At 37.4% G+C, this 125,006-nt stretch overlaps 5 protein-coding genes across 5 annotated transcripts; 3 read left to right on the top strand and 2 right to left on the bottom strand.

Moving 5' to 3' along the window:
- Positions 1–13,680: 13,680 nt before the first annotated feature.
- Positions 13,681–20,916, top strand: LOC140159551 (uncharacterized). Its single transcript, XM_072183042.1, has 5 exons — positions 13,681–13,897; positions 16,827–16,984; positions 17,294–17,482; positions 18,565–18,785; positions 20,817–20,916. Exons 1-5 carry the CDS (start codon positions 13,696–13,698, stop codon positions 20,914–20,916), a joined length of 870 nt encoding a protein of 289 aa, XP_072039143.1. The 5' UTR covers positions 13,681–13,695.
- A 905-nt stretch (positions 20,917–21,821) lies between these two features.
- LOC140159062 (uncharacterized) lies at positions 21,822–37,951 on the top strand. The gene is made up of 11 exons (XM_072182392.1): positions 21,822–22,090; positions 22,775–22,987; positions 23,126–23,230; positions 23,546–23,764; positions 24,628–24,857; positions 27,199–27,371; positions 28,182–28,396; positions 31,565–31,704; positions 34,735–34,921; positions 36,540–36,680; positions 37,700–37,951. The coding sequence occupies exons 1-11, from the start codon at positions 21,998–22,000 to the stop codon at positions 37,931–37,933; spliced, it is 1,950 nt and encodes a 649-aa protein (XP_072038493.1). The 5' UTR covers positions 21,822–21,997; the 3' UTR covers positions 37,934–37,951.
- Positions 37,952–60,405: 22,454 nt separating this feature from the next.
- On the bottom strand, positions 60,406–74,001 carry LOC140159550 (uncharacterized). Its single transcript, XM_072183041.1, has 8 exons — positions 73,909–74,001; positions 73,166–73,378; positions 71,209–71,313; positions 65,476–65,676; positions 64,012–64,217; positions 63,712–63,884; positions 61,890–62,104; positions 60,406–60,426 (listed from the first exon to the last, which is right to left on the bottom strand). Exons 1-8 carry the CDS (start codon positions 73,999–74,001, stop codon positions 60,406–60,408), a joined length of 1,227 nt encoding a protein of 408 aa, XP_072039142.1.
- A 5,008-nt stretch (positions 74,002–79,009) lies between these two features.
- Positions 79,010–85,219, bottom strand: LOC140159549 (uncharacterized). Its single transcript, XM_072183040.1, has 3 exons — positions 85,003–85,219; positions 83,964–84,121; positions 79,010–79,243 (listed from the first exon to the last, which is right to left on the bottom strand). The coding sequence occupies exons 1-3, from the start codon at positions 85,217–85,219 to the stop codon at positions 79,010–79,012; spliced, it is 609 nt and encodes a 202-aa protein (XP_072039141.1).
- Positions 85,220–93,292: 8,073 nt separating this feature from the next.
- LOC140159548 (uncharacterized) lies at positions 93,293–123,594 on the top strand. The gene is made up of 17 exons (XM_072183039.1): positions 93,293–93,392; positions 93,754–94,031; positions 94,940–95,097; positions 96,801–96,989; positions 97,505–97,725; positions 98,257–98,351; positions 100,220–100,404; positions 101,104–101,316; positions 101,924–102,028; positions 102,499–102,717; positions 108,393–108,598; positions 108,716–108,891; positions 110,066–110,292; positions 111,061–111,200; positions 112,145–112,331; positions 118,706–118,846; positions 121,906–123,594. The coding sequence occupies exons 2-17, from the start codon at positions 93,815–93,817 to the stop codon at positions 122,137–122,139; spliced, it is 2,913 nt and encodes a 970-aa protein (XP_072039140.1). The 5' UTR covers positions 93,293–93,392; positions 93,754–93,814; the 3' UTR covers positions 122,140–123,594.
- Positions 123,595–125,006: the final 1,412 nt, after the last annotated feature.

The following is a 125,006-nucleotide window of genomic DNA, read 5'->3' as shown; positions in this document are numbered from 1 at the left end:
TTCTTAATCTACAACAGGATAAAACCAGCAATCATAATAATACACAAACATCAAAAATGCTGAGCCAGTTTACACTTAAAGGCTTAATGTACAATTTCCTTCAAATTTTAAATTTGTCATTATATACTCAAAATGCTGAAATAATACTAGTAATAATGATCGGGAATGGTTTCTGTCCATTTTGAGCTGAAATAACGAGGTAACGCGTACGTGAAAGAAACACTGCTTGTTATTTTGGCCGTTTAACACGCAGTTCTATGGGCGGACATAAAGTCATAATTTCTTGAATTATGACTTTATGTCGAACTTTGCTCTGTTTACCTACAAACATAGACTATGCCATAGTCGATTTTTGATAAGTAAAAATGTTATTAATCATGATGAACGCATTCAGTTGAACTCGAAATTATACTGATATTTAGTAGGCCTACATCAAAATACTAGTATAAAATGGTTATGAAAAAGTTTAGGCTATATAATTATATTTGTGACAGTAAAAGTAAAGTATAGGCCCTACGTAGGCTTATATTATTGAATGCAACATATCATAATGGCATAATTATAATACACACTTCAATACTGAACAATTCTAATTTTAGAATCTGCCAGTTTATTATCCGAAAAACCGACTATGGACTTTCACTTTTAAGCAGAACTTTACCCCAGGACTCACACACTGTCAATCATACTTGTTTATCAATAAAATCTAACCACAAGACTAAGCATGGTGGTACAATACGCGCTAGATGCATACGTTCATCCACCAGCACAAAAGCGCCGCATTCTCTAGATAGTTGTGTACCATGTATAGTTATAATGGTACCAGTACGCGTCGGGAGGATTTAAACAATAACGAGATCTGGGCGACCAATCACAAGCCAGATTCATTTTTAAAGATGCATTACATCATCACCAATTTTAGTTAGGCCAGAAATTGGCCTAACTCTCAAGGCAAAGTCAGTAGTCCACTTGGGAAGCTAACAAACAGAGGGCGTACGGTGACTGAAAAGATCAGTTGTGAAAATCTATCAATTGTGCACTCATTAATTAAATCAGAGTTTTAAGCTTAAATGTAATAGCCAGAGTAGTGCACAATTGGCAAGTGGACTACGGAGAAGTCTACTACAAACACAACAAATTTGGCTGATTCCATTTAGGTGCAAGTTGTGACATGTGTAAACATTACAAATATGCCAAAAAAATCAGCTAGGTTTGAAAAAAATTAACCAAATTCATATTATAAGATCGTATATTATGACTTTAAAGCTAAAAATTATTATGGCTATTAGGCTAATTTGGATATCTTAGATAATTTGGATATTATCATGGCTATGATAGGTTAATTTGGATATTTTAGATAATTTTAAGGCTAATTAGGATAATTTGGATATAATTTGGATATTATGTTTTAGATTGGATATTATTATGGCTAATTTGGATGTTATTGTGGCTAATAGGCCTAAGGATAATTTGGATAATTGGATAAATGAAGATAATTTGGATATTTATTACCGGTAAGTCTAATTAGGATAACTAGGATATTTTAGATAATTTGCTGGATATTTTAGATAATTTGGATATTAATATTATGGCTAATTAGGAAAATTAGGATATTTTTGATAATTTGGATATTATCAGGGTTAATTTGGATATTATTGCGGCAAATTAGGCTAATCAGATTAATTTGGTTAATTTGGATATTGTAAGGCTAATTATAATAATTTGGATATTTTAGATAGATATTTAGGCTAATTAGGATAATGTGGATATTTCAGATATAATTAGGATATTATGGATATTGTGATGTGCCCTGACTAATTTAATTTGATTATTTATCTTTGTTTACAATTTAAAGTTATTTTATGAGATATAAGAGATGAGAGATGGGGAAACCCCCTTTCAAGAGTTGGTGTGTAATGACATTTTGGGATTCCCTTTGCCATGTATTCACAGTAAACAAAGAACTATTTATGGATTGGGTATATTCCCCTAGAATGTAAAGTGACTATGACATCATATTGGGAATACCCCCATGAAGTGTTGTAATGCGAAAGGTTAATGTTTATAATTAGTCTTGGGAATTTGCAGATTACGTCATATCATGTGAAGATGTGAATGAAGTAACTGGCTATTAATAGAATGGGACATTTTTGATTAGTATAAAAAGAAAATGTACAATTCTTGACAGTTATTACAGTGTTGATGTGGGCTAGTTAATGTGCATACAGTCCATATACCTTCAAAGAAAGGTAATTGCGAACGAGACATATCGTATGTAGTCAATGTACTACTATTCAGTAATATCAGAGAAGATCTAGAATATACGTCAACGTGCGTACCTCTTCCAAGAAAGGAATTTATATTCTTCTGAAACTGAAATCACTGGGGAAAGCAGTTAAATTGAAAGAATTAGAAATTGGAAATGGAAAAAATGAAAATGCAATTGAAGTTAGAATAGCAAAAGCAAAACATGGAAAACAAAAAACTAGAAATGGAAGAAAAATTGCGTCAAAGTTTTGTTTCAAAGAATTTGTGTCAATGTTGAATGAGAAAGAAGATAACTAAAAATGTACAAATTGGGGAAACCATAAAAGACCCATTAAGTCATGACAAGCTAATTCTGGAGCAACAAAATGACACAGAACTCAAAGAGATCAATCAAAACGCATTGACCCTAGAAGAACAAAATTCTGTCTGTTTTTAAAGATGGTGCGTTAATGAGAAAGTGGCGCCCACCTGATGCACCTGCCGATGAATAGTGGAAGGTAGTGCACCAAATTGTGGTACCAAAAGTCTACCACACTGAAGTAGCATAGCATAGCACATGACAGTCCTATGACAGGGTATTTAGGTGTTAAGAAAACTCATGAAAGAATTCTGAGGCATTTCTGGTGACCACTCTCAGAAAAATGTTTCTGAACATTGCAAAACATCTCACACATAACATGCCAGGTGGGGTTTTTTTTGGAGTATAAAAGGTGAACGCAATTTAGTTTGCTCTTTGCAGAATATGAAGAAAGTTTGTAGGCTCTCCATGTGTTGGTCGTCGTGCTTCAAAGGAGGTACAGTTGAATTAGCTTATATTATTATAGCCAATAATGTGCTATTTTAATACAGTAACGAAGGAGATTTTGAGTACATGAAGGTGATCCTCCTCCCCAAAAGATTAAAATTCTTCTGTCGACTTTAAAAAAACACAAGTCATCTGTCAATAAAGTGGATCAGTGCAGAAAGAAGCATGTTTCCTGGAGAAAGAGAGTGATTGGTGAAAGAAGCATGATAGCTGGAAAGTATCATCTGTGCGAGGACTTGAGTGTTTGGAGAAAGCAGCACCATTTCTGTGCGAGGATTTATACGCAAAGGGTATATAAATGCAAGAGTACAATGGACTTCGCTGAACAGTGACTTTTTGCAGGATAAGTGAACAAAGGATACATACATCAGCCAGCCAGAACACTGTAACAGAACATTATAAGTTTAAGTACTGATTGTTTAAAATTGTGATTATATTGTGTGCATTTATTATTCATGTATCAATCATATTTTGCTTTTAATTAAATACTTAGATTTTGTTAACTTAAGCAAACAGTGTAGTATTGTTGTGCATTTGTGTGATTTTGCTTTGAGTCATTACGGCTCGTAACACAAGTTCTTCACATTTTGTGGGGCCCCCAAGTCCATACAGGCTGATCAAGGATCGAACTTTACTTCTGGAGTATTTCAGCAGGCCATGTATCTATTAGGTATAGAGCAGTATACCTCAGTGCTTACCATCCAGAATCACAAGGTGCACTAGAAAGGTTCCACCAAACGTTGAAAAACATGATCAGGACATATTGTTTGGAATTTCAGAGGGACTGGGATGAGGGAGTATTGTTTGTTGCTAGCTGTTCAGGCAACCTTTAGATTTAGTCCTTTTGAGTTAGTGTTTGGACACACAGTACGCGGACCCTTAAAGTTGTTGAAAGAAAGGTGACTCAATGAGAAATCAGACATCAATTAATTGGATTATGTCTCCGATTTTAAACATAGGCTTAACAAAGCAACTGATATCACCAAAGAAAACTTGAAACAGGGTCAGGCCAAAATGAAACAATGGTATGATACACATGCCAGAGAAAGTTCTAGTACTTTTTCCAATTCCACAACACCCATATATTACAAGCCAGATATCATGGCCTTTGTGTGGTAGAGCCAAAAGTGGGTGAAATAGATTATATTATCAAGACTCCTAGACGCAAGAACATGCCACATTCATATGCTCGAAGAGTATGTTGAAAGAAGTGACAGTGGCATTACAAAACCTGTGTGTACAGTAGAGCATGCTGATAATGTAGGCAAAGATACCGATATAGTCAAACTCGCAAATGTAGACAAAGGTAAAGATGACCATTCTTTATGGCACATTTGACCAGGATAATGAGCAGGCGCACAAATATTTTGATGGATAATTGAACATTTTGATGTGCTTACTAACTTAGACCAAAAGTTAGGTCATCTTTCTCAAGACCAGCAAAGTCAAATTGCAAATTTGATTCACAAAATTTGACAATATATCTCCTGATACGCCAAGTAGAACAAATGCCGCATTTCATGATGTCGATGTTGGTGATACAAAACCAATCAAGCAGCATCCTTACAGAGTCAATTCATTGAAAATGAAACATCTCAAAAATGAGATTAATTATATGCTAGACAATGATATCATAGAACCAATTAGTAGTGAATGGAGTTTACCATGTATCTTTGTTCCTAAGCCTAAGATATGAGAGCTGCAAATGTGCATTCAAAGACGGACTCGTATCCTATTCCAAGAATTGATGATTACTTAAACAAAATTGGGAATGCAAAATTTGTTAGCAAATTTGACCTTTTGAAAGGGTACTGGCAGGTTCCACTGGACTCACAGACAGTGCCAAATATATTTCTCCCTTTTGTACACCATTTTGGTCTTTACCAGTACATATATAGTTATGACAATCTGGTAAAAAGTGAGTTTGCCATGCCATAGTCACATATTTAGGATATGTTGTAGGTCAATGTCAGGTGAAACCTATCAAAGCCGAAGTTGAAGTAATTAGGCAATACCAAAAAACACCTGTAGACCCTAAACAAGAATGCACTCATGAGATTTCTAGGAATGGTTGGCTATTGGCTAAACTTCGAGGCAAATTTGTCCAGCAAGATGAGGAGGAGATGGAAGACTGTGATGATGACACGTAGTTTCTATACTTAGTTATCTGTGCGTAGTTTTATGACCACCAAGTATTTTTAACAGTGTAACGACACATTTCACAAAGCATTTGATATCATGGCCGCCCAGGCCCGTACGCAGGATTTTTTTTTTTTGTGGGGGGGTGCTGATTTTGTAAGGGGGGGGCAATTTTGTTAAAAGTGAACTCTCTTTCCAAAATGTTGACATTTTGTGACGAAAACCCCGTAAACAAACCTGATTCTGAAATGTTGGGACTTTTCGTACACTTTGGCAAATCCGCCGCACCCCCACGTACGGGCCTATGGCCGCCCAAGAAAAACGAGAAAAAATTGTTCATGGATAAATACAAACAGTAAAATATAAAAATATACTAGATCTAGCTAAAGATCTTTTTTTAGATTTTTAGATTTGTCTTTTTCAATTTTTAGATTTTTCTTTTTTTCTTCCAAAATGATAAAAATATATAGTTAATATGCAATCATTATGAAAATTCCCAATGCATTTGGAAGCGAAAAACATTGGAAATTTGCAAAGAAACAACATCATAAACTTCACCTCTATCACTCGAAATATCTCGCACTTTTTGGATTAGGACGCTGAGTGCGGCCTCCGAATTATTCTCCTACGCAGCCAGTTTGGTTACACTCCCTCCACATGTGTGGAGGGAGCGTAACCAAACTGGCTTCATAGGAGACTAAGATTTGCGATCGTTTCGACATATTATCATAATCTGAAAATTATGACTGTATGATAATATGTCGGACCAACAGAAAATCATCCCGTTTTACTACAAATAGGGCGAATTTGACAGTTTGCTCATAGATGTAAGTTGGAACATGTTTAAGTATTACAAATATGCCAAAACAAAAAATTGGTTTTGAAAAAAATAAAGGTATATTATGAAAAAGATCGTATACATTAAGGCTTTAACCTGGCCGTAGCCGTTAAGGAGAAATGACCCCTAAATGACCTTTGATCCCTTAGGAATTTAACCGTTGTGCATCGTAAGCCGATGCAAAGGCTCAATTTGGGGTCACAAATATTTTTAATATGTTCAGGATGTCATAAGGATCATTAAGTGGCATCAACATACTATGTTATATGTAGCAGATATGATTTTGTGACGATTTTTGTGCACCCGTTAAGATCAATGCATGTGTGTAAGTCGCAACTCTGTACTACTTAATTTGTGCGAGTAGCATTTTGAAAGTATTTTGTAAATGACCGGAAGTGACCCCCTAAATGACCTTTGATCCCAAATGGGAGACTAACCTTTGTGTACTAGCAAAGGCCAATGCATGTGTGCAAGTCCCAACTTTGAGCCATGAAATTTGTGGAAGGAGAAGCATTTTAAGCGAAAATCACGTTTTTGACCCCTGTGACCGTTGCGTGACCTTTGACCCGGAACTGGGCACATATCATGTTACATCTTGGACAGTGATGCTTGTGACCAAGTTTAATATAAAATTGGATGGATTGAGCAAGATACACAAAGATATCAGCTGTGAGCTGAACTCACAGCGAGACCAATATCTTTGTGTATCGTGCGAAAGGATCCTTTCGATTTTGTCATTTTTATGCTTTGAGAATCTGATTTTTGGTCAAAAGTGTGAATTTTTTGGTCAAAAATGTGACTTTTTTCACTAAGAGTTTTAAAATAGGGTACCTGCAGGTAATATGGGACCATTAAGGACGTTTAGCTTATGTGCATAAAAACTATAGAAGATATGCCCAAAAGAGATTGTTATGATGAACAACCTGTCCTTTAAGAATAATAAAACAGGCAATGTTATCTTGTTTTTATGTTTGTTTGGACGCTATGACGTCAAAATGACGTCATCGTCAAGTGTCCCATATTATGGGACACTGTGTTATCTCTATGGTGAAAATCAAAATGTTCAGAAAATCACTCTTTTGTTCTAAAAACATTTTTGTTACATGATTTTGAATGTTAAATGCAAATTTCAACAAGAAAGTTCAAATTTCTAAATAGCTTTGCTTTTCGCATTGACAATGCACACAATTTCCTATGTGTCCCATATTACCTGCACCCATTCAGTTGAAAATCAGAGAAAAGAATCATTTATAAAAGGAAAGTGCCACTTTTCAGTGGAATTTTACCTGCTGATAAGCATAACCCATCACCTAAAGATCATAAAAAGTGACAAATGCACCCTCAGTACCAGAGTATTTGGATACACAATCATAAAATGTGGCGTCATTGATTTTATATCAGGCCAAAAAAACGACGTAAATTTTTGGGCAAATTCACTCTTTTTGGCATTGATTTCCAAGAGTTTGATACACAGACTCCAAAACTGCATTTCTAGAAGCACAATTGATGTCTCTAAACACTTAACAAATCAATTTAAAGTGTGTACCTTCTCTAAGCTACTTTTTGTTAAAATGAAAACAGGTGTCCCATATTACCTGCTGTCCCATATTACCTGCAGCTACCCTATTTTAAAACTTATAGCTCGACCAATAAATATGGGCTCAATAGATCCAATTTTATATCAAAATCGGTCTCAGCATGAAGGAGCAGTGTTGCCAGAAGAAGAAAGAACTAGATCTAGCTACTTAGATCTGAACCTAGCCGTAGCTGTTTAGCAGAAAGGACCCCTAAATGGCCTAAATGACTCCAAAATGTTGACCTTTCGGGTCATAAATATTTTTAACATGTTTGTTAAAAATGTGGCAAGCAGGGCCGGATTTGCCTTTTCGGGGGCCCTGGGCCAGGCCAAAATTTGGAGGCACCCACACGCACCGTGAGGAAGGCATGTGCACTCAAGATTTTAGATTCCACTAGGACATTTGCGAGTGAAGCGCGCGAAAAAATTCAATTTTAGACTATTTTAGCCTAAATTGAAGCTGAATTATGCTTAACAAGACAGTGCGCGCGAAGCGGGCAACATTTTGCAATTTTTGTAGCCTATTTTGGCCCAAAACACGGTGTTTTTCGGCTAAATTGGAAGATGCACACTGCATAGGGCAATTTTTGGCCTTTGGGGGCACAAATATTTTTAATAAGTTCAGAATGTCATAAGGATCATTTCTGTGCAAGTGGCATCAACACACTAGAGAGATTGCGAAATTTACGAGAAACGGGACGGGAATGGCAACCGTATTTCCACTAGTCGAAAATAAAGTTAGTATGAGAGTTTGGAATATGGTATCCTTAGAGAGTATTTATGAATATTATCAATCATCCAGGTAGATCAAATAGTTGACTAAATTATAATTCTATTCAACTGGACTTACTATTTATGATGGCTACGGTATCACGTCATATCCATGACGCATCATCAGGCCGACTGATCTTGAATTGGCTCTGTATTCTTGACCTGTGACGTCACGATGGTAGAAGTGACGTCACACGAGAGTCGTCGAGGGATCTTCCTGATGGTCGGTTCGTAACTCTTGGACAAGTTGTGACGTAGTCCCCCTCCGCGATTCAAAGTTGGCTCCTCCCTGCGAACATATATAGCTTCTTTCACCCCTCTTTCATACCACCTGTGCTTTATCAAGCACAATAACGTCCTTGTCCTCAACGTTGTGTTTGGCTGCTTTGAGGTGCGTGTATACCGCGGAGTCGTTGAGCATTTTCAGACCATTTTCATCAAAATCGGAGGATATTTCCTGTTTTGACCCACGTGGAGCCAAAACCCTGGAACGATAAGTCGTGGATAGGTCAAACTATACTTTGACCAGCTCGTAATCGGCGGGAATTGTTAGGTTTTTATCACTACGCCGAAAAGTAGACCGCCGTTAAAAGTGATATAGTTGACTCGAATGGTCTATAATTTGCGTATTAAAGAAAGTAGGCGAAGTATTATGACTTCAGTGAATAACTTATGATGCTTCTGGCAAGATGCCACAAGACAATCCTCAAAATAAAACATATTGATATTAATCCGCGATGTTTTAAGGCCTGCCGATTACGAGCTGATCAAAGTATATATATTTTCTTAATCCTTGACCACAGGAATATTTTGGAATTGGTTTCAACAAAATTTGATCAACTTGGAAACTTTGACCTTACAATTATGGGATTGCACAAAGGGCTAACGTTGGCTAACGTATTTTTCCTAAAAAGTGACCACTATAGGAGCGTATGGCAAATACGATGCTTGTATCACCTTGGGCTCAATTGATTCGCTAATCTGCAGTACTAAGTGGAAAACTGAAAGCGAGGACAATTATGTAGCCAGTGGCTTGGCTAATTCCAAACACGCTAGAATTAGCGAAGCGGAAAACTGAAAGCGAGGACGATTGTGTAGCCTATGCCATCAACGGCATGAAGAGGCCAATTTATAAGAAAACTCTATTGGATGCAAACTGGTCATTAGCACCATGCTGACATTAATGACTAAAATTAACAAAGCTAAAGTGCACTCTTAATTACTGGAAAGTATATATAGGCCCAATCGTTAACATTATTTGGCTTTTTAAAATAAAATAAATCAATGGGCATCAAATATTATTTTTTAACACACCAAATTCACTATGTTATCACTGTTTTCTTTATTATCACCCAGTTCTTCCATACTATATATAAATTCATTTTACCTACTTGTCAATCATAAACATGATAAAACAATAAAGTAGAATATGTTAGCTTTACACAAATTTGTAGCCATACACAAAGGTTTGATAAAAATATCAACATTTCTGCAAAAGTTCTGCTAAATATGCAACCGCCTCCACCCCTGTACTTCAAGCTTAAAACTGATAGTCTATGACAATGCCTCTTTGTAAGAATGTGGCATAATAATACTGCTTTAAAATGAAACCACGTGCATTGATCTAGCTTTTGTAATTACGAAAATATACTAGATTTACTGCAGCTTGATACCAAAAAGCGTGGTGGTGATATTAAAATACGTGCCCGTATCCTTTATAATGCAAACTATAAATGAAGCAATTAATTACAATTAAGTCATATGGGAGGGCGGTTAGTGTAGTATTCTTCTCACTCGCTTCTCACCGCTGTGGGCGGGGTTCAATTCCCCGCGGTGCCGCATGTGAGTTTGGTTGCCGATCCATGCTCGTCCTCGCAGGTTTTTCTCCGGGTGGTCTGGTTTTCCTCCTGCATCTAAAATCGGACCTCTTTTCGTATCCCTGTCCCGTCATATCCAGATGGCATCCCTTAAATTTAGTTGCCTCTGAGCACTATTGGGCTTAGTCTGGCTTCGGCCGAATGTTATAAATAAAAATATGGTACAAAATCTTAGGAAAACAAGATATGGTTCAAATACTTGAGGAAAATACGATTTATCATACACAACTGTACAAAGAGTATTTGGGATAAAATAAGGGTGTGTGCACGATTTGAAAAACTGCGAAATCAACGGCGAACCCAAAACTAGGAGGTGTCATCCTCCGTAACCACATACATGTACGCATTGACAACTTACATCGTTCCGTTTACTGTAAATGTATAGGTTTGCCGAAAACAACTAATGGTAGACATTATTATCAATTATTATGTTTTGCATATCATAATAAACACATTTCGAACATTGTCAATTGCCCCACTCTTCCCAAAAAGGTTATAAAACTGCCAAACACAACCCTGCCAAATTCGCTAAAAAGATATTCTTGACTACTGAGAGTGACGATGACCGTATTTGCCAGAAGTCCTAACCCTAACCTGTTCCGGCAAATATAGTTACCTCTCTACTGTACTATACTACTCAAAAAGCTCACACACTGGTGGTGGGGATGTGTACATTATTGTTCATCACAAACTGAAAAGTTCGATATGTTCTCTGTTAGTATTGACAATTTGACATATGGTATTAAAATTGTTGTAGTTTGATTGTAAAACTTTTTTCAAAAATATAATACAGCTAAGAATTTGTTCAAGTCACAGATTAGTGTTCTGGTCACCGCTAATTGTAACCGAGGTTGCCGGGGTTTTAACATTTGGAGTAGCCATGGCTTCTTCATCAAACGCTGATGTTTGACAACATGAAGAAATAACGAAGGCGTCACGGATTGCCCGCCGGTAGTACCTGCTCATTAATCCATAAATGAAGGGATTGATAGCAGAATTTATCACCAGACCGAAGCGTAACACTAGATTGGCGGTTTCGAAACCAGCTGGTCCAAGCCAAGGTTGCCCACTCCTAGCTCTTGAGACACTGTCGGCGAAATTGTTTATTCTTGCTGGCATATGGCACAGGAAAAACACGACGGCATTGACGACGAGCATCCTTGCAACTTGGTTTCGTATTTTGCTGTCTACTCCGATGGAGTCGGTGACCGTTGTGGGGGTTGAAAGTCGTCGAATGATCTTCCAGTACAAGACACAGTTTATCATAAAGCATATGTAAAATGGTATGTCATTGAAGATGACTTCCATGAATGGGAAAGAGTAAAAGGCACCGCAAGTCTGGATTAAAGTCGGTAAGTCTTTGTACCTTTCTGTATTCGGCCAAATGATGCAGAGTTGGATCGTTTTGCCTATAATCGGCATAGCGTTGCTGGCTAATATAATGCTGACGATGATGATAATTATAACGATTGTTATTGTTCGTTTTGTCGAGTTTAGGGTCTGATGCTGCCAAGGGCGACATATACAGAAGTATCTCTCAATGGAAACCATGGTAATCAAACCAGTAGAAGCTTGGTAACCGGCAATGATAATAGTAATTGGCAGCCAACACTGAAAAGGAACGTTGAAACTAACACCTGATTCTGCGTATGGCCAAACCATGAAACAAAACGCGCCTAAGATGACAGCGATGTCACACAAGGCTAGACTTACTAAAAAGTAATTGGTAACGGTATGAAGACGCTTAACACGGGCAACGACGAACACAAATATGCTATTTGCAAGAAATCCAAGAGATAATAAAACTGGGAGGATGATAGTCGCTACGGCTGTTTCAATCGGGTCGTACAGTGCGTAGTAGGCATCTTCTTCCTTCGAATAATTTAATACAGGCAACCCCTCACAACTTTCTAAAATTTCGTCGGCCATTATGATGTTTTCATGAATGGTAAATGTAATTGGTTGAAGTTCTTTCACTATATCACAATCGTACAGGGCTACCTTACACCAACGTGTGCTGCCAACCGTGAGGGAATGACTATAACATAAGTATAATACGGTGCGAAAAGTTTGGTGCGAAATCTTGCGGCATGTAGCTTCAAATGGGAAAGTGGCAACTTTCGCTACACTATATACAGCACACAACCCGCAGCTGCTGTTGCCGGGTTTATGAATACTTTAGAAACAATATACCAAGTTCCTCGAAACTAAATGACATTTATATTTATGAATAGAGTCAATAAATCTTGGAATCTACGGTCGGTGATCGGTGATCTAAAACTTACCATTTTCGTAATACCCTCATCGGGCCAGGGAACATCAGGTTTTCAGTGAATACCGGATTCATCCACCATGGCCTGATAAATAACCCTGAAAAGGACAGAGAATTTAAATTTAATTAAGAGTTCCTTCTCTCCACACCCAAAGGCCTGACCCAAAGGCTACAAGTAAAATGGTTCACACGATTTGGGGAGTGGCCCTGTTTTTCTTGTTATCTTAGGTCCCATTCTTAGGTTTTTAACCTGGCTTGAGCATTTATTTTGGAGCTTGATCCCATATGATCCAAATGGGCCAAACGAAGCGACCATTTAAACAAACAATTAACCCCCCCCCCCCCACACACACACCACCAGTCACCCCCACCCCAAACAAACACCCCGCACAAACACACAACAAACAGTCAAACAAAATACTGTATTTCCTTATGACGTACAAAAGGGTATCCGGGACGAGACTACAATAAATTATTCCAGGGGAAGCAAACAGACGCTAGGAAACAGTTTACCTTGACCTTCAGAATTAACATTGAGTTGAGTAAATTTTAATTATTTCTTTGAATTTGTGTGTGTGTGACATTTGAATAGATCTAATACACTTCGGATACAAATTTCGCCACGTACTGCAGACCCGGACTGCAGGTAATGATAGAAGGGAGAGGAAAAGTTGATGCCGATGCCGTATTGCTAAAGCGCCACTACATACAGGTAAGGAGAGGAAAAGTCGTCGCTGTATATCACTACAGCACCACTATGTACTGCATGTTCATAATATGTACATAGAAAAGGCCGTCGTACTCAGTCAACAGTTTTTCTGTTGAATGTAGTGACACATTTTTGTTGGTTGAAAATATACTTTTATTGATTGAAAATGTATTTTGCCGAGGAAAGCAGCAAATTAGTTGTGTGAAAAGCACGATTTTTCTGTTTGCGGCCGGTGGGATAATTTTTCTAGTAGCTTGCTGTCTTTTCGACTTATTTGTAGATTTTCTCAAATAAATACTAGAAGCATTTAATGTAGAGCGCGGTGACCTGTTGCAAATATATGTTCAGTTTCAAGTTTCCTTCAATTCCGGATTCCTTTCTCGGAGCACTGACGGATTCTTTCCTTGTTTCTTTATACTAGCACATAATCTGATATCACAATGGCAGGAAAAGTCATTGGCGTTGCCATAGGAATGGAGTTTGTGAATGGTAAAATGCACATAGATACTTCTTGGACTACAGCAGTGTGCCTACAGGAAAGATCGAAAATCATCTCTACGGCTTCTACGCTGACAACGACACCTGATGTCTTTGATGGAGTCAAACAAGTGTTGGGAGACGTTCTGAAAGGAATAAATCCAGGTACGTAACAGGAAAACTCTACTTGGTGTCTTTCCTCGATATTCAAACACTATATATATATATTCAAACTATATATATATATATATTCAAACACTCAGCCTTTATCAGACATTATTACCATGCACAAAATGTGATTTCCACAAGTACGCCGACGACACGGAAGTCTCGCAATCTGACTCTCCCATGAACTTTGAGCTTACCATATCTTCAATTCAAAACTGCATTAGTTCCATCTTGAGTTGGATGAATCCTCTCGCATCAAACAAGTTGACAGAACAGAAGATGATACCATCCAGATTTTGAATTCTGATATATCTTTCCAACAATCTGTTAAATGCCTCGGTGTTCGGCTGGACCAAACACTGTCCATGTTTGACCATATAAACGATTATGTCGCTCTCCATTTTTATCCTTGAGACAAATTGGCACAATCCGTCCATATTTGTCTGAGAGAGCGACGCCGTGTCTTGTTAATTCGCTTATCACGTCTCGCCTTGATTTCTGTAATTCCGCTTTGGCTGGTATCACTTCTGATCAAATTCTTCGCCTCCAGATGATCCAAAACTCTGCCGCCCGGCTCATTGTTAAAAAACGTAAATATGATCATATCACCCCCATACTTTATGAGCTTCATTGGCTACCCATAAAATTCCGGATTCAGTTTAAATTATGTGTGTTTGCTTAACGGCACTTTGAGGGTACCCTTCCATCTTACCTATCCTCGGTTCTCTGTACTTATGTTTCTCAACGCTCCTCCGTTCATCATCTGAAAAACTTCTCAGGACCCCGCGTGTTAATTTATCATCTGCCGGTATGCGTTCCTTTTGTTATGCTTCCCCTGTAGCTTGGAATTCCCTTCCCAACACCATCCGCAATATCACTTCTCTCGCTCAATTCAAATGTAGTCTTAAAACTCATTTTTTCCAACATGCTTTCCCTGATTCTTAAGGTTTTTTGTGTTTCACTGTGTGTCCTTGTTTTTTGTTTTCGCGCCCTGAGATCTTTTTGATGAATTTTGTGCGGTAGAAATACGCTCCATTATATGCCTGACCGCGTAAAACTCTCATACATATCGTCAAAGAGCTCAGAACAAAAACAAAGGTTTTTCATGTTCACTTAATTGACATTAGTATATAAAAGATATGATAATTATTTCAAAATCATAAATTAGAATAGCACTTCAAATGCCCCATTGTTTAAAATTACCCACCTTAAGAGCACCGCCAGATGGTAGATGATTCAACTCAATTCACTTACTTTTGCTACATCACGTGAAGAAAGCTTTTGCACGGCTCTGTTCAGAAATTCAGAATGAACGTTTTTTGAAGTGTAGGCGTCATGAGTGGTGAGCCGATTCCCGACGCCGCGTCAGGTCAGCCGAAATTCCGCTTCTTGTTTAGCCTTAATCCTATACAACTTATCGATACACCGGAGACTACCCGGACCCGTAAAGCTCCGTAAGCTTCTTGTTCTGCTTAGACAGGCGAATCTACGAGCACATGTCACGTGACGTATGATACCTTTTCTCTGGCGACGGTTACATTTGACCAAGTATCGGAGAGCGTCCGCTTTCTGTTGCAGTCTCTTAGACATGTTAGTGGAGGAATGAGGTCGATAGACCGTGAGCTGAGGCGGTGACTTTAATACCTAGGAACGTCTAGAGACGGTATGTCGCAATCCTCGAAAATTAATATGTCTAGACTAAATCCCCCAGCCTTTCAACATCTACGCACGGTCATTGGGTTGTAAGGCAACGTAAAGGATTGTGGGTAATATAAAGACGACGCAATTCTGGGCCTGGAGGATTCAGTCTAAAATATGTCCGTGCGGAATCTTAAATCATCGGGCGTAGTGGTTCTCAGATCAATCAGTAGATATCCGTACCAATGTTTGGCAGCGTCCACGAAACTCTCCTGCATGTACTTGACACGACCGGGAAAGATCTTCTGGGTAGATGAATAATCTGCGAATTATCTTGGGGATTCTGGAAGAGAATCATGTAATGCGCGTTGAGCGAGATGGTGCGAAATTGTTTAGAAGCTACACGATGAAAATTACAGACATATATTCTAATGATGGCTGGTCTTGGTAAACGTGTTCATCACCCTGGTATCTCCGGACAATTCCGCCATGAGGTCGTCGATCACCACGAGATTTCTGATCGATCGGAGATTCCATATTTTGGGGGAACCCTTCTATAAATTGAACGTTTTTAACAGATGGCCCGCATCTCGTCGTACGAAGACTGATATTCTCCGTAGAGCCAGATGATCTTTTTGGGAGGGCCGTCTGTGGTGGTATCTTCCGCCAAGATCAACCCTTTTACGAATTGCGTCTTCCCGAACCCGTAGGTCCAGACACGTTGTCGAAGAGACGTCGTCGAATTTATTGGTATAGATCCAGGTAACGAATGACCTCTGCATCTTTGACTTTCTTGAAAAAGTCTCGTGACTTCGCCTTAAGCTTTCTCTCGGGTCCAAGAGCTCGAAATGAGCGGCAACTTCGATCTTTGTCTTCTCGTCGGCGGGTAAATCTATCCAAATCCTCTTCCATTCATGATCCCACACTTTTGCTTCTTGTCCTGCAGATAAAAATGTACATAGACGTTTCTCTCGAAACATACTGATCATTCTTAAATCGTATTTTACTTTTCTTTAAAGATTTAGATATTGTTAACTTAATCCAACTGTGTGTTTTGTTGTGCATTCTGAAGTGAATTTGGATAAAAGGTGTTTTGGCCTTGAGCCATTAACGACTCGTAACATTGCGAACATTTACGGTTTTGCTAACGTTTTAGATCTGCCGCGTTTAGCTCAGATGCACGTATTTGAAATAAAATCTCCTTTTTGAACGTGTTTGCTGCACTTAAATAGGCGCCAATATTCATGTACTATATAGTTATATTGTATTATATTACTATTTCATTCAGCTGAAGTCAAACAGATAAACATCGCAACTCCACAAGCTTTGAATGCAGTGATAGAGGAGGATAATTTGTCACGTGTCACTGTTGTAAGACTCTGTGGCTCAGCATCACAATTGCTGTTACCATTTGCGAACATCCCAGACAACGCCATCAAATCAAAGGTATTAAAAATCATCATCACCAGTAACTATGATCATCGTGATCATCACTTTCACTATCACCATCATTGTCGTCGTCGTCATCGTCGACGTCGTTGTCATCGTCATCGTTATAGTCATCGTCATCATTATCATCATCATCATCATCATCATCATCATCATCATCATCATCATCATCATCATCATCATGATGGGTGTGTGAGGATGTGAGAGATACAATATACTTTTGTGCACATACACTTTGTTTTTGTGTTTAGAAATTTACCACCTTTTCCACTACTAGTTTTTGGGACATTGTATCATTTGTTGTAGATTATGGGGGACATAAATCTCTTGAATGGCGGATACGAGTTCGCCAGTGACAAGGGTGCAAACACACCAATCGCTCGTGTCATTGTGGAAGAAGTGCTCCAGTGTATTGACGACATTGCTAAAAGCCAAATTGACAACATAGTTATATGCGGGATATACTCACCAGACAAAGCTGACCAAGAAATTGAAGTAAGTCACGTTCTACAGTGATACTAAAAGACGTATCTTTCAAGTTACCCAGCAAACACAAAAATGTTTTTTTTTAAACCTTATAAACGTGTTATAGACAAACGTTAGTTTGATCTAAAGCGTTTTAATCGCATTTAAATGTCGGGTTATAAAAACGTTTCTAAACGTTTCATATGAAAAATAAACCAAAATAAAATTGTCGAAACTCGAGTAAGCCATGGAAGAAAATAAAATTGATCATTAACCATGATTTAAACCTTGGACCCCTAGGCAAGCGTTCTTACCACTGAGCTATCAAGGAAGCCAAAGGCGTTATAGTATATTATATAGCCCCAAGGGTCCAAATCATATCTCTCCCGCTTCTCTATTTCACCCTGTCTATGGGGCGTCTTTGGGGCGGTTGTACGCCAATGCTATGAGCGAACGCTAGCGATTTTTAACGAGCTTTAAAAAGCACTGAAATGCGCACTGATTTAAGTCGAATAAGACGTACAATAGCTTAAAACATGTGGTGATCAACGACCTCATGGTGGAATTGTCTGGAGATACCAGAGTGATGAACACATCAGGGTGAAAAATGGTATAGCGACAAGCATTAAGCATGTTAAGGAGAAATAATAATACTTATCCTGTTTTCTCTAATTAATTTGCTAGAATTGATCAAATATTATCTTGTCGCTAGAGAAGTGGGAGAGATATGATTGGAACCTTGGGCATATATACGGTAATATACTATAACGCCTTTATAAACTGGCCTCAAAAAGAAACTTATAATTTTTCACAAGGTCATATCTTAAAATCATGTCTATAAAAATGAACAAAATTACACACAGGATTACTTCAATACTCTACTCTAAACACATGTCAGTAACCAAGCAGTTGTCCAACTGACACAACAGCAAAATGCACTGACATGGAACACCTGTGTGCAATTTTTATTCGTTTTTATTGAGCGGATTTTAAGATTGACCTTGTGAAAAATTATAAGTTTCTTTTTGAGGCCAGTTTAGTTATCATGGTTATTACCTGAAACAAAAGTTATGTACCCTAAAATTCATCGATCTTTGATAACATGTTTACAGGTCGGGGAACTCTTCACTAGGTACCAGCCTAAGATTAACGTTACTCTGTCACATCAAGTTGTCGACCACGTTGGATGTTATGAAAGGGAGAATGCTAGCATATTAAATGCTAGTCTCAAAGCTTGGTTCAACAAATTCGTCAAAGAAATCGGCAAAACTCTAGCAGCTGTGAATTTGCACGCTTCGTTTTACCTGGTTCAAAACGATGAAAAACTCATTAGGTAAAACATTTTACTGTTCATTCGTATTTCATAGTGGTTCTTAAATTAATATTATGTTTGGCGTAATTTGCTGACATAAAATCGTTTCTAAACACGAAATAAAACAAAATTGACCGGGCCGAGTTTACGGCTCATTCGTAGTGTATGGTGACATATTTCATTTATACCTCGTGGATTTCCTTACCTGTTTCGGTTGAAATGTTGTAATTGACCTTTTCGGTAAATCCCATAACCCTTTGCGAGCACACCTGAGAACTCGTCATTTTACGTCACGCCGACTTGCAATGCGCAGTAACGATGTTCGATAAACGATGTGCGCATTGGCGCAGAGCGGCGTGACGCAAAATGACGAGTCCTTAGGTGTACTCGCAAAGGGTTATGGGATTTACCGAAAAGGTCAATTACAACATTTCAACCGAAACAGGTAAGGAAATCCACGAGGTATAAATGAAATATGTCACCATACACCACGAATGAGCCGTAAACTCTCGCCCGGTCAATTTTGTTTTATTTCGTGTTTAGAAAATATATCATAAGCTTTAAAATGGTATATCATTTGACTTCAAACGATATCCAGAAGCAGGGTTATGGTTTGTTGAACTGTGCTTCTTCAACAAAATGGTACCTTTTCCGGTTCTACATGTGTCTCTCCACATTGCTGGTAATAAATATCAAACAGTCATAATTGGCGGTTATTTCAAATCATCCCCAAGTCAGCGAGGTTCAGGAATGTCCTCTCGTAGTAATTGTTGGTTATACATACCTAGACAAAATACAATGCTTTGTAACCCACCACTTGGATAGGATTTAGCCAAAGCAAACAAAGACTTGAGCTATTTAAAAATTCTATAGACATAGCCCGGGAGACATAGGTAGACGCTTATTATCCTCTTCAACAATAGGATTATTGATTGGTTTAAAAGGTGTTTGACTGGCGCTATCAAAATGAGATGCATGTAACACCAACTTGAGGGACTTATGAATACGACCTTCATGCACATTTTACACTGTAACTCAGAATACAATTTGCTGACTTTACGGCTCGTTCGTGGTGTACGCTCACAAATATCAAAATCTACTTTATTATTTAATAATTACACCACATTATGTTAATTAATCATTCGAATTTGTTCAAATGTATACAAAATTAAAGCAACGACATGACATTCATAATCACCTCCTACGCGCCTTCTCAACGGCCCAGCAAACACAACAACGTTTTTAAAACGTTTTAAATAAGTTATATTTTGGGGTTTGGTTTAGGTAAAAACGTTTTAATAACATTAAAATGTCGGGTTATATAAAGGTCATGAAATCGTTTTAAACGTTTTGCATGAAAACACACTACAACAATATTTTTAAAATGTTTTTGAAATATCATTGTAAACTATTTTTGCTAACATTTTTGGCCAAATATTTTGTCAACACTTAAATAACATTATGTTAAAATATTTGCACCAAGCAAACACAGAAATGTTCTTAAAATGTTTTTACAAAACGTTTTAATAACATTTAAATGTCGGGTTATATAAAGGTCGTGAAAACATTTTAAAAACGTTATTGTAAGTATTTTGGGCAAACATTTTGTGCAAAATATTTTTTCAACCCCAAAATAACATTCTGTTTAGAATGATTTGTACCAAGTTGTCAAAAATGTTTTTGGAATGTTATTAAAACGTTTTTATATAACCCTTTATATAACCCGACATTTAAATCTTTTCTGTAAAACATTTGTGTTTGCTGTGCAGTAAATTACCAACAAATGTTATTTAATGTTATGAAAACGTTTTATACCATTAATGTACCCTTTATATAACCCGACATTTAAACGTTTTCTGACAACCTTTTATAACCTTTTGCGAATTATGTCGAAAACGTTTTGTGTTTGCTGGGTGATCATATGTTACGTTTTACAAAGGCGTACGATAAAGACCACAAAACATTTGAAATCAGATTTCACTTTCAGCGTCATCTAGTTTGTGTTCTTGTTTTATTTCAATTTTGTTTGGGTTTCTTTGTACATATCAACAGTGGTGAGAACTTGGGTCCTGCATTGTCACAATTTCCAGTGCAAACTTTTTTCCCACTTGAAGCATGCATGATGAAATCAACCAACTTTCTGACAGGTTAGTGAATTCAACATACGTTTAATAGCATAGCATTGCGCCGGCAGCCGGTGAGAACGTCATATATTCTTGTCAGTAAGCCATCAACTTTTTTGTGAATTGAAAGAAAATGAAATGATTTGTAAATAGTACAGTAAGTCGAATAATATTGTTACAACTCAATGATGATGATGATGATGATGATGATGATGATGATGATGATGATGATGATGATGATGATGATGATGATAATAATAATAATAATAAAATAATAATAATATATAATAATAATGATACATGCAATTTATTAAGCGCCTTGTATTGCACGTAACCACAAGGCGCTTTACAAGATCAACAAAATACAACTCTAAAATTACAAACAAATTATTTAGCTGCGATAAAAATAACCAAACGTACAGTGGTAAAATAACAAGGTAAAAAACCACACCAGTTCAACCTCAGATTCTAATTGTGTTCTATGATAATTTGCTGTTCCCGTACCTCTTTGTGTGAAAGCCATATTGTAACCTGATTGTAACATTACTGATGGAGGACGCCCTCAATATTTTTTTTAAATTGTGTTTTTTACACGATTGTACTGTATTTCAGTAAACTAAGATACCCTGCAAAAATCAAGACTTGTGGACTTTAGCTGCTGTAGTTTTGTCAAAATCCGAGATTTTGAATAAATAAATTATGTCAGTTCAACGCGTATGCGATGTTTACAACTGAGTACGTACCCCGGTATGTACATGGCGTGCGGTGACGGTCATTAACACACATCAAAGTATCGTTCCGTAGCAAGACCGACGGAGTAACACGCATTGGCGCTGGTAGTGAATTCCAATTTTCTTTGCTTGACCCCAGTTGTTCGACTCAAAATTGCGGCACAGCCATAACTTATTAAAAGAACCGCCCGATTCACGTTCAAAGTAGTATGTTTGACCCCATGCTCTATTTTACTATTTACTATATTATTATTAAACCCTTTTCTTGATTTATTTGAATGTGTCAGGTTTGAAAGATCCCATCGTGGTCAACATTGGAGGAACGCAAGCTACTGCAGGAGTTTTGAAAGACGGGAAGGCAAACTTTCAGACCTCAATCATGGAAGTGTCTGGTATTAAAGCCTTTAGGAACAGTCCGTATGTGGTGACTTCCAGCATTGGGATGTTTTCTATAGTGCACCATTCAGAGCAGGTGCATAAAAGTGTTTAATGACGAAGCATATGCAACTAAACGTTGAGTCCCTTAATTTATAGGAGCGTCATACCCTGAGAGCTATGATGAAAGTGGCCTAGAGTGCCACATGATAAAACCTGAATTATGTCGGCAACGTTTCATTATTAATTTTCTGGTCCTAACAGACTGATTGTTGTAAATACGAAAAAACACGTCGTTCTTCAGGCAGTTGCGGCGCTACAAGGGGGGCAAATATTTTATTGCCCCCTCCCTACTTTTGAGGCAAAAAACCCAACTCACACAAATTTCCACTTTTTGCGACAATTTTGTACAAAATTGGTTGATTTTGCCCCCCATAAATTCACTTTGCACCCTTGCCCCCTCTGAAAAAAATCATGGTGCCGCAACTTTCTTCAGGAGGGGTTATACGATCATTGGGTGATTGGATGATAGATTTAAAACAACACAGGCATGCGTCTTTAGGTGGCAAACTATACATAGTCTATAGTCTTAGTGACAAATATTATTCTTAATGCGGTGAAAACAGGGAATCTCTTTGGTGACATTCGATCGGACATTAGGCTCTATCACCATGATTGAACACCTGGGTTTCATCTAAATGTGCCAACGTTATTATTTTAATTATTGCTTAAAACAAAAATGTATCATATTCGAAATTTCCTTTTAACTTGAATCTTTTAGGATGTACAATCCATTGGTCCAGATAGTGTAGATGTACCCAGTGATGCATTGGTGTTTGGTGGAAGTGTTTTAACATGCCTGGACGTTGGAGTAGCAGCAAACCTCATCAGTATGGGAGATCCGGGGAAAGTGAAGGATCTTAGCCGCGATTTGGTTGAGCATGTGTTGCTAAAGTTTGGAGAAATGATAGCGGATCTCATTGACAAGACAAAGGTACAGTAATTCATTGATAATACTATTGTTTGTTCTTTCTTTCTTTTTCTTTCTTTCTTTTCTTTTTTTCTTTCTTTCTTTCTTTCTTTCTTTCTTTCTTAGGACCTGTTATGACTTTTTATTCTTTCTTTTATACAGGAAAGTTCAAAGGATATTCCGGGTGTGTTTCTTGGATTTGGCAGTACTTTGATAATAGAACAATTGCCTGGGATATCGCAACTGGTAAAACCACAACACTACGAGGTGATTCCTACCTACTCTTCCTAACTTTGGTATTATTTTCAAGGACAATTGACACACTACACTTGACCCAATACACTTGCTAGCCACTAATTACATAATTATATTTATTAAGATACCAAAAAATAGAGCCAAAATGACCAAAAGCCCCAGGGTCATCAAAAGCGACAGCTTCCAATACCCGAATATAAACATGATAAATTATCAAAAATACATAATATCGAATGATCTGAGGTGGTTCAATTAGCTTCATTTGTAAGTTTTGTATTTGCTAAAGAGTAACGTGTCCTTTTCCTTTGGTGACTGTTGTCATTTCAGTTTGCAGAGGCTGTTGGTGCTGCTGTCATGCCCAAAAAGGAATCTACACGGGGTAGAGGTTTTAAGTTTGCGTTTGGGTATTTTGGCGCTAAGGGGAAAAAGAAAACTCCAGTTGGTGGCGGCCATAACTATCCACATGCCTTCCGGTTCGAATTATCTTCAAGAAAAGACCACAATTTATACTTACGAGACAGGGCTTTGAAGTCCTCCGTTCGACAGGTATTATATTAGTTACAGCAATAATAGCTAATAATATAAGATTTCAGACATCGCTTTTGTACACCAAATCATAAAATAACAAATACTATAATTATGATACGATACTCACTATTAGAAAGATTCCCATTACATTCAGAGCCAAAATAATTGGGTAAAATGATTAGCAAATCTGTATTATTCCAACGCTTACATGGTGACAGACGGTTGACTATTACAGTACTTGAGGCTTCCATTATAGTGTATTTTAATTAAAAATTTCATAATCATGATAATAGCAACGAGCTCTGTCCAATGCAGTACCACCTACCCCATCATCGCCTGATATCTGGTTTTATGTCGGTCAGGTATAGAAGGAGCGGGGGAGGGTGTGTGGGAGGGGGGAGTAATAAAGCCATATTATAACATTTGCTGAGGAGGACGCCCTCAATATTTTTAAAAATCAAGACTTTAAGTGCTGTAGCCTTCGTCAAACCCCGACATTTTGAATAAGCCGTCTTATTAAGACGATTTATTATTACGATGGAAGCATTGGACGAACACGTATGCGATGTTCATAACACAGTACGTACACGTGCGGGACAGTTGTGCACACACATCAAAGGATCGTGCCGTAGCACAACCGACGGAGTATACGCATTGGCGCTGGTAGTAAATTCCCATTTTCTTTGCTTTACCTCAAAAGGGGCCATATCGGACAGTAATAGCTAACATTTTATGAAAAATAAATACTAGCTTCTGTAGTTCAACATAAGTGGTGGCAATTTTCAACACTGGTATAAAGCCAAACTGATGGTAAAAAAGAAGGAAAATAAAAAGCCGTTTGGTCTTATTTTGATTGAAGCTGAATTTTTGCTTTGATCCAGTACGTTCTCAGTGAACCTCAGTTCACCGGAATTGCAGGCATCAACGTGAGTGACAAACCGAACATAAACTCCGAGGGTGAATGGTTGCTGTCAGAGAAGGATCTTGATCTATTGAGTATTGGAGTCGGTATACTCGGCAGCGGTGGAGGAGGGAGCCCAGACCTGGGAAAGCTGATGGGTTTGCAACAGCTCAAGAAAGGCAAAAAGATTAGAGTTAAAGTCCCTGAAAGGTATGTCCTACTCACGAACACTAGTGGCGCTATTTATCCTAAATCTTGTTTGCATCTTTACAAGGGTATACACTTGTATAATGACATTAAAACATCAGGAAAATGAGCAACAAATAGCAAGGCAATTTTCTAAAAATATTTTATCATATAATGAAAGGAATAACTCATATTATTAGGCTATATTAATATTAGTAAATAGCGCCCTCAATTTGCACATAAACATTAATTTATAGAATACAAATTACCACAAAAAGGCAGAAAAAGATGAAAATTTTGATAAAGAAAGGAAGCTCTATAAAAAGCTAAACAATGTATATTAGTATAATACATGTAGGTGTTGGTAATTGCCCAGGTCTAGAATTGAAAATTATACGATAAAAGATCACATCAAACAACAGATATATATATTTGACCGCATGAATTTTCAATTTCTTATATGCGAAATGGATCATTTGTAATAAAGTTACGGTTGCTATCAATCAAATCAAAATAATTCAAATCATAATAATACCCATATCAGGCGGATTTTAGTAAACGGGACCTGTCAACAAAGAAGGGTGGTGCCCTTCCAGAGGCGGATCCAGGATTCAAATAAGAAGGGCCCCGTATAAAGGTAATATTTCGACCATTTCGGGGGGGGGGGGTACTTCATCTGAATATTGCAACAGGATATCGTATACATTTTCTTACTTTTCCTATAACATTATGCACAATAAAATTAGGTATCAGTTTTGAATATGTTACAGTTAAAATTCAAGGTTAGTGAATTTTGGTGCTGAAAAAATTAGGTATCAGTTTTGAATATGTTACAGTTAAAATTCAAGGTTAGTGAATTTTGGTGCTGAAAATATTACCTTTATACCCGTATAAAGGTAATATTTCGACCATTTGGGGGGGTACTTCATCTGAATATTGCAACAGGATATCGTATACATTTTCTTACTTTTCCTTTTAACATTATGCACAATAAAATTAGGTATCAGTTTTGAATATGTTACAGTTAAAATTCAAGGTTAGTGAATTTTGGTGCTGAAAGTCAGTTTAAACTTCTTGAAATAGTTAAAGTGAGAGTATATTTTCAAATCCCATGGTAACATAATGTGCGCAAGGGTGTGCTTGTTAATACGTTAATTTGAGCGCAAGTGGACTTACAAAAAAAAACCCGTTTTAATACACTGTTAAAACGCTGTTTAAAAGTTTAAACAGCGCTGAATTTAACAGCAAATTGCTTAGAAATAATTAAACAACTTGTTTAAAACTCTTAAGCAATATTTTAAACATTTGGCTGTTCAGTCCATCCGTTAAGCATCGCTGTTTAAACTTTTAAACAGCGTTTTAACAGTGTATCATTCAAAAACATTTTGGAAAACTTGCTGCAAAACATTCTAATATAATGTTATAGATAAAGTGTTAAAAAACTTTTTTTAAATGTTTGCCAACCCAACATTTAAATGTTATTAAAACGTTTTGACCAAAACACGTTTATAGCGTTTCAATTTGTTTTGGTTTGTGGTTGACGCTATGTGAAAAAAGTGGTTTACCTGATTAGAATTCAAGTATAACCTAAGTTAGATTGTCTTAAAGAGGATTTCGTTTTCGTGATCCTATCATCCTCTATTTATGACATTTTTCAGTAGATATCCAGGAAAAAAGCTTATTCCCAAAATTTCAGTTGATTCCGATTTTGCGTTTGCGAGTTATGCATGATTATGTGTATTACACTGCTCCATAGGCGACTGTTGTAATTTTGTTCTGGTATACACCTATCCGACTTCGCCATTACTGCGGTGTCCCCGATGTAAAACTGCGGTGTCCCGAGGTCGGGGGTTCTATCCATTATTTATTGTGTGCTATACAGAATTGTACCCGGAATTGTACACAACAGTGATATTCAATACACAATCATGAGTATTGAATTACGAATTAAATCTCCCGCTCTGGTACATCTGTGTTGCCGTCAATAGAGGGCCAAATACAGTAAACGCTTCTCGGATTGGTGTATACCAGAACGAAATTCAAATTTGACGATATTTTTGCTAAACGAATTAATCTGCAAGAATTTTTTGGTACATAATCATTATGTAGCCAGAGGTTTCCAGTGGCATAAAAAAACTAAACTTTTGTGAAGAAAGTGGAGGGAGGGATGAGGCTGTGGATCACGAAATGCCCTTTAAAGAGCTAGAAAATTGGCAAGGAAAATATGATGACAAAAACGTAGTTGTCTCGTGAACTAAGATAGTAAATTAGTAACTGATCATTGCTGATGCTGACTTGATTTCAGCATTTAAAGATCCTCCATTGCTAGTACATGTATTTCCGTATTTATTTCCTCAATCAATAGACTCGGGGCTGGTGAAACGACAATGATAACTGCGTTGATGGGAAGCCCAGCCGTTTTCCTCGAGAAATATCCAAACGGTTCGGAAGGAACGGATTCCTTACAAAGCATAAAAGATTTGTACAAATGTGGATACAAACAAGACGGAGACAATTGGTCAATTGCGTGGAAACCAGGTTAGATAAACCATGATAGTTTAGGTAGTAGGATAGTAACAAGTATCTTTATAAGCTTTTATATTCAGCATGCAAGACGGATATGAAAAAACCTAAACAATGAATAACCATAAACTTTATAAAGACACATTTTATTTATAAAAAAACACAAGACGAAGGAGAAGAAGAAGGAAGAAAAGGAGGAGGAGTAGGAGAGAAGACTTGTAGCCATGTATGTAACGTGATGAACTACGTGTAAGAACAAATTCGTTATGTTAAAACAAGATTTATATCTGCTGGCAGTAAAAAATAAAGTCTAGTGCATAAAATTGTAGTTAATAAGTTCTGTATGCATCAGCATCGCAAATGCACCCCAACCCATCTAAAGAATGTATGTTAAAATATGGCGGGCCAGGTCACGAGAATGAACACCCTTATTGTCCAATAGTGTTAACAGGCTTTGTCATCAGTGTACACAATTTCACATAATAATAATAATAATAACAATAATAATAATAACTATAATAATAATAATAATAATAATAATAACAATAATAATAATAACTATAATAATAATAATAATAATAATAACAATAATAATAATAACTATAATAATAATAACACTATAATAATAATAATAATAATAATAATAATAATAATAATAATAATAAAAAAAAATAATAATAATAATAAACAATAATAATAATTATTATTATGCTAATGCATAATTTAACAGGATGAAAGAAATCAAAGGCTACTGAATATGTAAGACTGCATATTCATAGATATAACAAAACATATTTAACTAAAACCAGTTTGCGTCTTTTGTAGCTGGTACCGTTCTTCAAGATGACGATAAAGAAGATATTACATATGATCAGGACTTTCCAATCGTCTACAACCCTCCCCACGTTGACAATATCGGAGCCATGATACCAGTAGAATCAGGAGGAGCTAATACACTGCAAGCGCTTGTTGTAGCTTCACAAGCAGGCCTACCAGTGCTCGACTGTGACGGTGAAGGCAGGGCTGTCCCATCGCTACAGGTAATCTAAAGCTAAATTTATACTCGATCGCCGAGCGATTGCGATTAAACGCTTTTGAAAAGCGATGGGCAATCGCCGAATTTTGCGATGCATCGCTCGTCGCTTTTGCATTTATACTTATCACGGCGATAGCGATTGCAGACGACAATTAAAATATTCTAAATGCCACAAAATACATTTTTAAAACATCAGTTGCTATCAATAATTATTGCTTTGAATTAATTCATCACCAAAAATTAATAATCGAGAAAGGTAAATTAATTAGCAAAATAATAGATTCAGATGGTTGTATATATTGCTTGACGCATTCACGTGTCAAGCGATATCGCAGGGAAGTTGAGATTTCTTCAACTTGCAAAAGCGACGTCGTTTTTGCCTCAGCGATTTGAATCGATTGATCGGCTTGACGCTCTGGAAATGTAAGTAAACATTGAGCATGCGTGAAAATCGCTTTTCTGCAAAAGCGATCGAGTATAAATTCAGCTTAACAGAATGGGGGGATGTAGAGGTGATAGTAGGGGATATTTTGTAGACAGTTGCGGGTGGAAAGGTGTTTTGTGAATTGTGTAAATACAGTTGACATTCTGTAACAATTCCTCATTTATATGAATTATATCGACGGTGTTCAAATCACGTATTACAGAAGATTTTGATGGTATAGTTACCCGGGATAGTTATGACAACTGCGGTTTGTTTAAATAATTCGTCATTTCAGACTCGGACAACATCGCTGAAGGGTAATTCGTGAAATTTAATGCATGGGACAATAACGGATAATGTCCAAATAAATGGTGCACTAGATGCAATGCGGTAGCGAGGGGAGGGGCATGGGGGCACTTGCCCTGGGCGCCACATTAGGGGGCGCCAAAATGATGGTGGATAAAGAAACTAAATCGATTATGCGCCCCCCTCTAAGCGGTAAAAGTCAAAATTTTCGCGCGCTTCGCACGCATTTTAGCATAAATAGTCATTTTGAAAGATCAATTTAAGACCAAAATTCAACTTTATGACCAAAATTAATCAAAGTGGTGTTCATGGTGTTTGTGCAAATTTTGCGCGTGCAATTGTTTCAAGAATGGATCGGGTGTAGGGGGACACCATTGTGCATCCTTGCCCCGGGCGCCACAACCACTTGCTACGCCATTGACTAGATGTGTATTTATAGCTAATTTAACTTGATTTGGAAAAGATTACAGTATTGATCATAATACATTTATAAAGAACATAATACACAATATAGCTTGAGAGTCTGACTAAACTTCACCCGATGTAAAAATGTTAAATATGGAGAAGTTCTTAATACTGATAAAATAAATATATTCTAGTACCGGTTAAATTGGTATCGGTACTAGATATTGTCTATCCAAGGTGAAACTGAATTTCGGCAAAATAGAAGTATCAGTTGTGCCTTTTGTCGTGGGAGTAACTAGGGGTACTGACTGGCCACCCTTTTCATTTAAAGGGGTCCCGCGGACAAATGAAGTTTATTGTTGGTCAGCAAAGATAGGGATACAAAGGCCTAATCCCGTATCTATACTCAACATAATGCATAATTTCCAGTGACAATTGTTTTAAAAATAATTTCTATAAAAAGACACTTATGATGGGATTCTGTAGAAAATATGTGTAACTATAATTAAAGACAGAGAAAAAAAGAATTTATCGCGTCTGATGTCACTGTCAATTACGATCCTTGATTGGTTTACACAGGTTAATCAGCGCGCACACCACTCTTCGCCATACATACATTCTCCCAGCCACATTTCCCTAACATAATATGAAATTTAAAAAAAATAAAATAAAATTTATTTTTGCAGAGGCGCCGGCGGGGTTCGAACCCACGCTGCACTGAGCAGACTATACAGTATTGACATAACACCAGCGGCTTAGACCGCTCGTCCGTAAAGGCTTGATAATGTCATGATGAAAATTTAAAAATATAATCGCAACTTCATTACTTCAACATACCACGTGACAAGCAAAGACAGAAAACGTACCATATTTTGGAATTGTTTTTTTTATATTTTTATTTGTTTAAAAACATTTATGTGTATTAATAGCGCTCAATTGTTGATAACTGCGTGTTCTATATACAATAAATGAGCCTACGCACAATAGTTTTTTCATACATTATATCGATTTTGACTCGCACGTGCTCCCCGTATACTAAAAGTATGTCGGTGTGGCGTGGCCTACCATTTTTCTTGTAGCTTCTTCTATACACGTCGATGTTTTCATCATTTATACAATAAATCCACATTCGACCCCTAATTTTATTTCAGGAAATAAAACATTAGATTACCAATACCATAAAAACGAAACAGTAATCATTGGTTGGGTCTAATGTCATTCTTACATGGAATTTTCAAGGTTTTTTCTATCGTCATTCTCGCTCAATTAAAAAATATTTTGGCGTATATAAAATTGAAATAAAATTCTCTGCCTCATAAACGACATCAAATGTGCCACAATTGGGTATCACGAATCGTTATATATGATGTGCAGTTAATATTCATATTTTCTTTTATACAGAGGATGCTTCAGTTTTGACAGGAAAAATATTTTCTTGAAAACCCTCTCACTCGGTTATTTCAAAACGTTAACCACGCTTCCCTAGAATGTGCAATAAATTAGCATTAAAATTTTTCTTATTCTAACAGCAAGCGTTTCTAAAATGCAGTATGGCGAAATGTGGTGTAATCAGCGCGTAAAAGGAAGACCGATCTATCTGGTGCTGATCGGAGAAAAGGAATAGCAGCAAATGGAGAAAAATTACGTACTTTTACAAGGCAAAAAGCAGCTTTTCTAGGCATTGTGGACATGGTGCCTTCGGTTAAGAAAGTTTCCTACTATAAAGACCTAACTTTTGAGATGGTTTGCATGTCGAAAGGTGCAAAATTAACAATAAGGCGCCCGGTTATAAATCCGCGTTCAGCAAGTCATCATCACGACACTTGTAAACAAACCGTGCTCGAGTTTGATTGACAGGTGACATCAGACGCGATAAATTGTCTTTATCGTTGTCTTTAGGTGAAAGGTTTAAACAATGTTACCCACATTTTACTATTGGAGGTGTCCCAATAACATCACTAGCAACAACAAATCTTCAGAGCAATAACATCCGCTGGAGACGCCGTTAATTGCTTCTCATTTTGACCATGTTCACAGATGATCGGTCCTGCAATGTACGGTCAATCCTTATATCCAGCATCAGTCAGTGGTGACAAGGGGCAAAGGGTTGTAGCATTTAATGGTCCATCCGCAGGTGCTCTGGAATCGTTTTTCAGAGATCAAGTGGTGGCAATGGGGTAAGTCACTCATTACGTAAGTATAAACTAAGACCGTAATATGCGGAATACTCAATGAACTCTCAAATCTGTGGTAAATTAAAAAATATACAGGCAGTTACAATTATTGTATTTTGTGAATTATTTGCGTTGCTTGCACTGCGCAAAGTCAATAAAATATTATTATACCCGCATGCAAATGCAGGGTAGGCCTATATTGTTACCTTGAGGGTTGATCATCTTCTTCTTCTTGTTCTTCTTCTTTTTCGGTAAACCCTGAGAAAACTTGAGAAACGGCTGGCCATTTTGGACTATGGGCCAATAATATTTGACCTATTGGGCTCCTTAAGTGCTAACAACTCGGAGCGCTGCTAACTGCTTCATTTACTGAGAAACTGTCGGCCTTGTCATTCCTCCCTACGCCTTAATTAACTTCGGCTAGCCCAATTTTCCTAGTCCATCTAGAAAGACTCACTAGATAGCACAATAAAAATTCCTTTAAAAAAGGAATGGGGCGCCCAATGTGAGCTTGGACGTGATATGGTGAATTCCATGGCATGGTGTTTAGATTTGATATTATAATGATTTTTTTCTAGGGAAGAGTAGAAGATGATCAAATGCAAATTGTTTGATTGTGGAAGGTGTATCACAGGACCGTTTTGGATGACATAAATTGAATTGGAATGAAGCTGTCGTGTCAATTTGCGATTATGTGGGGTGTGGGAGTTCTGTTTTGGGGCATATTGTAGTGATGATATTGCTTTGGATATTGAATATTGTTGAATTTCGTTATGCATTGGGGTATATGATGGATAGTATAGAAGACACAAAAGAAAAGTTTTTAAGAATGTATAACGTCTGTGATACATATACATCATCTACTTGCTAATACACTGAAAATCTAATAGAGATGAAGGATAAAAACAATTACAGAACATTCATTCTTCATAATAAAGTAGCTATGGGTATACAATGTTTACAAGATAAGAACGTTAATGTTTTGTACATGAACGTAACGTCTTTGATATATAGTTGTTAACACACTGAAAATCTGACTAGAGATTTACAATTTGATGATATCCAAAAGAATACTTAGCATTGAAGAATTTAAAAAAATTACAGAACTTTCATTTGTTAACATAGACGTAGCAATGATTAACAATGTTGAAAATACAAACGTAACGTTTTGTTCATAAACGTAACATCCTCGACACATCTAGGATCCGCATAATTTGTTGATTACTGTCATAAACAGTCACAAAAGATTTATGGTCTGATCATTTTATCATTTTAAGGGGGACCCGATATTGCATATGGAAGAACCAGGCTTTTCAATAACTATCAAAACTGCTGGGTACCAAACTTTTTGATACAGCTTGTATAGTAATTTGTTCTAATTTCCATGCAAAAGAAGCCAGTTGTTTCATCCTTAAAACAAATACACCATAATTTTCAATATAGATAAGACCTTGGTAAGATTTGGTAAGCATGTTAATTGTTATGTCACTATTACTATCTTGATCTTGATAAGATGCCTACTCATACATTGTACCATGCTGCAGCGTATTAAACAAGGACAACTATACAACATACATTTGTACATTCATTAAATGACTTTGAAACTTCGGGTACAAAAACTCATACTCTGCAAGTTAGGTCAAATTTTGCACTATGATTGTTTATTTGAGGTTATTGGACTATGCCATTGAGATTAGGCTATTGTGGTCCATAGTGTTGGTCACCGTCTATCGGGTTCTAAGAGGCGGTAAACTGGTTTAAGCCCGTACAAAGGTCATGGTTTATTTGGTGTTTTTATAAGTCCATTAATTTTGTATTTTAAACAAAGAATATACGCACAAGATTTTATCCCGTGCATATCAGTAAACAATAATAAAATCAAATCCAAGCAAATTGTGGTTTTATTTCTAAGCTGGGCATACTTTTAGCAAAACAATTGTGAAGTAAATCTAGCAAGAGTGAAATTAGAAGCTTTTCACAAAGTCATGCCAATAAGGTGCCCCCGCCGTTGCGGGCGCCCCAAAAACTTGGATGGCCCAGAGTTTTCCCCTATGCCGGGTCCCTATGATGATAAAATGTACATACTGCAGTTACTGTCCGTTTTCCTATACACAAAACACAGTGCTCTTTCCCATTGACGCGTGACCTCTACAAATAGCCCTACGTTAAAAGTATGGGGATATGACTAGTTAACGTCGCTGTGTGAAAAATAACCGGCCAATATTAAAAGTACTCTTCTAAAGTTCTAGAAAATATAGTTTTTTAACATGTCCTAAATTTTTAGCTAATTTAGATGTTTGGAAATATTCGTACTTTGGTGTTTTAGTTAATGTTATAGGTAATAGTACATTGCCTAGTTAACGTCGCTGTGTGAAAAATAACCGGCCAATATTAAAAGTACTCTTCTAAAATTCTAGACAATATAGTTTTGTAACATGTCCTAAATTTTTAGCTAATTTAGGTGTTTGGAGAGGGTCGCACTTTTGTGTTTTAGGAAGGATATGTAAACGACAGATAACACCAAAAATATGAAGAAATTATTTCCAAACCGTGTTAAGTCAACAATCATTATGTTGCTCATTTTCAAGAATGCTGGTTTACAAAAAGCAGACCATTGTCTCATTTCGTGAACAAAGGTACACATACCATTGTTTCCTTTCGTTTCCTTTATAATCGGTTACCCAACTGAAGCTATAATACCAGCTTTATTGCGATATCGCACATGAAAACAGACACTTGTGCACAACCAGAGAAGATCCGATTTAATCAGTTGAGCTGTTTCAATGAGTGTTATCTTGGTTTAATAGCTTTTAATGGGGTTAAGTCCTGCAAAGGTCGAGATGAATTCTACTGTAGACATGACTGCATCATGATTCCTGTATTTAATTAATGATATGCATTTTTTAATAGAATGGCGTCATAGAAATGGTTTACTGAAGTTCCGTGACACTGAAAAATCAGGATTACCAATGTCAGTTTTTTAATAGTGTTATAATGACTTTCTAAGTTGAATTTCTTCTCATTTCTATATAGGTCATATGCAGCCGTTTCATTTGCACCTATGCCAAAAACAACTGTGGAAAACTATACTGTGAAATACACCATCAGTAAGGCATGGAGAATTGGGGAGAAAATAACAACAGCAAAGAAGGAAAACAAGGATCCAATCCAAAGTGTCGTAGATTATGAGAATGGGAAAGTACTCATCAAGGATGGAAAGGTAATAAACAGAATAGTCGACTGCAGATCCGTTATATAATAGGCTGAATAGGTACCTGATCATCGCTAGCTAACACTATACCAGGGATCTAGAGGAAGGGATAAGCATCCTAGTCTGCTGCCCTCATTCGAAATATGTATCCTAGGTCTAGACAATAGGCGGATTAGCGGCCATTTTGTCTTCGACATGATTTTATTCACGTGTCCTTATACTTTAGTTAACAGGTTTACAATATTAAAATTATATTTTGAATATGCAATATATTCTGTAGTAAATCGATCAAATGACGGTGATTGTTCAGGTATTATATGCTTGATAAAATTAAACTGTCTGACCAGCTAGTATTCTCCTCCGCCGTCAGTGTGATTCCAGACACTCCACGTACCGTGTTGCGAAGGTGGAGGAGACTAAAGCTGTATTGACGAACACGCATGCGTTAAAAAATATGTAGCCTAGGTCGAACAATAGCGTGACTTAGTTTCCGGCATTGTTCCTATGCACTTTCACCCTCCTGACTATACGCCGTAGAAGTGACGTCATAATCGGATTAACTATCAATATATGAATACAATTTTTGAATATACCGCGCTGCACTGCAGCAGGGTGCACTCATCACCTGTATTCAATCATAATAGATTGAATACAATACCCCTCTTTTCAAAGAGACTAATCTTACAGGTGATTTGCATTTCTTTGACATCTATGGTTCAATGCATCGGTACCGCATGAACGTTATAGTGCGAGGCGATATACGCTGGCGAAGTTACGTAATAATCGGATTAACTACCATAGCAATAGGTGAAAACTATTTTTGAATATACCGCGCTGCACTGATACTTTCACGCGGTACCTCTGCATTGAACCATATCATGCTGATCGCTTACACCTGTAAGATTAGTATCTTTGAAAAGACCAGTATTGTGTTCAATCAATGATTGCAGACATACACAGGTGATTAGTTCAATCTGCTTGTAGTGCAGCGCGATATGTTCAAAATTGTTTTCACCTATTGCTATGGTAGTTAATCCAATTAACTACGTCACTTCTACGGCGTATAGCGTGGAAACACACTGCGTATATTTCATTAGGCAAAATAGGTTCCTAATCGACGATACGAATCGAAGCCCAAAACACTTATCGATCGCTACGAAGCGTGCTAAAGTGTGACAACGTGGTGCTACAAGAGTGGATACAGAATCTGCCATTGTGCACTGTAAACACGAACATCAATAGTGATTTTATTGTCCAACCGTCAATAAAATCAAACTAGATTACATTTTTGTAATAATATTGAAGAGCACCCTGCATCTAGGGTCCCAAAACGTGTATGGGCCGCATTAGATCTCTTCAATATATTGCGCAATCCATCGATATCGTCTATATACGATCAATATTGCACAATAGTAGATATTGCTCACTAAAATTGATCGTGTATGGGCAGCATAAGCAACCCCTTTGTGCGTTAGAAACAATGGTACCACTTTTATGAATAGCCTGTCGGCAAATCAAATCAGCATCAAAGGAACAATAGGATCTAGGGGATCTATTACCCCTCCTTCTATGTTAACCTCCTTGATGATAAAGTTGAAATTATATAATTCTTATCGTAATTGAATAGGTCACAGAGATTGATCACAGAACTGTTGGAGGTTTCGACCGTGGTGTATACACAATTGCAGATGGAAAAGGGAACCAGGTAGCGATAGATTTCCAGAATGAAAATCTTGTGGTCTGGGACAAAGGTCCTGAGAATAAAAAGGTACGGAATAGTAAGAATCCTTGTAATCCGACATTGACTGCCAGCATACTTTACTTAGCTCTTCATATAACTGGGTGTTGAACCAAAATAATTTATGTTGGGATGAATAAGTTTATTCCATGGTATGTGAAGGCCAATAGTAAACTCTTCATGCTCCGCAAACTGAAGGAAGCATCTCTCTCACCCGAGGAGCTGTTATTGGTGTACAAGGGTACACCGCCCAGTTTTGGAATATGACGCTCACTTTAGCATTCTGGACTTATAACCAGGTGGTCCAGCTTGAGAACATTCAGAGACGTGTTTTAAATACATCCTTGGTAGAAAGTATACTAACTATGCAGATTCCAAAGTTAGCTATTCTCAAACTCCAAACTGTGTGTGAAAGGAGACAAAACATCTGCAAGGAATTTGCCCTGAAAGCAAGCACGTCTGTGAGGTTCTCATCCTGGTTCCCACAATTGAGTATCGGTCCCAACTGACCCTCAGAAGACCACCAAAATTTAGCTCTTTTATAGATGTAGGACCAACAGATTTCAATCTATATCCCCTAGACTTTCTCACCAACCTCCTTGAAGCAACGTAGTATTTTCCTTGTCGGTCATTTTTAATATTGTTCCAAATCCAGTCAAGTGCAATATTATTCTTTAATGTGTTCATATTTATGTTCATGTTTTGAACATTGTATGTTTCTTTTTTTTTAATGTAAATGTTTCTTTTTTAATGTAAATGTCATGCAATTCAGCCGTTGGCTTTTGTGTGATTTTTAATAAATATACATTAAACACGTTTTGCATTTAAATGTCGGGTTATATAAAGGTCATGAAAACGTTTTTGAAACGTTTTACATGAAAAACACTACAATAAAAAAATTTAAATATCAAGATGTTATTGTAAAATATTTTTAGCAAACATTTTCATAAAAATTGTTGCATATAGCTACAATTGTCGATCTTTTTCTGTGTAGTGTCATGGGAAACATAATTTTCTTACTGTCTTTTATGTAAATAAATATTTTTCAGCACCTTGCCAGCATTCCCGATATCATTAGTGTCGTGGATACAGAGGGGAACGGATTGACGACGGAGCTGCTTCATTTTGGTCTCCGTGTATCTGTTATAGCTTTACCCTGCTCACCGTTACTCACATCTACGCAAGCCTTAAAGTTCATTGGACCAAGAGCACTTGGATATGACTTCGACTATAAACCAATAGGAAAGTACCGCCAAGCAGTACCTGTACCCCCTTTGCCATGAGGCGGCACCCCAATAACATTTCTTTTATCAAAAATAGTACGGTTTGGTGATATGTATACATGTATGCCTTATAAAAAAAACCCGAAAGGTACAGCTTTCACAGGTTTTTCAATTTTAATGACAATTTGATTTGTGTATCGCGATAAACCACCGTAGACTTGTTTCCAAAAATCTCTATAAGTAGCAACAAAAAAATAGTCAATAGATTCTGAGTACAAGCCGCCGGCAGTAAAATATAACGTTAATGGGTCAATTTTGACCAATTTCAAAATTTGACCTTCGACCCCTAAACTTTGACCGTCACCATTGACATTTTGTTTTGTCTCACTAAGGTCTATCATATGCAGCACTCAGATTTTGCCATACCTCGCTGTTTGAAATTGTACACATTTTGACCTTTTGACCCCAAGTACAAAGAGGTCACCATTGACTTTTTGTTTTGTCTCACTAAGGTCTATCATATGCAGCACTCAGATTTGCCATACCTCGTTGTTTCAAATTATACACATTTTGACCTTTTGACCCCAAAGTAAACACTGTACAAATATGTCACCATTGACTTTTTGTTTTGTCTCACTAAGGTCTATCATATGCAGCACTCAGATTTGCCATACCTCGCTGTTTGAAATTATACACATTTTGACCTTTTAACCCCAAAGTAAACATTGTACAAAGAGGTCACCATTGACTTTTTGTTTTGTCTCACTAAGGTCTATCATATGCAGCACTCAGATTTGCTATACCTCGTTGTTTGAAATTTTACACTTTTTGACCTTTTAACCCCAAAGTAAACATTGTACAAGGAGGTCACCATTGACTTTTTGTTTTGTCTCACTAAAAAGGTCTATCATATGCAGCACTATGACTTGACATATCTTGTTGTTCAAATTTAGTTTGTATTGCATACAGGGTCAAAGGTCAAGCAATGGTCAAGCTGTGAACACCCTGAATACCCATGCCAGTACTGGCTAACATGCATTAATAAGAGCTTCAGCACATTTTGTTTGTAGAAGAAGAGGCTGGTTGCCAGAAAGAAAGAAAGAATTGGCGTACCGCGTAAGACAGAACAAGCCGACTTTGTCGTCGGCTTGTAAAAAGCAAAAGATGTTGCAATGTCATTGACCGTGACACATACCAACGTATCACTTTGCATCTTTTGCACTGATATAACCAGACGGAGCTAAAAAGTCAGCATGCCGAGCACCAAGCTGACGGTTTAAACATTTAAATATGATACTAAACTTCACATGGTTCCACGATCGTGGATTTAATTGACTCGGTGGTTATAATTATTATAGAATGTATAGGGATATATATGCTTTTGTGCTTCTTTAAAGGATAATAAATGCTTAACATTTTTCTTTTGTATAATTTGGGTACTCAAAGTGACTGCGTTGTATGCGGACAGAGATTCAAAACTAGGGATCTTTTGGTGAGAGATATATGCTAGCAAAGGAGTCATTGAGTGAGAAACCCCAAAACCTCAAAATATATGTTATAATGGGGGCATTTGTTGAGAAGCTCCTTAAAATGGGGGTCGTTCAGTGAGTCCTAGAAAATTTGGGGCCCTAAACAATGCTGAAATACAAAAATGTCAAATGAGGAATTTAAATTGAGTACAATTTACCAAATTCTTGTCAATCAATCAATCAATCAATCAATCAATCTTTACTTTCATCAATCTCATATAAACATAACAGCAAATGTAATACAATTATTGTACATTAACGAGTATTGATGAAGGTAGGTACATGTATATCTCAAAGCCTGAGAACGATGTACCACCTTAACATGATTTAATCAAAACCACGAATATACTAAAGAAATTTACAAAGAACCCATCTTAAGGGCATTTCGTGATCCACAGCATCCTCCCCCACTTTTCTCAAAAAGATTTTTATACCACTGGAAACCTCTGGCTGCATAATGTTTATGTACAAAATAATTCTTGCAGATTAATATATAATTCGATTAGCAACAATATCGTTAAATTTGAATTACGTTCTGGTACACCAGAACGAAATTACAACACATTTTCCGTGAAACAGTGTAATAAACATAATCATGCGTAAACTCAGAAACACAATCGGAATCAAATTTTGGGAAAAAGCTTTTTTCGTGGCTATCTACTGAAAAATATCATAAAAGAGGATGCTAGGATCATTCACGTAATACTCCTTTAAGGGCTCGGGCCAGCTTGGTTTCAAATTGGTCCAAAATGGAAAAATCGGCCATGTTTGCTGTTAATTTTTGCCTAGCAATACTGATCATAGGTTCAAAATTTATGGTGCATATCAATGACCAACCTCTCTAGTTTATTATTTGAGCATGATCACTTGTGCAAGGTCCTAGGAAATTATGTAAATATGTCTGTATATATAATGTTCCACATCGGCTCACGCACTTTTTTATTTCACCCCAGATTTCATATCTTTCCCTAATACCGATTTCCGCATCATTTCGGTATAAAATGTTGAAAACTCCAAAGAAATAATTATGATACTTATTTCGAACTTCGGAGCTCAACAAATGCCTTAATTAGTCTCGTCAAGACAGAAAATTCATGTGATTTTGCATCTTGGGAAACGACCATGTGTACATGCTATTTTGTCAATGAAAATTCACGAATGTTCCCACTTTCACAACGAAAAAGAGTTCTACATCATTGGTTGGAGCGAGGAAAAGTAAATTTACGTGCATTCAGTAGTTATTTCCTGTCTAAATCGTTCCGTTTAGTGCTAAGTTCAGGTCATTTATGTCCAATCTGCCGAATTCGTGCTACGCAGTTTTGAGGATAAAATCTTTGACTATAAGCTTACGTATTCAACGTATCGACCCGAAATTGGACACGTTTCAAAGCCAAGACATGCTTTGCTCTGTGGTTTGTATTTATACTCACGATTATCATCTTCTGTTGATTATTTCAGGTTTTTCCTGCAAAAGTTGAGTCCAACACCCCATATCTCACAAACACATGTCATTCAGTGGAAAAAATACTTGAAATACAACCTGATACAACATCAACTATAAAGACTAAGTTCGGTTCACATTAAGTTCACATTGTGAACCAACATTACAAACGATGAAACTGTAATTGACCTAGGGGATGACGATGAAACGTCGCTTTTCCTCGCGACTCCGGTGCGACTAGGTCTAGATCGACAAGGGACTGGTGTGTACATACAACCACTGACTGTCATCATGGTTTATTTTACTGTGGTGGACTTTACAAAGCACAGGCCCTAAATGAAAAAAAATGAGCACCATGAGTACGCATGCTCCCAGGCAATGAACAATGGGAACACAACGTCACATCATGAGATGTCATTCATAATTGGTTTCTTCTTAAATCGCTTTATAAAACTATAAATTGTAGGAGCTACCGGAAGTTACGACATGGAAAGGTGCCCAAAACGGGCGTGACAAAGAGGCGGAGCTATTCACAATTTCCCGTTTTATTTTCATATTTCTTATTTGTTAGCTTTCATTTTGTTTTCATTATTATTTTATTTGACTTCTGATACGTATAAATCTTAAAAACTACCATTTTCATGATATACTCTTGATTTATAGCCATTTAATGGGCGGATCATTAATACTATTCATATTGAAATTAGTTGACCTGCTAATATGTAAATTATTGAAAGTGGAACAGCTGATCGCCACAGTACTCGGTAAGCCTAAGCTGCCAAAGTAAATACATGTAAAGTCATCGCGTCGTTGGTTATAATATTTACAAGCTCAAAGTAACTTTTAAGGTAAGAAAAACAATATGAACTATAAATTAAGAACTGCCGAACGAGTTCAGTTTTGCCCTAAAAATCAGACCGACCTAAAACCACCAAACTTGATCTCATGTGTGCCGAATTTTGCACTGCTAGCCTGTAAGTGTTATGAAGCAGTTGTACTTTGTAGTAACTACAAATTTGGAATATGCGCAATCAATGAACCAGTCAGTTGTCAATACATGTATGATGTAGTATAGTACATATCATACGTGTTGAATAAACTGCTGATACATAAAATGTTTGCAGATGCATGTACACTGCAGTGCAGTGGCATGCAACATTGGCATTGCATTATTTAAGGGGTACTACACCCCTCAAGAGATTTAGTGCTTATTTTGCATTTTCTTTCAAATTATAAGCGCATTGGGGACAAGTAGGATATGTATATATTATAGAGGCAAGGACTACAACTACTGCACTGGAAATTTTATTTCAGCACAGACAACAGATATCAAGTTACAGTCAAAAATGAGGAAAACCAATATTTGATCAATAAATCAATAACTACTTGCTTTGAGTTGCTGAATTTTCAGTACAGTAGTTGTAGTCCTTGCCCCTATAATATACATATCTTACTTGTCACCAATGCGCTTTAATTTTTGAGAAAAATGCAAAAATAGGCAAAAAATTGGCCAAAATAGGGCAAATTGCACAATTTTGAGTGCTTCTTGGGCACTGGCCCATAGCAAATTTCACTTCATTTGTGTGCTCTTCTGGCGCAAATATCCTGGTTAAATCTATGCATGTCTATCTCTAAATTGTAATGGTTCCGCTGCCATTATCGATCTTATATATACCTAAACCAAACTTGTCCACTTGAGTGCATATCCTTCCTTACGGTGAGTTTGGGCCTCCAAATTTTGGCCTGGCCCAGTGCCTCCAAAAAGGTAAAGCCAGCATGGTCATACTTCATGTGACTGTCATCATTGTTTGATAATTTATTATTTATTGCACACATCCCCTGATTTGTCCACATGATTTGAGTTTCAGATCAGTCACATTTCTTGGATAACCGAGAAAATATGCAAACTCTCCATACATGTCCTTTCCATGGGCTATAATAAACTGTCAGCAGGCAAGGTGATTAGGATGTAAATTCAGGCCTGTACAGGGGCCATGGACAAGGAGCAGTATGGGCCCTTTAACCAGGTGAGATTTAGCCTACCTTATGGGGGCCCTGGGCCAGGCTAAAAATTTTGAGGCCCCGAACTCACGTGCCGAGGAAAGCATGTGCACTCAAGTCAGTGGCCAAGTTTTGGTTTAACTAAAGGGGACTATCATATTTTGTTCAATTCAATTTCAGACTATTTTGGCCAAGATCAACATGAATTCTGCTATTTGAATGCTTGTGAAGCATGGAAAATTTAACCATTTTATGCTATTTTGACCAGAAAACATGCCGTTATTGAGGTTAAAAGAAAGATGCATATGGCAATTCTGGGGCCCCCAAATTTTAGGGGCCCTGGACCCGGGCCCATCAGGCCCAATGGTATAAAAATCCGACCCTGCTCTCCATTATCCGTTCTTATTTAATTTTCGCCTTTGTGCTCGGGCCCTGAACCCCGGGGCCCATGGACTTCGGCCACCCTGTCCCCCGCTTGCTACAGCGCCTGTTTTGACTGTTAACAGGTCCAAAAGACTCCCCTTTTACCGTACGCCTCAGCTCATAAAGACCCACCACTTCAAAATTCTGGGGAACATACCCACCAAAATTTTTTATGTTGTAAATATTGTAAAGTGCCAACTGAAATTGGGAATACATTTAATAACAATTAATTCAACTTATAATTGCAGAATCAACCACCATCACATGAAGGTGTTTCCAGCAGATCCACACCCACCACTATTCGTGCAGAAACCAAGGTAAGCATGCTATTGAAATGCTGAAGATTTCTTCAACATTAAAAGACACTAAGACAGAACTGATATTTCATATTAATTGACAACTATAACTTAGAACACCATGTGCATTGCTATTAATTTGCAATACAGTGCAAATCTTCAGTGTCATTTTAACTTTGCAATACAATGTACAACTTGTTATGGAGACTGAAATATTAGCAACAAAACATTTCAGTATGTTGTATGACGTTCCTCACAGCAAGTTACTTTTCTGTGTGTAGACTGCACACCATCTGCTGACGGCAATAGTTAGTCCAGCAAAAGTGTTCCAAGCGAGAGTAAAATCATGTATTGTCCATTTGACATTCTCGAGACAGATTGGGCTATTCCAGAAATTAACGGCACCTACCCTAAAGAAGACCTGGGATTCCCAATAAGTTTGAGTTTTCCCATGTCTTCTTTAGGGGTAAAAAGCCGTCCTCAGCAATTGCGAGCCCCAACATGCGAGGGGGGTATACACCCCCCCACCCACACACACACACACATTTGAACATGAGAGTCTGTGATCATTATTTTTAGAATCCAATTAAATATTCATAGCTGATTGATCATTGATTATCGGTTATCGACTATCGATTAACACCATCTCAAACGCTGCTTACCAGCGTGCTAAGGTAAGACTGTGATGAAATCCGTGAGGCATGATACTCTATGTACTACTACTGGCTATGATCTGACCTCATTGTTTACGAGGTCAGATCTTAAAAAGATTAAGATTTTCCCATGTCTTCTTTAGGGGAGAGCCAAAATATCTGGATGCGCCCATTAAAAGCAGTGCATCTGCAGAGAGAGTCACTGCTCCATACAGATACACAGTCTTGTATGTATCACACAGAGGTACGCTACTGTCGGGGGCTCAAATGGGGTATGTTCAAAGCGTTGCTCAATTTTATTTACTTCGATGGATCTAGCCGGGCAATGGAGGCAGAAGGCATTTCTCGGTTACTAGCATGAAAGTTCATCTGTGTTGGTTACAATTTACAATTACATTTCTCGGTTGTTTAACAGGTTATTACCAATCATGAATTTATTACTCAAGCACCATTTGTTTCGATTTTTCTGTATGATGTGTACAGCATTTGTTTCTTCTTTTAATTTCAGTGATGTCAGTTTGGGGTCAAAATGTGTGTTGTACACTCTGCTGTTGTCAACTTGCAATGCACAAAGTGATTAACTTTTGTATTGATGGAATTTGATGGTACCCCATCCTATATTTTATATTGTGTATTCACATAGATGTTAATTTGAAACTGATTTTACAGATCAGAAGACACTCTTGGACTGAGATACACAACTTATGTAGGGGATGGCGATTCTTCTTCATTTTCAAGAATTACACAGGAGCAGCCATATGGGCCAGATGTTACAACCATTAAAGAGGAAAGTGTCGGCCACATACAGAAGAGGATGGGATGCAGACTCAGAAAGCTTGTAGAGAAGAAAAAGGTATTAATAATTAAAGTTTGTATTTAACCTTTTCACTGGTCATCCATCAGAGGACAGTATATAGCTGGAGACCAGAGTCGTACTTGACAATGATTGCTGTGCATAGAGGAATCCTGTAGTCGCCTGCTCCACAGCCATAGGATCACGTAGCAATAACCACCTCATGGAGTATCATACAGTTTTATACTAGTGTAAAAGCTTATCATATGTGGTTTTTAACGTCATTAAATTTCGACAGGACACATCATAAAACAGATGTAAATAAGATAAAACCTCAATTTATTACATAAAGCGAGCTGATTTCATTGATTCCTTTTCTTTTGTGTGGTGAAAGGAGTGAAACTTGCTGACGGGAAGACATTGGACGAGAAGGGTCGCCTCCACCGTAAAAGAGTAGATTTGCTGCAAGGATTTTATGGCAAGGCTTTGAGGACCAACAAAGGGAATCCTGAAGCAGCGTCAGCAGAAACAATGGCTGGCCTGTATCACTATGCTGGGGACCACAGTTACTGCCCGACAAGAAATGACACCTGGTGCAATTTTAAGAAAGATGAGATTAGTGGTACTAACAACTCTGAACCAGTGGATGATCCATTTACACCAGCCATGGTAGCAGTAATGAAGCCCATTATGATGTAAGAATATATATGTGATAGTGCAACTTTGTAGCTTCACCACAGCACCGAGCAACTAAATCAAATTTCCTTTTCATTTACAAACAACTATATCAAATGTAGGCATCTTCTGTAAGATCATTACAACATATCTCCCATTCATTTCAGCACAGCACTGAAGCAAAGTTTATAAATAATCTTTAAATGGAGTGAAAGTTTCAATATTCTGTACCTCAATTGATGTGTGACTATTAACAGCACTAATAATCTTTTGCAGTATATACCAAGAAAGGATTGTATATCAAAAATATTTATGCGATGTATTCATCATAACCTTCAGTGCAGCTTATAGCGCTCATCACCACAACACAAATTACCTTCATCGCAACAAGTGAATGTTAATAATGTTGACAGTATTGATATTAAACATGATTCGCAAATTGATCACACATTATGGACATTACTTAATAAATGTGGAACTTTGTATTTTTCAACAGGACCTATCTGATGTTGACTTACTATCGCATTGCAGTCAGTGTCTGACACAGAACGCCAATGAGTCCTACAACAGCTTGCTCTGGAAAATGGCAATACAGCTCTGCAACACAGATTCGGACAGCAATGTGCTGTCAACTATTTCTTTAATGTTGGTTGGCTATAGATGCAGGTAAATGAGTTATGGCAGAGGTAGTAGGAAATGAGTGTATTACTTCTTCCCAGCATACTTTAGCAAGTAAAGACAAACTCAGGATAAGAGCAGCTCAAGCCAAAGCATTACTGGGCAAATAAGAGAAAGCGTGTCATGAAGCGTTTAGAGCGAACCGCTCACGCTTTCCGACATTCGGACCATAGCCACTACTTCCCGGCACTACTTGTCTGGTGGCTATCATGTTGGCTCTACATCTAAGCGACCACGCAAGATGCCAACATGCAGCACATGCGGGGCCCCAATGAAAGGTCATGGTAACCCGGGGGGTACTCAAGTTTGGTTTTGGTAGGGACGTGCGCTGAGATTTTGGAAGTAGACCCATAAATATACCAATTTTTCAAGAAATTTGGACCCATTGATATACCAAAAGTCAAAATTTTCGGCCGAATTGACCCAAAATTGTCTTAGTTTTTACAAGAGAAAGGAAAAAAAGGGCTGTTTTCGGAAAAATTGAGAAAATTTTGAAAAAAGGACCCATTCATATACCAAAATAGGCTTTGAAAAAGGGGTCATTGATATACCAGAAGGCTGAAAATGCTACCCATATTTATGGCACATCCCGTATGGTCATTTGTACTGAGTACCCCGGGCATGGTAAGTCCTGTAATGCTTAAATTTCTGCTGCTCTTATCAATAGAAACCCACAAAGGCAAGAAAGTACCGGTACCCATTTTGGCGAGAAATGGTGAGGAAAGGCAGGGTAGCCTGTTAAAAAAGGTGAGGAATGACAAGTTTAAGATAACTAAGTCTTGCTTAGATCCTGGTCAAGTTTGGCAAGAAAAGGCAGGAAATGGCAAGGAAAGGGGGGGGGGGGTACATCCAGCACATCCAAACCTGCCACAGACATTTTATCTGGAATTTAAGTAGCACCCAATTAACACCATTGTTATCATGTTGACTCAATTGGTCATAATCTTCCTGGGCTTTCTGGTTGAGTGTAATAAATTGGTTATGACCAATTGAGTCAACATGATAACAATGGGTGTTAATTAGCGTTGTATTCCAGACAAAATGTCTGTTGAAGGTCTGCTTGTACCTTGCCTTACCTGCCTCTTTCTCACCTTTCCTTGCCAACCTTGCCCATGATCTGAGCAAGACTTAGTTATCTTAACATCTCCATTCCTCACATTTTTAAATCCTGGCCCTTTCTCGCTTAGCCTCACCATTTCTCCCCAAAATGGGTAGTTTCTCGTCATTATGGGTTTCTAGTGATATTGTCTTTCACTTGCATTGAAATGTCCCATAATGTGTCTGCCAATTTTCCTGTCAGCACATTGAAAATCATGATGGTTTGCTTGTTAAGAAATCTGTAATTTATAGCACCATAATAATGTCAATTTTTAAAGCAAAGTGACCCCGCTTATTCTCTTCTACACCTACGATACTAAGTAACAAACTCTTCCTCAGTCGCCATTGTTCGTAAGTCCTTCAAGGAAACAACAATTAAGACAAGTAAATTTAGATACAGAAGATGTCTACATAATTTTACACACCATTTATGAAATTGAGCAGGATGCAAAGGAGATCTCTCCCAAAGCCTGTTATTGTCCAAATCCAAAAGGATGCTTCAGCAAATTATCAATTATGGGTTGATAACTGCGCATTAGTTGTTAGGAGGGATTGTGACAAATCTAAACATTTTGGTTTGCAACTCGGAATACCCTCCGGGATGTGCCCTCGGGATATTCCTCGGTTCCAAAGGCAAAATGTTTAGATTTGTTACAATGCCCTCCAAATAACTCATGCACAGTTATTAGCCTCTAATTATACAACACAAAGTGGGTCATCATGCATGCATGTAATCATTTTACCCAGAATAGCTTTGCTGTGATATGCTATTGGGAATCTTATCAAGTGTCACTTTTGATTTGGATAATAACCAACTTTCTGGATGCAGATCTCAGGTGTCAAATTCAAGAAAACGCATCCTGTAACAAAAGGTATTGGATTTTTGTTGTAGTGCATGAACAACTTGGCAGCTTATAAAACTGGGTGAATACTTTATATAGGTGTACTTGGAAAACTTGTGCATTATATACATGCAGCAAATAAGGTCATTGGCAGATTAAGTAGCCTAGGGTGAATGCTGCAGATCTTCCATGCCGATATGTTCAGCTCCTGGTGAGGAATTTATGACTTGCTGAAATAACGTCTTCCATTCCTAATGATAATTCAATGCAGACAGTTTACATCCGTAACATTTGACATTACTTCACATCTAACAAGAGAAATATAATTATGTTCATTCTGCATAATTCATTAGAGCTACTTAATCTGCAGGTGATTTGAGCAGCTACATATAGTTTTCAGATTTGATTTCAATCAATCCTAAGGTGAAAATCATCCCATCCCCTACACAAATTCAGTCCAAGAGTGTCTTCTGATCATTCTCCAACCTTGCAACAGAAGCAATCAAAGGTTATTTTCAAATGTCATAACATTTTATTTGCAAATTCTTACTTGCTTTTAGTCCATAATTCTTTGTTACTTTCATTCATTCATTCATTCATTCATTCATTTATTAATTTACTCACTCATTCATTCACTTGCTATGTCATTCATTTATTACTTCTTCAATGAATGAAGAATTTTTCTTTGAGTATTGACTGAACAAGTGAATGAAGGAATGGTTTTATGTATGAATGAATGAAAGTGTTGCAGAGCTGTATTGCTCTTTTGGAGCCATTTTCCATTTCAATTTTATTTGGGCCTACTCTGTATCACACCCAACTAATTGTGTACATCCATACCAAAAGGATGCATTTGTAGGCTGCTACATGTGTATCTTTTAACATAATAGCTAGAAATAAATACCAGACTCATCTAAAGTGGTGTTGACTTCAAATCATCCCCAAAGTCACATGGTTTAGGAAACAGAGAAAATAAAAAAAACAACATGTGAGTTGGCGATGATTTGAAGTTATCTCCACTTCAGATGAGTCTGGTAATTTATTCCTAACTATTATAAAGAAACAAGACTCGTGCAGGCTGGTGCAGCAGCTGACAATTGCATCATTTTGATATCGTTGTACACAATTATGTCCATAAAAATAAGACTATGAAATTCTTATTTTCATAGAAAATCTGTTGGGGTGCGAATTTGGTCCAGGAAGATGTTCCATGTCAGTGTATTTTGCTGTTGTGTCAATTAGACAACTGTTTGGTTACTGACCAGTGTTTAGAGTAGAGTATTGAAGTAATCCTGTGTGCAATTTTTGTTCATTTTTATGGAGAGGATTTTAAGATATGACCTTGTATAAAATTATAAGTTTCTTTTTGAGGCCAGTTTATTTTGTCCTTCATGTACGGCACTCTGTGTTGGGACCACTGAAATGTGTCACAGTCTAATATTGTTCATGACTGTTTCTTTATGCACGTTGTTCGATACGGACACAACCTTGCTGAAGTAGATTGAAAATCCATGTACCAAACTATCCTCTATTACTTTATGACTTAGTATCACCCCATTTCATTAGAGTGCAGGACTGCAGGGTAGAGGTGTTTAGCAAGCACCATCACATAATGTAATGCGGACAATAAAAATTATTATTATGAAGATATTTGAAAATGTATCATCAGGAATATGAACTACCGGTAATATGGTACTCTAAAGAAAATACACTGTAATGTACATGTATAAACAACATAAACATAATTTTATTCACACTGATACCCAGAACAGTTTTACAATACACCATAAGTATTATGAGTAGTTGTGTTGTACTCTCTACATGTAGGAGTTGTGTTAATTATTTGATTACAAACTATTAAGTTGCACTGCTTTCACCTCTTTTTTTTATTTTACATTTGAAAAGCAATGCACACATTGGCTCACGCCCAAAAACACCACACAAGGAGAATTTATGTCACTCATTGACCCATCTGGGTCATATACTGCCTCTACATTATAATGATATCCTACTGACCTGGTCTCTTCATTGACAGAGACTAACCACAGGAGGGGATTCAAGTTGTGATCAATTCTATTTATGAAGTGTGTGGGAATCATGAACAAGAATAATGACATGAATTTGAAGGATTACTTTTGTGCAGTCATTACTTAGTGCATAAAAGCATTTCGTTTTAGCATCCCTGGACAAAAGGAAATAATTTCAGGCTTTAACTTTGGAATTACAGCTTGTAAATGTAAAATGCAATAATAAATATCAGTAGGAAACCATCAATGAGTAGGCCTCAAGATAAATGTCATACAAATTTCATAAGGTAATAGTGTGTGCAAAATACAGAATATCTACCCTACATGGACAAATTTGCATGGAAAATCAAATCTGGGACTTTTCTCAAAAAACTAGTCATTTTCTGAAATGAGCAGTTCTTTGAGAAAACTCCTACTTTTGATTTTCTATGCCAATTTGTTTTCCCTGTGGAGATATTATGTATATTGCCAGCACTAGAGTATTTTCTTTTTGAAACTGTATACTTGTATGTGCTTAGCAGCATTACTTTTGATACAATGCAAAACCATGTATACAAATTCCCATTTACAGTGACCCTGCATGCCCGTCCCTTTATGGCAATTACCGTCATGTTATGTATCATTCTCATTTTAGCATAGTCCATCGAAAGTTACGCTCATTTAAGGGATCTAAAATGAGCGTTTATTGTGTTTCGACAGTATTTTTGTGGGACCGAGAGCACCTCAGACCTATCGAATTGCATTCTGAATACTGAAGCATGTCTTTCTGATATCAAATAATTTTCATTTTTGAAAATCACAATATAATACAAATTTTATGACAAATTATAAAAATTGATATTTTTCAATTTTTGATATATAACAGTCCTCGAAGTAAATTATATAAATCTAATGATATATTCTTAAAGTGTATGTAGCAGGGAGGAAATGCCGACGGTCAATTGAAAATTTTGACCTTTCATATTGAAGATATGGATTTTTTTCCCAAAAAGACCTAATTTTTTTGGTGTTTTAGGAAAAAAATCCATATCTTCAATAATGAAAGGTCAAAATTTTCAATTGATCGTCGGCTTTTCATCCCACCTACACACATTAAGTATATATCATCAGATTTATAAAGTTTACTTCAAGTACTGTTAAATATCAAAAATATCAATTTTTAATGATTTGCCATAAAATGTGTATTAAATTCCGAATTTCAAAAAATCAAAATTATTTGATATCAGAATGACTTTCTTCGTATTCAGAATGCAATTCGATATGTCTGATGTGCTCTAATGTCCCAAAATAAATACTGTCCAAACGTTCATACCCCAGCCCTTAATGCAAAGAATCCAAATTGGGCCATATCGTATATCTTTGCTATGGGATGATGAATAATTGTTACATTGCCTAGGCCTATTGGGATATTTATATACATAGTTATATACAGTTGAAATTTGATACAGTTGAACATGTTTCATTTAATCAGTTGTTACTTTGAAAGAAGAACTTCAATTAAGGATTGCTTATAGATTAGTGACATGATAGTTTCATAATAAAAACTAATTTTGTATATCACATTTTGATGACATATTCGGTTATTCCATTTAAAATCCACACTACCCCTGTGGAAGATTTATGTAGTCTTCCACAGATGGAGTATGAGTTTTGAATAGAATCAACAATTGGGTAACTTCCATAAATTTGTAATACCCACTCCAGTTGTGGAAGATATAGCCATAATACAGGGGAAGTATGAGTTTGCAAATGATTAAGCCTGACAAGTTACATTTGAAAACATTCTGCCCCTGTGATATTTCAAAAATGTTCCACTTGGGTAACATGAATTTCAAGTGGAATAGCCCATTAGTCCGGTGGCAGAGCAATGTATTCACCCTTTTCGTAGTAATTGACCACTTTGCTGCCGTTGGCGACATTTGGCTATGCCAACTCCCGGTGCTAATTCCAATTAGGATGGAGTTCGCGAAGCAGAAAACTGAAAGGAAGGCTAAAGATGTAAGTTACATACAAATTACATAAGGACTATGTAGGTACACTTGGTATGTGTAGTACAAGGAAAATTGTATGCGTTTAGCATTTTGCTCATTTTAATCTGCATAAGTAATTAAAGGCTATTAGAGTTCATTTAATTTTGTCAAGAAATGAACCCTAATTAATTATACAAATTAAAATTAGGAAGATGCTAAACACATACTTCTATTGTACTTGTACTACATATGTACCCAGTCTCATTTGAAATCTTTAGCCTCGCTTTCAGTTAATTATAGTTAGCCTAGCAAACCGCCACCAACGACAACAAAGTGGTAAATTACGAAAGGTGTATAGGTTGTTTTTGCAAATAAAAATTTTTGTCTTTGTTGTTATAATTCTATGGGGTTGCCAAAACAGATTTTGAGGGTGGTAAATTGTCAACCAATTTCAGATATCCAAGGTGAAAGTTTTACAAGGGTGAAAATTAAAAGCTGGTCACATTTTGTTAAAGTCTATGGTGAATTGAAAACTAAAACTAAAACCATCTGATGAAGCAATGGCTTGCAGCGGACTACATGTTAAAAAAGTACTTTATTATTAATATGATACCAATTACTGAAATACAATGTTGTATATTGTAACAATTTGTTCACTGTAACATGTGTGTAAATAAAACCAAAAACATTTTACAATAAACTGTGGTCCAGTAATGTTTTTTGCTGTCATATCTCTTACCACTTTTGACTTACTTGATAAGTGAGGTCACTTCAAATCATCCCCAAGTTACATGGTTTAGGAATGTTCTCTTTATTCCTTAACCATGTGATTTGGGATGATTTAAGTGACCTCCATTTTGAGATGAGTCTGGTATTTATTCCTAGCCATTATGTGAAATGAGACACATGTAGCAGCCTTGATGTAGCAGTTTTGATATGGACGTACACACCCAACAAGGACATGTGAATAAAATTAAATCATACAGAAATTATGACATAAGTCTATGAAGATAATTTAATTAATTGTAATGGAAGAAAAACCTGCCAGGTCACAAATTAAATCATCAGTGTTAAAATCATGGTATGATGGCCCAACAATGACCTGGCAGAATAAAGGAAACAAACTCCCCCCACAATGTTCAAATGAAACATGGCCCGAAGCAAATCCAAAATAATAGCCGGGTATCCAAAATAATCATCGACTTCTCCAACATGTGCATCCTAGGGATAAAAGAGAAAAACATATGTCAGGTTGATCTAATATATGTACGGTACACAAAATTACTTACAAATTAATTCCATTACCGTGAAATTTGAATTACGCTCTGATACACCAGAACGAAATTACAAAACATTGTTTACGGACATGATGGAGCAGTGTAATACACATAATCATGCATAACTCTCAAACGCTAAATCAGAATCATTTTGGAATTTGTTTGTGGATATATCTACGGAAAAAATGTCATAAAAAGAGGATGCTAGGAGAACAAAATACACTTTAAAATATATCAAATATAATTGTCTTATCTGTAGTAGGAAGACTGCTTTGTTGCTCCCCCCCCCCCCCGAACAAAAAACATATTAAATGGTGACCCATTTTATCATCACACACTTTATCATCACACACTATCTCAGACTGAGGTCCCGTATCGTATGCGTATGTCATGTGGAATGCACATTGTCATTGTTAAATTGTTAAGCTTAAACTTAAACATTTGTATAGGGGTTTCAATGTTGAGAAAATAGAAAGGTGGATACATGTGTATCTCTTCCCCCATAAACTTACCCTATTTCTCGCATGGCCTCTATTACAATCTGCCTTTTAACGTTGATATTTTGTCTCCGGACATTTCTTCGACCTGCATTTACGGCTGCCATGATGTGTGACGTGTGAACTTCGAGCCCGGTACAAACATTCGGGAATCGCCAATTCTGATTGGTCCAAAAGCAGGGGTGTGTCGGAGGTGTGTTTGACCTCATTATCATGATTATGCTAATATATGCTGTCAATCATTTGCGTGTCTGTCAATCAATTTCTCTAGCGACAGTTGCCGAGCGATGATAAACAAACGCATGTCATTTTTAACAACAGAGGGGGTGCCTCATGACCGGGATTTATAGATTAGGCCAAAAAAAGATACTTTGAGGTATTACTCTGTTGTTTTTTTTACTGTACATTATGAATACACATGTCTTCTTGCCAAAAAGGCGACAATCTGTTTTTCACCCCTGACCAACCTGCCATTCCAAACCCACCCCTTAAATTACAATAACAAAACAAATAATTAAGCAGTATTTGTTGATAAATAGTAAAGTGAATAATATAGAGGCAGGAAAACATGAAATTACGAGAGGCATTAATTGCTGCATTTAGATATACCTTAACATGCTATTTTTGCCCGGTATTTTTGAATTCAGTACCAGTTTAGTTTCTTTAATTTCACTTGGCAAACCATTCCACATCACTAGGACAAGTGTTATAACATCAGTGATCAGCCCGATAATTCTCGTGGTGTTATAATTGTGAATAGAATTCATGTTTATGAATGTTGTTAAATGATCTTGGTAATAAACTCTTAAGATATTTGTACATAAATGTACCAAGTTCTTTATTAAATAATTGGCATATATCAAGTAAATTTTTTTGTTTGTTTGTTTTTTGTTTGATGAGGTGTTCCAATAAACATAAGATTTGTTTTACTGGCATTCAAGGATAACTTACTACACTAAAACCAGTTAACAATCTCCTTAAACTCTTTATTCATATTATCACAAAGCCCATGTTGTTTATCAGAAAGAAAATCAGTTGTGTCATCTGCAAATAATATAAGCGATATAAGTTTGATGTTCTACTGATGTCATTATTCATATATACAATAAACAGTAGTGTACCCAGGATGGAACTGTGGCACCCCACAGCACTTATCCCTCCGACCCTCTATAGAATCGGATGTACAGCATGTACAGAAATCGTCGATCTTGCAGAAGATTAAGGAAACAAAATGGAGGTGGGCAGGACGCTATCAAATTAATTTCAACGGAAGTGTTAAAATTATTAACATTTGAACACGTTAAGAATAGTGTGAAAGTGTAACATGAATGTCAAAAATTGATGCTAGAATAATGGTGTTAAAATTTAAAGGTAATAAATGTGATAAATGATTCAAATAAGTGTTGCTACTTATAATATTAACACTTGTTTAAAGAGTGGAATACAACCTGCATGTAAATGCTGCAGTTATTTATATATGTTTATAATTGAGCAAAATCACAAATGGTTGCAACTATATGCATACACATGCTTAACATAATAATATTCAAGGTGCATGTAGCAAATCAAAAATTGAAGCCCTATCATTTTAATCACAATATAGACCTAAATACTTCACAGTATATAACATGGGCGTGGTTAATGAAACGTCAAGCCTTAGGGATGAAATCAAAACTCGACCGCCGGTTACCGGCGGTTTAACTGCGTTCTATTGTTTAGAACAATAGAAACGGGCTTCAACCGGACGGAACCGCCCGGAACCGGCAGTCGACCGCCGGTCGAGTTTTGATTTCATCCCTTATTAATATGAGTTTCATGTATTGTTATATATATGCTATTGGGTTACAGGGCTCAACTGCCTATGTTTTTTTAAATCTCAGTTCTTCCCTCATGGCAATGGAGGTACAGGTACTGCTTGGCGGTACTTTCCTATTGGTTTATAGTCGAAGTCATATCCAAGTGCTCTTGGTCCAATGAACTTTAAGGCTTGTGGAGATGTGAGTAACGGTGAGCAGGGTAAAGCTATAACAGATACACGGAGACCAAAATGAAGCAGCTCCGTCGTCAATCCGTTCCCCTCTGTATCCACGACACTAATGATATCGGGAATGCTGGCAAGGTGCTGAAAAATATTCATTTACATAAAAGGTAGTAAGATTTAAGTTTTCCAAGACAGTACACACAAAAAGATTGACCAATATAGCTACGTGCAAAGAATATGATTGTTTCACCTATTGCATATGGACAACATTCCATCGAGGCTGTTTCCCAGCAAACTTATTATATGGTTATATAAAGGGTATAAAATGTTTTAATAAAGTTTCATAAAGAGTTTTGAAAATTAGATTCAAAAACATTATTTTAACATTTAAAATATTCCATTAAGAGAGCAATTATAATAACATATTGCACTTGGATTTGGAACAATATAAAAAATGACTGGCAAGAAAAATACTAAGTTGCTTCAAGGAGGGCATGGGACTATAGATTGAGATCTGTTGGTCATACATCTAAAAGAGGCATAATTTTGTTGGTCATCAGGTCATGTGAGACCGACACTCACTTGGTGGGAATTAGGATGAGAACCTTACAAACGTGCTTGCATTCTGGGCAAATTCCTTGCAGATAATTTTTCTCCTTTCAGACAAAGTTTTTAGTTTTGAGGGTAGCTAACTTAGGAATCTGCATAGGTAGTATACATTCTACCAAGTGTGGCGGGACGGCCGAAAGGACGAGAGCACAAACCTTTGTTTTTATTAAAACTGTCTCAATGTGTTTTTAAATGTAAAACCTGATTGGACGGTAATTTGAATATTAAAGTCAGGTGGCCAGGTTGACACCAGTTTCCCAAAAAAATGAGAACACGAAAAGGTTGGGAGTGGGGGCAGAAACACCACCTTTTACAAGCAGATGTACATCAATTAATTCTCCGGAGTTCTTCAACTCTTTCTAGTTCCTCAACAATATTTTATTCACTTATCTCCAGACTACAACATACAGGACTCAGTCACACCCCTATCCTATACTCTAGCTTCCCACTTCTACCACTACCTCTGTAATACTACACAGCTAGCACCCTCTCTCATCTGCTTTTTCGAGATCCGCCGAGCAAGAGAAAGAAATCCATGGCGGAGCCCAGCTGAGCGAGCGAGCACGATTGGTTGTCACAGATGACGCGATACGAAAATGCAAATATTGGCCGAAATTACCATAACAATGTGTATGGGGGGTATAATATTAGGGACTGATAAAGAAAAACAAAACTTGGATAAGGGAGCGAGCTCAGGGAGGTCCAATTCCGTTTCACAAGAATGTATTTAAAACACGTCTCTGAATTTTCTCAAGCTGGACCACCTGGTTACTAGTAATTCCAGAATGCTCAAGTGGGCGATGTATTCCAAAACAGGGTGGTGTACCCTTGTACATCAATAACAGCTCCTCGGGTGAGAGAGATGCTTCCTTTAGTATGCGGAGGCCTTCACATACATGGAATCGACTTGTTCATCCCAACATAAATTGTTTTGGTTCACCCAGGTCCCGACCCAGGTATAATAAAGAGCAAAGTAAATGGCAGTCAATCTCGGATTACAAGGATTCTTACTCTTTCGTACCTTTTTATCCTCAGGACCTTTGTCCCAGGCCACAAGATTTTCATTCTGGAAATCTATCGCTACCTGGTTCCCCTCTCCATCTGAAATTGTGTATACACCACGGACGAAACCTCCAACATTTCTAGTTGTAATGCTTGTGACCTATACAAGTATGATAAGAAGTATATAAATTCAACTTTGTCATCAAGGAGGTTAACATAGGGGTAACAGAGCACGCATTGTTTATGCTGAATATCAAGAGAGTAGACAGAGTAGCAAATACTTCCATCTACAATCTGACAAGGGCTCAAACTTTTATTACCTTTCCATCCTTGATGAGAATTTTCCCATTCTCATAATCTACGACACTTTTGATTGGATCCTTGTTTTCCTTCTTTGCTGTCGTCATTATCTTCCCAATTCTCCATGCCTTACTGAAGGTGTATTTCACAGTATAGTTATCCACAATTGTCTTTGGCATAGGTGCAAATGAAACGGCTGCATATGACCTATAGAAATAAGTTCAATTTAGAAGTCGTAATACACTATTTAAAAAATCAGACACCGGTAATCCTGATTTTGCATACTTCTTTTCTGTTCTCATGGTGCTGCCGAAAATGTTTTTCAGTATCACTTCAGTACTCGTTAAAAGCTGTTAAACCATTTCCGCGACCATGACGACGTCATTCTATAAAACAAAATGCAGATTATTTTCTACACTTTTCTTCACGAATACGCGATACTTGCAGAGAGCGGTGAATTCCCCGGTGGATTCGTGCAAATGTGATCTACGTCTTGACAATGTCTGTATTTTAGCAGGCCGAGAGGTGGGGGCAAGCGATGTTTGGCGGGTAAACAAAATTGTCTCGCCGAAGTGTTAACAATCTGCTTCACCGAGGTGCTAAAAAATTGTCACGACCCAAACTACCCAGTCCCGGATCCCCTCCCTTGATATCTAATGGTGTGCCCCTTCGCTCTTCCAGATTCTACTGGTATCAATGCCCGGGGGGAGGGCACATCAAAAAATTTTGGTGGGTATGTTCCCCGGGAATTTTGAGGTGCTGGGTCTTTGGGAGCTGACGGTGTACCAGTAAAAGGGGGGTCTTTTGGAGCTGCGAACCGGGCCATAGTACAGTTATGTCCACGGCAAATTCACCGTGACCGTTCCAGCCATAAACCCGCTTAGTGAAGATTAAACCGAGATATGCAGTACTAAACCATTATAGTTATCGATTGTCCGATGTAAATTTATTACCACGTGATAATATTAATCCAATGAGCGATCGAATTGTCCGCTACGGTCGACTAATCCAATCGATAATGACGCTATTGACATGTACGGGCGGAGCTCCACTGACTGAGTTTTGGGGTATTTTTCACTGGTTTGCTGTTATTTACTCATTAAGGCGGTCCCCCGTTATTATAAGGACTATGCTAATGATTTAAAGATTGACACGTAGAGAATAAACCATACTTGATTGACAGAAAGTACTAAATTTTAATTTACGGTTTCGTGACACCCCTCTTGCAAATGCGACCAAGCCAGGGCGGCCCGGTGAAGCAAAATGTGCATTGGAATAACACGGGAGTTATGTATGGTCCCCCGTTATTAAAGCTTGTACCGGGTTGAAAATTCAGATATTTTGAAAAGAATAAATAATTGAAACATAGAGCAAGCACTAAAATCATAGCTTTTATACTTGTTCATATATGACGCTAACTAGTTCATCTCATATATCTACAACACAGCGCTGCAAGTAGGGGTCAATTGCCTATTGTGAGTGCCCCTGTGTTGTGTGCATACATGTAGTTAACAATAACTGCATGATTCTGCGAACAAGTAATAACGGCATAAGGTAAACAGGTTTTTGTGTGTGTCTTTTAGATTGTTCTTTTCTTGATTTTAACATCGCAAATACAGTACGGCTACAACCTGCTACTTCCTTTAAGTTGACGGTGGAAACCTATCTTTTTCTCACTGCCTGAAGCTAGACAAACAATTTGGTGCAATTTTTATGAAAATCGGAGCAACTTTAAATTTTGACCCCTGTACATATTGAAAATTGACCTTCGACCCTTTTTGGCACATAAGTCCGCAACCACAGGTCGTATATCGACAAAATGTATACATTTGTGATCCTTACTACCAGACAAATAATTTGATATGCTAATGAGTGAAATCGGAGCATGTTTAATTTTTGACCCGTATACAACCCTATGAGGTCATTTCTGGGGTCATTTTGAGGGTCATAGACTCAAAATAATGCTTGCGCACCGCCATATTTGGATTCAGCATGTCCAAATTAGTAAGCTGGTAAGTAAAGATACCTAGGTGATAAACTTTTACTCAAAAATGCTTCAACAATTTTATAGAAGCACATGACATTGTCGTCGACTATACCTGTAGTTTGTATCGTATCTGGGTCAGTGGCACTACGTGGGGACTTGGGTTCGAACCGTGGTGTTAAGGTTGTTTATTTATCATCTATTTCACCTTATATATAATTACTGCCTGTAAATTGTTTTAGTTCAGCACAGATATGAGAGTTCATTGAGTATTCCGCATATTACGGTCTTAGTTTATACTTACGTAATGAATGACTTACCCCATTGCCACCACTTGATCTCTGAAAAACGATTCCAGAGCACCTGCGGATGGACCATTAAATGCTACAACCCTTTGCCCCTTGTCACCACTGACTGAAGCTGGATATAAGGATTGACCGTACATAGCAGGTCCGATCATCTGTGAACATGGTCAAACTGTTTTGTTAACATCATATCAATAAACCACATCATACAAGCACAAATTATTAAAAACAGAAGAAAAAGGAACCTGACATGTGGCAAATGTTTAATAAAAAAATAGATAAACATTGGATAACATTGTGTAACCTTTGACCTTATTTTCAGATATTTTCTATAGAATCGCATCATCGTCACACTGATCATCATCGGTCGAGATTTTGCCGAAGTTTAAAAAATAATGAATAACGGTTAGTTAATGAAAAAGAATAAGTGAAATTTAGCAACGCGACGAGGTTTATTTACCCGACTTCCACTTCAAATATATTGAAATCCGCTATTGTATTATATTCATAAATCGTCATGCAGGAATCGAGGAAATCGCTGATATAAACATTTATTAATTGCCTCTACCGCTGGCGTTTCGCAATTACTAACATTCAAAATGATCCAATACTCTTACAATTATAGACTTATACGTGCTTTTTATTATATTAATTTTATGTCATGGCACTGGCTAATGGACTACATTAATCATTTCTGACGTTTTTGACCTTATTTACATTATTTCAACTTTCATACTTCCCAAATGTAATGGATCAAGTAACAGCTAGACTTCTCCGTAGTCCACTCGCCCATTTATATGCATACTCTTAAAACTCTGATTTAATTAATTTGTACACAATTGATACTCTAAAAAGATCAGATGTGAAAATCTATACGTCAGATCAAATGCAAATTTGCTCCGATTAGGCTGTAACTCGGGGGAATTGATCCTTGACACTTGGGGAGTACTAAACCATAAAGGTCATCCAAGGTCAAAGGTCAGGTCAAATTTTAAGTTACTCCGATCAGGCTGTAACTCTTGGAAAAAATCCCCGGCACTTGGGAGTATCAGACCGCAAAGGTCATTTGAGGTCAAACTCAAAGGTCATTGCTCCAAAACACCAACACACCCCAGCTAGGTTTGTGGTCTATGACCACATCTTGTATCTAATATATAATGAGGAATAATATTATCCATGTTGTTACAAAGCATCAACTGTATTTATATAAAATACATTCCCACCCGCAACATCTACAAAATGTTCCGTACTATCCCCTGTACATGCCATACTCAGGGCCGGATTTACCATAGGGCCAGATGGGCCCGGGCCCAGGGCCCCCAAAATTGCCTTGTGCAATCTTCCATTTTAGCTGAAAAATACCATGTATTGGACCAAAATAGGGTACAGAAATTAGCAAAATTTGAGCGCTTCGCGCGCAGTGGCATTATTATAGCAAAATTCAGCTTAAATTTGGGCTAAAATTGAATTTTTTGCGCGCTTCCTAGTAACATCTTGTCCTAGTAACCACTTGAATACACATGCCTTCCTCACAGTGCGTTTGGGGGCCTCTAAATTTTGGACTGGTCCAGGGCCCCCAAAAAGGTAAATCCGGCCCTGGTCATACTGCATGAGCCCCCAAGCAATTTTTATTACCTGTAGCATTGGGACAGCCCTGCCTTCACCGTCACAGTCGAGCACTGGCAGGCCTGCTTGTGCGGCTACAACAAGCGCTTGCAGTGTATTAGCTCCTCCTGATTCCATTGGTATCAAGGCTCCAATATTGTCAACTTCAGGAGTATTGTAGACGATTGGAAAGTCCTGATCATATGTAACTTGTTCTTTATTGTCATCTTGAAGAACGGTACCAGCTACAAAAGACGCAAACTGGTTTTATAGTTAAATATGTTTTGTTATATCTATGAATATGCATAAGTCTTGCATAAGCAGTAGCCTTTGATTCCTTTCTTCTGTGAAAGTGGGAGTGGCCTGTTAAATTATGCATAAGCGGAGGCCTTTGATCTCATAACGGAAATGTACTACTACTACTACTACTACTACTATAATGAAAGACAAAGATAAAGACAATTTATCGCGTCTGACGTCACCTGTCAATCAAACTCGAGCACGGTTTGTTTACAAGTGTCGTGATGATGACTTGCTGAACGCGGATTTATAACCGGGCGCCTTATTGTTAGTTTTGCACATTTCGACATGCAAACCATCTCAAAAGTTAGGTCTTTATAGTGGGAAACTTTCTTTGGTGAAGGCACCATGTCCACAATACCTAGAAAAGCTGCTTTTTGCCTTGTAAAAGTACGAACTTTTTCGCCATTTGCTGCTATTCCTTTTCTCCGATCAGCACCAGATAGATCGGTCTTCCTTTTACGCGCTGATTAACCTGTGTAAACCAATCAAGGATTGTAATTGACAGTGACATCAGACGCGATAAATTGTTTTTATCTCTGTCTTTAATTATAGTACTACAATTACTATTACTATTACTATTATTATTATTATTATTATTATTATTATTATTATTATTATTAAAGCTGTCAAATTGTGAGGATACATTGCATTGACAGAGCCTGTTAAAGCCATAATGTACGATCTTATAATATGAAATTGGTTTATTTTTTTCAAACCTGATTTTTTTTTGCATATTTGTAATGTTTACACATGTCACAACTTGCTCTTTAATGGAATCAGCTAAATTTGTTGTGTTTGTAGGTAAACATTGCAAAGTTCGACATAAAGTCATAATTTTTATTATGACTTTATGTCCTCCCATAGAACTGCGTGTTAAATGGCCAAAATAACCAGTGGGGTTTCTTTCACTTTACCTTGTTATTTCAACCTAAAATGGACAGCAACCCTTCCTGCCAGTTATTACTAATATTATTTCAACATTTTGAATAGAGAATAAAAAAATTTAAAAAAATTTGACGGAAATCGTACATTAAGGCTTTAACACTGGTGGACCATAAGTTGTTCAACCCGTAACCGGGCCCGTCATATTTTAACGTACTAGTAATATTTAGGTGTGTTTATTCGTTGCATTTCGATGCTGATGCATAAAGAATTTTTAAACTACAATTTTAAAGACTAGACTTTAATCTTTTATTGGCAGCAGATATAAATCTTGTTTTAACATTGCGAATTTATTCTTTCACGTAATTCATCACGTTACATGGCTACAAGTCTCTTCCTTCTTGTACTCCTCCTCTTCCTCCTCTACCTTCTTCTCCTTCTTCTTCTTCTTCATCTCCTCCTCCCACCTCCTCCCGCTCGATGTCTTCGCCATCTTCAACTTCTCCCTCTACCCCTTCTTTATCTTCTATCTTTTTATATACATATAAAACGTGTCTTTATATATCAGTTTAGTGAATTTATTTTGTATAAAAGTTTTCAGATCCGCTCACATGCTGAATATAAAGATATTTTGTTACAGTGAACATGACACGAGGCTCTATCTAACCTGGTTTCCACGTAATTGACCAATTGTCTCTGTCTTGTTTGTATCCACATTGGTACAAATCTTGAATGCATTTCAAGGAATTTGTTCCTTCAAAACCGTTTGGATATTTCTCGAGAAAAACGGCTGGGCTTCCCATCAACGCAGTAATCGTTGTCATTTCGTCATTTCTGAGCCTATTGAATGATAAAATACGGAACACTCATACGATAAATTAACATGAAGTTAGAGAATGGCCAGTTCTTCGTTGCATCCGGGCGTTGCACGTGTTATATAAGAAATTGAAAAACATTTATGACATACCTTTCCGGGACTTTAACTCTAATCTTCTTGCCGTTCTTGAGCTGTTGCAAGCCCATTAGCTTTCCAAGCTCTGGGCTTCCTCCTCCACCACTGCCGAGTATACCAACTCCAACACTTAATAATTCAAGATCATATTCTGAGAGCTCCCATTCACCATCGGAGTTTATGGTCGGATCACTCACGTTGATATCTGTCATTCCTGTGAACTGAAATAAATAGTGAAAGGACGCTTTGGTTAATGGTGAACAAATCAAAATAAAGCCTGATATACTGTGAAGCTCCAAAATCTTCTTTCATTCTTCTTTAGTAGAACCTAAAAATGCTACTAGTGCCAGACACTTTTGACCAAACTTGGCCACAAGAAGCACTGACCCAAACTTCTGGTGTCTTACTTATCCCACTATCCGAGGTCAAAGGCCAGATCAAATGCTCCGGTTGGGCTGTAACTCGGGGGAAATGAGTATGAAACCGCAAAGGTCATCCGAGATCAAAGTTCAGGTGAAATTTTAAGTTGCCCGGCACTTGTGGAGTATGAAATAGCAAAGGTCATCTGAGGTCAAAGGGCAGGTCAAATTAAAAATTGCTCTGATTGGAATCCTTGATAAGAGGAAAACATGAAAAAGTCAACCTGTGGTCACCCGAGGTCAATGGTCAAATGAGGTCAAATGTTAAAATTTGCCGGATTTGGCTTAAACTTATTGCCAAGCATAATTGATGTAAGGGGAATATACAAAAAATCACCCGAGGTCAAAGGTCAAATGAGGTCAAACGTTAAAAGGGCCCGATTAGGCTTAAATTTGATGCAAATGGTATTGATTTGAGGGAGCATGAGCAGTCAACTAGAGTTTATTCGAGCTCAAAGATCAAAATGAGGTCAATCAGAAGCCACTGCCTGACATTCGTGGCTTTAGAGCCACAGTTGCTCTGGTATCAGTTTGGGCTTACTAATCTACCAGTGTGGATATGAACCAAACAAAGTCGCCATCACTTACATTGTATGCCTGTGTACAACGAGGACCTAAACACGCGTCCTCGAAGTGCAAATTGTGATCGGTAGGGTGTGCATGTGATGAGTGTACATTTTTGTTCCACGTACAGGGTCCTCGTTGAGTTGGTGTGATATCATATGTAAGTCCTCGGAAGTAATAGTTAGGCAAACGGACAATAAAAAAGTATTGCAATGTACATTGATAAACTACGAACCAATGTACATTGATAAACTATGAAATCTTTCAAGATTTTAGATAAATTTAGACTCGGGATCCCGAAGTAAAATAGCCCAGCTATAAAAGCCAACCGTTTCTCACGCTGAATCACAATGCAGGCATCGAAAATTGAATAATAGGAATGCAAATTAAATCTTTCTGTATTTAACGTGTATATAATTACATTAATGTTATTTTAGCATTTTTAAAGATCTATCGATATGTCAGATATTGTTATAAGTTATTGCTTTAACTCTACCTGTCGAATTGAGGTCGTCAGAGCCTTGTGTCGTAAGTACAAATTGTGGTCGTGTCTTGAAGATAATTCGAATCGGGAACAGTGTGGATAATTGTGGCCGCCATCTGTGGCTGCCACATTTCTTCCCCTAACGCCAAATGCAGATTGAAAAAGTCCACCTTTCTTTTTTGACATGGCAGCAGCACCAACAGCCTCCGCAAACTGAAATGTGTGAACAGTTGAAAACGACACGTTACAAAACTAAAAAGGAACCACCACAGATAATCAGTTCACATTTTATTATCTAATATTTTCTTTAAGTAGCTGAACATGATCGATTACTAGAGGTTGTCGTTTTAGCTGACTGGTGGGACTTTCGGACTTCACTGGGACTTAAATTTGGTGTCTTAATCAATATTAGACTTGACCAAGTCTTTTTGACAACCTTAAGACGGTAAAATTTATTATCAATGAATCTTCCAAAATTGTGAGGGCGCTATTTACTTGGTCATGTAATCATAAAAGCCTGCCACTCCACAGGTTATTAATGGCTTGTTGTTGACCAGATCTACTCCCACTTCTCTGCTACAATTTTATGGACCACTGATACTGCAGGATATTTGAGTTTGATCAGTTTTCCATTAAAACAAAAACAACTAGGAGTGGTGCAATAATTTTGTGTACCCCCGGGGTGGTGAATTATAGGGGGGGGGGCAAAGATTTTTGGCAGGCCAAAAGGGGGCAAGTTTTTTTTCACAGGTCGAAAGGGGGGGCAAGCGATTTTTTGGCACAGATATTTTGAGCACTGTTTCTATATTACGGTGTAGGAAAACGCTAGAAAGATGTTCAAATATGCAAAAAAATTTGGCAGACCAGTTTCAGAATTCACCACCCCGGGGTACACATATTGCACCACCCCCTAGGGCTACAGAGAAAGTGGTGCAACATGGGATCAATATTATTATCATGATTATAGACTAGCCATTACACAGTGAAAAAAATCAAGAAACCATCATAGATTATCAGCACATCATATTGACGATTTTACCATTGAGAGTGTGTGTGACATAAGCAATGGTTGATACAGGTGATATATATAGGACACGTGACAAAAAAATCAATTGTCAAATAAATAAGATTTTAGATGAGACCGGAAGGTTGCGTGACGGATCGTGAGCGTGACGGATCATATGGTGAGGGAGTTTGTTCCAAAGAAAAGGTCCCGCTACAAAGAAGCCTTTATCACCACAGTGAGAAACCTGGTGTCCTGGGCAGAACGTAATCCACTTCTATTGGAAATGTTAAATGCTGAATGAGTTTGAAGTGGCTTGAAGTGGAGGCGACTTGTTATTGGTAACCAATGGAGTTCATGAAGGAGAGGGAGGTGTGGTATGATCATATATTTAGATGAGCTTGGCAACACGGTTCTGTAGCTGTAGACGATTAAACTAAAAAAATCCACTTGAACATCAGATGACAGGAATGTTATGTAAACAAATAAACAGATGCCGTGTCTTGATTTTAATTTCGTATGACTCGATCCACTGTAGTCTCTAACGCTGCTGCGTCAACATGAACTCCAGACCAGACGATCGTACACAGAAAGTAACATGCGGTAACGCCTTATTGTTGTACCTGAATATGTGCGAGCGATTCTACGGGCAGGCTGCTGGGATTCCCTAGAAAAGCTGTTTTTCATTGGCTGTCGGGGGTATTCCCCGTGGTAGAAATCTTAGTCTTTCATCACGTCTTCGAATTTTCTCGATACGTCACTTCGTTCTAGTTCAGTTTTAGCACTAAAATAGTTTAGTGGGAACGCTGGTACCACGATACCGTGGATTTCGTAGCCCTGCTCAATACAACGTGCCACAGAAACACCTCTTCCACAAAGCTCATGTACGGGCTAGCGTACATCTCTTCCACAAAGCTCATGTAAGGGCTAGCGTAGCTAACGATATACATAAATGTCATTACTGGCGCATATGCGACATGTGCAGAGTTGGCGATATTAGAAAAAAAATTGACGTAACCTTCGACCCTGCGGCGGACTTTAAAAACCGAGGTACTTTAGGTAAATATCACATTTGTAGTGACGTCTGTTATATTTCGCATAACATACACGTTTTGAGTATAAAATAAAGAAATGAAATATACTGCGCTCGGAGTTCAAATCGAAGGATTTCATGCAAAGATTGGTGAAAGACGTCTTCATAAACTGTTGCCAGTTTGTTCATTTATATCTGATTGTAAACAAGATCCCGGGCTAGCCAGCTCCCATCTTGCTCCAGTGCACACATGGCGACAAGTTCCTGGTTTACTATATTTTTAACTAGCAAGCCAATAGGCAAGCATGGGGTAGACAAAGATGGGATAACATGGGATCACCCCATGCAAAGATGGGATGGATTTCCTCCACACGCCTAATCCAGGAACATCCGGTACTGCCTCTGCCTGAACCTCCGCTGGGGCTTAGCCCTTGTACACAGACACCACGTGTTCATACGAATTCGCGCTCCGGCTCCATGATCGCAGAAAATATTCCAAACAGCAGTTCACGTTCAAATTATTTTTAGCTGCCCTGAACCCCGAACAGGCACGCAGGCCCACTAGATGGGGTCCCTTATTGGGCAGGCAATGTAGATTTGGTATAATTGGATTGTTTCATGTTTGCTGGTTTGTAGTTTATAGTTGAAGATATTTTATAGGGATGAGTTGTGTAGAGTTGGTTGCTGGGAATGTTAGGATTTTTGTTGTGTGAGTGCGTATTTTTGAAGTAGTGGAGTTAAATGTACCATCTATAACCAATATATAGTAATATACAGTAACCTGTATACAACTGCGCCATACAAATAAATATATTGCACAATAATCTGGGAAAATGTAGTTTTGCCAGAGGTAAGGTTCAATAATAATTATTGTAGCATATTTGTTCATTTTTATGTCACATTATGTTAAAAATATGCCTATTATACACTAGGTATGTGGGAAGTGAACCTGTGTACTTTGTGTGCCGCTAAATATGGGTGGTTTTATTCTTGGGTTTGCTGTGAGCAGTTACATTAATTTTTTTTTATTGAAATTTGAATTGCTCTTTCCAATGATATTTTCATTTACTGTGTATTATAGATCTGTAGTTACAGCCCTTTACACATGAGTTTAGTTTTTTTTATCAGATTGTAAATGATTGGAATTAACTGATTGGAATTAAGGGTATTAATTTGCTCCACAGATAATTCCATTATCTGTGTTTGCTCAGTCATTTTATTGATACTGAGAAATTTACAACAACTTAAGGTGGTTTTAAATTAAGAAATAAAGGGTAATGCATTATCCTTTATGTAAATAATTCTATTACCAGAAAATAGTGCGATTTAAAGAGAAAATATAATTTTTTGGCAGAAATATTTTAAGTTGTTTACTTCAAGGTGGAGGGCGTACGCGTAAGTGACAGCGAGTATCGCGGAAATATTGTACGCGTAACCAAGCGTAATGATGTGCGTAGAATGTGTTACGGCGCTTGACCCATTATTGATATAAAATTGGATCGGTTGAGCCCATATTTATTGGTCGAGCTATGAGTTTTAAAATATTGGACGAGACGTAGTCGAGTCAATATTTTAAAACTCATAGCGAGACCAATAAATATTGGGCGTAAAGCATCAATTTTATCATTATTATGTTTTGGATCCAATATTATCACAACTTGGATCCATCAAAACATAATAATGCAGAATAATGGGCTCTCTCGTGACGTGTTTTAACAAATCACAGTGCGCGATTTTGAATAATGGGTCGTAAGAGTAATAGAATGCAAATTAAAGATCTATGGATCGTTTTCATCTTTGGCACAGAAGATAATATAATCAGATTGTATATGATTGGAATTAACTGATTGGAATTAAGGGTATTTTAATAAATTAAAATTTGCTCCACAGATAATTCCTCCATTATCTGTGTTTGCTCAGTCATTTTATTGATACTGAGAAATTTACAACAACTTAAGGTGGTTTTAAATGCAAATTAAAGATCTTTGGATCGTTTTCATCTTTGGCACAGAAGAAGATAATAATTTAAAAAAATTTTCGGCAGTGTTTTCAGCACCCTACCTCCTCTGATTATTGCTATCCAGGGACCGAGAAATTTCAGACCTGGATACTGCCCTTATATGGTTGAAATTGCACATGTCCAAATAAATTCGGAAATGGTGTCAAATCAAGAACATCAAGAATGACCTCCGCTGATTTTCCCGTAAAAAGTTTGTAAGTAATATGGAATCTGTGGCCAAAACAAAAACTTTGACCCCCCAGGGGGAATTCCACTGGGATTTTTTTTACGGGAAAATCAGTGGAGGTGCGCAGGAACATGACTCAACATGTGAGTATACTTTTATTGGGACAAATGAAGTGGTTTGCGAAAAAAACAGGGAAAAACTGTCAATGTGATTGGTCAGAAGCCAATAGCGACTGCTTGGTTACCATGGCAACGGTTTTATTACCTTCATAACATGGCCAACATATCCCTACATAAGTACAAACTCACTTGAGATTGTATCATGAAAGGTTTTGGAGATATTTGCAAAAATGTTGGAATTCATGATTTCCCTATGCCTTTAACACCACCTTAACAATGACCTAACAAGTAGGAGTTAATATGCTAAAATGACACAAAGTCTGGACATTAATTTCTTCCATGCTAATAATACATACAGGATCTGTGCAAGACCAATAAACCATTAAATGTTGTAGCATTAAATGTGTCAGTGCCAATGATATAAACAAAGTTTTGCTACAATTTCTGAATGTGCACTAATTGGGAGAATTTGAGACACTGCTTGCTCATGGCTCGTGCATAGAAGTAAGGGCCTATAGACAGCACGAGCCCAAATTGGTGCTTTATCTATTGACTTGCCGAATGTAAGGCAAAGCAACACTGAAAAGCAAACATTGAAGCAACACAATTCAACATCTCTTTTACAAAATGCAACAGCATCGCCAGATCAAGGAGTTTGTACAGTGTTTGTAATATGAGCAGCACGACAAACAGTCTGCAAAGGAGACTATTCTCTGAAATTTTATACAAATTTTCGTAACGAAAAATCACACTTCCTGTCCGAATTTTTCTAGCTAAATAAGTAACAATCATGAACGATCATGCAAAGATCGCCCCCTCAAATTACCAGCTCCATTACTCAAACGATGTAGCAAGAGAAAGTAAAAAACATAGAGAAATCTAGACCATGACAATAGCCTAATTTGCGTTGCAAATGAGCTAATTATCACTAAATATATTGGAAAATAGAACCAACTATAAATGCATCAACCCGCACGAAAATGAATCAAGCCTACGCGACGCGAACGCGTACGAAAGCACTGCGCGTAGTACGCAGAGTACACATTATACACAATCAATGCATGGTTTGGATTTTTCTAACGCTTGCTCTGTTTGCTTCTCGCTACATGGAATTGACATTGATAACGTTCAAACACAACACCAAGGTTCTTTATGGTAGAAGATGGAACAATAATGTCAGATCCAAAGATCGGCCTCACCTCTGATATAGAGTGTTCGAATCGTGGGCTGGATATGATGAAGAGCTCAGTTTTTGTTTTATTTAATTGAAGCATGTTTGGGTTCATCCAAACTACAAGGCTGCTTAAGTTGGTCCTAATAGTCGAACAATCTGACATCAGCTTAAGGGGCTTCAACGTTCTCAGAATATAGAAATCTCGGAATAAGCCGGTACAGGTACATTACCTCATAGTGTTGTGGTTTTACCAGTTGAGATATCCCACTCAATGGATCTGTTATCAATGTGCTGCCAAATCCAAGAAACACTCCCGGAATATCCTCTGAACTTTCCTGTATAAACGAAGGAAACAAGTCCAAACTTCATATATCCCATAACAAATGAAACACCAGAAAGAAACAAATCGAGAAAGAGCTATTATAATAATTGAGAGGGAAAGGGAGCGAGAAAGAAAGAAGGAAAGGAAGAAAGAAAGAAAGAAAGAAAGAAAGAAAGAAAGAAAGAAAGAAAGAAAGAAAGAAAGAAAGAAAGAAAGAAAGAAAGAAAGAAAGAAAGAAAGAAAAGTTGTGGAAAGAAAGAAGGGAGAGAGAGGAGAAAGAGAGCTAAGGACATACTCGGGTCAGAGGAGAGCATGACTTAGCGGTGTAATTGCCTTCAAATATTGAGACAAATAAAGCGAGACAAATAAAGCTGACAATAGGAATGGTATGGGTTCTACAAAAGATATCCCAATGCTTCAATAAGGGGTGTCATGTCCTCCCCATGTGCATGTTTGTTTGTTTGTCGGTTTTATTTATTTATTTATTTATTTATTTATTTATTTATTTATTTATTATGCTTCATCACTGGCTCATATACAATTACAAAGATAAATATATCATATAAATATTGCACATACTAATAATCAATTAAGACAACGTAAAGAATAAAATGCCAGCGAAAAGAATGGGACAAACAGGTGCAAAATCACCTCCAGGACCATCCCACCTTTCGATTTTTGGAAACAAATTATTGGGAAAAAAACCCATCACAGCCCCATCCCAAATTAAATAAGCCTGCAATTCGAGCATCTGCAGTAAGAGCTCCAAGAGCAAAACACCCAAAGCTTTCGGTTTGATATATGTGAGTGGACACTACATTACGAATGAGCCGTAAACTCGGCAAATTGTATTCTGAGTTACAGTGTAAAATGTGTGTGATGGTCATATTCATAGGTATCTCAATTCGGTGCGACAAGTATCTCATCAAACACTGTTTAAACCAATCAATAATCATATTGCTGAAGATGATAATAAGCTTCTACCTATTTCTATAGAAACCTTAAATAGTTCTTGTCTTTGTTTGTTTGGCTAAATCCTGTTCAAGTGGTAGATAACAAAGCATTTTATTTTGTCCAGGTATGTATAACCAACAATTAACAATGACAGGACATTTCTGAACCCCGTTGACTTGGGGATGATTTGAAATGACCGCCAATTATGACTGTTTCATATTTATTACCAGAAATGTGGAAAAAGAGACACATGTAGAACCGAAAAAAGGACAATTTTCTTGAAGGATCAGAGTTCAACAAACCATAACCCCGCTCGTTCTGGATATCGGTTGAAGTCAAATGGTATACCATTTTAAAGGTTATGATATATATTTTCTAAACACGAAATAAACCAAAATTGACCGGGGCCGACTTTACGGCTGATTCGTGGTGTCCAGTCACATATTATTCGCCTTTACTCAAGGATTGCAAGACCCATGGAAATATAAATGCGATTATTGGCTTCCTTTGCACACCTTAAAGATCAATATGTACACTCCAGTTTTAAAATTGCAAAAACTGGCCAAATATGGCTCATATCATCCCATTCGCCTCATTTCGTGGATCTTTTATGAGTATGGTTTAATTAATACCGGTAGATATCCACGAAAAAGCTTGTTTTAATTTAATTTTAAATTGATTCTGACGTTGAATTCGGCAGTTATGCGCACAAATACAATGTATTATCACCTTGATCTGTAGGCTATTGTGTTGTAATTTAGGGATGAAACATCCCAAAAATAAAAATTGGACAATATTAAGAATCTGCAATAAGTCGTATGTACACAACCATGATGTAGTCTTTTTTGGAGTTAAGTTGGGGGATGAGGCCGTGGATTACAAAGTGCCCCTTTAATTTCAATGAATAATACCTTTGTCCTGTCAATGAGATCCTCTATCATTTCTCGGAACTTTCGTAAAACATGCGGAACCAAATCGCTGCTAAGATGCTCCACTTTCCCCGGATCCCCCATACTGATGAGTTTTGCTGCTACTGCTACGTCCAGGCATGTTAAAATACTTCCACCAAACACCAATGCCTCAGTGGCTACATCTACGCTATCTGGACCAATGGAGTGTACATCCTAAAATGTTGGAAATTCGAAATAGTGGGAATTATTTTCGTTCACCTTCCTTTTCATCGAGTAATAATACAAACAATAACCGACGTTGGTAAACAATGGGTATATGTACATGAAACCCACATGGGCAAGCATGGTGATATCATTGCATATAGCAGAAGTAGACTAGACAGAATTTCAATAATTCAGGTTTCCTAAGGCACGTGTTTGTAAAAGTTGATAACGTATAAGTATCCTTACTAATTTGGACCCGGTGAATCTAAAAAGGGTGGTGAGCAAGCGTTCTTTTGGACTTAACTCAAGGACTGCAACTCTGCAAGACCCATGCGCCGACATCCACTACTCAAAATATTGGACCTGACTGTCGTCTATCACACGGTAGAGGATAGTAAAGACAAAAAATCGTATCGTTTATTCTCCAAATAATCAGTCACCCGAACGCCACTTTCATCATAAGTAATATGGAATATGACACTCTCATAAACGGACTAACGTTTTGTTACAAACGCTTCATTTTCAATTATAATACTTGCCTGCTCTGAATGGTGTACTATAGAAAACATCCCAAGGCTGGAAGTCACCACATACGGACTTCGCCTGAAGGCTTTAATACCAGACACTTCCATGACTGAGGTCTGAAAGTTTGCCTTCCCGTCTTTTAAAACTCCTGCAGTAGTTTGCGTTCCTCCAATGTTAACCACAATGGCATCTTTCAAATCTGAATGTTAAAAAAAAACCAATTTGGCTTAACCCTATGAGAACTACCTGCCGATTGGCCAAAAGAAGTTTTCATTATCAATTGGACCAATCAGCAACATTGTTAGAATAATTTCACCACGTAAAACAATTGGGGTAAATAATTTGCAAAGCTCCATTCTGATTGGTGATTAAAATGAAGATATCATGTAATTGACCAATCAGAGGCAATGTTAGATCGGCAGGTAGTGCTCAGGGGGTATCAGACCTGAGACACTTCACATGCATAAACACTATATGTGACCCGTTACAGCAAAAGGTACCTTAAGTCGGGAGCTACATATGCCTTATTTTGCTAGTAACAAATGCATTCTAAACCAATCATTAATCCTATTGTTGTAGAGGATAATAAGCTTGTACCTGTCTATAGAACTGTTTGTTATACAGCTCTAGTCTTTATTTGATATGGCTAATCCCTGTTCAAGTGGCATGAGTGGTGGGTTACAAAAGCATTGTATTGTATTTGTATAGGTATGTATTAGCCACCCACTAACAATGAGAGGACATTCCTGAACCTCGTTGACTTGTAGATGATTTGAAATGACCGCCACTTCAGATTGTCATTATTGTTTGATATTTTCTGCCAACATTGGGGAAAAAGAGACACTTGTAGCAGCCGACATAAGGTACCTTTCGCTGTAACGGGTCACATATGCACTATATACAAATCCCTGCCTCCTATCGTGTATAAAGTCAGCTGACTGCTTCAAGAGTTGTACATGTATTAATAATAATAGGTTTTTTCTTCTCAGTTTTGTATAGCCATGTTGATTTTTAACTGGCGCCTTTAATCACCTCAGCTATAGATATTGCGCTTATGCAACTTTGTTGAGTATTAATGTATAATTATGTAGATTTAGTTGTAGAAGGTTAAGAATAGTATTAATAGCATCATTTTGTAATTATACAGACTTGACATTTAATATGGAATATTTTTCGCAAAATTCCAAGACTGGTTTGGACGGAGTCTGCATAGACCGCACGGGCTAAATATTAAATGGGGTGTGTCGGGGGATGGTGTAAAATAATTGTTTGATAGAAAATGTGCTTTCCACATATTTACATTATGGTGCTCATAATGTAGCTAATGTGCCTAAAATGGCGGATTAAGGGAGGCTGAATTTGAGCTTTGTGGGGGACACATTATTTCAGACTTTATGCAACATGGTTATGTTATTATCAAATTTATAGGGGTGTGAGGTGATATTTCTTAAACTTCGTCAGCAACTGGCATTCATCACAGCTGAAATACACTTACAATGTACCAAGTTTTTGAACAGGAGGGCGCCTAAAATGGGGTACTTAGAAGCTGTACATACTCAGAAAGTTTGAATGGCTCCCTGGGGTCAAATGTTATAAACTTACTGTTCAAAAACAACTGTGTGGATTCCTGGTTGTCCAATGAACTCACACTGATACTTTGTGTACAGTAAGTTTATAACATTTGGCCCCCGGGGACCATTCAAACTTTCTGAGTGCGTACCACTTTTAAGAGCAATATTTGTTAAAGCTCCTCCCACTTTCAAAACTGGTAGATCACAGATGCATTTTAGTTCAGACGAACACTTATTGGTATTCAGTTTCAGTAAAATCGCCTCAAACCTCAATGAATTTGATAATATCAGAATAATATTGCTCAAATTCAAAAATTTTACCCCCACAAAAATCAAATTTAGTCTCCTTAAATCCGCCATTTTAGGCTAATTCACTACATTATGAGCGCCATAATGTAAACTAATGGAAAGCACATTTTCTGTCAAACAATTATTTTACACATCTCCCGACACACCCCAATTAATATTTAGCCCGTGCCGTTTATGCAGACCTCTACCAGACCAGTCTTGGAATTTTGCGAAAAAGTATTCCATATTAAATGTCAAGTCTGTAGTTCTTTCCAGATCACGTATCATCACCTTTCTGATAGGATTTGATTTTTCGAGTAATCGGTAAAATTAAGAGGTTACATGCCTTGTGATTGTCTGCGCTCTGTGAGCGCAAATTACCTCTAGTTTCATTTTTATCAATCCGCGCATAACAAAGTTGCCGGCGGTGTAGGCACGCGAGTAACTGACGTGACCGGCTGCGCCGTGATAATGCCAACGTATACACTAACCTGTAAGAAAGTTGGTTGATTTCATGATGCATGCTTCAAGTGGGAAAAAGGTTTGCACTGGAAATTGTGACAATGCAGGACCCAAGTTCTCACCACTGTTGATGCATAAAAAGAAAAAAGTATACCAATTCATGGCAAAACTCATGGCAAAAGAAAGCATTGACGTCCACATGCACCTCATATGTAACCTGCATTATACCCGCACACTTGCCAAAGTTCGCTGTGTATTGAGAAAACTTGTGGTCGCCTGCTCCGCAACCGAAAGATGATGATGAGATATAATATCGATAACATAAAAATGAATTTTGATACATTTGATTTATGATGTAATCACGAAATGCTTATGTCAGCAAATTGTGTCAAACCCTAATAACCAGCATGCGGCACTTTGAAATTAAGAACAAACAGCAAAATGTATCACCTTATGAGGTTTTCATCGTTTTGAACCAGGTAAAACGAAGCGTGCAAATCCACAGTTGCAAGAGTCTCTCCAATTTTCTGGACGTAATCGTTGAACCAAGCTTTGAGACTAGCATTTAATATGCTAGCATTCTCCCTTTCGAAACATCCAACGTGATCGACAACTTGATGGGACAGAGTAACATTAACCTTAGGCTGGTACTTGTTGAAGTCTTCTCCGACCTGTAAACATTTTATCAAAGATCGTTGAATTTAAGGATTAGATTATTTTGGTTTTAGGTAATAACTGCAGGAAGGCCTATGTCACAAGTTTTTGACACACCCATAATGAATTTGTAAAAAAAAAGTGCATGGGAGGTGCATCCGACAGCACATACCGAGTACTAAGATCATAAGATCGTCCTCCTCCAATACGCCGTAGAAGTGACGTAGTTAATCGGATTAACTACCTTAGCAATATATGAATACAATTTTGACTACATCGCCCCGCACTGCAACGTTAATGCGGTACCGATGCATTGAACCATATATGTCAAAGCAATGCTAATCACTTGCACCTGTAAGATTAGTGTCTTTGAAAAGAGCGGTATTATATTCAATCTATTATATGATTGAAGACAGGCGATGAATGTAACCTGCTGTAGTGCAGAGCGATCTATTAAAAAATTGTATTCATCTATTGCTATGGTAGCTAATCCGATTATGACGTCACTTCTACGCAAATCAGCAGGTATGCAAAAGTACCTTCACCCCCATTTATCGGGTGATTTTATATAAATTCATACACAATTCCAGAAAATATTTCCGGGGAAAACTTGGTCAGTCGGGTTAATGTACGAGTATTACCAATTTTTTGTTGTGCACATTTGTGACCCGCTCTGACAAAACCAGGAACCAGGACATTTCATGATTTGAATAAAATGTAAGCACTAGACAATAAGCTTTAATTGATATCAAAATTATAAAATAGCATCAATACTATTCAAGATATGGATAATTTTGTAAATGATACTTGTTATTTTTCCCAAATTGCTATTCTGTATAATGTGCCAATTAGTTTTCTGCCTTACGCAGTATTGAATAAGGATTATCATAGTTCAACTGTTATTAACCTCTTTTTAATAAGCCATGATGCAGTCATGGCTACAGTAGAATTCATCTCGACCTTTGCAGGACTTAACCCCATTAAAAGCTATTAAACCAAGATAACACTCATTGAAACAGCTCAACTGATTAAATCGGATCTTCTCTGGTTGTGCACAAGTGACTGTTTTCATGTGCGATATCGCAATAAAGCTGGTATTCATAGCTTCAGTTGGGTAACCGATTATAAAGGAAACGAAAGGAAACAATGTTATGTGTGGCTTTGTTCACGAAATCAGACAATGGCGTGCTTTTTGTAAACCAGCATTCTTGAAAATGAGCAACATAATGATTTTTGACTTAACACGGTTTGGAAATAATTTCTTCATATTTTTGGTGTTATCTGTCGTTTACATGTCCTTCCTAAAACACAAAAGTACGACCCTCTCCAAACACCTAAATTAGCTAAAAATTTAGGACATGTTACAAAACTATACTGTCTAGAATTTTAGAAGAGTACTTTTAATATTGGCCGGTTATTTTTCACACAGCGACGTTAACTAGGCAATGTACTATTGCCTATAACATTAACTAAAACACCAAAGTACGAATATTTTTAAACATCTAAATTAGCTAAAATTTAGGACATGTTAAAAACTATATTTTCTAGAACTTTAGAAGAGTACTTTTAATATTGGCCGGTTATTTTTCACACAGCGACGTTAACTAGTCATATCCCCATACTGTTAACGTAGGGCTATTTGTAAAGGTCACGCGTCAATGGGAAAGAGCACTGTGTATTGTGTATAGGAAAACGGACAGTAACTGCAGTATGCACTGGTCACATTTGTTAAACGATATCTGTATATAATTTGAAGGTAAAATAAAATAGTTCCATAACATTCTAAGACAGTAAACATGAGTTATTAAGAGTTTTAGTGGAATTTTGGCCGCAATCTTGGATTCAGGGAAAAAATCGAGGTGGCTCGTGAGCTTTTTTTGATCCTTTGATCAACATAATGTGCCAAGTATGGTTCTAGTGGGAAAAGGTGTTAGTTTATTCCTGGGATGGACCTGCCTATACCAAAAAGGTCCTACTCGTCGGACTATAATAGACTGGCTCCTCTAATTGTGTGAATTGTTTTGGGCTTCATAATTATTTTCTTGTATAGCTTTTGTGTGCAGATGGTGTCATCCGCTCATGCATTAATGTTAAGTTAGATAGAAAGTTTTAATTTTGTCTTCAAAACGTGATCATGTTTTTAAGATATCTTGAAAGTGTTGATATCATTTAGATCATGACTTACTTCAATTTCTTGATCAGCTTTATCTGGTGAGTATATCCCGCATATAACTATGTTGTCAACATGGCTTTCACCAATGACGTCAATACACTGAAGGACTTCTTCCACATTGATACGAGCAATTGGGTTGTTTGCACCTTTGCTACTGGCGAACTCGTATCCGCCGTTCAAGAGATGTATGTCCCCCATAATCTACAATAAATAGTACAAAGTCTCTGCAAAATTAAGGTAGTAATTATTTCTAAACACAAAAATAGGCCGTAAAGCGCACAAAAATAAAGTATATCTATGACAGGGTGTCCCTGAAAGAACTGTACCATTGACAACTTTCATGTTTGGGTATCCATTTGTAATTTGGCAGATGATCTAGTTTAATTTTTGGTCGTGTACACTAACCATCATATGCCATCATGAAACTGACGAACAATAGTGATGTATTTCTCAGGGTAACCAGATTTTCTCATGATCTACCAGAGTACTGACGGTGTCAAATGCTTTAGTCAAGTCTACCAAATTTTGCTTTAACACTTTTCTAAGATCTTACTAATTGTACCACGGAGTTGTCTTAAGGTTAGCCGAGAGTTCTTCATGCGCTTGATTTCAGAGGGGCGTAAGTTCATAACAGAAACAGCCATGCAGAAAATGAACAAGCGTACCGGGACGTAGGCCTACTTATATACAATAGAATATCGATCCACGGTCAAGACATGAAAAGGCTATGAAACTTGGCTTAGCTCGTACCGTGCCCGGAGCTCGGATGCCGGGGGGGGGGGGGAGATTTGCCATTTGGTCTAATACCATTTCGTCTAATATGCATTTCGTCTATATCCATTTAATCTAAACCCATTAGGTCTATATCCAGTACGTCCAATAATCATTTGGTCCTATAACCATTTGGTCCGATTACCATTTGGTCCGATAACCATTTGGTCTAATAACCAAAAAGTCTAAAACCATTTAGTCTAACAACCATTTAGTCTAATACCCATTTGGTCTATTACCAATAAGTCTAATACCCATTTGGTCTAATACCCATTTGGTCTACAAACCATTTGGTCTAACAAGCCATTTAGTCTACTAGCCAATTGGTCTAATAACCGATTAGTCTAATAGCACATGACGCAATAACGCTATTACAAATACTGTGAGGTCATAGTCCAGGGTCACCGTGGTCTTAAAAAGCGTGTTTTATAAACAGTATAACAAGTCTATAGACCTACATGTAGTATCTACACATAACTCCATATACAAATGACAAAAACATGAAAACCTAATTTGTTTTAATGTTGGAATGGCAATACCGGCAAATGCCCTGCACACGTGGCACCCCCAGTAATGCATGATGAGTATATTATCATATTATCCTTAAAAAGACCAAGGAAACAAGGACAAAATAGTCAGGCAAAATGTCACTTTCACTGAGTATGCATATATACGGTATATAATACCTGCAGGCTTCATGTATTAGTCTTCATTTTTTGGATATGTCAATAAACAATAATAATAATTCTACTAAGAATGCATAAGATTTGATACATGTAGTATCCCAGCAAACACAAAAAACGTTTTTAAAAAGTTTTAAATAAGTTTTATTTTGGGTTTGGGTTTAGGTAAAAACGTTTTAATAACATTAAAATGTCGGGTTATATAAAGGTCATGAAATCGTTTTAAAACGTTTTGTATGAAAACACACTACAACAATATTTTTAAAATGTTTTCGAAATGTCATTGTAAACTATTTTTGCAAACATTTTTGGCCAAATATTTTGTCAACACATAAATAACATTATGTTAAAATATTTGCACCTAGCAAACACAGAAATGTTCTTAAAATGTTTTTAACAAAACGTTTTAATAACATTTAAATGTCGGGTTATATAAAGGTCATGAAAACATTTGTAAAACGTTATTGTAAATATTTTGGGCAAACATTTTTTGCAAAATATTTTTTCAACCCCAAAATAACATTCTGTTTAGAATGATTTGTACCAAGCTTTCAAAAATGTTTTTGGAATGTTATTAAAACGTTTTTATACCCTTTATATAACCTGACATTTAAATGTTTTCTGTAAAACATTTGTGTTTGCTGTGCAGTAAATTACCAACAAATGTTATTTAATGTTATGAAAACGTTTTATACCATTAATGTACCCTTTATATAACCTGACATTTTTTCTGACAACCTTTTACAACCTTTTGCGAATAATGTCGAAAACGTTTTGTGTTTGCTGGGATGTTTCTCTACATGTGCTCATCGCATTACACATGCTCGCCTCATTACATGTATTTTCAGCCCGCAACCAGTAGTAGACGAAATGGCAATTTTTTTAGACGAATTGGCAAATAGACGAAATGGCATGCGCGTATTTTGGGGGGGGGGGCTTTGGGGTGCCAGCCCCCGGGGTCAAAGTAGGGGGCGGCAAAAACGAAGGGGCGGCGGAAGAAGAAGGGCGGCACAAACAGGGGCGGCAAAAACGAAGGGGCGGCAAAACGAATTAGCAATGAAAAAGGGCGGAAAAAGTTAAAAACCCTAAAAAATTGTAAAAGGATGCTTTTAGGGCGCTAGCGCCTAAAATCCTTTTTTTTTTTTTTTTTTTTTTTTTTTTTTTTTTGCTCTTCACTTTTCAAACGACCGTGAAAAAATTGGGGCAACCTTTTCGGGCTGTTAAGGAAGGGGCGCCAAAATTGTTTCTTCTTCAGCCCCCCGGGGTTGGGGCGGCCACGGTACGCCACTGAAATGGTATTAGACTAACTGGTTATTAGACCATAGGAGTATTGGACCAAACGGTTATTAGACCAAACGGTTATTAGACCAAATGGTTATTGAAAAAATATTAGGCCAAATGGTTATTAGACTATATGGTTAGTAGACATACTGGATATTAGACCAAACAATAATAGACTAAATGGACATTAGACTATATGATTATTAGACTAAATGGCAATTAGCCTTTCTGGTAATAGACCAATTGAATATAGACGAAACGGGAATTAGACCAAATGGTATTAGACCAATTGGCAATAGACCCCGGGGGGGTGGCACAAGCCGTTTTCGGCAATTTTCTAAAGGATTTTATAAATTTTAAAATTGATTGGGGGCACTTCGTCAAGCTACGCCCTGGAAAATGTGTTGATTTTGAATTTATAGCCTTGATATCTTTGATGAAATCAATGCTGCTATTCCCCTGATTTATACAATGAAAGGGTAGGCAACCGGGTAGGCAACAACAACAATATCAAAAAGCAATTATTTGTAAATCGAATTTGGGATGAAAATCAACAAGACAGACTTAGCAGGCCTACAAAGTTCTGAATTATATAAAGTGAAAAACAATCAATCACGATTCACTGCACTCAGCGAATCAATCAAATAAAACTAAAAAGAAAGGAGCAAGAAAGAATAAAGAAATAGTGAAAAGAGAAAGAAAGAGAGAGAAAAAATGAACGAAAAGAAAGAAAGAAAGAAATGAAAAAAAAATGAAAAAGAAAGGGAGAAAGAAAAGAGGAAAGAAAGGAAGTAAAATTGAGAAAAGAGAAAAAAAAGAAAATTCAGCCACACGGAGACTCGAACCCACAAAAATAGTTCATATTAGATTCCCAGTCCAACGCTCTATCCACTCGGCCATAGATCAGCTTACGCAATTGACTGTTCTCAAAGTGGATGATATAACTATAATTGGATGCAATTACATGATGATTACAATCGCGTCCGCATTATGGCTCTTAGAATAAACACGCATGTCGGCGCTGAAATTTTGAACGAACTGATGGAGGAAAACCTCGTTTTTGCAAAACTAGCTTCAATTTGGAGTGAAAATCAAATGGAATAGCAATTGGCAGAATGTTGAGAAATAATGTAGGTATTCAGATGTCTAAATTAACGTCTCGTAATCAAGATATCGATAATTTCACAAACCAGCTTTTTCTCAAGCAAATTCTCCAAAATTTTCCCCAAAAAACGGGCTTTTAAAATTTAATCGGTACTGTATTTGGTTCTTCCCCATGGCAACATTATTTCTTTGATCGATTTGTAATACAATACGAAAAAGAAGAAAACAATCGCTCGGTGTGGATTTATACGGAGCGCACATTTGAAAAAAAACTCATGGAACGTGTTTTTGATCTTGTGAACATGGTGGGTAAAAATGCTTTAAACAAAGGATTTTCAAATTTATTCTAATAATTTGTATATAACACACACAAAAATGTTAAGCTACATCCAATGCACCAACATTTCACTCGCTGCGATATTTGATTACTGAGAAAACTCTGTTTTAGAGAACAACTTTATACGTCTTTTATACGTTTTTTATACGTCTCTTTGTGTAACCTTAAGCAGAGGTGAATCCCAGGAAGCAGGTCTTGGTCTAGATGACAAATAACACGATTCGGGAGAATTCTTGTAAGAATGTTGTCAGCAATTGAGAGCAGGTAGGCCTATATGTCTATATGATTGTCACATGATTGGCGTTTGCCATCCCTCTGGTAATGAGAGATGATGGATGCATCTGATAGATTTTCACTCTCAACGAGTACGGTATAATACGCAGTAATTAACCTATACGCTGGCGAAGTTACGTAATAATCGGATTAGCTACCATAGCAATAGGTGAAAACAAATTTTGAATATACCGCGCTGCACTGATACGTTCACGCGGTACCTCTGCATTGAACCATATCATGCTGATCAATTGCACCTGTAAGATTAGTGATGAGTGTAACCTGCTTGTAGTGCAGCGCGATATGTTCAAAATTATTTTCACCTATTGCTATGGTAATTAATCCGATTAATTACGTAATTTCGCCAGCGTATAGACACTGATGATGATGATGACCATGTCGATCATTATGATGGTTATGGATGATAATGACTCTTTACAAAACAACAATGGTTTTTAGACCATTAAAATACCTTTGATTTGATGGTGTTGTCTGGGATGTTCGCAAATGGTAACAGCAATTGTGATGCTGAGCCGCAGAGTCTTACAACAGTGACACGTGACAAATTCTCCTGCTCTATCACTGCATTCAAAGCTTGTGGAGTGGCGATGTTTATCTGTTTGACTTCAGCTGAATATTAAAGCAATGAATTAAAAGTATACCGGTGCCTAAAACAGCTCTAAAATTACAACAAAGCACCTTCCACGAACAGATAAATTAAAAAAGTTATGAATTATGCTCAATAAAGATCAATCACACTGCATCTCATGAAAAGAAGATTAGCAAATCTATCGATAACTTCAAAAGCAAAATAAGTTTGCAAAAGACCAGGCCTCCCACCTCAAACTTAAGTTGGTACTACACCCCAAATTTGTAACTATTTTTGCATTTTTCAAAAAAATAAAATGTTTGAAATTGCCCAATTTGAGGTCCAAAATGTGGCTTTACCACAGGGTTCAATGGGAGAATTCAAACTTTAAATGATTTTTGCCGGAATTTCAAGTGCTTTTTTCCTCTGGCGAAAAAAAAAATTGACTTTCGATTCAAGTTTTGGCATGAGAGACCCCACATTACTTTTGAGTTTGGAGATTGAATACACCCCCTAGATGGAGGTCATGACCTCAATCGCGCACACAGGGATGTAGATATCAAATGGAATCACCCATTCAGGTAACTCCATTTGAAATTCACACTCCCTGTATGGAAGATCAAGGGCATGTCTTTTCATGGATTTCAACTGGAATAGCCCAACGGTTTAATCACCTGTGTGAGTTTTTGCATGTAAAATCATCGGCAAGTAAGCACTACCAAATAACTAGACTGTTCTGGGATGAGGTAGTCGATCTCACTAAACTATATATATTTAACCTCTACCTATTTCAAGTGCCAAGGCAAATTTTATGAAGGTCATGTGATGGGCTCGCCATTATTATTTCCAACATATTTATCTGAGAACGCGCTAGATAGATCTTATAGCCATATAATAGTAGTGTCACCTCCATGATACGTACCTGGATTTATTCCTTTCAGAACGTCTCCCAACACTTGTTTGACTCCATCAAAGACATCAGGTGTCGTTGTCAGCGTAGAAGCCGTAGATATGACATGCATGATTTTCGATCTTTCCTGTAGGCATACTGCTGTAGTCCAAGAAGTATCTATGTGCATTTTGCCATCCACAAACTCCATTCCTATAGCAAGTCCGATGACTTTTTCATTTTCTGCCATCGTGGTATTTATACATTTAACCACAGAAATTTTGCTTCAGCAGATTATCCGCTAGTGTAAAGAAACAAGAAAGAATCAGTCTACATGTATTCTCTGCAACAAGTCCGTCATTAATAACGCAATTGAAGAATCGCTTTATTCGTATGCTTCGGCTATATTTATAAATTTTTTAAAATACGCACGTGACCCATGGGCATGATATTGTGCAAAAAGTTACTATTTTCGCTTCTTTTGTCATACGGTTGTAAATTCAATGAACAATGACTTTGCTTAAGGGAGGTCTAATGAGCGTGAACCTGGTTTGGATGCAGAGGGAGTGTGCCTGTAACAGACACAGCCACCAGAAAAGGACCAGCTCAGATCGCGCGCCAAATAAGTTTGCAGTCCAGAAATTTCATTTTTTTCTCAGCCTTGCAAAAAATGACAGAGGTGGGAATCGAACCCGGGACCTCGGTGTTGTAAAACCTACTGCGTTACCACTGAGCCAACTGACAATCAGCTATGAGAAGTTTGATAGTAATCCTTGATATTGCTGAATAGAATAAATCAATACTGATAGGTCTATTTATCTAATGTACGATGTTATTCAAATTGGCCTATAAACTAGGAATATAATGTGAAATGACTATCAATCGATCAATCAATCAAGTTGTCAAGTTATCAACAATCAATAATAAACCGACGTAGGCCTATCATGGAATATTACTAACTAGGCCTACTAACTAATATACCAAATAAATAAATAGGCATAGGCCTAAATAAATAAATAAATACATAATGCAGAATGCAGTTAGTATTTTAGTTGCAAAATTCCAAACATTCTATTCACACATTCTATTATAATTTTCTGCTATACACGCAAAGGACCTGTGCCTTTAATATGTCCGCGCCTAATCAATAATGAGTCTTTCACCATGCCCACACACCATGTTAAACTATTGTATCCCTGCAAGTATTATACTGACCAAGTCCTAACACCTCAATGAAATGGATGCTATAACGTACCCAATCAAGCGAACATATCAAGGTCATATCAGGGCGTTATACAAAGAATGGTCAAAGGTCAACGTTTCCAAAGAAGTATAGTAATAGATGTAGACACAAGCTTTCGTGCGGGAAACATAAACACATAGTCGTCAGTCGTGTGGGTTTTATGAGATTTGATACGGCGCTGAAGTCTATTGGCTGTCCCAAAATCAGTACCAGACCCGGTTTCCAGACGGCAATGTGTGTGTTGTTACAAGGAATGCAAACTCATTTTATCAATGAGTGAACCACATAGAGGAATACGACATCTATCGTGAGCCAATCTGCATTCTGTTGCCTGCAAAAGCCGACGATCAGGTAAAAATTCTAAAAGCAGCGTGACTAGATATTTGCGTTAATTTCATGATACGTGTAAAACGCATTGAAAACGCCAAATTGCAGTCATAAAATATATAATATTAGTAAATCACCCAATCGAATGTTAACGTAGGTCCCGGTGTCGTCACTTAACATTGACTATGTGTACGCATGATCGTTCCCAATTTCGCGAAAAAAGGGGTTATTTTTAAACTATGTTCGCGAACATTTTATGTTCGCGATGTTTAAAAAATAGGGTTGTTTTTGACCACGGTGTACTCGAAATTAAAAAATAGGGTATATTTTTGTGAATCATGATAATGTTGAAATCACATGATGCATCCTATTGGATGTATTTGTATATATTTTTCTGTTATTTTCCTCATTTATATAATTATTAAAAGGACAACAGAGTTCTCCTCAGAAAAGACAATGAATCAGAACATGTTTTTTTTTGTGTGTTCTTGAAATGTTAAAAAAGGGGTACTCTTGTAAAAGTGTACTTGAAATGCAAAAAATAGGGGTATTTTTTAAGGCTAATTTGTACCCGTTTTCGTGTACAATAGGGGTAAAAAATGACGAAAATGTTCTTGAAACCGCGCAAAATAGGGGGGTATTTTTGACTTAGGGAACGATCATGCGTTACGCCTTTGAATGTTAAGTGACGACACCGGGACGTAGGTATGTGGAAAAGAACTGCAATAACAATAACAAACTATGTGCCCAAAGAGTTGTCTTTGGCATGTCGCTTTTTTGAAATATGACCAAAATATCAAATTTTGGAAAAACGCCCCAAAATTTAAAACAAACACGAACCTTCCAAAATAAATACATATTATCACTCGGCGGCCCAGTCACTACCTGCCGCTGTGATTTGGGGTAACTCATTGCTTCCCCTCTCCAGATACCGGAACTTGAAGGTCGCTCATACCCCAGCCCTTAAAGAGCGCTACAAAATTGATATGAAATAGGGCGAACACTCTAGCTCCGGTCACCCCAACTGATTATACCCAGTATAATATATGTGCTGATAAGAATCCAGTTGTTGATTTCGGGCAAGTACGTGGTCATTTAAAGTATTTTGAGCAAACACAGAATCTAAATCATATATAGATAGGTTATAAATTTAGCGGAATCTCTGGAAGGCAAAGTCTATTATGGTAAAAATGTTTCTTGTCTTTGGGTATTGACAGTAAAGTATTACTGTCATTACATTGGGTCACATCCTAAGATCCAATAAGAGTCAATGAATTGAGAACTCGGCCATTGTGATGTCAAACAGCAGGACCAATGAGATGCCTTGTTACATATTAAACAGAGTAAATGTCTCTGCTACATCTGCTGGCCTCCATCCATTTTCAAGACTATTAAATCAAGCAGCTATTTGATACAGCATTTTAGCTCTTACCTACTTACCAGTATTTTTCTCACACATTATATGTGATGCGATCAAGCAAAATCAGTCGGAACTCGGAAATATTGATTTTGAGATATAGTCAAACAAAGGACATATTTCCTTTTGTTTCCTGTTGTTTTGGAAACTCTTTAATTGCTCATATCTTTGGAACTGGATGTTCAATTTCAACGGGATTTTCTGCAAAATCCAGATTTGTAAATGCTTTTTACTATCCTATCAGAAACTGAAACTTTTGCTTGATCACATCACATATATTTCACGCTTCAAGCAAGATTTACAAACAGAGGATATGCTAAGAACTGGTACTTGGTGTTTTGATCAGTCTAGGCCAATAGTTCCTGCAGAACAAAAATAGATAGTCAGGGGCGGATCCAGGAATTTTCAATAGAGGGGGCGCCGAGCCACCACCGCTGCCGCGGCGGCTCGGCGCCCACACAAAGTCAGACGCCGCTCTGCAAAAATACACATAGTCAGGCGCCGCTCTGCAAAAATTAGAGGGGGCGCGCGCCGGGTGCACCCCCTCTAAATCCGCCGCTGGATTCAACATGAATGCATTTATTGTACATGTACTCACAAAAAGACGGTCTTTTCTGTACATGCCTATATTGAATAGTAAACCTGTTGCACCTGCTGGTAACTGTCATCATGTAAAATGGCAGTAAACAACTAAACATACGACAATTGTAACAAAATTTACCTTGAATACATATACTTCTTAATACACATATTCAGCTCATTTACTTACTTTTATAATCCTAACTATCCAAATTATACAAATCTCAGCCTTTTTTAGATTTTGTGAAAATAACCAATGTTTAAATCCGTTTTTCTTCCATACTCATCAAAATTCGAAGTTGAATTTTACTGGAAGTAGAGCCTAGGCATGCTAATTTGACAAGTGTGGTACTTTGAATTTTTTTACGGTAGATTGAACGACATTTTGTGTATTTTGCGTTATATTCACGCATTAATATATATAGATGGCCAAAAATATTTGAAGGTTTCTTTTATACAAATACAAAACCTAGCACAATACTCAAATTGACTGACCAATTCCTGCACATCGTCGGCTGCTTCTGGAAGGAACTGGCGTTGATGGCGCTTTTAGGACTTGGTCGTAAATATGCGGAAGAAAGTAGTTCCCCTCGTCTCTGTTGAGTGTTTTTGGCCCCCTCCTTTCTTATCCAGATGGCTTATTTTATGTGTCGTGTCTCCCTTCCTGTTCTGTTCTCTGTCTTTGATTTGTGAGTCCTCCCAACCGATTACATGGTTTTGCTCGGCCACGTGATCTGTGATTGCAGATTTATTCTCCTCCCCCGTAGCGCATAAAGGCGCAGGATTGGTCATTGCACAAATAGCATTCAATTGCAAGAAAGTGTACAATTTGTATAAATAGCACAAATAGCACAAATAGCCAGTTGCTTAAGCAATTTTTACAAATTGCATAAATAGCAACAAATAGTTGCAATTGATGCAATCTATTTCGGACAAATTGTATAAATAGCCACATGTGTTGCAATTTGTGTGATTTATGTCAGTAAATTGCACGAATAGCTTACAGTTGCAGCAATTTTTGTAATTTGTATAAAGAAACCTTCAAATATCTATTTTACCGACAATCCTGATGAACTTATTTGAGGGTATATACATCATACATGGCCCTTATTATAGGGAATATGTGGTCCCCGTGTAATCCACTGATCAAATATATTTTCAACTTACTTTTTAATATTGTCCAAACTGCCCACAAAATATTCCCATAGAGTTATACAGGATTCAAAACTTGAACCTATTCGAATTTCATTAAAAGGCATACAGAATTACTAATCTGATCGTAGGGATCACACAAATATAAAGTTTGTGTGCATTACTGCATATGACCTGTTGTTGTTGAGTTAGGTGTCAAGGTTCTGAAGGTCAGTTTTCAAATTGTACAGGGGGTCAACTTCAAGAACTTTGATCTGAATTTCGTAAAACTTGAACCAAATTGTTTGTCTAGGATCAGGAATTTAGAAAAGGAATAGTTGATCTGTAATGTCTAGTTACTATGTTATGAGGCAAAGAGGTTACTGCCCATATCAAAAAATGAGACCTTTTCGGATAACTTCCCGATAGTCACCGGGTAGACACCGGCAAGTTTCACATGCAAATTAGATAGGTAGCGGGTGACTACCCGATAAATTTTTGGGAAACCATAGTGGATACCTTTCAGGTAATAGGTACCGGATGACTACCCGATGACTGTTTTGGGAAACTAGCGGGTAACCACCCGATGACTTTTTGGGGGAACATACTGCAGTTACTGTCCGTTTTCCTGTACACAATACACAGTGCTCTCACCATTGAGGTGTGACCTCTACAAATAGTTTATATTAGAAGTATAGGCCATTGCCTAGTTAACGTCACTGTGTGAAAAATAACCGGCCAATATTTAAAGTACTCTCTGAAATTCTAGAAAATATAGTTTTGTAACATGTTCTAAATTTTTAGCTAATTTAGGTGTTTGGAAATATTCGCACTTTGGTGTTTTAGTGTATGTTATAGGTAATAGGGCTTTTTTTTTTGGGTGAAATTGTGTCGATGCTGGCCATCTTGACTCTGACTTTTTATCTGTTTTTAGCTTGTTTTTTTTATTATGTTCTTACCTGCATGACTTATGTATATATTGGTCTTGCGTATTTTATCACTTTTGTCTAGGATAAATTTCTGTAGTGTAAGATTTTAAAAATGCTCTCTGTGTATTTTATATATCTATTTTGCTGTTGTAGAGTAAGAGTTTACTGTAAAGCGCACTGAGACCTTGTTACTTGCGCTCTATAAATGCCTTTTTATTATTATTATTATTATTATTATTGCCTAGTTAACATCACTGTGTGAAAAATAACCGGCCAATATTTAAAGTTCTCTCTGAAATTCTAGAAAATATAGTTTTGTAACATGTCCTAAATTTTTAGCTAATTTAGGTGTTTGGAAATATTCGCACTTTGGTGTTTTAGGAAGGATATGTAAACGACAGATAACACCAAAAATATGAAGAAATTATTTCCAAACCGTGTTAAGTCTGCAACCATTATGTTTCTCATTTTCAAGAATGCTGGTTAACAATATGCAGACTATTGTCTCATTTCATAAACAAACGCGCACACAGTATTGTTAACTTGCGTTTGCTTTATAATCGTTCACCCAACTGAAACCATAATACCAGCTCATTGCTCATTGCGCAGGTAAAACAGAAACATGTGTAGTGTGGATTTTACCAGAGAAGATCTGATTTAACATAGTTGAGCTGTTTTCAATTAGTGTTATCTTGGTTTAATAGCTTTTAATGGGGTTTAAGTCCTGCAAAGGTCGTGGTGAATTCTACTGTAGACATGACTGCATCATGTTCGCGAAGGCGTGGTGTACAAATCAATAGGGCATCATGGAGCAAACTGCAACTTTTAAATTGGTATCTTCCTTCAGTTTTTGAATCGTCGTGTCTTTATTTCTTGAACAATTTCACCAAATGAGGTCTTAAATTCGAGTTAAAAGATGTAGCTTTTTGGCTGCTGGTTCCTATTATGACATACCTGTCTTTGTTTAGTATATACAAGGGGTGAACATAACTGGTACGTGGTACCTTAATTATTTGGCTTACTGATGTATATAAAAGTCTGTGTGCATATGACCTGTTGTTGCTGAGTTAGGTGTCAAGGTTCTGAAGGTCAATTTTCAAGTTGTACAAGGGGTCAAGAATTCAAGAACTTTAATCTGAATTTCGTAAAACTTGGACCAAATTGTTTATCTAGCGTCAAGAATTCGGAAAAATAATAGTTTATCTGTAATAATTAATATGTTATGAGGCAGAGGTTACAGGTCTGCAGGAACTAATGACAATTTTCCTGTTAAAGGCACAGTCACAGATTATGTGGGAGTAGAGTGCCCATGGTGACTGAAATTTGAATATCATTATTTATTCATTATGTGGTAGGCTCATAATTAACATTATATAATAAATGGAAGTTACAATGCATGTTTATTCGACAAAAAAGCAGATTATGAAAATTATCAGATCTTATATCAGCTCGTACACACCCTCAAACCTGTATAGTAAGTACAGTATATAGTTTTGTGATAGAGTTAAATGCTATTCTGTGTGAATATGTGCCGTTAGAATCTCATACTATGTTAAATATTTATGTACGCTACAACCTCAATAAATGGTATTCTCGTGGTTTATTCGTGTGACATGTCAAAACCACATTTTCTCCAACTTAACATATTTAAGTGTGTAAGTATAGGATCACAATAAAACACAATTTGTGGATAAATAATTTGAAACTCAATATGTGAATGTCCCTTTAAAGTCTTAATGTACGATCTTTTTTCAGAATATACCGTTATTTTTATTTTCAAAACCGATTTTTTGGCATATTTGTAATACTTACACATGTTCCAACTTAAATCTATGAGCAAACTGTCAAATTCGCCCTATTTATAGTAAAACGGGATGATTTTCTGTTGGCCCGACATATTATCATAATTTTTAGATTGTGATAATATGTCGGAACGATCTGAAATCGTAGTCTCCTACGAAGCCAGTTTGGTTGCGCTCCCTTGACATGTGGAGGGAGCGTAACCAAACTGCCTGCGTAGGAGACTAACTCTGAGGCCGCACTCGCCGTCCTAATCCAAATAGTGCGAGATATTTCGAGTGATAGAGGTAAGGTGTATGATGTTGTTTCTTTGCAAATTCCCAATGTTTTTCGCGTCCAAATGTATTAGGAACTTTCATAATGATTGCATATTATCATTTTGGAAGAAAAAAAAAGAAAATCTAAAAATTTAAAAAGATCGTACATTAAGGCTTTAAGTCAGTTTATTAGTTCTACCTTAGGTAACTATAACCCACATATATAATTCTTTAAGGGCCATAAATAATCTGTAGATTGGCATGTAGTAAAATTCTGCCACTGTGATAAGTAGATCATTTTTTATATACTTCCAAATTCATGTCTCCTAGCAGTTTAAGACAAGTCTTTGTGAAAATTACCCAAGGTTACCGAATTCAACAGACATGCACGAGGACCCATTTCCAGATCATAAAATAATTATATTACCAGATTTGTTACATTTCCCAATCTGGTAATTTACCTGGACTGATTATACACGCACACGTCTTGTATGAAACCGAAAGCGTTCAATAATATCATTCCACGTAACAAGCAAAGAGACAGATAGGGAATATTGTTTTATTTGACCTTGGTTAATAGGCACCAATCATAGACGGTCTGGACCAATGCACAATAATAAAAGGGAAAGGCAACTTGATGTTGCATGATGCCAGTTGCCACTGTAATTACTGTGCAACTACGACAGGTGCAACAGGTTTACTATTCAATATAGGCATACACAGAAAAAGGCCGTCATTTTGTGAGTACATGTACAATAAATGCATTAATGTTGTGTCTATTTTTGTACATGTAGTTGTGTTGGTTGAAATTATTTTTCGTGTATTTTGTGAAGAGTGTATACAGTACATTGTTGTGGAGGAAATAAGAACGGCGATTAATAAAGCCATAATGTATGATATTATCACATTTTGATATTATTATTATTCTTTACTTTAAAATAATATTAGTAAAACTATATATCAAAAAAGGTTTCTGTCTATTTTAAGCCGAAATAATAATATAACATGAAAGAAGCCACATTGACTATTCGGTTTGAAAAACAAACAAACAATTTCTTGACCCTCATGATCCTCACGGATTTCTTGTTTCTTTACACGAAGATAATCGTCACCGCTGGATAATCTGCTGAAGCAAAGATACTTTGGTTGAAGGCATACCACGATGGCAGAGAATGAAAAAGTCATTGGCCTTGCCATAGGAATGGAGTTTATGGATGGCAAAATGCACATAGATACTTCTTGGACTACAGCCGTATGCCTACAGGAAAGATCGAAAATCATGCATGTCATCTCTACGGCTTCTACGCTGACGACGACACCTAATGTCTTTGATGGAGTCAAACAAGTGTTGGGAGACGTTCTGAAAGGAATAAATCCAGGTACGTATCATGGAGGTGATACTACTATATATATGGCTGTTAAAGATCTGCCGCGTTCTCAGATAGGCCTAAGTATTTGTAAATGAAATCTTACAGTAGTAGCTAGTAGTTCTCACGAGTAGTCTGTTATCTCAGTAGAGGTGCAGCCGGTCCCTGTGTGAGTGGTCAAGCTTTCGTTAGTCTCCGGTCTTCATCAGGACTATATGATTCAATATTCTTGTTCTCAAATTGGTCCATAAATATGTTAAAAGTAATCGGTGATAATGACGAGCCCATCGTCTAACCTTCATTTTGTTCATAAAATTTGCCTTGCCTCTTGAAATATATAGATAGATATTAAACGTAGATTAGTTAGATCGACTACCTCATCTCAGGACTGTTTAATTTTTTGTTTTGGTCAAGACTTGGATCTCTCTGAAGAGCATCACAACACATATAATTTCACATGTGTCATCAATGAGCACATTAATAAATGACAAGACAACTGCAAAGCTAACTAGAATATCGCCTAGCTGTTGTCGTATCTGTCTGGCCTTATCAAGAAAATGTTGGGAATTCTTCAGGTAAAACTTGTCCTTCCCCGATAAAGGTGAAAGTATGTCTGCTATGTCTTTATGCACATTAGGCCGCTATGTATTCGTGGGGAAACAGTGTACTTAGGTTTGAGGCCTGGTATTTTGCCAACTTATTTTGCCTTTGAAGTCATCGATAGTTTTGCTAATCTTCTTTTCAAGAGATGCAACGTGATTGATCTTTATTGAGAGCAAATCATGACTTAAACTTATCATGAATTCCCGTCGAGAAGGCTTATAATGAATTTTTATCTTTTCGTGGAAGGTGCTTTGTCGTGATAAAGGTTTTTTTACGCACCGGTATACTTTTAATTCATGTATTGCTTTAATATTCAGCTGAAGTCAAACAGATAAACATCGCAACTCCACAAGCTTTGAATGCAGTGATAGAGGAAGAGAATTTGTCACCTGTCACTGTCGTAAGACTTTGTGGCTCAGCATCACAATTGCTGTTACCATTTGCGAACATCCCAGACAACACCATCAAATCAAAGGTATTAAAACCATCGTTGTTTTGTAAAGAGTCATCATCATCACCCATATCATCATCAGTATCTATAGGTTAATTACTGCGTATTGTACTTGTTGAGAGTGAAATTCGACAAAATAACGCTCGCGCTGAGATATTGATGCATCTAATGCTCGTAAGTGCATTATTTGTCCGAACGGATAACACAGTTTTTAAACTATTCCATACACGATCAAAATTCCTGAGATTGTTGCTATTTTTATAACAAAATATCCAAATTAAAATGTCTCAAAATGCGAGCAAATATAGAACTCCACAGTTGCGGCCAAGTGGTTTTCTTTCTTTTTACGTTACCTCATTATTTCGGCTTAAACTAATCAGGAAACCTCCTTGACCATGTTGACCGTTGTTACTAATATTATGTAATAATTTCTGGCAAAGAATTAAATAACAAAATCAAAATTTATTTTATTCCAAATTGGGACATTATTCCAGTCCATTTCTTAATGAAAGCGAAACTATTTTGTATCTGTCACGTAGTTAGCAAATTTAAACTGTTTTCTGATGATATCTTATCCTCGATCCAAGAGACAATAATCTTTCTACCAGGTGTGTCTGTCCTTGCCGGCGATTTCAATATTCATGTTAATTAATGAGATCCAGATACCAAGGTGTGCAGTTGTTGGATAATCCCGGACTAACTCAGCTTGTTGATTTCCCTACGCATAGAAGTGGCCATACAATGGACCTGATCATAACAAAATACTGACATTAATGTTGTTTCAACAGTTTATAAACTCACTCTGATCCTGCCATGTATCTGTTAAAGCTTATTGACTCTCTCATGCACCTACCGTGACTAAGACCATCACGATATTAAGTCAAATAGGATTAAGGTTATTAATTATTTTAAACTGTTGTGATTTGGTAGTTCACAGCATCTTACGAATGGTAGTGAGCTTTGGCAAAACTGCATTGCTCAATTCATAGCGAGTGTGTAGAAGAATTAAAATACCACAGATATACTTTTATAGGTGATGCGGTTCTTGAGTTACGTTGTAAAGAGGGCTGAAACAACAACACTTTTGTAAAACGTACATAACTCATTAACAACAATAAATTAAGCAAGTTTGTAGATTGAACTTTTGCAAAACATCAAGGTGTTATTTTTCAATTATATTGATCTAGATAATGAAAATCGATTTTTAGGTTGCTTCGACCAACAATACCTCGTCTACCCTTAAGGAAGCCGAGACCGAAACGCAAGTCCAGAGTTAACAGCAATACAACAGCCAGCGTCCCGACCAATCGTTCATGTCCTGTTTGTCATGGAGTGTTCCGCGCACGGATTTGACTCATCGGCCATATGCGCACACATCAATCTCATTATTTTTTTTCTTTTTAACCGATGGTCATCAATAATTGATGAACAATCCAAGTAATAAGCAATATTTTTTTAATTCATGAACTCTAAATTAATGAGGTAATCTAAATTCAAACAGTATGCCTATATGAGAGCTTTTAAATTATTGCTCAACAACATCAACCATTTAGTTCTGTTTGATTCAGGCATTAAAATACCCAAACATGAAAGTTGCCAATGGATAAGTTCTTTCAGGGACACCCTATCAAAGATATACTTTACATTTGTGCACTTTACGGCCTATTTTTGTGTTTAGAACTAATTACCACCTTAATTTTGTATAGACATTGTGCCATTTATTGTAGATTATGGGCGGCATACATCTCTTGAATGGCGGGTACCAGTTCGCCAGTAACAAAGGTGCAAACAAGCCAATCGATCGTGTCAACGTGGAAGAAGTGCTCCAGTGTATCGACGACATTGGTGAAAGCCGAATTGACAACATAGTTGTATGCGGGATATACTCACCAGACAAAGCTGATCAAGAAATTGAAGTAAGTCATGATCTACAGTGATACTTTCAAGAAAAACATGATCACATTTTGAAAACAAAATTACAAATTTCTGTCTAACATTAACATTTAATGAGTGAATGACACCATCTGCACACAATAAGCTAAATAAGGAAGCATGATCCTATGGCACATTAAGCCCTAAACAATTCAAAAAATATAGTACAGAAGAGAAGGACAAAAATATTAAGGGGATAAGTGGTCTTGTCGCTGCTTTTGGGGCTCCGAATCGGGCGAAGGAGAAGATAAAATCAGCTATAAATGGGCGTGAAAGTAGGTTTGCATATCTGCTTATTTACGTACTTAGGCTATTGGGGGAGGACGAAATCAAGCACTCACTAGGTGCTGTCTGATTCACATCGCATGTACTTTTTGACAAATTCATTATGGGTGTGTCAAACTTATGATACAGGCCTTCCGGTAGTTATTACCTAAAATAAAAATAATCTTACCATGCTAACCCTAATATTCACCGATCTTTAATAAAATGTTTACAGGTCGGAAAACTCTTCAACAAGTACCAGCCTAAGATTAACGTTACTCTGTCCCATCAAGTTGTTGACAACGTTGGATGTTTCGAAAGGGAGAATGCTAGCATATTAAATGCTAGTCTCAAAGCTTGGTTCAAAGAGTACGTCCACAAACTGGACGAGACTCTAGCAGCTGTGGATTTGCACGCTTCGTTTTACTTGGTTCAAAACGATGAAACACTCATAAGGTGATACATTTTGCTGTTTGTTCTTAATTTCATAGTGTCGCATGCAGGTTATTAGGATTTGACACAATTTGCTGACATTACTATTTCAGCAAATAAATACACGAGATATAAATCAAATATATCAAAATCAAATTCAAATAATCTATATTATATCTCATCATCGTCTTTCGGCTGCGGAGCAGGCGACTACAGAAGACTTCTCCATGCACAGCCACAGCGATCTTTGGCAAGTGCGGCTATAATGCAGGTTACATATAGGTGTGTGGACATCAATGCTTTTGATTGCCATAATACGTTTAAAAGGTTTATTTTCAGCGGGATCTAAACAATGAAAAATAACTTTAATTCAATAAGAAGGAAGAAAGGACGACAGAACGAACGAACGAAAAAAAAAGGAAAAACATATAGGGAAAAATAAATATAGAATTCCCCTGAACGAACAAATGTAGAATTCCGCTGATACCAATTTTTTTTAGAAACTCTTGTTTGTGTTCATTGTTTTATATTGTTTTTCTTTTTATATGTCAATAGTGGTGAGAACCTGGGTCCTGCATTGTCACAATTTCCAGTGCAAACCTTTTTCCCACTTGAAGCATGCGTGATGAAATCAACCAACTTTCTTACAGGTTAGTTGGTATACTTTTTTCTTTTATGCATCAACAGTGGTGAGAACCTGGGTCCTGCTTTGTCACAATTTCCAGTGCAAACCTTTTTCCCACTTGAAGCATGCATCGTGAAATCAGCCAACTTTCTTACAGGTTAGTTGGTATACTTTTTTCTTTTTATACATCAACAGTGGTGAGAACCTGGGTCCTGCATTGTCACAATTTCCAGTGCAAACCTTTTTCCCACTTGAAGCATGCGTCATGAAATCAACCAACTTTCTTACAGGTTAGTGTATTAAACATACGTTTATAGCATAGCATTGCGCCCTAAAATAACATTAGGTTAAAATATCTGCACCCAGCAAACACAGAAATGTTCTTAAAATGTTTTTTTTTTTCCAAAACGTTTTAATAACATTTAAATGTCGGGTTATATAAAGGTCATGAAAACGTTTTTAAAACGTTATTGCAAATATTTTGGGCAAACATTTTTCGCAAAATATGTTTTCAACCCCAAAATAACATTCTGTTTAGAATGGTTTGTATCAAGTTTTCAAGAATGTGTTTGGAATGTTATTAAAACGATTTTATACCCTTTACATAACCCGACATTTAAACGTTTTCTGTATAACATTTTTGTTTGCAGAGCAGTAGATTATCAACAAATGTTTTTTAAGGTTATGAAAACGTTTTATACTCTTAATATACCCCTTATATAACCCGACATTTAAACGTTTTCTGACAACCTTTTATCACCTTTTGAGAATGATGTCGAAAACGTTTTGTGTTTGCTGGGATATTCGTTGTCGAAGTGACGTAATAAATCGGATTAACTACCATAGCAATGGATGAATACAATTTTGACTATATCGCCCTGCACTTCAAGCAGGTTGCACTCATCACCCGTGTATGTCTGCATAGATTGAATACAATACCGCTATTTTCAAAGATACCTATCTTACAGGTGCGAGTGATCAGAATGATATGGTTTAATGCATAGGTACCGCGTGAACGTTGTAGTGAAAGGCGATATAGTCAAAATTGTATTTATCCATTACTATGGTAGTTAATCCGATTACTACGTCACTTAGACAGCGAGGCGAACAGTGTCCTACACTGCTTTTCATATAATGTACGTCATCAGTCTGCAGCATTGGAAATAAATTTTAATTCGAACGCTGAAAAGGGCCAGCACGAGCCAGCATTTTACCAACACAATTTGTCTTTTTTTCAGGAGAAATACGAATAAAATAATTGCAACGAGTGTCAACTTGTAATGTAATAATTATTTTCTTCGAATGGAGTTAAACTTGTTAGATATGCCCTTTAACCTTCTACAACTAAATCTATATCTACATTAATACTCAACAAAGTTGCATAAACGTATTATCTATAGCTGAGGTGATTAATGTGTGATTTGCATAAAGAATAGATTCTTATTTAAATGTTAGTTTTCACTGATCACATTATCCCCTTTTAATTTCAAGCCAAACAAATGATGTAGTAAAACAAAGAAAATTGTTATTTCATTCCAGTGCTTACAATGCGTGTGTTAGCTCACCCATCGTGTTATTATCATGAATATTGGCATAGCTTCACACAGCTAGGACGAACAAACGAGACGTAAGATGAATAGCGATATGCACACAGTTTATACGTCAAGACGACAGAGGGCGTCGCTGTGGAGCAAATCACACATTAAAGGCGTCGGTTGAAATCAACATGGCTATACAAACTAAGGAGAAAAAATATTAATACAACTCTTGAAGCAGTCAGCTGACTTGGCATTATACACGAAAGGAGGCAGGGATTTGTATAGTGTTTATGCATGTGAGGTGTCACATGCCTGATTGATTTAGACCAATTTGCTTTTGTTTTTAACATTTCAGATTCAAAAGATGCCATCGTGGTCAACATTGGAGGAAGGCAAGCTACTGCAGGAGTTTTGAAAGACGGGAAGGCAAACTTTCAGGCTTCAGTCATGGAAGTGTCTGGTATTAAAGCCTTTAGGAAAAGTCCGTATGTGGTGACTTCCCGCCTTGGGATGTTTTCTGTAGTGCACCATTCAGAGCAGGCAAGTGTTATAATTCAAATTGAAGACGGTAGTTCATTTATGAGAGTGTCATATACCAGGGCCAAAGCACTCATGATGAAAGTGGCGTTTTTTTGAGTGACTGATTATTAACTATTAATTTTCTGGTCATCATGGTCATTGGTAGTTCGACCAGTAGGACCTGTTTTTTTCTTAGTCACACAATTTCTGATCGCACAAGAAAGACGAACCGCGAAAATCCGAGAACCCCACCCGCCAAAAAAAACCTGGTTCTCGGACTTTCGCGGTTCAGGGTTTGAGTAGATGATGTAGGTCCTACTCGACGGATTAGTCCGTGGGTGCTGTAAAATTCACCAGCAGACTGGTTGTTGTAAATATAGTAAATACGAAAAAAACACTCAAAAAAAGATGCGGTCATTTGGTGATTGGGTGATGGCTCTAAAAAGAAAATGTGTATGGGTCTTTGGGTGGCAAACTATAAAAAAAAATATGGTCTTATAGTGACGAATTGTAAAGAAAGTGGTGTTTGGGTGAGAGCGGACTCAGGTATGGCATCTCTTTGGTGGCAATTTGCTATAATGCTCTGATATCACCATGCGTGCCCACGTGGGTTTACTGTACACCAACGTTATTGATTGCATTACTGGTAATATCTCAATGAAATAAGTGAACGCAAATAATTCATACTATTTCGAATTTCCCTTGAACTTAACATTTTAGGATGTACAATCCATTGGTCCAGATAGTGTAGATGCACCCAGTGAGGCATTGGTGTTTGGTGGTAGTGTTTTAACATGCCTGGATGTAGCAGTAGCAGCAAAACTCATTAGTATGGGAGATCCGGGGAAAGTGGAGCATCTTAGCAGTGATTTGGTTCAGCATGTTTTACGAAAGTTCCGAGGAATGATAGAGGATCTCATTGACAGGACAAAGGTACAATTATTCATTGACATCAAAGTGTCGCGGTGATCCACAATCTCTCCCCCCCAACTGAACTACATCATGATTGTGTGCATGTGATTTCTTGCAGATTTGGTGGTTTGATGAAGATATTTGCCAATTTTGCTTTTTTTGGGGGGGGGGGGGTTACAGCCCGAAATGACAACACAGTAGCCTGTGGGGCACCGTAATACATTGTTTGTTTGTTTGTTTGTTTGTTTGTTTACCCAGGTTGGTCCGTGAGGGACACATGCTAATCCATGGGAAATCCATGGACCATTCCAAGCTCATACTATAAAACAGCACAAGCCTGGATAGCCAGTGTAGGCTAATAAATATGCATGGTGGCCTATATAGCTTTGATTAAACAAAGCAAGAAATGGAAGAAAATAGCAAGGAAAAGAAAAAAGAGAGAAGGCCACTCCCAAATACAATTGTACAATTTTACTCTTAGCCCTTACTTCATGAGAAAGGAAACTGGAATTCCAATCTCAAGCCCCGATGCAAACGTATTTGTGCGTATAACTCGCAATTTCAACGTCTGAATCAATTTGATTTGTTAGGATATGAAGTTTGGACTTTTTTTCCTTCGTTTACACAGGAAAGTTCAAAAGATATTCCGGGTGTATTTCTTGGATTTGGCAGTGCATTGATAACAGATACATTGAGTGGGATATCACAACTGGTCAAACCACAGCACTATGAGGTAAAGTACATGTACCTGCTGATTCCAAGACTTATGTCGAGAACATTGAACCCACTTAACATGATGTCAAATTGTTCAACTATTAGGGCCAACTTAAAGCCATATTATAACATTTTTTATACAAAATAGATTAGTATTTCTTTGTCATAAAATGTTAGCTTTTACTGTCAGATATATCCCCTTTTAAATTTGAGCCGAACAACTAAGGCAAAGCAAAGAAAATAGGAATTTACTACCAGTCACAAATACGTATCACTCCTTCGGACATGTTACGGTACGATCCTTTGTTGTGTAGATCTCCGTCCTGCACGCCATGTACGTACTGTTTTATGAACATCGCGCATGCGTTCGACTAATATTGCCATCGTAATAATAAAACGACGGTTCCTGCGTTTTATTCAAAATCTCAAAACTACACTTGAGAAAGAAAATATTAAATATTAAATGTGAACTGATTATCCCTTTGTTAGTTTTGTATGTTTGCGGAGGCTATTGGTGCTGCTACCATGTCAAAGAAGGAAGGTGGACTTTTCCAATCTGCAAAGAGATTATTTGGCGTTAGGGGAAGAAATGTGACAGCCACAAGTGGCGGCCACAATTATCCACACTGCTTCCGGTTCGAAAAATCTTCAAGAAATGACCACAATTTGTATTTACGGCACAAGGCTTTGAAGACCTCAATTCGACAGGTAGAGTTTATTTATTTATTTATTTACATTTTGTTTATACAGTGTAGCCTCATCAGCACTTTGTGCTGCTCTCCCTGAGGGCCCTGTTCTAGATACAAAGAGTCTAATGCTTTTACTACACAACATGTTATAATACAATTATATTAATTAAAATGTACATGTTAAACCTACAAAACTTAGTACATGGAGGTGAAATATCAGGCAACAAGCTTAATATTATCAAAGAAATATAAACTAGAAACACTGAATAAATATCATGGCGACACGAGACGCGATATTGTTGATCATGTGAATCACTGCCGCGAAGCCGAGTTTAAGAAGACAAAATGTCGTCAACAGAAAAAACTAGAGTGGATCCAACAAAAGCGAAGCAAAATTCCATCTCATAAAGCTTCCGGGAACGTATGGAAATGCACCGAGCCAGATTTGAGCGGAACCCAGTTAAAAAAATGGGTTGTAAACGCCCGGGGGGGGGGGGCACTTCAATTTGAAATGGATATAGGTGTAGGGCTGGCGCTTTCGCACTAAGGGGCATTCGGTGAGAGCAACATGTAAAAAATATGGGGTCATTGGGTGAGAGCATGATTTTTGGCATTCGGTGAGAGCAAAATGTAAAAAATATGGGGTCATTGGGTGAGAACATGACCTTTTTTTTAAATGGAATCTTTGGGTGAGAACCAAAACAGCGCCACAAAAACCTCGAAAATCGAATTTCTAGTTCTAAATGGCTTCAAATTTCTTTATTTTTTCAAAATAAGTAACAAAATCAGTGATAAATTAAAGTTGCTGTTCAAATTGAACTTATAAGGGTCTTTGGGTGACAGATCAAATGGAAAAATAGGGGGTCTTCGGGTGACAGAGCGCGGAGCGAGCATGTGTTCGTAAAAAATATGGGGTCTTTGGGTGACAGCGATGCTGAAAAAGGGGTCTTAACAGCCCTACATACGCGTCACCTCCAAAGTTGAGTGCCCCCCCGGTGTAAACGAGTCGCAATACAGCCTGTCGAATTCGGAAACCCGGGTACTAACGAAGGGCCTGAATTACGCTGTTTCACCAGAGATCGATGGCGCAGTATTGGAAGAATATATCGTCGCCACAGAGGAGGCATGCAAAGGCCTGAATAAGAGCGATGCATCTCAACTTAGAGCGGAGATTGTGGGCGCGATTAAATCATCAAAGAATCCAAAACCAAATCTTGACAAGGATGAACAGAAAGCTTTAAATCAGTTGAAAAAGGAAAGTTCCATCATGATCCTTCCAGCTGACAAGGGTCGAGCGACAGTAGTGATGGATAAAGATCAGTATGAGGAGAAGGTTACCACCATGCTTAGCGATGAAAAGACATATGAAAAACTGGAATCAGACCCTACAGCTCGTTATAAAAGAAAACTTGTCGCTATTTTGACTAAATTAAAGAAAGAAGGTCGTCTTTCGGAGAGAGAGTACTGGCGTTTATACCCAACTGCGGAAAATACACCTCGCATTTATTGTACGCCGAAGATTCATAAGGAGGGCACACCCCTAAGACCCATTGTGGATTACACCGGTTCCATTAGTTACGCTACGTCCAGGGAGTTAGCCACCATTCTTGGTCCGCTTGTAGGCTTAACGCAGCATCATGTTAAGAATTCGAAGGACTTAGCCGATGACCTTTCAGGAGTATTGATCGAAGATGAGGAGGAATTTATATCACATGATGTGGTCTCGCTCTTCACTAACACTCCAATTGATATGGCTCTGGACATAATAAAAGATCGTCTAGACCAAGATCGTACTCTACATGATCGTACCGCACTTAGTGTCGAGGACATTATGGAACTTTTGAAATTTGTCTTAACAACTACGTATTTCAGTTTCCGGGACACTATCTACCAACAAAAGTTTGGTACGGCCATGGGTTCACCGGTGAGTCCCATTGTAGCTAATTTATACATGGAATGGCTGGAACAACAAGCAGTATAGCTACAGCCCCCATCACATGCAAGCCTAGAATGTGGAAACGCTATGTCGACGACGTGTTAGAAATTATCATCAAGGGGGCCGCGCCCGAATTAACAGACCACATCAATCAAATTGACATTACAGGGAACATCAAGTTTACTCATGAGACAGAAGAAGGAGGTCAAATTCCCTTCTTAGATACCCTCATTACTCGCAAAGAAGACGGCTCAATCAAGTTACTTGTGTACCGGAAAAAGACTCATACGGACCAGTACTTGCATTTCACATCTCACCATCCATTAGAACATAAAATCAGTGTTGTGAATACGCTCATGGACAGGAAAGAAAAAGTAGTCACAGAACCAGCGGACAAGGCAATCGAAGAGGGTAAAATTAAACATGCGCTGAAACAATGCGGATACCCTGATTGGGCTTTCAACAAGACACGCAAGGACAAGACCAGTCAGCAGAAAAAGTCTAAAAAGAAAAGCGACACGAACAGGAAAAGTCGGTTGGTCGTGGTTCCTTTTGTGGAAGGATTATCACACAAAGTTAGGAGGATTTTCAACAAGCACGATGTAGCGACAGCTTTCAAACCACACAAAACAATTCGCAATATCTTAGTTCACCCTAAGGACAAACGGGACATATCACAAACCTCGGACTGCGTCTATGAAACCCCATGCAAGAATTGTAACAAGACCTACATCGGTGAAACTTCACGCTTGTTTGGTACACGCCTCAAGGAACATCAAGGAGAAGCGGAGAAGGCAGCACGCGGGGTACACACCCGGTCACAGAGAAAACATTCACTCACAGAAGTAAATAAGTCTGCTATTACAGACCACGTTGCGCAAAACAACCATGTCATAGGTTGGGAGGACGCTAATATCAGATCAAGGGAGACCAACAGGAACAAAAGACAGATTAGAGAGGCAATTTGGATCAGGCGACGAGGGCGAAACATCATGAACAGAGATGAAGGAACTATTTCTTACCGAATATTTTCGACCAGCTTCTGGCGCCGCCACCGGCAGCAACTTCAGGAAAGAAGAAGAAGCAAGGTTGCCAGTCTGATGAAGTGCTGCGTAGCAGCATGAAACTGTAACAAGGTATGTCACCAAAAATTGGATTTGATAGTATGAATTCCCATCAAACAGTTATAATTGACAATCCAGATGAACCTAATACAACATAGCTTAATATTATGTTTGAAAACATTGATTGACATTGACATAGAAGATGCATTTAGTCTAATATCGGCTGGGAGTCTATTCCACAGCTGTACAGAACGGTAATGAAATGTTCGTAAACCCGAAGATGACTTAAATAACGAGAGTTGCACTACATTGATGTCTTGTAGGATACGAGTGAATGGATGATGTATAAATGAAATTTGAATTTAGATAACTTGGTGCCAGATTGTTGAGACATTTGAAAATAGTACAATACAATGTAATTTCCCATCTTTTGTTAAGTCTAGACCAGTTTAGATCATTTAACATGTCATCAGTGGGTGTTAAAATATCTGCACCAAGTGTGATCCTAGCCAGTTTATTGTGCTTAATTTGGATAGAAGATAAATTTGTTTTGGAACTATATATTTGTCCAAACATCACTACAATAATCAAAATGACAAAATGAGGTAAAACCAATGCATTGCCAAGCATTTTTAGAGTGTCTTGTGGTAACAAACATTTGACACGTCTAATAATAACAATTTTCTTGGAAACCTTTGAATTGATGTTGTTAATATGTGAAGTCCATGATAGTAGAGGATCTAACGTGACACCAAGATACTTGAATTCTTTAACTTGTTCAAGAACATCATCAACATACTTAATACATATATCACTAAATCTATTACAATATGAGCTGAACCAAAAACCATAAATTTGGTTTTTTTAATGTTTAATGTTAATTCATTATTAGAGAACCAATTTGCAATATTCTTAAGATTGTTATTAAGCATAATTTCTAAGTCATTAGGATCATTAGATTTACAGAGAAAAGATGTGTCATCTGCATACATTATGACTTTACAATCAACAGAGCTAGGGAGGGAATTTATGTATATCAAGAAAAGTAAGGGTCCTAATATACTTCCTTGTGGAACACCAATTTCAATATTTCTAAAACCAGACAAAGAAGATTCAATACATACAACCTGTTTTCTGTGACTAAGGTATGACTGAAACCATTTTAGTTCATTTCCATTTATACCACAATCCTTAAGTTTATTAATTAAGAGGTTGTGGTTTACTGTATCAAAAAAGCAATATACTTGTTTGCATGTAAAACACTCACTGACTACATACAGAGCTCTACAGAATTTCCACCAAAGACAAATTCAAGGTAACCCTTCTTTATCTGCATGTACAGTCTGGTAGACTTAAAATACTGCATTTTAAGTTCAACAATGCAGTGTTTTACTTGTGTAGACGCAGAGGATGATAACACGAAATATCGGAACCCTTAGACAGGCTTCATTTCTTTAAATATCTTCAGTTTTTCAGACGAAAAGTTCGTGACTTTTTTAGGGAAAAAATTCAAAAAAAGTTTTATGGTCAGGACTGCCGAGACGGCGGTCGGTCGGACCAGGACAAGCAAAAACCTTTATTTGGCCTAATTATATACACGTTTAATACAGAAAGAATCGCTTTGCATTCGCAGCCGAAATTATGGTAAAATGAAAAAAAAAAACCCACATCAATTTCCAATGCTGACATCATGATTCAGTGTGCAAAACGGTTTACTCTTGTAGATGGGCTATTTTTAAATTTATTCAAAATCTTGAAAGATTTAATTTTCATAGGGTTTACAGTTTATCAATGTACATTGGAATACTTTTGTTATTGTGCGTTTGCCTAACTATTACTTCCGAGGATTTACACATGATAACACACCAACACAACGAGGACCTTGTACACAACGAGGAACTAAACACGCGTCCTCGAAGTGCAAATGATCAATTCCGATACGCCTGAAATGAAGCATTTAGTTTGATCAGCTCGTAATCGGCGGGAATTGTTAGCCTTTTGCCACTGCGCCGTAAAGTAGACCCATGTTAAGAGGGATATAGTTGACCTGTCTGGTCTTTATTGTGCGTGTCAAAGAAAATAGATATCGAAAAGGACTTACATGAATAATTTGTGATGCTTCTGGCGAGATGTCACAAGACAACTCTCGAAATACAAAATATAAATATTAATCCGCGATGTTATACGGCCCGCCGATTACGCGGGCTGATCAAACTTTTTTTATAGTAATACTTGACAAGTAGAGGTCTTCGGAATAATTGCAACTTGTCAATGTCTACGGGAATAACAGTAATGCAGCCGGGGTTGTTCGGGGGTATTTGTCTGTGACAGGGTTGGTGGGGTATGATGAGTATACAATTTTTGTTCCGCGTACAGGCATAAAATGCAAGTGATGGCGACTTTGTTAGGTTCATAGGTTAGTAAACCCAAACTGATATGATGTAGTCCTTCAAGAATGACTCTCGGCTTGAGAAGTTTAAAACTATCGGCCCCGCTACTCGGCCTTCGGCCTCGTTGTTCGGCTTCGCCGAACATGCTCGGCTTCGCCAAGCCCCCCACATAGCCGCGGGTCATTCTTGAAGGACTAATATGATGGTAAATGAAAACACAAAACAACTTTTGGTTCTATTTTGATTTGTTTACCATTCGATTATTAACCAAAGCGTCCTTTCACTATTTATTTATTTATTTTAGTTCACAGGAATGAAAGATACCAGCGTGAGTGACCCGGTCATAAACTCCAATGGTGAGTGGGAGCTGTCTGATCATGACCTTGAATTATTAGGCCTTGGACTCGGTATTCTTGGCAGCGGTGGAGGAGGGAGTCCAGAGCTTGGGAAGCTGATGGGGTTGCAACAGCTCAAGAAAGGCAAGAAGATTAGAGTTAAAGTCCCGGAAAGGTATGTCCTAAATGTATTTCAATTTCTTATTAAATCAAATCAAATCACATACCACGTGCAACTTCATGTTAAATATGTATCGCATGAGTGTTCTGTATTTATTTTATCATTCAATAGGCTCAAAAATGATGAAATGACAATAGTTACTGCTATGATGGGAAGCCCGGCCGTTCTTCTCGAGAAATATCCAAACGGTTCGGAAGGAACAGATTCCTTAAATTGCATTAAAGATTTGTACAAATGTGGATACAAACAAGACGGATACAATAATTGGTCAATTACGTGGAAACCAGGTTAGATGGGGCCTTTTTGTCATCTTTAATCATATATTCGCTAAACAGTTTCATCTGAAGGATTGGTTTGCTTTTACCGGTGATCAAATCTAGTAAATATAGTCACAGCTTTAGCTTCCACCATCTTCGATGATGGCTTTCTCAAAAGACTAGTGTATAGTTCACTGCTTATTCCGCGGAAACCGGATGTCTCCTCATCCCAGGGTGGGATAGTTTACCCATGACTATGATAACTTCCGAGGTCCCGATTCATGGTGTTGGCTCCCTCTCTCCTAATCAATATGGCCACCCTGACCTGTTGAACTGATTAGCTTACTTATTATATCAAGAATGGTTACCCCTTCCCAGCCTATGATATGGTTATGTTCTATGATGGCATTCGTTATGGCTGCTTTGTTGATTTCTGTAGTGGATTCTTTGTGACTTGCGCGAGTCGATGTACTTTCTTGCTGCTGATCTTTCGGTGTCCATTTGGTACTCTATTGTAACTGGGTCATCAGAGACATTGGAACATAAAGGCTCTCCCTATTGTAGACACTACCTCGCACATCCGTTTAGTTTCCCTATGTTGCCATAGAAAACCATATCATGGGAGATGCAATGATCCTTGTACAATTGTATGGATCCGACTCCTCCTCCTCTCCTTTCACCGCTTTCCACATTTCTCTTTTCTTTTCCTCCTCCTTCTTCGTCTTCTTTCTAATTAATGTGTATCTTTATATCAGTTTATATTATTGTATCCATTTTCTAGAGGTTAATAATTTTTCATAAAGCAAAAAATATTGTCAATGCAATGTGAACATGGTGAAAAATTACTTATTAATTTTTATATCATGCATCAGCATCGCAACGAAAACCGGTCAGGACGATAGAATATCATAGTATAGTTGAGCTGACAGGCTCTGGCAGTTCACACAACGACGACGACGACAACAACAACAACAACAACAACAACAAAAACAACAACAACAATAACAACAATAATAATAATAATAATAATAATAATTATTATAATTATAATTATAATTATAATTATAATTATAATTATAATTATAATTATAATTATAATTATAAAAATAATAATAATAAAAAAAATAATAATAAAAATAATAATGTAATTCAATTTTGTCTAATTGTTTTCTAATGTCTTACCTAAACCTTGCGTCTTTTGTAGCTGGTACCGTTGTCCAGGACAACGACAAAGAACAAGTTACATACGTTCAAGACTTTCCTATCGTCTACAATCCGCCGTCTCCCGAAGTTGACAATCTTGAGATTGGAGCCTTGATACCAGTAGAATCAGGAGGAGCTAATACACTACAAGCTCTTGTTGTAGCTGCACAAGCAGGCCTGCCAGTGCTTGACTGTGATGGTGAAGGCAGGGCTGTCCCAAAGCTAGAGGTAAAATGTAGAATTGTGTTTAAAAAAAATTCTAACAGCATTGTGATCAACGCTTTAGGACATTGTTTAGTAAACATTCTTAATGTTTGCTGGATCATGAGATGGCTACCAGCTTGGTAAGGGTCTTTCGATGACAGTGCCTTAGTCTTTCAGTGGTCATTTTGGTGCGTCTTTCAATGATACTTTGTAAAAGAGGACCAGTTCATGGTGTCATTACCTAATAAATCTATTTTCATAAACATAAAGAATATTTAATATCACAATTATTTATTAATACATTTAATATATAGCTTAAAGTGGTCGCCCCAGAACAGCTAGAAGCCTATAGCTGAACTTAATTTCAAAATCTTATTGTTTTGTTCTTATGGATGCAAAAAAGATAATTTGAAAGAAATTTCATGACTTCATTTATAGATTTTAAAGAAATGTCATATTATTATTATTATTATTAAGTTCATGTTAATTATATGAAGAAACACCAATTCTTCTTCTTTTATGTCAGTTCTTTGATGTTTAATGCACGATAAGCATATCTGCGTGGTTCTAACTTGATATGCGCAAACATGGCAAAAGTGGCCCAACACGTTTTCTGGACGATTTAATTAATCGGACATAATTTTTGAACCCAAGCCAGTAAAGAAACCAACGTCTCCTTTTAGCCAAGATATTACTAATTGTATTGCATATAACATCTGTGACATAACTCTTTTACTTTTTTCTTCAGAAGTCAAAATGCAATTGTATAAATTATATTGTTACACCCTGTAGATGCTTGGACCTGCAATATACGGTCAATCCTTATATCCAGCATCAGTCAGTGGTGACAAGGGACAAAGGTGTGTAGCCCTTAATGGTCCATCCGCAGATGCTCTGGAATCGTTTTTCAGAGATCAAGTGGTGGCAATGGGGTAAGTCACTCTTCACAATCACATTCACAGCACCTGTTACCATCCTATAGAAGACAGAGGTAAAAAGGCTAGTTTGCGTCTGGCGGCACTGTCAATCATATTCCCTACGATCCTTGATTGGTTAATATATAGCGCCTAAAAAGGAAGGTCGATTTATCTGGTGCCGATCGGAGAAAAGGAATAGCAGAAAATGGCGAAAAATTACGTACTTTTACAAGGCTAAAAGCATTTTTTCAACGCATTGTTGACATGGTGCCTTCGGGAAAAAAGTTTCCCACTATAAATTAACAAAAAGGCGCTCGGTTTTACCGTCGCGTTCAGCAACTCATCACACGACACTTGTAAACAAACCGTGCTCGATCGCCAGACGCCAACTAGTCTTTTTTTTTTTTTTTATCTCTGTCTTCATTTAAATATAGTTTAGGTTCAAGAGGCTGCCAGAATAAGACTATATAGATCTAGGAACCAATAGACGAATCCAACTAGCTAAGTGATAGTCAGAATTCATTCGGCCTTACGAGGTCCATGCGCACCAAACTGAATTTGTGGATAAAAGCCGCATAAAAATCAATCTTGTATTTTATGCGTTTCATCATTCTTTTGTCTATGTGTAGCAATGGTGATAGAATGCAGTTTAAAAATCCTCGCCAAGCCTGCATTATTTCACATTTAAGGTGGGATGGACCCCGTCATTGAGGTGGAGGAATGCGTGAAATTGAATTCGTGTTACTTTTGATCAATTCCTAGATATACGAATCCCACTCCCTTAACAAATCTATGTCAGTTTATTAAATAGACTAACACATAGTCCCATGACACTAAAAACACTTTGATCAGCAACATCAGAACAGAAAAGAAGTATGCAAAATCAGGATCATCCGTGTCTGTTTTTTAATAGTGTAGTTATTATGCCTTTCTAAGTTGAACTTCTCATTTCTATATAGGTCATATGCAGCCGTTTCATTTGCACCTATGCCAAAAACAACTGTGGAAAACTATACTGTGAAATACACCATCAGTGTAGAATGGAGAATTGGGGAGAAAATAACAACAGCAAAGAAGGAAAACAAGGATCCAATCGAAAGTGTCGTAGATTATGAGAATGGGAAAATTCTCATCAAGGATGGAAAGGTAATAAAAGTTTGAAGGGTATTTGCAGTGGCGTAGGTATCGGGGGCAGGGGCCGACCGCCTCAACTGGCACAAAAATTTACCTAGCTTGGGTCCCCGCCCCACCATGCAGTTGTGGACCTGTTTCTTTGTTACTTTTGCGTCGTTACAAATGAGATGAGTTAAGGGGTCGGCCAATCTTGTCTCAAATATCTCCGAAATGGGAGAAAACTACCATGTTTGCTGTGAAATTTTGCCTAGCAATATCTATCTCAGGTGCAAAATTTATGGTGCACATGAAAGAAAGAAGTCTTTAGATTAATATTTTAGCAATCTTAATATTTAAAATATTAACTGATAGGAAATTCTTCAAATATGCCTGTACATATAACGACGCATAACAGCCCACGCAGTTTTTTATAGGTGAACTTTTTTCGAGCAGTCCGTGTTGGACGATGACCCTATCTTTTTACTGAGGTATTTACAGGACCTTGAAATAAGAATTATCATAGATATTTGCGACTTCGGAATGCAACGAAGGCATGTTCGAAGCTCGTCAATACACAAAATACTACCTGATTTTACACTCTCGTCGACCACTGTCTGGCGCATGTTATTTTGTTACTCTAAATTCAACAAAATTCCAATTTTTAGGCAAAAGACTTCTAGAGATACCATCCTACATGTCCATGTTCGATTTATGGTAATACAATTAACCAATTTTTAAATATCAATTTGTTTAGATTCACGGAAGCCATATTTTGTACATTTTCGACAGTAACGAGTTAACGCCAATTTTGGTACAAATTTGTCAGTTTTGCCAAAGTTATTTATCCGGTTAACTAACGAATACCAAGGTTCATAGGCGAGCTAATATCGCTATCTTATATTTAATTACTTTTACTTACGATTATTATCATGATTCCGTTTGAGAACAAAAATAAAATTCTTTATGGGTCTCCAACTTTGTCTTCAAGCTTCTTCACACGACAAGCCATGTTTTATGGAGTGTTGCCAGGCAAGTCAAAAGCAAATTGGGACAAATCGGCACTAAATATGGCCCGTAACTACATCAATATATCACCCAAATGTCCATGTTATTTAGGGTACAATGTTAATGTAAATAAATTGTAATATACAATTTGAAAACAATGTTTAAAATGTTCTAACGTGCGTATGCGCGATTCTTTCTCCCGTTTGAGTTTTAATGTATACCTGTAATGTATTGACAATCAATTCATAAGAAGCCCAAAGTTAAGGGGGTACTACACCCCTGGCCAATTTTGTGCCTATTTTTGCATTTTTCTCAAAAATTATAGCGCATAGGTGACAAATAAGATGTGTATTATAGGGGCAAGGACTACAACTACTGCGCTGAAAATTCAGCAACTCAAGGCAAGTAGTTATTGATTTATTGATCAAATATTGTTTTTCCCTCATTTTTGACTGTAACTCCACAACTGTTGTCTGTGCTGAAATAAAATTTCCAGTGCAGTATTTGTAGTCCTTGCCCCTATAATATACATATCTTATTTGTCACCAATGTGCTATAATTTTTGAGAAAAATGCAAAAATAGGCTCAAAATTGGGCAGGGGTGTAGTACCCCCTTAATACCAACACTGCAGCGCTGGAAACACGGTCAATTCTGTGAAAAGATTTGTCATGAAATCGTTCCGCTTGATTTATCAGGTCTATTAATGTGACAAAGGAACAGGTCTCTAGTTTGATTCCACAACCATTCAAACCGATCTCATGTTTCATTGTATCATCATGTATTAAAAGCAGGAAGGCTATGTCATAAATGGACCGGAACAATATAACAAGCTATAACAATTACACTGTCACCTGTGTTGAAGGACGGTTCTAAGATACAGGGTGTTCCAGAATGATCTATACCGTGTTTGAAAACATTAATCAAAATTGTATTTAATTTGAGTACGGTACGTGAAATACAATGGCATAAATGTCACCTCCTTATTGTGTTACTTTCATTGCAAAAACTTTTGGCGTGATATTGATATTCTTAAAACTGGATGATTTGCACGTGTAAAAATTGCATGTGTGTAACTTACAGCGCAAAGGCTTCATAAACACAAGACATTGCTGCTTTATCACTATCGCGTAGGCCTACTTTGCAATATGTGTAGAAATCATACAGTTGTCATAGGAGATAGACCAAATTTGGCACAGATGTAGAGCTTGAAACACTGAATAATTCTTGATATTGGATTAAGTGACCTTTTTCATGTGTTTTCAATATTACGAGGGCTCAGAGCAAGAACTAGCTATGTCCACAATTAGATGCTACTCATTTTAGCACTGGCCTCCGTGCTTTACTCTGATACCTGTATGATGATTTTCCAACTGTAGGATAGTAGCGGATCCTCGCTACGCTCGGTGCTCGCTCCGCACGCTTTTCGAGAGGCGTCGCGGTTTGTGGAACGGGGCTAGTTCTAACTCATTTCGGCAATAAATGGATGGTTAATTCTGCACTCCATAATGAATGCAAGTGACACCCTGTAGCTTAACATGACAGATGACAGCGAGACAGGTTTCTAGATCGATTCCACGACCAGTCATACCTATTACCTGTTTTATTGTTACCTTATGGAGGCCAGACTTTTCTTATTTGAGTGATAATGGCTCTGTCACGCCGTATTGAATACCCTCTGTACGGAATGTTACATCACAATTCAGTATAATTATTCAAGGTTGGTACGCGTGTCTGTCATCGACTTGACAACAGGCACACCCGGTACAAACATTTTGTAAATCGTGGAAAGTCGTATTTATGCAAAATGATTAAAAAATTATACTTTTAGGTGTTATTCTGTTAGTTTCTGTTTGGTAAATCATAAATGCGTACGTGTTTTGGTCAAAATGGCAATAATCTTTTTTTTACCCCTACCCATCTGATATAGCTTTACACAACCCTTAAAATTCATGCAATATTGAATAATAAACAAGAAATGTCTTTAAAAAGACAACGTCATGGATGCAGATCATGTTTCATAATTTTACATTGCAAGTACTTTGAATGCTAGTAAATTTGAATGTTTGGTACAACTAACCGGGTGCGAAATATTGGCATTTATTGGTAAATACCACCAATGAAATACTAGGAAATACTCAACATTTTAATGCTGAAAGCGGAATTGAAAAATGTGTGCTAAATAGGTCTATATATTTTAATTCATACCTGAACAAATGGCTTTAATTGAAATCACATCCTCTGAGTTTTACAACAATACAACAGTCTATAATCAGAAAACCTTTAAGAAGGGATTTCATATCAACCAAGTTTCATGACAATCCAACTATCTATTATCAGTAACTTTAACCTTGATATGACCTTGATGGTTTCCACAATCTGACAATCTATACTCAATTCACCTGGGATGACCTTGACCTGACATTCAACATTTTCCGCTTACTAACTCATCGTGTCCATAACCCCCATAACAATCTGTCCCTTTTACCCCGGGGGGGGGGCACTCAACTTTGGAAGTGACGGTATGTGCCTGTCAATAGGCCCCCTCTTTTGAAGTCGACTATACCCGATGACCCCCTTTTTTAAAAGTCATACCCAATGACCCCCCTTTTTTTAGTTGCGGCTACCCAATGACCCCCTTTGTTTGGTTGCGGCTACCCAATGACCCCCTTTTTTCTAGATTTTCTAGAAGAGCATCATCAAAATGCAACAAACAAATGCCGAAACTTTCAAAATTTTGCTCAATTTTTTCAAAATTATGCCGAAACTTGATATCAGACCCTTTTTTTGAAATTTTATACTCAATGTCCCCTTTTTTCAGAATATTATACCCAATGACCCCCTTTTTTATTTTGTTTGTACCCAATGACCCCCTTTTTAAAATAACGCTTTGTTACCGATACCGGTAGGCACATACCCGTCAGTTGAGTGCCCCCCGGGCCTTTTACCTTTTCTGTGTTTTACCATTTACCAATATTTAGTAAATTACAGTTAAAATCCATTAAAAGCATGGTATTTTATTTAAGATATATTTATGCACAATATATAGTTTACTGGTAGTTACAATCTACACCAATTACTGGTATTTACCTCCCCCCGGCGACTAGTGTCACTCCCAACATCAATTATTGATGGTAGTAGTGGCACCTGCACTGTTTATACCCAGCTTGTTTCCTTGTTTGGTCAGATCAGGGAATGGTCACTCAGATTAATGCTCAACAGGAGTGCAATCCTTTTTTCATAGAGCAATGATTGTTCAAAATGTTTAATGTCAAATGGTTCCTAAAAACCTTATTTGTGAACGGATTTCCATCGTTGAAAAAACAAAATGTATGTTTAATATATTATTTATTTCATTAATAGCAATTTCCTAAGTTTCCATCCATAAATAACCACAGAGCATTATCTGTTTACAAAATAAGTGTTTATTTCAGATTTCCAGTTATAGCCATGTTATCAGTATACTGATAAGAGGCCAATCCAGACCTTCTGGTCATATTTACATTGTTATAGTAAAAAACGGATACTTTGTCCTGGTAGTCCCTGGCAACCCAGTCTTCATGTGGCTCAGTCGCAAACATACACGACAGAAACCGGCTGTGAAGGAGCCTATAATGCACGTAAACAACTTTAATTCTTATTATAAAATCCGTTTTTGAGTATAATAGGAAAAAACTCAGATACCATGGATGGATACTGACTGAATTTAGAGAACTTTGCCTACTAGGAATTTCATTGAAACATAATGGGATAGGTGGAAAACAATTGGACAAGTATTAATTCAAAAGAAAATATCCTATTTTGGTCAAAATGTAACCAATTTGAATATGTTGGGTGTCAATCTGGACTGAAAATGAGCCATTCGCCAGATTTCGTTGATTACAGCAAATTTCATCCATAAACAAAAATCTTATTCAGCACATTTCATATCTACCAAAACTCTTGAACAACCTCATCCTTTTTTCTGAAAATAACCACATTTTGGAGGTTATCACAAGAAACTCATGCATATGCAAAATGAAGCAATTCCCTATCGCTAACTTGGTAAAATGCACATTTGTAGTCCAATCTCGTACGTCATAGCACCCAATTTTGGTTTGTTGTTTCAAAATATTGCAATTACACATTAGTTCTTTCAAATATAAAACGCTAAAACCCAAATCTAGAACAATCGAACATAGCTGATCATTATATTTATAAAGATATAGCAAACTTTCCATGATAGAGATTCGACCCAAGATAAATTACACCTAAATTGAGTGTCAATTCAGTATTATACCCGCATGGCTGGAAGAAATTGTTTTGATGATTAAAGCTGTGTATAATTATAACATTTGCTGAGGAGGGCACCCTCAATATTTTTCAAAAACAATTTTTTACTCGAATGTAATATACTTTATTAAACTAACATACCCTGCAAAAATCAAGACTAAGTGCTGTAGTATTGTCAAAATCTGAGATTTTGTATAAAACGCAGGAACCGTCGTTAAATTATTACGATGGAAATATTAGTCGGACACGTACGAGATGTTCATAACACAGTACGTACATGGCGTGCTGGACGGTTATGCGCAGATCAAAAGACCGTACCGTAGCACGACCGACGGAGTAATACGCATTGGCGACATCAGCGCTGGTAGTAAATTCCAATTTTCTTTGCTTTACCTTAGTTGTTCGGCTCAAAATTAAAAGGGGACACTGACAGTAAAAGCTAACATTTTATGGAAAAGAAATACTAATCTATTTTTTATGGAAATGTTACAACAAGAAACAAAACACATACAAAAAAAAAACAGCCACTATATTGCATAACATTGTATAACGTTTTGCCGTATTATAACATTTCCATAAGAAATAGAATTGTATTCTTTTAATTTTGGCTCGAACAGATGAGGCAATACAAAGAACATCGTTATTTTTATACCAGCGCATAATATATATGTCGGCAATGCGAGCCAATGCGTCGAATGTGACTAGCGTCGGTTCTTTTGACGTGTTATGACCTTCCAGCACGCCATGTACGTACAGTGTTCTGAACATCGCTTACGCGTTCGACTTATATTTCGTAATGATTAAACGTCTTATTCAGTGGTTTATTCAAAATCTCGGATTTTGTCAAAACCACAGCACCTACATTCTTGATTTTTGCAGAGTATACTAAAGTACACTACAATCGTGTAAAAAACAAAATTTTGAAAAATATTGAAGGTTGTTAGGCGTCTTCGGCAAATGTTACAATAGTGCAAACACGACAATGAGGATGAAGACAATGATAATGTTGTGACGATGCTGCTGTTGCTGCTGCTGTTGTTGCTGTTGCTGCTGCTGCTGCTGATGATGATGATGACGATAAAGTTGAATTTATATAACAATGGTTTAAATACTTTTTATAATGATTGAATAGGTGACAAAGATTGATCACAGAACTGTTGGAGGTTTCGACCATGGTGTATACACAATTGTAGATGGAAAAAGAAACCAGGTAGCGATAGAATTCCAGAATGAAAATCTTGTGGCCTGGGACAAAGGTCCGGAGAATAAAAAGGTACCAAATAGTAAGAATCCTTGTATTCCGAAATTGGTTGTATTGCTATACTCTTTATTAAATTGTTGTCCACAACTTATAAGTTCCACCCTAAATACTTTTTTAAATAAATCGAAAAATATTTGACACAAATGGACCAAACTATAGTGTCACACGTCATTGCGTTTAGTCACAATGGTTGATTATGTAAAAAAAAGAGACCGCTTTAAACAGTGTTAAAAGTTGCATCTGAGTCCAAAGGAGTCAACTCTTAAACAATACAGTAGGTCAGGTCTATTCATGTGTTTCATGATGCAGTCATGTCTACAGTAGAACTCATCTCGACCTTTGCAGGATTAAACCCCATTAAAAGCTATTAAACCAAGATAACACTCATTGAAGCAGCTCAACTGATTAAATCAGATCTTCTCTGGTTGTGAACAAGTGTCTGTTTTCAATGTGCGACATCGCAATAAAGCTGGTATTTATAGCTTCAGTTGGGTAACCGATTATAAAGGAAACGAAAGGAAACAATGGTATGCGTACTTTTGTTCACGAAATGAGACAAAGACCTGCTTTGTGTTAACCAGCATTCTTCAAAATGAGCAACATAATGATTGTTGACTTAACACGGTTTGGAAATAATTTCTTCATATTTTTGGTGTTATCTGTCGTTTACATATCCTTCCTAAAACACAAAAGTGCGACCCTCTTCAAACATCTAAATTAGCTAAAAATTTAGGACATGTTACAAAACTTTATTTTCTAGAACCTATTTAGAATAATTTAAATGTAGCTTTTACCGTTTTTTGTGGCATCCTTCAGAAGTGAGCGGTCCGATACCAATATTTTCGGTCAAATCTCCATTCAATTAACACGGGGAGTTGGCTAGCTATGCCTTGCCCTCACTCATATTTTACAAAAGTGCGACCATTTCTGAACATCTAACCTAGCTGTAATTTTAGGTCATGTTAGAGAAATATATTTGCTAGAAGTTTTGGAGAATAAATAAAATATTGGCTGGTTATTTTTCACACAGTGATGTTAACTAGGCACGTGTCCATTCTCCCAACATACATCATTTGTAGAGGTCACGCGTCAATGGTGAGAGCACTGTGTATTGTGTATAGGAAAACGGACAGTAACTGCAGTATGTGTTAAATAAAATCTGACTGCTATGGACCCTGTTCCAATTTTTAAAACGGCCCTTCACAATTAACCATTGTGACTGAACAACGCAATGATGTGTGATGCTATAAGTCACATGTGTAAAACAACTAGGGCTATACATACCTTTTTATATTTTTACATTTCGTAAAATACTTTGCAAAGTACTATTAGAGGGAACCGGGGGGGGGGGTGTCTTATAAGTTGTGGACCCTATGGTTATCATATACAACGAACCGGCCGTTATTGCTCAATTTCAATATAAAAATAACAACAAGGGCAATTTTCTCGTAACAGCAAGCTGGACCGGTCGATCTTAGGTTTCTAGAGATGTTAAAACATAGCCTGTTCAATATGTTGTTTCATATGACCTTTGGCCTCTGGGGTGTATACAAACTACGTGAAAAAGAACTGGACCGCGGGACAAAACTGGGTCTGTTGGCAGGCAAATGCAATCGCGTAGCCAGCAATTTTCAGAGGGTGGGCAAAGAGGGGCAAGCAAACTTTGGTCAAAAAGGGGCTAAAAAGTACAAAAAGGGGCTAAAAATCTTATATATCAGGGCGTCCAGCATCGCACAGGGGGGTGAGGGCAAGACTTCTCACGGCAGTGGACAGCTGCCTCCCTCCCCCGGCTACGGCACTGACAAACGGTGAGTGAGTAATAAAAGGAAGTAAGTGAGTGACATTCACTCTTTTATGTTTAGGTTGGACTAAATTGGCTGGACCCGGGGCCGGCCAAAAACCATGAAAACAACAAAACGCTCATGCTCTGATCAAGTAGTATAGCAGTTGCACGAACATTTGGTAATCAATGTTACCCCTATTTTAAGTTTATAAATCTTCTTCTTCTTATCGTGTCCACACACGCTTGATATTGTGTTTCAGCCAAAGCTGGACACAACTCTTAGCAATATCATTGCTCTCTGCAAGGTCCTCAACTTTGCATGCTTGCTCCAATAGAGGACATTGCAATAGGTGCTCCATGGTTTGTGGTTCAGTTCCACATACGCAGGTCACATGGGATGTGGTACGTGACGTCATACCAAAAATCTAAACAGTTGGTCGGCAGAGGCGTACCGACGAGGGGTGGGGAGTCCCCCGGGGAGTCCCCGCTCGAAAAACCAGGAAAATATATGACCAAAAGTACATGTGCATCTTCCTTTAGCTCGCAAAAAGGGGAAAATTATGTCATTTTGGGGGCAAATAGGGGACAAAAAAACCCGGGGGGCCACTCAAGTATGATAGTGTACGCATGCGTGACCAAATTTTCTCTAAACACCCCCTAAACGAGTTTTACCCTACCAGCAAATGTAGGCCCTTGATAAGGTAATTTAATATAAAATTTACCCCCAAATGAGTTTTTTGTCTTGTTATAATGAAAAAATGTACCCTTTTGGACTCGTAATTTACCAAAAATTTGAAAAGGTACCCTAAACAAGTTGTTCAGCTTCAGAGAACTACCCTTATTCTTGAAAATCAGTGTTTTTTAGACCCTAAATGCGTCACTCGCGTAACTTGCCTTGCCTAAAAAAACACCCCCCTTTTCCTTGTTTTTTTGGTCACGCATGCGTACAGACCATTTATGTGAGTGATCCCCGGGCAAACAAATAGTTGGGGATGCCCCCCCGTAGCGCTGCCACTGATTCCTGCAACTATAATTTTTGTGTATAGTGAATTCGGAAACATAATTAGCGACAGAGCAGAGCATGAAAGGTGTGATGGTTTTGCCAGTTAAATTGTTTTTCTTTGGTCATTATTGTTCTATGTGTGGTTCAAATGAGATACCGAGGGGGTAAAACTGTCACCCAGGATTTTCAAGGTCAAAGTTTATACAGGTGTCAAAAACCTTCTGACCGGATTAAACAATAGTTTGCAGCCGAACTACACCTTATATGTTAATACATATTTTTCAGCACCTTGCCAGCATTCCCGATATCATCAGTGTCGTGGATACGGAGGGAAACCCACTGACGACTGAGCTGGTTCATGTAGGTCTCCGTGTATCTGTTATAGTTCTACCCTGCTCACCGTTACTCACATCTCCACAAGCCCTAAAGTTCATTGGACCAAGAGCACTTGGATATCACTTCAACTATGAGCCTGTCGGAGAGTACCGCCCAGCAGTACCTGTACCTCCTTTGCCATGAGGCAAGAACCGAAAAACGCGGTTCCCCAACATATTTGGAAATTGACAGGACTACAATAATTTGGTGGTGTGGTACCTGAACTATAAATGTGTTATCAAAAATAGTAGCGGTTTGGTGATATGTACATATATGCCTTTATATTCAGTAAAAAATTACAAATACGGCTTTTACGGAATGCTGAATTTTAATGACACCTTCTACCGCGATATACAATTTCAATTTATTTTGGGTACCGCGATAAACCACGGTAGATCAGTTTCCAAAGATCTCTTTAAGTAGCAAAAAAAACAACAACATCAAAACAACAAACAAACAAAACCCCTCCACCCAAAAAAACAAACCCAAAAAAACCAAAAAAAATGTTGCAATGTCATTGACCGTGACATATACCAACGTATCACTTTGCATCTTTTGTACTGCTATTATACAAGACGGAGCTAAAGACAGTCAGCATGCCGAGCAGCATGCAAACAAACTGGCAGTTTAAATACCCATTCAGTGATCCCAGCGCAAGTGTAAAAAATTAAAATTGTTCGTAAATTGCTTAAAAATTAAGGATAAGTCATTCAAATTGTCATTTGGTATTTTTGAAACAAAAATGAGAGAAACGAAGAAAACAGGAGTATTGACAAAGTTGAAGCCCCATTCAAATACATGTAGCTATTATCACATGTAAATGCTTTATTTTGTCTCAAATACCTGGCTTTTGGCTGAACCACAAGCAGGCTATCTATGACAATGTGGCGGGACGGCCGATTGCCAAGAGCGTAAATGTCTCAATGAGTTGTTTTTTTCAATAGATAACTGGTTAGCTGTAAGTTGATTTTGAAAGTCAGGTGGCCGGGTTGACACCAGTTCCCAAAATGGGAACACGAAAAGTTGTGTATTGAGACGGGGCAAGTCGTGGGGGCAGAACCCCACCTTTGATTTCTTTTACAAACAGAAGTGCATCTAAATAATACAAGTAGGTCGTTCCAATTTCACTTCAACAGTACTTTATTTACTGATCTCCAGACTATAACATACAGGTTTCAATCAGGCAGCACCCTCCCTCACCTATCAATCGGATCCGACGAGTAAAAGAAAAAAATAGCACATTAAAAAGGGTTAATATATGATTACACATTTCAGACGTACGAAAAAGGCCTAAGTTATTTAGCACCAAATGAAAATTTGGGCAGCATGGCTCCGCTCAGCGCATGCTAATAGTAATGACACTTACGAACACATGCAAGCATGTATTGGTAGAGTATCATCATAAAATCTATCGAAAATCCTATAAAACACAACTACTATTTTGCCAAATGAAAATTTGGGCAGCATGGCTCCCCTCTAGGTGCTGACCAGATTTTCAATAATACATAACAAATGTCACACCTGAGGTATGCATCTTTATGTATGTATCATCACCATTTTAAAATTACCACATAATAAAACAATATGATTCCAACAGACTGTGCCTATCATCACATAACATAATAAGATATGTACCATGTAAAAATAAATTATCTCATCTTACTAAAAAAAAAAAACCTCCGCTCTAAAAATATAATTTAAGAAAATAAAAGGGGTAAATTTTGTATATCAAAATTTGTCACATAACTCTACTATATAAAATATCCTCACCTCCCTCTACTATAAAATAAAACTCGTCTCCTCCACTGTAGTTAATCTGGCTCACTAATTTGTCTCCTCCCTCAACTATAAAAATATATAACTCACCAAAATAGCCTCCTCCCTCAATCATAAAAATATATAACTCACCAAAATAGCCTCCTCCCTCAATCATAAAATATAGAACTCACCAAAATAGCCTCCTCCCTTACTCATAAAATATATAACTCACCAAAATAGCCTCCCTTACTCATAAAATATATAACTCACCAAATAATAATATCCTCTCATAATCATTAAAAAAAACCTTATGACTTACAAAATATACTCTACTCAGTGAATAGGCCCCCAGACCTCAATCCTTTGATATGTCTTTTTAGGCATAACATCGGCCCTCAGTACGATGTTACCCCTTTTCTCCGCAATCCTCATGTCTTTTAGGCATAACACCGGCCCTCAGTACGATGTTACCCCTTTACTCCGCAATCCTTATGTCTTTTAGGCATAACACCGGCCCTCAGTACGATTTTAACCCTTTACTCCGCAATCCTTATGTCTTTTAGGCATAACACCGGCCCTCAGTACGATGTTACTCCTTTACTCCGCAATCCTTTTGTCTTTTAGGCATAACACCGGCCCTCAGTACGATGTTACCCCTTTACTCCGCAATCCTTATGTCTTTTAGGCATAACACCGGCCCTCAGTACGATGTTACCCCTTTACTGCGCAATCCTTATGTCTTTTAGGCATAACACCGGCCCTCAGTACGATATTACCCCTTTACTCCGCAATCCTTATGTCTTTTAGGCATAACACCGGCCCTCAGTACGATGTTACCCCTTTACTCCGCAATCTTTATGTCTTTTAGGCATAACACCGGCCCTCAGTACGATGTTACCCCTTTACTCCACAATCCTTATGTCTTTTAGACATAACACCGGCCCTCAGTACGATGTTACCTCTTTACTCCGCAATCCTCTGATATGTCTTTTAGGCATAACACCGGCCCTCAGTACGATGTTACCCCTTCCTTTACTCCGCAATCCTTTGATATGTCTTTTAGGCATAACACCGGCCCTCAGTACGATGTTACCCCTTTACTCCGCAATCCTTTGATATGTCTTTTAGGCATAAGATCTCACATAGGCCTGTAGGCCTATGATAACTACTAAAACCAAAATACATGCACAGAAACCTGTTGGAATCAATAAAAAAAAAATAATACAAATACTAAATATTGTCCACCACTTACC

This window comes from Amphiura filiformis, chromosome 8 (assembly GCF_039555335.1).
Source record: "Amphiura filiformis chromosome 8, Afil_fr2py, whole genome shotgun sequence".
NCBI classification, from domain to species: domain Eukaryota; kingdom Metazoa; phylum Echinodermata; class Ophiuroidea; order Amphilepidida; family Amphiuridae; genus Amphiura; species Amphiura filiformis.
This window is presented reverse-complemented; position numbering and strand designations above follow the sequence as displayed.

Excerpts from the sequence above, each read along its gene's own strand:
- LOC140159551 (XM_072183042.1), top strand. The coding sequence starts at position 13,696 with ATGGCAGGAAAAGTCATTGGCGTTGCCATAGGAATGGAGTTTGTGAAT. Across the intron at positions 13,898-16,826 it reads TCTGAAAGGAATAAATCCAG|CTGAAGTCAAACAGATAAAC; the intron begins GTACGTAACAGG and ends TATTTCATTCAG. Across the intron at positions 17,483-18,564 it reads AAGCTGACCAAGAAATTGAA|GTCGGGGAACTCTTCACTAG; the intron begins GTAAGTCACGTT and ends ACATGTTTACAG.
- LOC140159062 (XM_072182392.1), top strand. The coding sequence starts at position 21,998 with ATGGAAGTGTCTGGTATTAAAGCCTTTAGGAACAGTCCGTATGTGGTG. Across the intron at positions 28,397-31,564 it reads GGGCTGTCCCATCGCTACAG|ATGATCGGTCCTGCAATGTA; the intron begins GTAATCTAAAGC and ends CCATGTTCACAG. Across the intron at positions 36,681-37,699 it reads AAGGTCCTGAGAATAAAAAG|CACCTTGCCAGCATTCCCGA; the intron begins GTACGGAATAGT and ends AATATTTTTCAG.
- LOC140159550 (XM_072183041.1), bottom strand. The coding sequence starts at position 74,001 with ATGGAAGTGTCTGGTATTAAAGCCTTCAGGCGAAGTCCGTATGTGGTG. Across the intron at positions 65,677-71,208 it reads TAAAACCACAACACTATGAG|TTTGCGGAGGCTGTTGGTGC; the intron begins GTAATGTACCTG and ends CACACATTTCAG. Across the intron at positions 62,105-63,711 it reads GTCAATTACGTGGAAACCAG|CTGGTACCGTTCTTCAAGAT; the intron begins GTTAGATAGAGC and ends CGTCTTTTGTAG.
- LOC140159549 (XM_072183040.1), bottom strand. The coding sequence starts at position 85,219 with ATGGCAGAAAATGAAAAAGTCATCGGACTTGCTATAGGAATGGAGTTT. Across the intron at positions 84,122-85,002 it reads TCTGAAAGGAATAAATCCAG|CTGAAGTCAAACAGATAAAC; the intron begins GTACGTATCATG and ends TTTAATATTCAG. Across the intron at positions 79,244-83,963 it reads ACAACACCATCAAATCAAAG|ATTATGGGGGACATACATCT; the intron begins GTATTTTAATGG and ends TATTTATTGTAG.
- LOC140159548 (XM_072183039.1), top strand. The coding sequence starts at position 93,815 with ATGGCAGAGAATGAAAAAGTCATTGGCCTTGCCATAGGAATGGAGTTT. Across the intron at positions 97,726-98,256 it reads AACGATGAAACACTCATAAG|TGGTGAGAACCTGGGTCCTG; the intron begins GTGATACATTTT and ends ATATGTCAATAG. Across the intron at positions 102,029-102,498 it reads TCAAACCACAGCACTATGAG|TTTTGTATGTTTGCGGAGGC; the intron begins GTAAAGTACATG and ends TCCCTTTGTTAG.